The following is a 130,844-nucleotide window of genomic DNA, read 5'->3' as shown; positions in this document are numbered from 1 at the left end:
GATGCGATTTGAAGTTGTAATTTCGTTCACCTTCTTAAATTAAGGCGTGAATTTTGAATTTTTGGTCTTCTTTTTCCTGAAAAATCGTGTCGGGACAAATTATTTCACGTTTATTTGAAAAGATATTCCAATTACTTTGCTTATTTTGACATATTTACTGGTTAAAGTGAAACATATGCCCTAATGGACGATTAAATAGCCCAATATGGCGCCTTGTTTTTATGAAAAATATATGATGGATTTGAGTTCCAAAGAGAGTTAGAAAATCAGTTTTAATCCTCATTTGAAAGATACAACAAAATAAAAGGAAGGTAAAAACATCGGACTTACTGACTAGGGTCGCTTATTCTCTTGGTGCATTTCAAGTTGGTAACCTTTTTTCAAATTGTAATCAAATTTGGAGATCTTGAACTTTACTATTTCTCAAATTACTTTTGTGGTTCCAAGGAATTTCGAATTTAATAGAAGTTGATCTCAAGCCTGTGATCCTTTGAGGATTATAACGAAATCTCAATCGATTTGGAAATCTTTCTCCGACTATAACTAGCTCTCCAGGAATTTGAAATCTCAATCTTTCTCAACTTATTTGTGATTTCAATGATTAAGATTTTGAGTCACTTGTCAATTATCATTGTTAGATTGTAATAACATCCCAAGGGATCTCTTTCAAGCTTAAGTTTTTGTTTAATCTCTCGTCATAATCCTAAAGTTAAAAGGATTGACAATTCATGATCAAGGTATCGAGCTTAAACATTCTTCTCTTTCTCATATTATAATAAGAGATTTTAAGTTTTCGTGAATCTTATTTTTTTTCTTAGATTACGCTCAAGTGCTTCTTCAATTTATTTAAAAAAAGTGTAAAGTTACTTAAATACCATTTCTCTATTCAAACAAGAAGAGAAAGAAAAAAATAGCGAAATGACCAAAATAAATAATAACGTCCTACACTTATTTTTTGTTTCTTCTCTCCATCTGTCTGTATCATCACCCTCATACTGTCATATTTAGTTGTCTTTTATTCTTTGTCACCGACAATTTGTACATTAAAGTAGTGGGACACCGGAAAAGTAAATGCTTTATCCAAATTTTGGTCCTGAAAGACATTTTAGTTTGAAATAAATGTCAAATTACAGTAAAATACTTATGAGAAGCATTATTTGAATGTTAACATATAAAATTCATCGAAACCCTTCCGAATAAAGTTAAATATAAGGGGAACAAACTTTAAGTAGGTTAATTGTAATTTTCAATCTAATAGGAATGTATTTATAATTAGGCCAAATCTCATAATGTATTGATGTAATTATCCCTTTAAAATTAGAACACAGCTCCTTACATTTTTTTTTAAAAAAAAAATTATAAACTCCAAAACTTATAAGCTCATTTTTTAAAATATTTATGAATCACCACTCTTCAACATCTTATAAATTTACAAATATCTTATAAGATAACCCTAAAAACTCACACCAAACACTCTTTTCATATATAATACCCTCAAGCATATTTATTCTTACATAAAATGATCATTTCTACAAACAGGATTGAAAAAAAGAGTTAAAATATATATATAAAAAAATATAGATATAATAAAAATTTAAATTACACACGCATCGAACGACTGATGTTAGAAAAAAAAAAGCAAGTGGTGATGCCAAAATAAATCAAAACGAAGGAAGCTGAGGCGTAAAAGCGCACGTGGGAAGCCTGAAACCGTGGCCCCGGACAGACGCGTAACTGTGAAAACAAAAGCGAAGCAGCCAGCAACCTGGTCCATCAACCCCGCTCGCTCGGCGCGGGCACGCAGATTAAGGTTGCTGGATATGATATGCCATATTAAAATCTCAACCCCCCACCCCCCAACATTTTACATTTGACTTTTGTAATTGTCCGTCACAGGCAAGACTATTCAGAACGAGGTCGCTTCGACGTAGTATCTTTCGGAAAATAATTACGTTAATACTATGTATCTTTTATAGAATTACAAATATATTCTTTTGGAGGGTGTAAATGTAATTTATTTGTAAGTTTTTGTCTTCGAAATAATTTTGATATTTTAAAACGTACATGTATTTATAATTCTATAATGAGTAGAAGAATTTTGTATAATTATACATAATCTAAGGATCTCGATATACTAATTGATAAAGTTTGAGCACCTTGAATAGCTAATTTTGGTGCATTTTAAACATAACTATGAAATTCACCTTGTTCAAAAACTAATGTCAAGTAAGTTTTTTTCTTTCTTATTTAAGGTTTTTAACTTTTAGGATAAATTACATTGACACCCCCTGAGGTTAAGTCAAATTACTCAAATACTTCATGTGTTCTACAAAGTTACAACAACACCCCCGGAGAGGTGTTGGTGTAATGTTTTTCGGGATGTGTTTGCATAAATTTTGCATTTTAATAGAAAGTGTAACTGTAATTACAACTATAACATAAAGGGATGTAGTCGTAATTTTATAAAAATAAATAAAAATAAAATATGCGAATTTAGACCTAATTTTAGAAAATGTCAATACAATGTGCCCTAATTTTCATCTTTCTTCCCACGCTTTTGTTAGGTAAGTTTCGTGTGAACCCGAATTTTAAATTATAGCTAACGTATTCTTAGCTGAATAGAGAAGACCTGTATCATGATCAGCTTATTCCAAAATCATTATTTTATTTTGAGTTAACACATTTTTTTTAAAGAAAATTGTATATATTTTTACAGAATTTGGTGTTTTTATTTTTAAAAATAGCACTTACAGACAGTACATCAAATTATTCCTTAAATTGAAAACATTATCTTAAGAGGAAAAAATTCAATTTTTCTATTTCCAAGAATAAAATGGGAATAAATTCGAGATTGACCAAGTATCATCTCACAATATTTTTTCCATAATTGAAAGTAATAGATCGAGACATGTAACTTATAGAACAATGAAAAATGATGATGGATTATGATCAAAATTAAAAATTTTCTTTTATTTTGTCTAATCACGAGGAATAATATTGATTTATAATAATTTTTAAATTATAATCTATATTATTATTAAAAAAAATGATCGTACTATTTTTTGAATACCTAAAATTACTCTTATTTCATTTATTTCTTTCAAAGAAAAAAATTGATCAGAAAAGTAATTTCAATATTTTTTAATAACCTCATAATTATAATTTTTTTTTCTCTCAATTCACTACTCCACATTTTTCTCTCATTTTTTCCATATTTTTTTTCTCACAAATTTTCGTATTTATGATAAATCCACAATTACAATTTATTTTTTCTCACTCACCTCACGCCGCGTTTCATTCTTCTCACAAGCTTCTTTCTTTCTCGTCCACTCGCATCACGGTTGTTTCTTTCATTTCTTTCTTTTTTCTCTGTATCTTACGTTACAATTCAATTTTATATGATCATGGATACCGGACGATTTTTAAAATAAATGGTGGGTAGTAGTAATTCAGTGTGATTTCTTTTCAAGTTGGCCAATTTCATTTGTCCAACTTGCCAAAATTAGTCTTAAGTAACATCCACTAATTATTAAGGAAACGAGGCAATGGTTGGTAGTATTGGTAGAAATATATGAATTAAGACCACCAGTTACATGTCCCTTTAGTGTAAACCTTAAATCTTAGGTCACTATTTGATGCTCACTATAAAGAGTAAATTATGTGGAAACTACTTAAAATTATATTAATATATAAATATTTTTGATTTTTTATCAAATTACAAATATCATTCGCAGATTGAATGTAATTTATCTTATTTAAAAAAAGTATTTATAAAAAAAATTGAATATTTATGTAATTAGATCTTTTCTTAAGGAGTGTCGATATAATTTATCAGAATTATTAAATCGAACTTGCTCTATAATGACAATTTATTTATTTGAAAATTTCTTGTTTTTCTTGAGGTATGCTGAAATAGAAAGGGTACACATTTTTTTATTAGTTATATTTCTGGCCTTATAAATTTCAACAAATAAAATCAAAATATAACTTTCTTATTTTGATTTTAAAGAATAAATAGAGAAATAATACTTTTATTGCAAATAAAATATCATCACAATTATTGTTTCATGCTAATAAACTACTAAAATAATCTCAACTAAATAATACCTTTTTATTTATTTCTTCCCCTAAATTTTTAAATCAAAATAAATAAATAACTAGATTTTGCGTGTGTTGAAGAAATAAAAGTCATTTAGAACCCGTTTATTTGACGAAAATAAAATCTAATATAAAAATAATAATAACTTATAATATGATATGCCGAGATAAAAGCATTTATGTGTCTTTATTTAAAAAAAAAAAATCGTCTATTAACTGTTCATAGTGGCTAGAAAAGTTCTCCTCATCCTAAAACATTTGCAATGAGAATACAAATAAATAAATTAAACATATATTTGCTTTCATCACAGTTTTAAAAATCGAAAATGAAAAAGGAATCAAACAAGGCCTAAAATGTCAAAATAAAAGGTGTAGAAAAAGAGGAAGAGAATCACAAAATCACAATGTCCTATTCATTTTTTGTGCACAAAATCACAAGATTCCTTCTACATTTTTCTTTAAATCCACACACACAAAAATAAAAGAGGTAGAAAAAGAGGGTTAGTTTCACATTTCCCTTTTTGTCCAAAATGAAAATGAACCAATAGCTGTAATTATGTCTATTTCTAGACACTTTTATGGAGGAGAAGAGGAAAACACATACTGTGTATGTTGTTGGCATTCGAATAAATACTATTCCGACATCTTTGTTTTCTTTTCTTTTCTTTCATTTTTTTTTTGTTTTTTTTTTTTGGGTTTGGGCGGACGAAAATTATTCCAATTATTCCTAAACTATTCCAACTTGGGATAGTTGGAATTTTAAAATTTATTCCAAGTTCTTCACACGTTTTGTGTTTCAATTTTAGTTCATGTATATATATATATACACACACACACATGTTGAAATTGTGTATTTTGGAACAATTTTGTTTAACAACTCAATTCACTGTAAGAAATATAATATTTAATCTTGCTAATTGTTGTAATTAATAAAAAAAGCAGTAGCAAATAGTCATTGACCACAACTAAAATATTTGCTATGGCAATATTTTTACCATGGCTCTTAGCTCTGAGAATTGATTTTTTCCATGGTGGCAAAACTAATTTTTTTGCATCGATTTTACTTAATCGAGTTTAATAATAATTTTTATTTATAACTATTAATATTATAATGAATAGTAATTTTTTTCTAGTGATTGAATGGGAATTAATAATTTTTTTCATGATAAATTAGATGACGACATCATTTGAGTTTCGGTCAGCTTATAATTCTTTTTTAAAAATATTTTAATAGATGTTTGAGATATTATAAAATATTACGGGTTGTTTGGTAACTTTTAAAAAACAAAATATCAGAAACTTATAAACAATTTCTTGTAAAGTAAGAAGTTTAATTTCTAACTTATTTTTAAGATCTTTATTGGATTATGAGCCCACAATTTCTCATCATATGGTTTCGTTGCTGGGAATCAAACTCGGGTCTCTTCGGTGAAAGCCAGACATCCTAATCGTTGGACAATAACAAAATCATTTTGTTCATTCAAAAGGGTTTCGTTCATTTTCTCAACCACACTATTTTGTTGAGAGGTATAGAGATTTATTTTATGCCTTTTTATACCAAATTCATCACATTGATCAGAAAAGTTTTGATTACAAAGTTTTAACCTATTATCAGTCCGTAAGACTTTTAACTTCTTTCCTGTCTGATTTAATTTCTACTATAGTTTTCCATTTCTTGAATTTTTCGAAAACCTCATATTTTTGTTTAATCGAGAACACAAAAATATTTTCTAAAGAAGTTATCAATTATAGATAAAACATATCTATTTCCACCATGGGTGGCAATATTAGGAGGCCCCCAAACATCAGCATGCATATAGTCAAGAGCACAAGATGATGATGAAGGGTTAGGGTACGGTGATGCAGGAAAATAAACTTTATGTTGTTTTCCAAGTATGCATTCATTACAGAAATCAATTTTGTTAAATTTTTTAGTCAAGATATCCTCCTTTTGTAATAATTCCAGACCCCTCATACTAATGTGACCTAATTTTTTATGCCATAAATTGGTATTAGCACTTTTGAAATAGTTGCACCAAGAATGTCATAATTTACAAAACACACACATAGGTTTCTTTTTCTTTCAACATAGTAAGGGATCCTTTCATTATTTTCATAGTTCCCTTTCTCATCTACCTTATAATCCTTCTTCCTCAAGTGCACGGCACGAGATTAAATTATGAGTTAAATTAGGGACATGACTAATATTTTTCAAGGTTAACTTATAACCATTTTTAAAGGTTAAGCATGTGTCACCAAGACCTTTTATTTCACATAGCTTCTCATTTGTCATGGACACAAACCCAAATTTTCAGATTTATAATGTGTGAAAATTTCTTTAAAACGGCTCATATGAAATGTGCAACCAAAATCAATTAACCACTCACACATATTTGAAGAAGACTGTGCATAATTTACATCACAAACCATATATACTTCTTCATAATTTTCTTCAGTTATTACATTAGCATCTTCTTTGTTATTATTATTATTATTTATGTTATCTCTTTTGGATTTCTTACAATCTTTGATATAATGCCCTTTACCTCCACAATTATAGTATCTTTTTTCTCTAGATTTCTCGTCTCTATTTCTATCTTTCCTAGTTCTAGATCTAGACTTACTTTTGCTTCATTACTTGGAAAAATACCTGAATCTGTGTGGTGTGGTAAAAATGTTAATATTTCTTCTCTATGTATTTTTGGATATTCTGCTTTTGCATTATCAAATGGTGATAAACTTGATCCTTGTTCCAAAAAATATGTGTTATTGGTTATCCTTAAGGAGTTGAGGGTTATAGATTATGGCTTAGAATCAAAACTGGTTTTCAGATAATACTCAGTAAGGATATGTCCTTAATAAATTAAAAATGTCATATTTCACTACTACACTAGGAAGGAAGAAGTAGACATAGAATGTATCTTTAATAAGGTACAGAGACTTTCAGAGGATAACCAATGAAGGGAAGGGATTAAGGAATAATATCAACTGAAAATTGATAATCAAAATGATAATGTAGAAAATTATGACCCTAGAGAAAACTTGCAAAATTATCAGCTTACTAGAGATAGTGAAAGAAGGGAATCTAGGCTCCCCTCTAGATTTAAGGATTTCCATCTTATCTCTTTGGCTTTAAATATTGAAAATTCTAAACCAACCTCTTTTGATGAAGCTGTAAATTCTAAAATTTCAAAATAATGGTTGGAAGCTATGAATGAAAAAAATGAAATCCTTTATTGATAATAAAACTTGAATTCTTGTTCCAAAATCAGAAAACTGTTCTATTATTGATTGCAAATGAATTTTTAAAATAAAACAAGAAAATAATTCTACCTGTTTTAAAGTTAGACTGGTAGCAAAAGGTTTCACTCAAAAGGAAGGGATTGATTACGTAGAAATTTTTTCTCCTATTGTAAAATCCACTACGGTTAAGATAACGCTTGTTGTTGTTGCTCATCATAATTGGAAACTAAAATAAATGGATGTTAAAACTGTTTTTTTGCATGGGGACTGAGAAGAACAAATCTATAGGCAACAATCTACTGGTTTTGTTAATAAATAAAAAACTGATTATGTGTATCTGCTTAAAAATATCTTTATATGGTCTAAAACAATCATCTAGGTAGTGAAATAAGAAGTTTGATTTATTTATGCATTTTTTGAATTTTAAAAGAAGTGCTTATGATCACTATCTGTACTTTAAATATGAAAATATTGTTCCTGTGTTTATTTGTAGATTATATGTTGATTGCTCGTCCCAGTGTGGAATTAATTAAAGAATTACAAGAAAGCTTAAGTAAAAAGTTTGAAATGAAAGACGAAGTCCTTAGTTCAATCAATATTAAAGAAATTTTTAATGTCATAATCAAAACCATCATCTGTTCCTTTAGCTGCACATTTTCAATTAAGCAAAGATTAAAGCCCTAAAACTAAATTTGAAAAAGAACAAATGAAAAAATTACTTATTCTAGTGCTATTGGTTCTGTTATGTATCTTATGTTTAGTACTAGACCGGATATAGCTTATGCCCTTAGTTGTCTTAGTAGATTTATGTCAAATGTTGTATCACCTCACTGGGATGCTCTCAAATGACTGTTTGGGTATTTAAAGGACACTATTGACATCGATATAAAATTTTCAAAATATGTTGATAGTATTAATCTAGTAAGATACGTTAATTCTAATTATGCAAATGATAGAAATAGTAAAAAAATGAACTCAAATACAAGTGTTACATCAGTTAATTAATTTGATTCCTATTTATGGGTTTTGCGAACAATATTTCTTCGCCCACAGCACACAATCTTTTAATGAGTAAACGATGGATTCCATTTCGTCATTTTTGAAAGTCTAAAAATTGCATTTATTCTTTTCTTAAATGTCAAAATGTGAATAAATACCCCACGCATAGATTCGGATTCCTTCAATTTGCAACCAGCTACAAATCTATGTATTTCTAGAATAACAACTATGCCATCAAATGAAAATAATAATAATAATAATATCGGTGACAAGACATTAGCTTATAAAGGTGATATCATTAATTATATATGTATATATATAAATAAATAATAATTGGTAGCTAATGATAGTTGTATATAAATTAAGATAAATTACAACGAGTATATCGTCTTTGTGGTTTGGTATATTTGTAAATACACCTACATTTGAAAAATTATCAATACCCCTTTTTTGTAATGGTCGTCCAACAGGCTAGTCCAATTTATTAGTTTGCCTTGGACACTAATTCATTTTTTGTAGTGAACTGACAAAAAATACACTTACGGACTATGAATTATAATTTTACTTATTTGTTAAAAAAAATTAGGGACTAAAAAGATAATTTTTTTTATAATTTTTTGAAATTTTCCATCCACCTTGCCCGTTTTTTATTTCTTTTGCAATTTTCAATTTTTGTAAAACAAAGAAAAAATTATAGTGAGGGCAAAGTTGACAATTCTAGGCCTCCATCCAAGAATTATATAATTTCATCAAATATAGAGATATTGATAATTTTCTGAACGGGAGTATTCATAATTATGTCAAATTCTATGGGAGTTTGTTCTAATTTATCCTAATAAATTATTATTGTTATTATCGATGATTAATTATATATATAAAAAGTTATATGAATTATTTTTCTACACATAAATGTAGCTACTCAAACTACGGCAATAAAGATTATCAATCTACTTTGTGATCGTCATGATACAATGTATTTCTTTATATTATTTATTTTTATTTATAATATTATTTCTAAATATGTTTTAAAGTATATAAAAAAAGTTTATTCATTATATGCATGTAGAAACGACGTGCCATAATGACTAATTATAAAGAAAAGAGGCGCTATAAACATAAAATGATAGTTTTGATATTATTGCACACTTTTTTTTATAATAAAAAAATATCATTCAACAGATAAGATAACTAACTTATTCAACTTCTCAAATTTTGTATTAACTTAACTGTCTAATTAATATATTTTATGTATTTTATTTTTACTTATAATATATTTTAAAATATAAAAATTTATTTATTAATTATATGCGCATAGAAACCGTATGTCACAACTACTGTTGTTAAATAATATAAACTTCCTTCCCCCTTGTAGCATAACGGGCTTAAATTTCCGATACCCCGGTTTCTTAGAAGTCCACATAATATGGGTATATTGGTCTATTCACAAATTGGCAATGAATTTGGGAACGTTAGAAAAAAAATAACTATTGGTTACAATTTTAATAGTTATGAATTAAAAATTATGGTAAATAATTTTTAGTGACCATAATTAAATAAAATCGATACAATTTTCCACAAAAAAAAAAAAAGATATTTGCCATGGTTAAGAGTCATGGTAAAAATATTTGTCATGATTTTTAGCTATGACAAATATTTTAAACACCATTGCATGTACTACTGCTAACAACCGTTGCATGGCCGTATTTAATGACTATTTGCTACGATTATATTATTTTTAACCATAATTAAATATTGCATTTTTTGTAGTGGAAGTAAGTTTCAATAATAACTAGCAGTAGTCTCACACTCAATGTGTGTACTTAAATTTATTGCATATAAAATTTGAAATATTTGTGTATATATATCTTTATAATTAAAATATATTTTCGGTTAATTATATGAAAAATATTTAAATGATAAACCTTGATAGAAATAAGAGAAAGTAATATATTTAGAGAAAAATATAAAGACAAAAACGTCATTGCAATTTTCGTGTTAGGTGAATTAAATCAAAAGTAGTTATTCTAATCCCCTTCTTTTTAATTAATAGAATAGATGGAGTAGAGGGGCTAAAATGGGATAATCCATAGTTGAGGGGCCAAAATGATATTCTCACATTATTAAAGGTAGCATATTAATGTGATATTTAAAGATATTAGTAATAGACTTATTAGAGTAGGTAAGGAGAACCCACTATGTTCTAGGTTCCATTAAGCCCACCTAGTACAGTATTATTAGCTATAAAGCGCTAATCTTTTTATTAGAAAGTGGTTCTATTATTGCCATGCATGCCCCATAACAACAAAAGTATAATTAAACAAAAATCATAGGAAAATAAACAACTTAACAAAGAATAAAATCTAACAGATCTACCTACTATAGAGAAAGTTCTTTAACATGTGAATGTGCAATATAGACATATATACATTGTTTTTGTTTGGAATTTATCCCCACAGTGAGCCCAATAAAGTAAAAATAATTATTGCAGTGGAATACAAATCAATATAACAATGATTACATATTAGTAAGAACAATGAGAAAAACAAATACGACCACAAAGGCAGACAACCCAACCACCAGTTGCTCAAATCCACCAAGGCTAACCCATGCCACCAAGGCACCATCGAACCACTTAGGTTTACCTATCTCTTTTATTTTTTCCTCACTTGTTTTTCTTTTATTTTTCTTTTCAAGGTAGTGAATAAATAGAGAGAAGCCATTGATGATAGCGCAAAAAATCGAGAAAGGAAAGAATATGAGGAGCGTTAATAAATTCGACCAAGGGAAAAGAATAAGAATGGGAAGGGTTACAGTCATATAAAATGAAAATCGGGTCAGGTAATGAGTGGATTGAGTCAGTGCGTTGGATCAGGCCTTCCAAGTGGTGGGTTGGGACTGTGAACTTGGACCTACCGAATTTGATCCTGGGCCAATTTTTCAACAGATGGTTACGTTTGATCCATTTTTAGAAAATTCAATCGGTTGTCTGTATGATAATAATTATTCTCGAGATAATTATTGGGAGGAGATCATTGGCTTATGTAGCTTATTGTTTTTGTGATGAAATTATGAGTTGAAAATTGTTATACAGTTTAGAGAATATTGAAGTAGCACTGCTGCTAACAGCTACAACTTTTAAATGAAGTCGATTTTTGGTGGCTCCATTGCCAAACGAGGCCTTCACGTCAAAACTAAGTGTTGGTTTATTTATATAGTACTTCATAATTTCTAATTTCTATATTGTTTTTTATTGCTTTTTCGTTAAGAAATTGTTGGTGTATTTGATTGAAGTGAGTATTTTAATATATTTTATGATGTAATTAATAATTTTTCCATTAAAAAAATAAAGAGAGAAAATTATTATCTTCAGTTTTAGTCTATACTATTTATTAAGTGTGAGGAGTTCAGAGTAATTATTTTTTATTGATAATTACAGATTGATTAAGGTACTTCATTTTTTTTCTTTTTTTATAGAAGAATCTCATTCATTCAAATCAGCCATCAAGACTTCCAAGGTACAATCTGGGGGTCCATCAAGACACAATTCTTACACAAAATGATACTCTCGTAAATTTTTATATCAATAATATTTTTTTCACGCAAATTTATAATGAATAAAATTATTTAAAAAGTTATCAGTTCTGATCAGTTCTTCACTTTAATAAAAATTTAAACTATACACATGTATCAAATATGTTCTGATAATCAGTGATGTATTAATCGCAAATAACCCTTCGAGGATTGGTAGCCATAGGAAACTAATGCAAACAAATAATATATATATATATATATAATTCTTTTATGAATGTTTAGAGGGTCCTTGTCCTGTTTTTTTTTTTTTTTTTTATGTTAATTAATGAGTGAAGTGTAGAAGAGAGAAGTTCCCTATGGACAAAAAATCAGAATAAAATTAGGATAAGGAGGAAAAAATATTTAATTTTGATGGGATCTTGAAAATATGGGACCATGCATGCATTAAATTGCAGTAGCTTTCACGCAAACACGACTCTTTAAAGTTGTCAAGTGTCGGTTTCTTCATTTGATTCCCACATTGAACAATGCAGCCGGATACCATTGAAAAAGCGTCTTATTAGTGGTATCTTTAATTCTGGAGAATATAATTGGCTAAGAACTAACTGTCCGACCATACGTTGTTGGTATGTTGTTTTTTTTTTTTGTCCGCTTTAAGTTGTTGATTAATGTAGAAGTTATTAATACATTGCGGATTGATTTAATAATATCGATGTGCTATTTTTTTTTTAAAAAAAAAAACACTTCTCAATTTTTGCTTTCAGCAACATTATTAGGGGTTTAATGTAATCAAACTCCCGGTGATATTCAAATAAGCGATTTACTTTTTATGAAAAAAAATATCAATTTATCTTCTCATTTTTTTAAAATACAACAATTTACCTTAAAGTCTAATGAGCTATTACTTCATTTTTTTTAAAAAAAAAGAAAAAAGAAAATATTGGGGGTATTTTGTTGCTTTTTTTTATATGGAGTAATTTACCCATTTGCAATATCATAGAAGAATTATTTGTATTTTTTCCAAACTATTTTTTGGGTGCTTGAAGAAACAACTCGAAATCCTAAGACTGCACTTAGATTGATGAATTTGAAATTATGGACTTCAAATTCAATTCTAAACTTGAATTGTATTTTATTGAATATTGATGAATTTTAAATTCATCTAATAATAAGTTGTTTGAAATTCACTTTCAGAATCCTTCTCCCAAATACAAATTCATCAATCCAAACATTAGAAATACTTAAAAGGGTGTTTGTAATTGTTTCCAATTACCTTGGTTTATCAAACAATAATTTTCTTTATTTCATTTTGACTTATTTTCTGTTCGTTATAACAATATCAACTGATAATTTTAAATTATTGTAATATATATATATATATGTATATATATCATAATAAAGTTTTAGTGTTGTAATACAATTATGCTGATCACATATAAAATTGTCACTATAAACAATAAACGATATCTACAGCAAAAATAAAAACTATTTCAATGACAACTTTACACATAATATTTTGTCATTAATTTTTAGTAATGACAACTTCTGCATAATAATTCACTTTTAAAATTATGAAATATATTACTGTGATAAAATAGAAATTTCTACTACTTAATCAAAATAATTAATAATAATATTAAAATTATAAATATTGTTAATTGTCTTATTACTAAATAATTTTGAGGGGGAGAAAGAAGAGAGACATAAACATGAATGAAGGAGGAGGAGAAGTAGATGCTTTTCTTGCATTAAAAGAAAGGGAAGTAACGTGAAAAATGATTCCATTTCCGGACCACTAACAATTAATCAAATTCAAGAAAAATAAAGGTCTAGTGTTAGGTGGGTCCCACTCCCTTCAAGTTTCTTTGACAAGTTTATCTCTTTTCCAATTATACCCCCCCCCCCCAAAAAAAAAAAAAAAAAGAAGAAGAAGAAAAAGATTCACATAGATTCTACAGTCAAATTGCAACACCATGGGCCCATATTGAGCAGATTATTTTAAATTACGAATTCGTATGTGATTGATTTCTTTATGAGATTGACACAAAATTTATTCTATTACGCTATCTTTATACAAAAAAAATATTACAAATATTTACACCTTTTTTGTACGAAAAACTATCACAAAACATTATAATTTAAATATATTTTTATTTTGTCATTATTTTCGTTGAAATAATTATTATAAAATATTTGATTCAAACACACTTTCATTGTATAATATTTTTTCATAAAAAGTTCTATCGTATTAACCCAAACAAGGCTCGGTGGATGCTGACTGAGAGGGTGTCCACCCAATTGACATTTATTGACTTTTAACCTAATATTTTATGTTTTGATTAAGTTTTATTTGTATTTATTTATTTATTTTTGATTTGGTCACAAATAAATGACCCAAATTAAGCCCCAAGACTTAGCTGAACAACGGAGCACAAAAGGCCCAAAGTGGGTAAAGTTGTTGAGGGGCCTTCTCCAAGCATCCCTCCAAACAACGGCCTAAAATGAAGACGACCCCAAAACGAGAGGGTACCTGAATAAATTTGTAAGCCCAAACATACAATGACAGCCAACTAGTCACGTATCCAGTTGGAGAGCCGCCATTGGATCCAAATGCAACGAGGAGATCCAGGGGGAGAGACTTATGAGTACGTGGACTCCTCTCCTCTCTTAAGTCCCCTACTTGAGAGGGACTCCTGCAGAATCCATCAGCTCACTCGGATAAAGATGTCAAGAATATGCTTATTTGGAAGCAACCAACCTCCCCAACCTTCTGGGAGGCCAATTCCCCTCGCCATTGGGGGTTCTACCTATAAAATCAGGTTTGGCTCCCTCACAGAGGTCGACTGTTTTTTCGAACATTCATCTGCAAAATTCATTTTCTACACATATTATTCTCGAATTCTCATTATAATTCATTTCTTTATTCTTGTACTCTTTTTTATTTCAATATTCTTATTTCATTATCTCGTACTGACTTGAACGTCGGCGTATTAACCTCTTTTTACAGGTCTCGTTTTCAGAATTTTAAACACTGGACCCACCAAAATATCGATTAGACTGATATTTTGAAGTTATTGTTGAATTGATCGAGTTTTGTAATTTTATTTTCATTAATGAAAATATTTTTTTGAAGGACTTGTTGTATCGACTAGCCAATATCAAATAGCAATTTTTTTTTTAAAATATGATAAATTGATATTGTATGTCAAATTAAAATTTAAAAGTGTTGATATACAGAATTCAACCAAATTTGTTATAATTAAGATTTTGTACATAGTAATACTCACAAGAGCGGAGAGAAGAAAGTTGAAAAGTGTGAGTGGGCCCCCAGGCCACCCAATTGGCTATATATTACAAAAAAAGACAATTTTAAAAATATATATATTTATACTCCTAAATAGAACCTGGAGGCCTTAAAATAGCTATTTTTTATAGATAAATTGTGAATTGACTAATATGCTCTTATTTATATATCTACGCTTGCAAATAACCTTATATAACTAATTTTCTGTTCATATACACTTAAAATTAATTTATTTTATCAAATTTAATTAGTTTTTTTGTTTTATATCCTTTTTTTATTTGATTAAATAAATATAATAAAAATTAAAAGTATGCATGCTAATGGAATGATTTTTAAAAAAGAAATAGTTCAAAATTAGCAATTATTAACTTATAGTTCATGACTAATTTTCATATATTTATACTATTACAAAAGACAACTTTTTATTGTAATAATTTTTGAATTTGTCCTTTAATTCATTTATTTTCTTAAAAAATTGAATCAAAATAATAATTTTAATATTTTTTAATAATATCACAATTACGATATTTTTTTTCTTACCCACTACTCCATATTTCTTTCTCGTCGGACTTTTCTATATATGTCTATTCTCATTACAAACTTGTATGTTTTTAATAGTCTCATAATTACAATATATTTTCTCTGTCTCACCTAATCCCACGTTTATTTCTTTTCAGACTTTTTCTTTCCATGATTATTTTTTTCACAAATTTCTATATATATGTACACACACATCTCTATTAAATTTTACGGATCCGGATCCATTTTGGAATTAGCGGTATCTGGTTGTGATACAACTGTAACTGGGCCGAGCAAAGTTTTGGTCATTTTGAAGAAAAGCCTAACACTTGATCCATCCTCTCTCTGGAATTTCCAGTGCTTGATTTTTCTCCGTTTCGGAGCAAGTGTGGTTGAAGTCTACTGCATTCCAGATGTTTGATAAATTTCTTCAGAGAGATCTTGCGGTAATTTCCATCAGGGTTGACTTCAAAACTATGGCGAACCCCTTTAATGCTAAAGTGATGAAGAGACCCTTCTGGAATTCCGTTTATTCTTTGATGTACTGCTCGTCGTCGGCGGCGGCCATGAATGTGCTCAAAACTGGGGACGTTCTAAAGCAAGCCAGAGTATTTTCTACGTCCGACATTGCCGGATACTCCAAGCTGACCCATGACTCAAATCCACTGCATTTTGATTCTGAATGTGCAAGAAATGCAGGCTTCGAGGATATCCCTGTCCCAGGAATGCTCGTTGCTTCCTTGTTTCCTAGGATCATTGCTTCCTACTTTGTAAGTATTGGTACTATATTCTTATTGTTGTTAATTACGGTTTGATGTTTCATCATTTGATCATTGTATGCTAGGCAGAATTCGTTATAACTTCGACAATATTGTATGTGTTTGATATTATGACATGAGGTAGAATTAAAGATTGTTTTGCGGTATGTGTAGCCAGGGGCTATTTATGTGAAGCAAACTTTGGACTTCAGGTCGCCGGTTTTTGTTGGAGATAACATCACTAGTCAAGTGCAGGCAAGCAGTGTTAGACAAATGAAACAAAAATACATGTGAGTTCACTGGTCATTTTTACCCCTGAAGGTTCTTAATTTGCTTATTTCTCCCCACATTGAGCTTAAAATTATGATGTATGGCGTGTTTCGTGTGGCCTTCAGGGTGAAATTTGTGACGACATGCTTCAAGGATGGTGAGATTCTCGTTATTGGTGGTGAGGCCACGGCAATCTTACCCACCCTGGCCATGAAACAAGTTGACAATCACAGTTCGGAGTCAAAAGACTTTGGCAGCCCAACACAACTTCACTAGTTCGTGCCCACTCTTTACTCTTGCTCCAAAGTTTGAAGTTGGCTTATTGGATTGTTTGTAGCACTTGCTCGTAATGTATCAGTGCATTGTTGAATTGGAACTCATTCGTTCTGGTAATATATCCACTTCTTGCAGTAGTCTATAATAAGTAGCATGTTATGGCTCAAATTTGATGGCAGATGCTAGCTCGGGAGTCCTGAGGTTTCATGCAAATTATAACACAAAAGTAAAAGCGAATTCTGAATTTACCAACACTTACTACATTTTAGCGAGTGGAAGAGAAGATCAATCATTTATTATAAGTTCATTTTACGATCATGAAATTACCATTCTCTTTGAATCCTTCAACCGAAACATTCTTATCACCTTCAGCTAACACATTTCCACCTTAAAGACAAATAAGAGTGATACTAAATAATTCCTCAGCTCAAATAAAACAACTGCCCCCCCCTTCCCCAGCTTATGTGCTAGTGAACAATCCCAAAAATTTTCTATAAGAAACTAAGACAATATGACTATGCTCAATAAACTCCAGCGCCGGGCTGAGCAGCGGCAGCAGGTTTTTTAGGCTTAGGTTTTTCCACAACAATGGCTTGTGTAGTGAGCACCATTCCAGCAACAGAAGCTGCATTTTGCAGTGCACATCTGGTCACCTTCGCCGGGTCAATCACTCCAGTTTCTACCAAGTTCTCAAACTTATCACTCATTGCATTGTAACCGAACTCCCATTCACTTGCCTTCACTTTCTCCACGACCACCTCACCTTCAACCCCAGCATTTTGTGCAATCAAGGATGCTGGTGCAATTAGCGCCTGCAATCACATCATATGGTCGTTGTTTACCACAGTTTCACAAAAATTGCCAAAGAATCTTAAGTAGATATTTATTTGACAAACAACAAAATATGACGAGGATTTTGTTTCATGCACATCTAACATCTCATAGCAACCAACTGAATAAGAAGCAAAGAGTTTAAATCAATTCAGACTACATAACAGTAACAAATGACTCAAAAGTTTAATGAATCAATTAGCTATTGCAAGTTGGAAAATTGACGCATTCTTTACCTTTTGTATGATATCAGCGCCAATTCGCTCATCTGCATCTTCAAGCTTATCCTTGATTGCAGGAACATAAGTTGAGAGGTGAACTAATGCAGCACCACCACCAGGTACAATGCCTTCCTCAATGGCAGCAAAAGTCGCATTTTTGGCATCTTCAATACGAAGTTTACGATCTTCAAGCTCAGTCTCTGTTGCTGCACCAACTTTGATTACAGCAACTCCACCAGATAATTTGGCAATTCTTTCGGCAAGTTTCTCAGAGTCGTAAACAGAATCCGCCTCAGCCAATTCCTTCTTAAGTTGAGCAATCCTAGTTTGTAGCTCATCCTTCGATGCAGCATCAGCAATGATGGTTGTAGAGTCCTTGGTGATGGTTACCTTTCTAGCTATACCCAACTGGTCCAAATCAGTATTTTCCACAAGTAAGCCCAAATCAGTAGCTTGATACTCAGCTCCTGAAACATAAAAATATAAAAATGAATATTTTGCACTTAAGATCTCAGAAAATGCAAAACTGACTAGAACCTTGAGGCTCTTCACTCCTGTTAAACCATACTTAGAACATGGATGCATATCATTTTACATGTGCTTAAGCATTATGGCATGGGAATATTCATGGTACGCACCAGTCAAAATTGCAATATCTTGAAGAAGTGCTTTTCTTCTTTCTCCAAACCCTGGCGCTTTGATGGCAGCCACATTCAAGACTCCCCGGAGCTTGTTTACAACCAGAGTAGCCAAAGCCTCGCCAGTGACATCTTCAGCAATAATGAGCAAAGGTGCTCTTATTTGAGTGGTCTTCTCTAGCAAGGGAATGATATCCTTGATTGCTGAAATCTTCTGGTCCGTAACTAATATCCTTGCATTTTCAAATTCAACAATGAGCTTCTCAGGGTTGGTCACAAATTGTGGAGAGATATATCCTCTATCAATCTGTGAGCAATGAATAACCAACATGAGCATAAACGAGACCAGTAACAAGCAAAACGCAACAGAGGAAAGAGATCAATCGGAAGCATAAGAGAAGCGATGAAAAAACAAAGAAAGTTTTCCTAATTAACACAGACCTCCATTCCTTCTTCTACATCAACAGATGTCTCAAAGGAAGACGATGACTCAATGGATAATACACCATCAGGTCCAACCTTGTCAACTGCATCAGCAATCATTGTGCCAATGATCTCATCATTCCCAGAAGAGATGGAGGCGATGGCTGCAAAAATGAGATTGTCAGTATAAACAATTACTATGTTTTTTGGTGCTACCATCAATCACCATTTAGTAAACTGTAGAAACCAAATTATGGACATATTTAATGCAATACCTTTAATATCATCCCGACCCTTGACAGGTCTGGCTTTCTTTTCAAGCTCATCAACCAAACCCAGCACAGTTTTATCAATGCCCTTCTTAATTGAAACTGGGTTGGCACCAGAGCTAACACTCAGAAGGCCAAGTTTGATCATTTCACGGGCAAGAACAGATGCAGTAGTAGTCCCATCACCAGCAGAATCATTTGTCTTGCTAGCAACCTTCATAAAGAATCCAAAGCTTCAATAACATAATTAACTCATGCAATCAGGAGCAAATCACAAAGCAAAAAAAAAAAAAGTGATTTGTTCTAGCATACAGAAAGTTCACAAAAGTTTACACAGATTTCAGGGATTAGAAAAGAACACATGAAGAACCAACCTCCCTAATCAACGCAGCACCAGCATTTTCCATAGCATCAGGCAACTCTATGGCCCGTGCAATTGTCACTCCATCATTGACCACCTTTGGGGCCCCAAACTCATCCAAGACGACATTCCTCCCTGCATAGCATTAGACAAACTAAAACTAAGCATCTGTAACATTTATGCAACCTTACTACAAGAGGTTCTGCATTAAATCCAAAACACAGTTGCCCTCTTCATACACCAGCCCAGAAATATGTACAGGAAATGCAGAACAAGTGATGCACACTGAAAAGAACTTAAATAGTAGGATATACAAATAGTTGGCATCATTTAGCTGCTTATAATCACTAGCACTAACCATTTGCAGGGTTAACTCACATATCAGCTGTTTCGTAACTACAGTATATTCCGCTTTCTTCCACATCCACAACATAACAAACTAAAACCTACTTTTATCTTTGAACTCCACAATCTTTACAGGCAATTCGTACAATTGTTTACAATATCTTCACAAAAGAATTACACTTGCAAGAACTCATAGCCACAATATCCCGAAAATATAGGGGAGGATTCAATTTTCAAAGTTATCTTCTGCAGTCAACTGATTCATCAAAGTAATGAACTATATGGATAACACGACCACTGATACCGATCAGATAGCCACCAAAGACATCATTTTTCATTCACCCAACAATTCTCCAGTATAAAGCCAGCACGTAATATACCATGACCAATCATCAACAAAATCAGAAACTAGCTGAAATCACAGCAAGATTAACACAAGTAATAATACAAATTTGCATTCTTTCAAGAATTACCCCTGGGACCAAGAGTGAGGCCAACAGCATCAGCAAGTTTGTCGATACCGGACTGCATTGCAGACCTCGACCTCTGATCAAAAGCGATCTCCTTAGCATTAGCCCTCACCACAAACCGATTCTTGGATGGCTTCTGCCCAAACTTCTGCCCCTGCTGCAATTGGTTCACTCTCCTACTCTTCAACCCACCCTAAAAACAAAAACCCACAAAAGAAATCACACAAACAAATGAGAAATCAGCATAACTAAACACAAAACAAAGAAATATCAAGAAAAGAAAAAAAAAGGGGGGGGGGGGGTTTGTAGATTGAGAATACTTGTTTCGAAGGGAGGACGGAAGCAGAGGAGATAGCATTGGTGGAAGCCATTTTCAGTCAAAATGGAAGATGGTTTTTCCTCAGAAGGGCGTAGAAGTGAAAGGAAGCTGAAAGAAGAAATGTGTTTCTCGTTGAGGGGTTTCAGGTTTGGTTGGTGGGTGAGTGAGTAGTTGACACTAGGGCTTATAGTGTGTGTGTGTGTGTGTTCCAGAAGATTCTTATTTAGTTCGACAGCCATTAAGGCTCGATCTCGATAGTACCGAAGGTTGGTTGATGATTTTGCTTCCCGTGCGCACTCGGGCGCGGGCTTACATTTTCGTCGCTCCCCCCCTAACGTGGGCTTTCAGGAAGTTCTCGTTTGACTAAATTTGAAACAATTAGAATTTTATTATATAATCAATCTAAATAAATAAATATATATATAATATGATTGACATATTATTAACAAATTATAATAATTTATTACATAACAAGTATTCCTACAAATTTGAGCAAAAATGTAAGAGCTTCCAATAATATTTAAGTCGATTCACAACAACAACAAAAAAAAAGTAATTTTTAACAGTTCGTACTATATTATAATTTACAATAAGGGGTTGTTTATTCTGTCTTATTGAGCTGGATTGATTTCTAACTCAATCAAGTAATATTCAATATTTTCTTTGCTAGATTAAAATTTGATTTCAATCCGTCAACCCCAACACAATAAACCCAGATTATTTGTCAAGCCTTGGGGGGCAAGATCACTTTTTATAGTGAACGATTAATAATTGTTATGTGCTCATGATTAATTCGTACCGATCATAATTTTTATTTTAAATTATGATAAAAAATAAATTTTTTTATTATGAATACTCAAGCTATTTAAAATTTACTAAGCAATAAATTAACTCAATATTCTTCACCCTAAGATAACTAATTAATATAAATCAAATTAATTGCCTGTTATAAGCTTATGAACGTAGGAGGGATTTTTGTAATAGTTTAATATAAATATTTATAAATTTTTCATTGAAAATAAATTAAATTAGTAATTTTATAATTATAATTTATACCTATGAACTGATCAAATTAACCTTATCTCAAAAGTTATAGAATAAAATTCCCCAGTTCATTGATAAACTAAACATATTAAAATTAATTCCGACATACTCCAACTTTAACTTTTTAAATTTTTACTTTTATTTTTAAATATTTCTTTTACTTTAATAAAATTTATAATTTTTTTTATAATTTATTCTCACCATAAAAACAAAAATTGTTATAAGGATCTTACATCATACGATATAGAGTTTTGGTGATACAAAGTTGCGGCATTTGTAGAGATATATATTACACGAGCCTCCCAAAATCATCACAAACAAGAACTCGAACCAAATTATTAAAATTATCAAAAAAACTAACAAGTTTGAGACATTTGACACTACACAACTCCAACAGAACTATTATATAAATTTTATGGCATGCCGGATATAGAGACATGTTGGTATCGTGTCCATCTTTAATACATGTCAAATAATGTATACGATATTTTTTTTTTAATATTATGCATTATAATTTTTATTACAAAAAATAAATTTTCTATTACATTATAAATTTTTATGACTTAAAAATTATAATAAATCAATATTTTCTATCACAGGCATATAATTAAAACCAATGCAAAATATTTTAGTTATGGCCAAAAATTTATTTTAAATGCAGATGTTTTTATTATGGTCAAATATTTGTCATGATTTTTAACTTTGTTAATGTTTTGACATTATCTACAAAAATAATGACTAATAATATCAATTACACAAACGTGTTTAAACAGTATTTAACATAATTTTTTATTTTTAATGATAGTAATTAATTATGACAAAAAAATACGATATTTGTTCTAGTCTTTTCATATACCAACTCAAAATCTACTAATGAAAACCCTAGTGATCAGTAGGCAATGGGCATCGACACAAGGGGCAAACATGGTTTGCCCTCAGCCACCGGCCAATGCAATCCCCATGGAAAACATGCAAACAAGGCAAGCGAGTAACACGCGTTCCATGCAAAATCTCCTCCAGACAGACGGAACACGATTTTGCTGACTCTTCATCACTTTTACCATCATCTTTGTTGCCATCGTCGTGTATCACGCTTTCTAGTTCATCGACTGCCGAACTGCAGGCGGATTTGCATGCCATTAACGACGTCGCTTCCTCATAAAGCTCCATCTCATCCCGAGGCCTAGAGATGGCATCTGCATAGTCCCTCTCAAATTCTGGATCGACCCTTTTACGCTCTTCGTACCAAGAGACCCACGACCCGAATTCTTCATCCGGTACTACCACCGACTTGTCAATCTTTAACACCACGGGCAGGATCCGGCGCATTGAGTTTTCGGGTGCCCTTCGCAATTCGAGGAGAAACTCAGAGATTCTGTCAAAGAGTTGGTCGCTGGTCAAACTGCGGCCGCTGGGGCTTTCTATCCCAAGGTAGTTGTCCATCGATAAAGGGACCAAATTCTGGATCCATTGTCGCAGTGCCCCGGCTAGAATTCCCGGGTCAGTGTCGGGTTTACACTTGATTAATAGAGTTCCGCATAGGGAGAGGCCCGGAAATCTATGGATGAAATCTTTTTTGCAGAAATCTACGGATATCTGGTGCCTGATGAAGAACGCGGTTGTGCACCCGAGTGGTTTAAGCAGCAAGGTACGTGGAATATTGTTGTAGTAAGTTTGGTAAGCTTCGATTTCTAGGTTGTAATCTGGATGGGAATTCAGAGGAGGAAGCCATGCGGGTGGCGCCATGTTCTTGATGATTCTTATCAATGTGAGGGCATGGAATTCGGATTAGGGTACATAGTACAATTTAAATATAGGGATTCCAATCCCAACCAAAATTCTAATCAAAATAGAATTATTTGGCAAATATATTTATTATTTAATTAGAGTACAAATTTGACAAGTGATCAATTATATGGTAAGTGTAAACTTTACTAATCTTAATTTTTGAAGAGACGAGAGAGTAAGAGAGGTAACTTTGATTCAATACCAATTTATGGTGATTTTGAATTTTTAATTGTAAAGAAAAGTTCTTGCCGGTTAGAAGCCTCATCTATTTTAAATTAATTAAAACTTTACTCTGTATTTATCTAAATAAATGCACGTATTGCTTCAAATCTTTTCTACAAGACATAGATACTGATTCAATTTTGTATTTATCTCAAATAAATTCATATTTTTTATTATTAAAAAGTTTAATTCAATAAATTATTTATTCTGTCACTAATATTTTACTTTTATTTTAATTATATACTTTTTCAGTCATCAAACTTATACCAATCTCTTATAAGTATTTCTCATAAAGTAATTTTTTTAATTTTAAATCCGTAAAAATTGTTATTTTTTACAATTAAGATCTTTTTATTGACATATTTTTCCTTATATTTTTTGTTGGCTCACTAACACTAAAATATTCAAATTGATGTTTTTTGTCTTTTTCTTAGTTTAAATTGTTTTAGTTAGGTCTGATTTTAATCTTTCATAGTTGAAAAATCAAAGACAATTACTCTGTTTAAAATTAGTGAGCTATCTTCTAATTAAACTTATTGGAATTTGGCCCATGGCTCAACCCACCAAAGCCCCTGACTTGGATGGAGCCCACTTGTTGCCCGGCCCATTATCCAACTCGACCCACTTTCATGTCCCGGCTACTTAACTCCCTAACCCTAATCATTTCCTCCAAACTCCCTCATTTTTTAGCCGTTGTTTCTTTCCTCTTTCTTCTTCAATTATATCTCCCTTGATTCTCTAAACACTGGTTTCCATGATCTTGAAAAATCCTCCACCCCCTTCGTCTTTAATATCCGACCACTATAAAACCCTCACCCTCTTTTCTGGTTTGAAAAAAACCCGAATAGAACAAGAACAAAATCAAAAACCCTTTTTTGTGAAATACTTTGTGAGATTTTTCTTATGTGTGAAAGAAACTCCTTAGTGGAATTCTCAGTGATTCTAAGTGAAGTCTAAGTGGTCTTTTTGTGGGTCTTTGTGTTTTTGTGGGTTTTGCAACCGTGAGGGTTGCCGGTCGATGGTGGCGCTTGGGCATTCAATTGCCAGATCTGGCTCCTGAGCCAGTTATTTTTACTGCTTTCATATTGTGTATTTTATCTGTTATTCGTTCTTTATTCATTAATATGTAAATTATTGTATAAGGGTTTTCAAACTCGCTATTATCTCTGTAATTGTTGTTTCATTTGGGTTCATTACTTTAGGGACAAATTCCCAACAAAACTTTGATTCCTCATTTAATATTCAAAATTCAGCTATTTTATGTTACAAAATATATTTTGTATATTCTCCCATATAAATAATTTTTTTCTTCAGTGAAACAATTTTATGAAAGTTATTCTTTCAAAAGTTCAGCATAAAATATATTAGGGGTGGGCGTCGGGTCGGGTTCCTCGGGTTCGGGTTTGTCGGGTCGGGTACCCGACTTGTCGGATAGTGTATAACACTACCCGACCCCGAACCCGAGTAGGGCGGGTACCCGGTTAGTCGGGTACCCGACGGGTTCGGGTACCCGACTGTCGGGTTCGGGTAGTTGTCCTCAAGTTTTTTTTTTTTTATTATTATTATAAAGCAATGAAATTTTATTCATAAAATAAATTGCAATGGCAAAGAATCACAAGAGACATTCAATTTTTGCAAACATCATTACCAACCAACATGAACAAAATAATCCATCAAGTCATTACATTCTAATCATCAATTTACAATTACATGTGAAGTACTAGATCTAAAATAGTCCAAACTCCAAAGTAGTCCAATCAAATATCAATTATGGTTGAATCGACTCCCAATTTTGTCAGCTCTATATGAAAACAAACAAAAAAAAGATTGAGATTAATATAAATAAAAGTATATAGAATTTAATATAAAACAAAGCAAAAGAAAAAATAAAAAGTACCTTGCTCAAACATTTCAATTTGACTTAAATCTTCTTCTATGCTTATTGGCTTGGAATCTTTACGGATCCAATTTTGAGCACAAATAATAATTTGAACAATTTTAGGAGAAAGTGAACAATTATATCAGTGAAGGGATCAACCAATTAACTGAATAAAAAGTATCGAAATATACTCCCAATAAGAAAATGTTGCTTTGACAGATATAGATGTGAATCATGTGATTACAAATATTTCCTCCAAAATTTGGGTATGAAAAAAGCACAAACCAAATTACCATGAACTTAGATGATATAAATATTTGGATTCTAATCTCAACCAAAATTCACTAAAACAAAAAAATAACAGAAGCCCATTAAACCTTTAACTTTGAGGAATTTAAGCAGAACTGAGACCCTATACATGAAATTCAGGACTTCATAATGATGGAAAATGGTGCATACACAGTAGAATTTTGTTTCTCCTTCTTTCAAGAATTTTGTTAATGTGAATTATGTGATCAATTTATTGCTGGCTGTCCTTCCGTCTAACGAATAATTGACATTCGTCTTAACCCAACTACAGAACACTTGAGCAAAAGCAGTATCTTTCGTTCGAAAATGGCTGCCGCAGGTGTAAAACAAGCTCTCTCCAGTATTCTTTAATTTTCTTAATGTGATCTATAGACTGTTATTCGTTTTCTTTTTGTTTATGTTTTTTTGTTTTTCATTCTATCCCTTAAATTACTTGAACCGCTTGATACACAGAAATCTGTCTTCCAAGTTAGCCATGAGGAGCCTAATAATTCTGATTTAAGTTAGCTTCTGTAAAATACTGACATTAATTTAAAGAAATCATTCAACTAAGTTTTGATTCTCCAGTTCCTACCATTAATGCATAAATAGATTTCTAAAGATCATATGTAGAAGTGTAGAACAGTAGAAGGGTGCTTGAACAAATAAGCATGCTGCGTATTGACACCTGAGAAGAGTATCTTGTATGAGACAGACAGATAGTAGCAGCAAACAGAGAGCAACTTCATCACTTTGAAATTTGAAGCTAAGGAAGAAGGCAAAATTGCAGAAACATTATATCATATACAGATTCCTTACCGTGCGGCGAGTGACGGCAAGAAGGCGACAGCGAGTCTTGTGCGACGGTGAGTCTTGTGCGACAGACGGCGAGAAGGGTTAGTGAGAGAGAGGGAAAACACAGACTGAGAGGGAGGAAGAAGTGGTAGGAGACGGGATAAAACCCTACAAAATTTTTCCCCCTTTTTCAATCGGGTACCCGATCGGGTTAATCGGGTTGAGTATTATAACCCGAACCCGATCCGATTAAAAATAGGCGGGTTTCGATTTATCCGAACCCGCCAAAAAAACCCGAACAAACCGACTCCTTTTACCCGAACCCGATCGGGTCGGGTCGGGACCCGATGAACCCGACTCGATCGCCCACCCCTAAAATATATTATGAGCTTTACATGATTGCATTTATTACAGTAACAAAATGGCGATCATGCTCGACACTTTCTAACATAAAATTCTATGAATGTTGCTTTATTAAAATTTTAATATAAAATATATTATGAGCTTCACGGGATTCACTTATAACAATACAAAATGATAATCATACTTGATAGTGTGTATGTAATTTAAATTTTCGGTATAAAGAGAAATAAGGCAAAATGATGTGAGAACTTTGAAATATTTTCATTCTAAATGTGTATGACAAAACTATTGATAAAATTAAGTGATCAAAAAAATGTCACGTAATGTTGAGGGTACTTTAGTCCATACATTCTTCCAATTAAAATTATCTAGGCCCTCAAACAAGCATTTGTTGATAACCCTCCACCCCCACCAAAAAAAAAAAAAGAAATTGTGGGACCATAAATTTTTTGATACAATTCACTATCTAGGATAATCTAATGATTACAAAATAATTCAAATAGTATAATCTTGATCTCTCGTTGTATTTATAAAAGATTTTTTTGTTCTTTTTCAATCATCTTTTAATTGAGCTTTTGTCTCCATCAACAGCTCCCAACTCTTAAAACGACCGAATATTTAGGAGTTCGAATAAGCAAGTTTTATTTAATACGAGCTCGGCCTACTTATTTCCTTGTTAGGATTCCAACTGGCTGGCATATAAATTATGAATAGCTCATTAATCATCTTTCCATCCCTGTCTGTGTAAGTCGTTGCTTCTCTTTAAATACTTCAATATTTCTAAATTAGGTGATCTAGTATATAGTGTTCTGTTTCTCTTCATCTCACTTTTTTAAGTGTGAATTTTATTTCAAAAAATATGAGTGCTCACAAAATTTGGGAACAGTTAGATATCCATTAGGTATTTTTCATCCCAATGAATCTCTCAAATAAATTTCTTGTCGAAATTAGCACTTGCTACTTACATCCTTTGTTGAAGTTGAGGGTCTGCTTATTTGAAAGGGAAGAAAAAAAACCTGCATTGAAGGTATCAAACCAAATGCATGCATTATAATATTTGGTTTTGTTTTCTGAATGTTTTATTTTCTTTGAAAAGATAGAGAGAGAAAAATAAAGATAAATAAGTGTGCGTTGAATATAGACTGTATGTTTGATTTGATTTTTAGAAGTAATTTAAAAAAGTTCAAAATAAGTGGTGTAGGTTTGATGTTAGGATTTTGAGATAAAAATCATTGTTTGTTGTCAAATTATATCTCTTTTATATATATGTGTATATATAGAGGTATTATATTTTTTTTACTGTCAAATGTAGTTTCTATAATTACAAAAAATAGATGAGTGATTTATATAAATAAATTAGGGGTGAAAATATAATCATTCCTAATAGTAAAATCTATTTACAATGCTATATAAAAAATAAATAATTATATCAACGATTCATTACTCTATTTGAAATGTGAATAAGATAGATATATGAGAAATGCAAAATTGGTTGAAAAGCAAAAAGCCCAAAGGGATTTTGAGGTGTGAAACTCAGAAAATACGTAGGTAATGCAATTCAACCACCCCCACCATCTAACATTGGACTTCCGACTTCTTGGAAGCTACGTTGCGTTCCTTTCAACATTTCTTACGAGGTCCAACGTCACTGCCCAAAAAATAAAAATTGAAAAATTAAGTGAGAATTATATTTTTAATAAAAAAGAGTTGTTTTGTCACAATAATAAATTTTATATTTTTAATAATTAGTATTATTTTTAAAACTTTTTATTAGTAAGTATTAGTGACTAAAAGTTGTCGCAGAAGTGATGTGGGTTTGAATCTTAACTTATTAAAGTGTTTGGTGAAAATAAAATCTTCGATAACAATCAAATTGCACAAAATAATAAATAATAATAAACTCATACAAAATAAAATAAATAATCTTGCATCCAGTGGACCAAACTCGAATTGATGATCCTATATTTATGTTGATCTCAGCCTTCACCAGTTTAATGTTGCAAATGTTAAGCATTCTGGTTTAGAAATTCTTGACATTTCTCAACTTAAAGTTTGAAACTTCCTTTGACTTGCATCCACTTTTTACATGAAATAGTGAAGTCCATTGGTAAGAAAGAATTTGGTCACGGTCCAATTTCCTTAAGAAAGGTCAATATCGTAGCTGACATGCATTTTCAAGATTAATTAGTTTAATTTCCTGTAATTATGGTTTGATTAATGATGATCTTATTGAATTTAAAGAACTCAATTTTGACCCTTTTTTTCCCATTAGGAGATTAATTATGTCATTCAAGTGCTCATCCCCCGCCTAACAAATTTGAAGAGGTAAAACAAATGTAGGTATTTTCGCAATTAACAATTTGTTAATTCTAATTTTAACTAATAAAATCGAGGATTCGAATTAGAATTATTCCCACTATTTGCGTGGTGGTTATCGACTTCTCTAAACGTAATTATTATTTATTTATCATACGGGTGTTTGCAAAAATATAAATAATTTATAATTTATAATTCAAATCGGAACTAAATCAAAGTGTGTGGAAATATAACTTGTGCTTATGTTTCTTTTAAGTTAAATAAGGTTGAAATAAGTTAAAAATTGTTAGTTGGTTAAAGGATGTTTATTGCAGCTTGAGGCATTTTCTTAGATACGTAGAATTATTTTATAACTTTTTTTTTTCTTTTTTGCATATATTCAAAATGTGTCTCCTGATTATAATGGTAAAGACAGTTAAGTAATGTCACAAATAATTTGATAATACATCGCTCTTACAAATACTTCTGCATTAACTTTTTTCTACTTATAACTATTATTTCCAAATACTCTCAGCTTTTACGTTTCAATCAATTTATTCATTTTTTTTGTGGGATATTTTATTCACCAAACCCAACTGGTATGGATTAAATGTGAAATGACCTTGTTACCCAGAGTTTTTTTTTTTTAAAAAAAAAAAAAACAAATCACCCAACTTAATATTATCTTTAGAGAATAGGTTGCTAAGGGTACATTTGGAAAAGCAAAGAGCAGAGCCTGCTAATAGAATAGAACTATGCACCCGTGTGACTTTCTCGTATATTCAAGATTCTTCAAAATCGATTTCTATTAGAATAATTATAAATAATCATTTATGTTAAATTAATAGTCACTAAATCTAAATATAATATTCAAATAAACTCTATATTCGAACGCTAAATCCAAATCTTTTTCCATAAGTTGTCGAAGTTTTCTCCTTCCTAAAAAGTTAAAACTATTAAATCAATCAACACACTTGAAACCACATTGAATTCAATATTTTTTTCGCAGCACTACAAAAGACTCATAATAATTCTTTATGAAATTAAGATTTTTAACACTTGTCACGTAGTTATAAAATTTCAATACTTTTAAATAATGTAGCGATCAGCATTAGTCCCCCGTCTCCACATTTTTTATCTCATTTAATTACATAAGTTTTAGACTTATTTTTATTAATAATAAAAATAGAAGTAAATTGTTGTGTTGCATCACGAGTGAGCGAAGCAGTCCTTATAGTTAGGGACCAAACAATAATATTTGTTTTATAAAAGGGCATTCGATTGTGCTGTCAGTCTTTGAAAATTTTCATATTATTTTTTTTAATTATCATTGTATAATTATGTTCCTAGATCTAAATATAATTAATTCCACCCTACCCACTAATTCTCTTGTGTGAACAAAATCCCATAACCTAATCCCATATGATTAAAAAAACAATACTATTAGTACCAACTACCAAATCAAAATTATAAAATACGTTCATATTATGCATACATACAACAAATCAACTAATAAAACTAATGAAAAAATTATATTTTTTCTGCTATTATCACCAAATATAAAATATAAAAAATACATTTTTATTACGCATATACAACAAATAAACTAATAAAATTAATGAAAACTATATTTTTTTCGCTATTATTACCAACATTAAAACAAATAGATTGGAATATAATGTTCACATTACGTATATGCAACAAATAAACTAATAAAAACCGTATGAATTTTTTAACAATTCCTTTTCAACAAAAGATCCATGACTCTGACCAAAAAGACCCACGCCAACATTTTTTAATCTTCCAAAAAACAATCATGAGGAATGAAGAAAATAGTCATTTTCCAAAGTAATTAAACATCATTTTGTGTAAAATACATCTCAGCAAATTTCCCCTCCTCAAAACCTAAGATTGAAATTTTGTACATACATCCGATTCCAATCAAAATCAACTACCTCACTTTTCACCATTCACACAGTAATTAATGGAGCACTCACTAATTAATTATAATTAATTATATTAATCACATGACTTATGTTGACTTAACTTCTATTTAAGCAGCTGACAATCTGATCATTCCGCTCCATCATCATCAGCCCCTCCAACTTAATTGCAGCTTAATCCATTTCCTCAAACATAATCAAGATTAAGCAGAAGCTGATAAGATCAGAGATCATGAAGCAGCTTACAGCTTTTTTTAAGTTGTCCATCTTTATTCCTCTTCTTCTCGTTGCATGTTTAACAAGAGCTCAAGAAGTTGGTAAGTTGATCATCATGCATGACTTATATTATAAATATGAATATTTATTTTCGGCATTTATTTATTTATTTCGGTTGATGTAGATGACGAGAGGGAGTTCAGCTACGAGGAAAACAGCGAGATCGGGCCGGCGCACTGGGGAGAAATCCGGCCCGAATGGAAGGAGTGCAGCTCCGGGGAAATGCAATCTCCCATTGATCTGCTGAATGAAAGGGTTGAAGTAGTTTCCCATTTGGGCAAACTCAAGAGAAGTTATAAACCCTCCAACACTACCCTTATCAATCGTGGTCACGATATGATGGTAATTTATTTTATTTTATTTGTCTTGTAAATTATAAATAATATTTTATTTATTCCTTTTTATAAAATATATATATATATATATATGTGTGTGTGTGGAGTGCAGTTAAGATGGCCTGGAGGAGCAGGGCACATAAATATCAATGGAACCCTATATCAACTCAAGCAATGCCACTGGCACTCACCTTCAGAACACACTATCAGTGGCAGGAGGTACTTTGTTGTATTTTTTTTTTTTTTTCTTAAAATATAACATCCATCTATTTACGATTTAAGTAACCTAACATAGACATCCACAAATACAAAAAATAAAAAAATAATAATTATTTTCATTAATAACAGGTTCGACATGGAAGTTCATCTAGTCCACCAAAGCGATGATAATCGTATTGCAGTAATCGGAATTATGTACAAAATCGGGCGCCCCGACTCTTTCTTATCCATGGTAATTAGACACGCTGCACCTATTTGCCCTTGATCCTGCAATATCATTAGCATTACATATATATATGTACATGTATTTATTTCAATATAATTTTTCATACTTTTTTTAATAGATGAAACGCAATTTAAAAGCAGTTGCTGAAATGCGAGACGTAGAAAAAACTATCGGAATTATCGATCCCAAACTCATAAAATTGGGAAGTAGGAAGTACTATAGGTACATTGGTTCACTCACCACTCCTCCTTGCACTCAGAATGTCATCTGGACAATTGTGAGAAAGGTAAGTGCAAGATTAACCACCAAATTATTACATTTTGTGAATGAAACTAATCAATATAACTAATTATAGTTTTTATTTTCATATAATTTCAATAGGTCAGAACTGTAACTAGAGAACAAGTTGAATTGATACGTGATGTTGTCCACGACGTAAGTTGTTCTGCTTTTTCTTGATTTTTTTTTTTTTTTTTGAAAAATTAATTATCTTCTTAGCTAAATAGATGTGATTATTTTTTACAGGACTCAGAAGCAAACGCTAGACCCATCCAACCGGTGCACGAGCGTCTGGTGGAACTTTATAGACCAAGAGATGGAAATTAAAATTGTTTACACTATGTATAATTAAATAATATTCAACAGTATTTATTCAAATATATATAAACCACGAGGATTAATTAGCATTAGAAATTCAATAATAAATAGGATAAGATACTTTATTTGTCTTCTTTTTGGGTATTGTTTATTCGTTATTTATTATATACTCAATAAAAATGATACTTTTTTGTGCATGCACTTCTGTTCCAATGATATAAACGTGCGATACGTATCAATAATTATGATATCACATCAAAATTATATATGTTTTATTTCTAGAATATATATATAGGGTGAATAACAATTTACTCCTCTTTGATGTTGAAATGAGCACGTTACCCCCCTATGAAAAAAGTATAGCAATTTATCCTCCTGTACTTTTTAAAATGAAGCAATTTACCTCCTTATACAGGGAGGTAAATTACTTCATTTTAAAAAATATATGGACGTAAATTGTTGTATTTTAAAAAATATAGGAAGGTAAATCGCTATCTATTTCTTCATAAGGGGGTAATTTGCTCATTTGCGATATCATAAGGGGGTTGCTTGCATTATATATATATATATATATATATATATATAATTGTGTACAAATTAAATTGACTACACCTGAAAAATCAAAATAATTGGTTAAACTGAATATGTCATTGATTATGTTTTTATATTATAATCATTTCTGTTTACTTTTAGTTATGAAACAATTTAATGTTGTCTTAAGGGGAATAATAATCAAACTATACAAGAAACATCATAAATATAGATGGCAGGAGGGGCCAAATATAATTGAACTCTACCAGTACGTCATAAAATGTGATGGAATGTTTTCTATTTTTTTTTTAATATATTAGGTTACGTTCACGAGCTGAGAATGATATAAATTTGATTACGGTATAGTATTTGTATTTCACACAAATTGTACAAGTTAGTCAAAATTGGCGAGGCGGTCGTAACTTTAAATCTCACCGACAAGCGAATATTTATCTATTTTAATAATAATTATTAATTAATTATAAATAATTGATATTAATTATTATTTATTAAAATTTATAATGTAACTATAACCAATTTACTAAAGAGAAAAGAAAAAAAGACATTGAAAGCAAACTTGGATATTGATACATAATAAAAGTTAGAATAGGTGATGATAAAGTCAATTAAATTGATAGTTATGTTATTCATTTGGCAATTGTGATGTAATGTAATATTATTTATGAATAAAAGTGAATATTCATTTTGGCATTAATCTTTGTTGTGCTACAGTACTTGTGTTATATTATGTTAATATCATAACAAAGCACACAAACCAAAACTAACAACTCATGTAGTTGGACCGCCATGCACTAACTGCTGAAGATTGAGTTTGAAATGTTCTAAGTTCAGGATTTTGATACAAAACATCTAGTTTCATATAGATACTTGCACTAAGCATCGCACGCATTAGATGAGTGTCATGTTTTATTGACTATATAGACGCTGGAAGTTTATGTGATCTTAGTGGTTTGGTTGACTGGTTGTGAAGTCAACTGAATTTACTTGTATGGAATCTCGTATGAAATTCTTGGAGGCTTTGTTCGTATGACTAAAATTCCGTGGCCCTAATAGTATGGCAGTAGTCCTCAAACTTGAAGAACCCTAATAGTGACATGCATGTGATGGTTGTATCTTGGATATGACAAGAGATGATCATGTCGTAGACATGATCCTTATAAGCTTTGTCTAGTGATATCTGTGCGCTCTAATATGTTTTCAGGCTCAAAGAATTTGTAGCTACAGTGATTGGTCAAATAGAAAATATTTTTTTATGTCGAGTCATAGAGTGAATGCAGTCTCGAGTTTTGAACGTAATATGCCTAGTATATGATGTGAACCGACGCCCAATTCAATGCCCTAAATTAAGATTGGGAAACGATAAGTAGAATGACCGTACCCGTACGGAATTCAGAAGCCTAAATGTCCACAAAAATTCACCTAATCTCTAGTGACATGTTCATTTCTAAATGGCCACACATGGTGATGAGCATTTCTAATTAATAGTTAATAATTAATAATTAATTTAATTTAATTAATCTATTATGTTGAACATAAGCCCAAGTTTAGTTGAGGGTGAACTTAAAGAATCACACACAAATCACTGAAATATAAAAATTAATTTGATTGGATCAAATTTATTCCGAAAGGTATGAATAATTGAACTGTTTATACATGGAATAGTCCATTGGATGGATGACTCAACACTAAATTAATTGAATGAATTTATTTGGTCTTACTTTAATTGATAAATTGGATTTATGAATTATTAAAGGAGTTTGAACTTATGTCTTTAATTGGATTAGGTAATACTAAATCAAATTTAGTTGGGCTTTAAATTAAATTGGATTTAATTGAAATCCAATTAGACTATGAGCTTGTTTTGATTTATTTGAGATGAAGTATGTTCACTAAATTGGGGCCCAAAGACTGAGTTGACTTTCATGTAAGAAAATGAAGAGTTGGACTCTTCTATGTATGGAAAATGAGGTTGGCCGAGTTGTACTTTTGGGAGCCTTATATGTCCTTTCATATGGTATGATGTAGGTTACTTGATTGAAGGGATTGAGTTTTTCATTAGAATAGGTGATTAGAAAGTCATATGCTTATTTTCATGCTTCCATAGCGTTCTTGCCAAGTCTCGGACCATACCGATCCTTTTATTTTTTAGTGACTAGGTCATTTCTCACTCTCCCACATAACAAGCTAGCCTAATACACTCTCCCTCAACTCGCAAGCTCTTTGCGTCCCTCTCCTCTATCCCTTTCTTGCTTCTTCTATGATCTAAAATCATTTGAAAAACTAAAAAAAAATAAAAAAAAAAGGACACTAATCCATAACGTGATTCCTTAGATCACTTTCTTTCATAGTTTCATCTTTTCAAGCAATATGATTAATACTACTCCCATGTGTGGTGTGGATATCCTTAGAGGATCTCTATATTGAGATATCGAATATGGATGTTCATCGAAAAGGAAATAATACATACATAGTCGATTACAAGAAAGCAACAAAGATAATGCTTGATTAATGATTTCGCATCTCTTGTTGTTTTTTCCATCCATAAGCCTTATGTGCATGTTTAGTATGTATGTTTAAATCTACATATTTTACACCAAATGCTTAAGAACGATTAAGGGTACACACCTTAATCGAATTTTAGATTAAATTGTGATTATCTTGGTTCATGATAGGATATAATTAAATATTAATTTATTTATTTTTTACTTTTTGTTTGGCATAATATGGTTGATTGTTACAGTTTTATGTTTAATAACAAATATGAGTCATATGATTAAAGCATATTTTACATGTTTGCATAAAAGACAAAATTACTTGTCAAATACTAACATTCTCTTTTTCCTCAACAATTTTCTAGTAAAATTTTTCTTTTTTCTTAGCAATTTTATGAATATTTTACTTTCTTTAAAATTAGCTTATCAAAAACAAAATTAAAAAACTAGAAAATAGAAACCCGACTCTCCTCCAACTCGTGTTCTTTGACCAAGAGGGATAACAATGCCACCTCCAGCCTAGGCGCAACCATTGATCAAACTAAAACAATCATGCAAATGGTGAGGAATTTTAAGTATGAGGTAGTGTATCTTTTGATTAGTTGGTATGGAATCGAGTTTTCTTGTTCTGGAAAGAACTTAACAAATCAACTTCGAATTTGTTTAGCTTAGGCTGGATTGAGTTGGATATCAATCTAATCTAACTTTATACTTTGTAACTATTTTGACTTGATATCTTATTCCACCTCCACTCCTGGAATCAATTACCCGACATAAATTCTATTAGTTTCATGTAAGCTATGAGATGTTAAACACATTGAAGCTTAAATTTAAATTACAATACAATGTTGTAATTAGCAATTAAATTGCCCGTCCGATTGCTACTATGATGCTGATCCATGCATAAGGGGTTCAATTGAATTGTTGAGATATACCGGCTTTGAAACACTCCGTTTGATGTAGATGACTGAACATTCTCAACAACGGACCTCTTTTCAAGCAAGCGGTTGAAAAACGGCTATTAGTTGCTGACAAGGTATAAGAGTTTGACTATCATTCATGGTAGGAACACAAATGTCTTCTCTTAAAGTTGATCAATGCCACCTATGATGGAATCTCTTTTAATTCTATGCTAGTAGGCGTTAAAGGATTACGATAAATCAACAATTAATCAACATATAAGATAATAGAACTTGTTTCTCAGCAACAAAGCAAGAGATGAGTTGTGTGTTGTATTGCAATCAAAACCCTTTATTTATAGACCTTCTCAAATGCAATTTTCAACTTATATTCTCATTAGTGCAAAAAAGAAAACAATGACAATTTTGACTAGAGGAAGATAAGTTTGTTTACAAATTATTCCTTCTTCTTGCAAAGAGTAAGACAATTTGACTTTTTCATTTTATGGAAAAATGTACAACTTTGTCTTTTCATCTTACAAAGAGAAATTTAATTTGACTTTGTCATCTTATGAAAAGAAATCCAACTTGGATTCTTCATCTTATGAAGATATGTTCAATTTTATTTTTTCATCTTATGAACATCCAATTTTGCTTTTTCCTATATGAAAAGAGAACTTTACTTCTTTATCTTATGAAGAAAAGTTTAACTTTGCTTCTTCATCTTATGAAGAGAAGTTCAACTTTGCCTCTTACTATTATAAAGAAAAGTTTAACTTTATTTCTTCATTTTAAGAAGAGAAATACAACTTGAATTCTTCGTCTTATGAAGAGAAGTTCAATTTTGCTTATTTATCTCATAAAGAGAAGTCCAACTTTACTTTTTCTCGTATAAAAAGAAATTCAACTTTACTTTTTTAATCCGATGAATCAATTGATATATTTTTCAAAATTAATAAAATTAATTATTTTCAAGATTTCATCATGAATTTGCGTGTGACTCTTTGGTTTTACTATTCAACTGATCTCGAGTTTGTATCACATATACAATTTAATTTATAATTAATTTGTACTAGATTAATAATATTATATAATAATTAATCACCTTCAATTAACTTCTTAATTGGAGGGCATCTATCACCATGGATGACCAATTGGTCCATGACACTAAAGAATATGTGAAGTATTGTGTAAAATATGTGAGTTACATTCATCGACAATTACTGGATTTTATGGGGGTGTTTAAAGATTTCCAAAGTACAGAGATATTTGACATGAATTTAATTCTATTAATAATATTATAGTCAATGTACATTTAAAACTAATTTATTTCTTAATTTTGATTGGTAATTCATTTAAATTTTATTATAATTTAAAACACATATAATAAAAAAAATAATATACACACACACACACTAATACAATACCGAAGAAAGAGGAGAAAAAGCAAAAGCAAAGAAAACGGGCAAGGGAAAAAATTGGAAAGCATGTGACTTGCATAACGCTTCCTCTTTCCCATCTTATTTCATTTTGGTCTATTTTCCCGTATAGTTAATTCTAGTAATTTGCCTATGAGAAGAGCACTCCACTGATGAAACCTCTAACTAGAGGGTTGAGTCGTCGAATCTAGGGATTCTGAAGGAAGATTTTTCAGTTTGTCGAAATTTCGGAGCTATCCGTTGGTGCTTCTTGGTGCCAGCGTCTAGGGTTTCGGTTTGCTGATTGTGGGTTTTTTCGTGAAGGTACTTTTTCTTCTGGTTTTCCAGATTGAGGGTTTTTCAACTATTGGTTAGTTGCCGCTTGTTTGATTCGTCATGCATTGCTGCGATAATGCGTTTGTTCTGTGGGCATGGTTTTTTCTCCGTGACATGATTGTGGAACTCTTGTTTATGGAGGTGTTGCATGCGCTTTTGTTTCTGGAAAAAAATGAATCTTAGGTTTTAGTTAAGCTTATTATTTTTTTAGTTTGAAAAATCTGATGTACCCTAGCAGGGTTGTTGTATAGAAGTGAGAATCAAGCTAGTGGTTGTTTTAGCGGGGCTCTAGGAATGGTTCTATTTCTGCTGGCAGTCTGGCATTAAGGAATTGAATTTTGGACGCATTAATTCGGCACGCACTTGTTCTTGTTATGACTTTTTTGTTTGCTTCCCCCCCACTTCCTTCCTTATTTCTGTTGGAGTTTTTATGTCTGCCTAATTGTGGCTATCAGTGCAGCTTAATGGTGAGTGATACTAGATCTTCCCGGAAAGTTAAGGAAGCCAAGGAAGCCGATAGCAATAGTTCAAAGAAAAATATAAATGTTAGAAAAGATTCACCAATGCGGAGGTCAGGAGAAGCTAATGTATCAGGTGTGAGACGGTCAGCCAGGGAAACATCATCGTCGAGACAGATGACGCCAAGCCCTCAAAGTATGCGGAAGTCCAAGCGTCTTGATAAAGGGATGCCACCTTTAACACCTCCTGTGAAGCGGAAATCTGAAAGACTAGAGAAATATAGTACACCAAGTTCTCTGAGGAGGTCTGACAGGAGTAAGAAAAATTTATCTTCCAGTTCTTCTGGTTCCAAGCAATCTGCGAAAGAACTTAGTTTGCCAGAGTCGAAGAGAAAGAAAGAGAAGAACTTGATACAGGTGACACTGGAATCTGAAAAAGCTGAACTTGACCCAGAAGCAGTTGGCAAGAAGAGAAAGAAAATGAGTGCTAGGACTTTCAAAGCTCTGTTCAAAAGACAGCGCATTGAGGAAATCATGCCAGGTAAGTTAATCACTCTCTGTATTCGCGTGCCTCCTCCATATACCTGGGACACTTCTAATAGGAAATCGATTCTCATAAGTCTCAGTATTGGAATCTGTATATCTGTTTATTATCCTTATTCCTGTTTATTATAACATGGAGCACAACTTCCTAGGTGAGAGAGTTTTTATTTTTTTCAGTTGACATCCTGTTTCTGGTTTCTAATCATGATAAATTGCCTAAAAGTGCATGGGCATGCGTGTTGACACATATGTTGTTTCTTGTCCCCTAGGGGAGACACAGATGGTTGAGGACCCGACATTCGTTAGTTGAGGTGTTGGGTTCCAAGCCTATTTGTCATGTGTGTGGGTAAAACAAAAAAAGAAGTGGTGTTTCTTAATGCACTGACTTGTACCTATAGTAAATAATTTTTACCGTATCTTTTGTTAGATGGTGATGGGGAGCTGGAAGAACAAGATACATTATATCAGCTCCGCTGTCATAATAGTAGAGGGAGTGGCTCTGAGTCAACAGGAAATGGGATCGATGTTAGTCATGAGTGCAGCGGACAGGTATCGGGGAAACTAAGAGATGAAAGTATTGATAAAGCTTCTGGGGGAACTCTTCTGAAATCGACTTCTGGTTTGAAAGGCTCCCATGCAGACAAAAAAAGTGATGTCAATGTGGATTCTAGCCTTAGGGACAATGTCAGCGACGAGCCTTGCCAGAAAAACTCTCGGTCTAGTTCGGGTGTCAGAGGAACACCTCTTTATTCTGAAAGGTCGCCGACAAATTGTTCTTCTACTAAGATTGTGGATGCTCCTGAATCAGAAAGTTCAACTTGCTTGGGAAGATCGCGAGATGGTTCTGGAAGCTTGGAAAGTAGTGAGAATTATCTGCACCCAAAAGGTACGTTTTACACAAAATAGAGAAATTTATATTCTTATTCTTACTGTAATTAAAGTGGGTAAAGATGTTTTTTTCTGTCAGTTGCAGAGGGTACTCTTTCACCATTAGCTAAGTGTGCAAATTGCAATCTTGTGGGAACTTGTGTTCTATGCTCCAAACATAGAAGGTATATTTTGACCTCCTTGTCTCGATTCTGTTTGACTTGCGAATATATTTTTCTTTTCTGCCTTGAGTTGTGGGATTGCGAAAATTGGAGAAGCATTTTTACATAATCTGTAGAACATGCTATGCATAAAAGTTTCTACTTTGCATGACTATCTATGGTGGCTTGGATGAGCCGAGATGTAGTTGGGACATATGCCCTGGACTAGTGGTTTTGATGCCCAAGTACTTTTTGGGCCATTTATCAAGTCACTTCTATGAATCCTTCCTTGATTGGCTTGAGGTGTGACAAAATGTTTTTAAGAAAATTAATGACTGTACATGAGGACTGCGGCATATGCTGCACCAGAATGGTTTGCTGAATGGGCTGCACTCTTCTATGCAGAAGAAATCCTCATGCATTTTTAAGTGGTGAATGAATGAGTTATTTTGTTGCTTGTGGTTTATATGGCAGAGGACTCCATCTTTTCACATTAAGAGAAGCCATCATCATGTCAAACCTGGAATTTTGAATTATTTCTTTGGATTATTAGTTATTAGATATCTGACATGTGAGCAGCTTTCTTTGTGTGCTTTAGTAAAATTTTCTTATATTGTAAGTTAGGATATACAGAGTAGGCGGTTTTATTATGTGTCTTTTTGTAGAACATCAACAAGCTTGTACTATGTTCTTCATACTGGAAAAAAGAAAAAAATCCTTTTGTTGGAACAAGAATGAAACTTTATTTTATTCGGAACGTGGAAAAAGAAGGAAATGAACCTTCCTTTGTCATCAAACACAAAAAGCGTTTTAGCCTTTCACGTGTTAATTTTGTTATTCGTACTATGCATGAAGTCTACCCTTGTTTCTGCCCTTGTATGAGATGTTCCAACAGGATTATGTTTTCTGGCATCTTGTATCTTAATTACTAACTTGCTGCACAACTTATGTCTTGGTGCTTGCTTGCTAATTGTATGTCAATTTTTTCATATCGAAAATCAGGGATGGAATTTTTTGTTTTTGCAACCTCCCTTCTTGTAAACAGAAGATATAAAAGAAAACCAAGGCAGCATAAGACTTCCAGGCTGACTCAGATAAATTGCTATAACTCTTTCTCCAGGGTGGGCTATGATTCGCCAGAGCAGGAGCTTTGTTCTTGCAGTTCTATGGTTGACAGTGAACTAGGCAGCTTCTTTATTTGCAAGGTTGGTCTTTGTTGTGAGCAAATTTAATAGCATATTCTACTCCCCAAGGACCGCAACAAAAGCAAACAATATCCTTTTGGGTCTTCAGTTCTGTTTTTCCTGTTGTGTTTTCTTTACATTTTAAAAATAAACTTTTCCTGCCTAAACCACAACAAGTTTGGACATATCTATTGGATAATGGTTGAAGATATTCTTCCTTGAATGAAAATAGAAAATGATTTTTTAACTATTTCAGTTATGTTTTTCTCTGACTTGTCTAAGCATTCTTTCCTCTATTCACCACAGAAAGAATCTGCATGATTATTGAACTAAGATTGATTCTTTTCCTGTGTGGTTGAAGGGCCTGTTTACCATGTGTACGATGTAAAGTATTTTTCTTTTGGTGCTGTGACTTGCACTTTGTCTTAGTATGCGCTTGTCTATTATATGATATGAAGAGACACTTTGTTATGGGCATTTTTCAGTTGAAAAGTCTTCTCTATTTCTGCTCTCCTGTTAGATGCAAGTGTCCTGTGATCTGCTGATGTAATTTGTTAGCAATCCCAATGTGGGTGCTTACTGAGAATTGATGAGGGTGCTCTGATTCTTATGATGTTCTTTTATGTTGTATAAAGCTGTTAGGTAACGGGAAAGGCATATTGCCTCCTCGTGAAAAAGATTGAATACTTTTTCTTGCTTGGTTGCTGTCTTTACTCTGTAGTTGGTTTTTGGTTGTTAATTATATAAGAAATAAAAGTTATGGTGTTAACTTCTGATCTTAGTGCATATAAAAGTCCTCTGAATAAACGAGGCACTCTTTGTTATTATTGAACTAATAGCATTTATAATATTTGAAGAGATTCCAGCATCTGAATTTTGGAGGGGAGAAAAAACAAGAGAGCACTGCAATGAAAGAGAATAAGAAAAAAAAAAAAAAGAAACCCTGGATATCTCAAATGGATCCTGTGATGTTAATTGAATTTGCAATCAAGCATGTAAACAAACTAGGCTCCTAGTACGAATCCTATAAAAGTTAAATATGATTCAGATTGCAAGATATGGACTTCCCAGAGTGCAATTGACTCTTGAAGATCAAGATAGCCAATGAATTTAATAAAATTGCATATACATGGTAAACTTTGCACCCTAAACTTTACAGGGAAACCTGGATCTGACCCTTTGTTCGTTGTGGGTCAGTCTGTTCTATATCACCACCTTTGATTTTGACTTTTTTGATTTAAATAAGCTTGCTTCCTGTGTTTCTTTATCCTCCTGTTGTCACTGGGACGAAGGTGTAGCATTAGTTTGTGACCATAAATTCAATCTTATATTCAATCTGATTCTGCATTATTACCCTGTATCTAAGAGAGGGTATTTCTTTGTTTCTTGAAATTATTTTCCATTGATTGCTTTTCCATTATGATCATGTTGTAAGTATTTTGACTTCGTATGATCATATCCTTTTCATCCGCTACAAAAATTAATTGTCTCACAGCTAAAGCAGATCACTATGTTGACCTCCTTAACTATAGATATATATTAGAGATAAATTGGTCTCTGAACCTGTACAATTCTGTAATATGGTGAAAGCTAATCTAATTTTCTTAGCAAAGTAATTAGCTACAATATCTTATGATTGCTTGGATGTGGATGCATATTTCACCGCAGGTTGATGCCTTGACCTTGTCAACCATGATGATACCATGAAAATTTGCTTTGTGATCCATTTGTGCCTGTATATTTAGTTAGGATTGTTTTGAAGTGTCTATTTTACTTTTTGTGCGGTGGCATTGTGATATGTTTAGTTATTGTTTTCTTGTATGTCTTTGGTTGTCAGAAAACTGTTAGGAATAAAAGAACTGAACTTGTTGCTTAATACGGAGCTGCTATTGATCATCGTGATAATGCTGTTTCCTGGAAATGCTTTCCTCATTAGGATAGAAATGATGATGGAGCAGCTGTTACCTCAGAATCTGCTGAAAGGTCCGACTGCAGACACTTATTGGTGGAGAAGTGTGGATATTCTCAAATGGATGGTCGTGGAAATGTGTGTGCACGATGCAACAAAGATGGCGAGCTCCTGTGGGTAAAACTTATTTTTATGCTCTTTTGCACTGAATTGGTTGTTGATTATGTAAATATAAATAAGAATATGTGGCTAATTTTATCTATATTTGCATGCTCTAAGGTCGTCCAATGGTTTTGGTGGAAATTAGTTGAGTTCTGACTGGGACTAGCTGCTTGGTTAATAGTATCCCTCCCATCTGTTTGGATATGCATACAGAACGCAAACTCATTATGTTTTGCATTCTTTTGTTTAAATTTGAGATTTTTAGGTTCTATACTTCACATGCATTTGCAGGTGCTGTGAGGGGAAAGGTTGCAAGAGATGCTATCATCTCTTTTGCTTAGAACCCCCCCTTGCTGATGCTCTGCCAGGTGTTTGGCATTGCCCCCAGTGTGTAAAGAAGAAGCTTTTGTTCGGTGCGCACTCTGTGTCAGATGGTGTTGAGTCAATTTGGGATGTCAGAGAAGTGGAGGTATCAAACGGTAAAAGTCTGATGTGTTTATTAGTATGCGCACATTCAAATTAAAGTTATTGGAATCGACCCATAACAATGTTGAAGTTATATGATATCAATCCGTTGATCAGTCATCTATCATCAGTCCTAGAATATTTTAGTTTGTGATTTGCTGCTTGTTACTCTATGCTGATTGTAGGGGTGCGGCAGAGACAATATCTTGTTAAGTATCATGGGCTTGCTCACATTCACAATCATTGGGTGCCCGAGAAACAACTGCTTCTTGAAAATCCTCGTCTTGTATCAAGCTTTAGGGAAACGCACCAGGTTAAGTTACTTCTTGCATAAAAATCTTATTAGATTGCCTGAATAATAAGTTGTACTCAATAGAAATAGGATCTTAATCCATATTTGCTTATTCTTACATGCAGATTGTGAGGTGGAGGGCAGAGTGGACTGTGCCAGATCGTTTGTTAGGGAAAAGACCTATTCAGGATCAGGTTTACATAGCTTCTTCTGCTGTTATCTCGGTATGCAATTTTGAATGGCTTGTGAAATGGCATGGCCTTAGTTATGACCATGCTACATGGGAGTTAGACAACTCCTCCTTCCTAAGCTCGTCTTTTGGTCAGAACCTAATGAAGAACTATGAAATTCGTCGTCGTAAGGCTAAGCAAGAAGTTAATCAGGTGCTGCTTTTCTCACAGTCAATTACGCCAGAAAGATGCTTAATTCTTGTTTTTGTATTTAAATGTAAGACCATTAAATTGTTTTAGTGAATATTTGAAGTTGTTTGTTCTTGAAATGGTAATAAGCATATTTCCTTCAGAATTTGATTACATTATGTGTAATAGTCTGATCTTAATTCGCCTCTTTTGTTGCTAGAGGCAGTTGTTTGTGGTGGGAGCAATTACATGTTCCTCTCAATAAAGTAGGTTTTTTGCATTGTGAAATAGTGGATATTTTTTGGGCTCCAAATAACAAAATTAATCTACTATAATATTGTATCAAGGGCTGAGCTTCCGCAACTGGAGATTAATCTGCTTATGTCTCAAAAAATTCAAATTAGTTCACCTATTTTATTTGTTTATGCCCTCACATAAAATGTGTACAGGCTACTGCGTTGTAAATGGTTATACCAACATTACCATCCTCATATAGTAGAACTGTTCATAGCTGAAATTAAAATGAGGGACCACACATTTTTGCTTGAGTGAGTTTGATATAGTGCATATGGATGTTGCTTATAGCTGATGGCCTGATTCAATGTTGTGCCATGATCATAGATTAAGTTTCTACTAGTATATACTACAAAAAGGCTCATTTAATCTTGTGATCTTTGCTGATTCCTCAGGGAGACAAGGGATCTATTTCCAAACTTTCAGAGCTTCCTGTCAGTGGATCACATGTAAATGATAACGTGTTGAAAAATGTGAATAAACTGCGTGAATGCTTGTTCAAATGCCAGAATGCTGCTGTTTTTGATGATCAGGTGAGCTTTGTGGTGTTGATCAAGTTTTTTAAATCAGTCTTTCCATTTACTGTATTTGTGCTTCTTGTTTAGCCGTACACGATTGAATCAGTGTTGCTTCACCACTATTAATTAGTTGGCCAATTTTGCAATCAATTCAAATGCTACTGGCTATTTATGATTCTTATGAATAACTTCCATGCAATCAAATTGATTTCAATAAACTGAGGAGTCTGATATTTGCATATGTATTTTGATACCCAAGCTTTGCATGCATCTTACTATTAGGGTATCTTTAAACATGTGAATGAAATAAACATTTCCGCATCCTCTTTATCTGAGTTTGATTTCTTTTGTTTGATGTCATCTCGAATATCAAATGTTGCAAGTCCATTTTGGTAAGATTTTGGCATATACAAGAATCTTACAGGTTATAGTTGCCTTAACTTTTGAAGTATTTTTGCCATTATTATGTGATACAATCCTTTCTGGACAGCATCTACACATGGAATTCATCCATTTTTTCTCGCTTGTCATCTTATCATGTATAGTTTCCTTCATCAAATCTTAGTAACTCCTGTTTTTCCTTTTCTTAACCTTATAAACAAGAAAAACTGTAAATTAGTTATTCCAATTGTTGAATATACAACCTTGGTTGTCACTAATAGCACAATCAACTTGTGAGTAGTAATGGAATTGCCCAAGGTAGCCTGTTTCATATTTTTTTACCTCTGTTCCCAACGAATCTTACATGCCACTCATGTAATAGCACAAACAAGAAACGGTAGAATTCAACTAGCATTTGTGAAAATTTCATTTCTGATGTTGGTTATTGTCATCTGGTAGATTCTTCATGACGCCAAATGTTCATTCACTAGTGTAATGGTCTTACAGACTGCAGCCTTGCAGGGTATACCTAGTACATTCTGAATCACTGACTGATTACTAAGATGAATTTTTTATTATTTTTGGTTTCTAAAGAAGTTGAACTTCATGGTATTGGCTCCGTATAATCTTTTAAGCTCCCACCACTGATTACTAAAAATGACTTTTTATTACAGGGTGAAACCTCTACACTTGTTTCCATCTGTACCATGTGCAACAATTTGGTCATGTTTCCATTCTTTTAGTTCAATTTTGGAACAAACATCTCTGCTGCTTTCTCTGTTCTAGCTGTCGAGTAAATTGTTCCTATGGTTTACAAGCTTATATCTAGTGTCAGTTGCTAAATAGACTGACTTAGTGAATCTGTATGCTACGACATACTCACTGTCCTTATGCTATCTCTAGCAAATGTTGTCGAAGTATATCCAAACTGCTAGAGTCACATAAATCTGGGGTTGCATCAAAATGCCCTCAGATTTTGTGTATACTTATTCTTGCTTCTTGATGTCTGGTGGCAGTGATAGATGTTGAATTATCTTGTTTCTAGATAGCTGAGTTGAGGGCAAGTGATATTTCAGTCAGCTTGAAGTTGTAGTCTTTATAATTGATCTTATTGAATATGCAGGAGCGAGTAATGACTGTTACTTCTTTTATTGAGTCAATGAATGAAAGTGCTCGGCCTTTCCTAATTGTGACGGCCTCTGGCTCATTGTCCCAATGGGAAGCTGAGTTTGCACAACTGGTGCCATCAGTTGATGTTGTTGTATATAATGGAAACAAAGACACGAGGAAGGGGATTAGAGCATCAGAATTTTATGAAGAAGGAGGTCAAGTGATGCTTCAAGTGCTCCTCTCTTCTGCAGAAGCTGTTTTGGAGGTTTGAAGATAACTTCAGCTTTACTGTCTAGACAAAAGGAGTTTGCCATCAACTGGGTTATAATGTATCCTGGACATCAATTTACCATTTCATTGAATTTTGTTCCTTAATTATTTCCATTAACCAGTAGAGTTACTGAAGTTGAAATTCCTGTGCTTGGCTACATTTGCAATCTGGTTTAGAGTTTAGTATACTAGTATGTAATATTCTTCCCGGAAGGGGCTGGGAGAAGTATTGTAGAGTCACTTTATGTTTCAGTTAATCATGTCTTTCATATAAATCATGCAGGATCTAGACATATTGGGAAGCATAAGATGGGAAGCAATTGTAATTGATGAGTGCCAGCAATCTTGGCTATCAAATGATCTCGAACAAATTAAGATGCTCAGTACAAACTTAAGGATAGTTCTAGTCAGCTGTCAAATAAAGGTATGTTTCCCATCTTGTTCTCGGTCTTTTTGTTATTGTGATTTTTTTTTAGTTACTTTCCGTGTTTGAATTTCACAGGATCAAACATCTGAGTACCTTAAAATATTATCATTGCTTGAATCTAATGGTGATTTTGACAAGCTGAGGGGCTCCAGATTTGAGACAAACGACAATCTCTGCAAATTGAAAGATAGATTGTCACGGTTTATTGCATATGGAAGCACTTCTCAAGTTTCCAAGTTCCTTGAGTACTGGGTGCCGGTTCAGATATCAAATTATCAGCTTGAGCAGTATTGTGCTACACTTTTTTCAAACTCTATTCCTCTTCGCTCTTGTTCGAGAAACCATCCCGTTAGGGCCCTCCATGATATTCTTCTTACTGTTCGTAAGGTTTGCTCAATCACCAATTACATTAGGACAGAATATCTTTTCATTATTTGGAGAAGGGAGCCTGTCTATCTCTTGCATAGTTTATATGTATGTCACCAAGCACATTTTTCATTATTCTTTAAGCAAAAAAGCCATGACAATCAAGGACAGGGAGTAGTAGCTTTTCATGTCATCTGGAAACTGGTGACTCATCTCTTGTGGATTTTGAACATTGAATGGTTTCAGCTTTGCCATTAATGAAATCATGCTTCTACTTCTTATTTTTATGCTAAAAAATTGCATTTTAAATGCTCTGATGCTTTATGCTGTTAATTAGTTTGGTATTCTGATTTCCTGTCCTTTATTTACAGTGTTGTGATCACCCTTATCTTTTGGACCCATCTGTACAAGAGCGCTTGTTTGCCGAGCAGCGTCCTGCCGCCGAACTTTTGGACATTGGAATAGAAGCTAGTGGGAAACTGAAGCTTCTCGATACGATGCTCACAGAGATTAAGACTCGAGGGTTACGAGTACTTATACTTTTTCAGGTATATTAAGCAAGTAATCTTTTCTTGAGAACTTTCTTGAGTTACTTACTGAGATCAGAATCTTATTTAGTTTCGTACTTGTGCACCTGTCTTTATATTACAGGCTTGCCACTTGTATTTCAATTGGTTTATAACATTGATTTGTTTTACTATTTTATGGCAGTTGATTATAGGCTCAGGTGGCGCATCAACTGGGGACATATTGGATGATTTTCTGCGCCAAAGATTTGGTCAGCATGCTTATGAACGTATTGATGCTGGGGTCATCCTTTCCAAGAAGCAAGCTGCTGTGAATAGATTTAACAAGAAGGAAACTGGACAGTTTGTTTTTCTATTAGATAATCGTGCTTGTTCTTCAGTCATTAAACTTTCGTCATTGGATATTGTTGTCATATATGATAGCGGATGGAATCCAGCAAATGATTTGAGGGCACTGCAAAAGGTATCAATTGATTCAAAAGAGGAGCAGATTAAAGTTTTCAGATTATATTCATCCTTTACTGTTGAAGAAAGAGCACTACTTCTTGCAAAGCAAAATTTACATCTTGACAATAATTCGGAAAATTTTAGCTGGGCCACAAGTAATAGTCTGCTTTCCTGGGGTGCCTTACATCTATTCAAGAAATTAGACGAATATCATGCTGATAGCAACTCTACTTCAGCTTTGAACTTTTCATCTGACCACTTGCTTTTAAACAAAGTTACGAAGGAGTTCCAGGCCATCCTTTCTGAAAGTTGTGAAGATACTGATTTGAAAGCTGTCATTTCAGAAGTTAAGTTGGGTGTTGGAAGCTATAGTTCGGATATTCCATTGATTGGTGAAGCGCAGGTTCAGTTGAAAGATGGAGAAGAGCCTCATGTTTTCTGGAAAAACTTGTTGGACGGGAAAAATCCGCAGTGGAAGCATTTAAGGGGACCATGCCCACGTAATCGGAAGAGAGTTCATTACTTGGATGGATCTCCTAGTAAATCAGAAATTGAGAAAGTTGATGTGAAGAAACGTAAAAAGTTGGTCAATGAAAATTTAGATCCAACGTTAATCAAAGAAACTCAAGTCGCTGTTTCTAAGGGAGGTAATAGATATCAGACACTAACTGTTACCTAATGATGGATCTTTGTTTTGCATCTATAATTGTTCTCAGTTCATTGCAGTTTCTTGTACTTGGATAAGCATGTTGTTGTTGAGATTCATCTAGTCAAGATTACCAAAAGATTCTTATGCAATGCAGGGCCTTCTACAATGGGAACCTCTAATCAATCTCAAATTAATCCAACTTGCATGTCTGGTGGGCGCTCTGTTGGTGCTGAGGTTTCTGCAGGTTCATCAGACGGAAGAATCGTCTCATCTAATGATCAGAAAAGCCTGCAGGCTTTCCTGCAAGGGGAAATGACGAGACTATGCCAAATTCTTAAATTTTCGGTATCAAAGCTCCTATATTTCCTTGTTTATACTTTACTGTATGGGAGTTATGCTTGTTTATCAGCTAAATAAACCTATGGGGTTCATGTACATCTTGCTTTAGTATCTAATGTGTTACTTCACTCACTGATCTTCGTGGCACTGGAAGGGTGATTCCATCTAACTCTTCACTATTCATGTTCCAGTAAAACATTGAGAAGTAAAATGACTCTTCTGTTTGGCAAACCCCTTAAGCTTGTAATAGCTTCTGACTAGGAAATTCTTCTTCTGATAACCATGTAAAAGTAAGTAACCTCTATTGCCCTCAACTAGGACAGTTGAGGATCTAGTCATTTGTGCACCACTTCTTGCAACCAGTGTTTCTAAAAGGTACAAGGCATTTGGTGAGAGAGAATCTTAAGCTCTGGGGCTTATGCTCCATGAAATTTCATATTCAATCATCTTTAAAAATTTAAAAATAGTTTAAGAATGGTAAGCCAAACTATCAAGAATGTAGAAGAAATATATTGAATGAAAAATTAAGTGTAAAATGCCTAACAGTGATACTTTCTATATGAAGGAAAATTAATTGATAGCTCTTAGGTCAGTAGAAAAATAATAGAAAAATTATTTTCTCAATATTAAAAGCCATGAGATAAATAAAAAAGAAATTTAGGAGGAATTGCAATAAAATAAACTAGAACTTTTATTATTTTTTGAATAAAATGAAACCTGATAATACTAGGGAAGAATAAAAGAAATGATACGACGAATAGCACGGTATGGATGTCTAGTCTAGGGGAGGACGAAATCCGTGTAAAATCCCTATAAAGCTAGCGGGTGTAAAGTTTCTGAAGATTAATGGAAGTGAGAAATTGTTGTAAGAGTGTTTTTTCTTTTTTTTATTTTTATATCTGTTGGTCTTTTATTGGTTTAGTAACTTTGAAGTTACAATGACTATCAAAATTGGCTTTTACTAATGGTAAAATTTATTTTAATTCACCCTGCACTGCGGAACATGCCCACTGAATTTGGGTGGTCCAAGGTGTATGGCTCAAGCTTGTACGCCTAAAGTGCCTGAGTGTGTAGTCTCATGAGATGAATGAATGTTTTCATTGGTTAGAGGCTTTTCCTTAAGCACCAATCCCAGAGCACATGGTACAAGTGCATTTTGAAACGTTATTAGCAACTTCTTGTTCGACATATGATCTTTTCTTATGCTTGGGAAAATATTCATTCACTGGGTGCGCCATTAAACAGCAGCATTAAGATTGGTAATGTTCTAGAATCATAATAAGAAAAATTGTAAGGGTTAAACCGGCCTCCTGAATTTTTTCTCCACAACATGAGGTAATTTAAAAAATAAAAAAGGAAGATCCAGATTTGTTTATTTTTTTTTCTGTAAATTTGCAACAAGTATCGCTGGACAATTTAAAGAGGTTGGTTTTGACTTAACCTGGTGAAAGTACGAAGTTCTTAATACCCTTTTGTATTGTATGCGCCCTCTGTAATGGTTTAGCATCTTTGCGTGCGGTGCGATTTTGGATGTATGTGTTCCAAGTAAGAAACTGCTCCTTTTTGTTTTTTCATTTTTCTCAAGAAATGGGTGTTGATGAGTTAGAAACATGATGCTCTTTCCCGGAAGACTTGGTTCTGGAATATACATGTAGTGGAGGCCTTTCATGTAGTGGAACCTTATATATAGGTATCTTCATATCGGTTTATTTTGGAGGTTCTTATTTTATTTGCTTCCTCAGCTGGCAATTGAGTTGTTGAGTTGCATTGGTGAGTGTGATTGTAATTGGCTTTATCAGTTGCTTTATGGACGCCATAGCAATCATATGGATTGATCTATTGGTTTCTGACTCTTGTAGAAATTACCTCTTCGGTAATTTGGCTCATAGATTGGACTCATGGTTCATACCTTTTGAACTTAGTCATGTGAGATTATATATGGATAGATGTCCAGAATGTTGACTAAAAGCACTGTCACACATCTTCACCATGGAAATAAATAATTAACTTGCATTTCTTAGCTGGAATTCATGGGTCTCAGTCTTGGGCGTAGCTAAGATGTCGGAATGGAAGTTTTGACCAAGATATCACTTGAGACCGCATTAGATAAAAATACTTGATGGTAAATATTGATTGATAAAAAGTACAGTATCAACTGGAGAGAACAGTACTTGGAATCTGTTTCTAGATGCGAGTTGATATTGATGAACTGTGAAAAGCTGTGTTCTGTCCTTTTTCCATCTTGTCCACTTGTGAACCGTTTTCCTGTTTGATGGGTCTTTACACATGGTTAACTTTCTGTGCTTCCATCAAGTTTATGTACATCTTTTGTTTACTAAACTGTACTAAAAAATTCATTTTCATCTGAATTTCATTTTCTTTTAATTAGGGATATGCATTTACTTCTCAAGATTAATGAGTTTGAAGTGAGCGCTATTGTCTAGATTAATGAGTTTGAAGTGAGCGTTATTCTCTAGATTAATTTTTGTACCTTGGTGACATGTTCGTTCGTTGTTCTTTAATGAATTTCCTTCTTCATTAGTTGCTCTCTGATCTGTCCACATGGCCTCAAATGCAGGAAAATGTCACTTGTGCAGTGAGAAAACTTTTGGAATATGTCATAAAAAATCACCATGTCAACAGTGAATCACCACCAATCGTGCAAGCTTTCCAAATATCTCTGGTTAGTTTCTTTTCAGAGGATATCAACAGATATCTGAAACAGGAATAGATAACATCTTGCATATGTTGCCCTTACTGCTTTACTTCTGAATGCTTCTTATCCAATTTTATTTTGATATAAAACTATGTCTTCCTTAGCATCAGTGTTTTAAAAGGCTTTGGGCATATATCTACATGCAAATTATATTGATATTCTTTAAAGATAAGTCAATGTATTGAGAAATAGTAGGAAAAAGATTGTGAATAAATATGAGTTGAGGTCATATCATATCATGACCAAGAAAGATCCAAATCTTCAATAGCTAGTGAAACAATGGAGAAATTACAGAAAAGCTATTTGCTTAGGGTTTGTTTGGTTGAGGTGAAAAGTGGATGTATAAGAAAATTTTTAAGTAAAAATGGATGTATAAAAAAAAGTTTGGTGTTTGGTTTAGGGAGAATAGTTGGAGAGAAAGTAAAACTGGATGTATATAAAAGCCCTCCTAAGTCCACTTTCAATTCCGTCCAACATTGGGCGAAAAAGTGAAAGTATAACGCTAAAAAGACAAAAAAGTATATATTTTGTTTTTATTTACTCTTTACCCATATATTTTCCCTCCGATTCTTTTTTCCTTCCCGCTGATAATTAATTTTTGGAAAAAGATAACCAAATTTCCTGGAAAACTATTACGTCGTTGATTCTTGGTAGTAATTTTTATTTTATTTAAATTGAATTAGTTTAGAATAAATGGATCATTTGATGAATAGTTTTCTTAATAAAAAATATTTTTGCTCTTGTTTGATGAATATTTGTACTAATAAGATTTTTAAACTTATTTTATTAAAATTATTTTAGTATGATATTAACTTGTTTATTTTCTAATATAGAAAAAAAGAGAAAGGGTTAAACAATAAAATTACAAAAATAATTGTTTTCTGCATAATCTATTTTTCTCATACCAAACAAAGGCAAGTATTTGAGATTACTAGCGTTCCAATTATACCAAACAACTTGAATAAAACTATTTTTCTTTCTGGTCCTCCTTGTCTTTTCACTCCTCCACCCCCCTTTCACTTCCCTTTTTTCTCACTCGAACCAAATGAACCCTTAATATCAAACCATGAAACAAGTAATTGCATTCTTTCGAAGATAATAAAATATGTTTCATTTTAGATAAATAGGAATATGATACAAGGTCAATATAAAAAATGATAACCATGTAAGCAACTAGCAGCCAAGAAGAGGACAATTCCTAAGCTTGAGAATAGATATGGAAAGAAAAGTAAATATAGTGGAGAAGAGTAGAAGAGGGGGATTGTGGAATAGAGTTATATACTTCCAAAGTTGTTTTTTCTCTAACTTCTTCTGCCCCCACTGCCTTACAGATCCTACCTTGTAAAATTCCTAGATGCAATAAACAAGGATAGTTGATCACTAGGGAGTTCAACCACTAGTACCCAATCCAACCGATTGCCTAAACTAAAAATAACTTATTCCAGAGGGATTGGAAACAATAGATCAAAGATAGATGCAAACAGCGCCAGATTGTTGGATGATGGTGCCTGAGAGAGAATTTAAGTTTGTGATGGTTGTTTCATCATGAACCTAGTCGAGAAGACTCTCTAAAGTTGGAAATAGTATTCGTTCCACGTTCCTCTGAGCACATGTCCCATGTGTTGGGGACAAAAGGCATACACCCAAAGTGTCTCCCCTATGAACTGAATACTTGAGGCGTATGCCTCATGGGTCAAGTGCTAGGTTGCATTGGCCATAGGTATTTTAATTTCTAGATTGCCCCACCATCCACCGGTTCCTTTTCTGTGCTCTATGTTTTATTAACTTGTAGAACCTGCTGCACAAAACTTGATCCTTATCTCCCTTTTGTTCTGCATCTTTTGTATTTGTATTTCTGTTGGGCGTTCGCGTGATGACTTAATAAGCTACGCTATATAAGAGGCATGCTCCTGTTATTATCAACATATAACTTAACTACGAGGGATTTTCAGGATCAATATGTAATGTATGCTTTTATAATCTGCAGCTTTATCCCTGTGCTTGAGAGTTAAGTTTCTTCCTCAATCTCCACTTGGTTTCATTTTGCCCTGCTTTATGCGTGCATGCATATGTGCATCTGTTTCAATGGGCGTGGGTATGGTGAAGTTTGTTCATGCCTCTTGTGTGATCTGTCTTCAATTATGAAGGCCCTTCTCATTGAATTGATTAGCGTACAATAGAAAGATAACACTGTTGTGAGATATAACTACTTTGGCCTCGGGAATATGAACATCTTCTTAAGATTAATCCATTTTCAAGATCTTTTCTGTAAAAGCTTTTCTTCAATTACTAGTATTTTGGTTTTCGGGAGTGATGGTGCTTCTAATTTTAAACCTTGATATGCTATGTCCCAGAGTGGACACATATATTATTCAAATTGAAATGAAGAGGCAATTTTTCAGTTCCATTCTTAACCCCAATCTGCTAAGCAAACCATGGTACCAATATGGAGGAAACTGAAATAGAAATCAGGAAGAAAGGAAGCCCTCGAATTAAAATGATGAGGCTACTCGTGAAATCCGTACTTACCCATAGCTTACTAAGCAAGATAATGAAACAATGAAATCTGGGTATTATAGTAACATATAAAGGAAGACCAGATCAAAATTTTGATATCCTCCAGTCCTCCTTGCTTGGGAATATGAAGGAAATCAGTGGTGTATGGGATGAAATCATTTTTCTTAAAAGATTCTGTTTGCTTGTGTGATTTTGAACTCTTTGTTATGTTTATATGTGTATATTATCATTTTATGAAGCTTTCTCCTCTTATACTGATATTCAAAGGTACATTCGAATGTCTTCGATCGTGGCAGAACTTAAGTATATATATTTACCAAACATGATAGCTAAATGACAAGTTTTGCACATATTACATCGTCATTGTCTATTTATTAAGCAAATTTCTTACAGATTCTCAAGATACTTTTCCGCAGATATAAGTAGTTGGGGAAATAACATTATTCATCTTGTAATTTAAAATTTTTTCATTGTTAGTCCATTAACGGCAAGATTCCCACTTTTTGTCTCGTAATTTTTAAAAAGTAGCACTTTTGGTCTCATGGCTTTTTTCCGTAAGAGTGTTTCATGGAAAAGGCTACGTGGCTGTTAATTTCATTGGACCAAAAAGTGCTAATTTTTGAAAGTTATGGGGTTAAAAGTGATAAGCGTGTAACTAATAGGATCAAAAGTGTTAAGGCCCTAATTGCAACATGCTAAGCACGACATTTTCTGTTAAATGTATAACATAAAGGAGTCGTAGAATCAAAAGTGCTACTTCTTAAAAAGTACGGAACAAAAAGTTAAGAGTCCCGTAATCAATACTAGTGAAGTACACTTGACTTGGTCATCATTTCTTGTGGGTTGGGAATAGAACAATAATGTGCAGCACTATTCTTCTCCTTTTCCTTGGTCACCTCGTGATGCGCTCATACACATGCATATTTATGTTCTATTGTTGTACTGAAGTATCTGTTTATGCTAACCTTTTATACACTGTTCTAACATAATAGGATTCTTTCTGCTTACTCATGCCTGCCCTAAGAGATTCAATTATACTTTTGCTCTGCTAGTGTTGGATTGCAGCCTCAATCGCAAAAGAAAAGGTTGATAAGAAGGATACACTCATGTTAGCGAAACAGCTGTTGAACTATCAATGCACTGAAGAACAAGTGAACTCAGTTTATCTAAAGATGCGATCTCTCAAGAGAATGTATTTGCAGTGCCCAGAGAACACTATTCGCTCAGGAAGAGATGGCTTGTTAGCTGAAGAAGACATCAGCAAAGGATCATCAAAATTTGCTGATGAGGGGTCACAGTTTTCTTTGAAAATGGAGAATGGAGAAGACTCTGATATTCGCGAGGATGCTGAAAGACGGATCCTTCTGCAGCATGAACCGGCACTGAAGGATAAAGCTGCTGCAAGTGAAATAGATAGTAAGATAAACAAAATACAGAGGAAATGTGACAAGCGGATGAAGAAACTTGTACAGAAACACCAAGAGGGAATTCAGGAGTTCCACCGAATTTGGGAGGAGAAAAGAGAGAAATTGGAGACAGACCACAAATTAGAGTCGGCCTTTATTCGGTCTATACATGGTCAAGGCTCAGTAAGGATGGAAAAGCTCAAGCTATTGGACAATACTTTTGCTAAGAAAATGGAAGAACACCATCTCCTAAAGTATGAGGAGCTAAAAGTTCGTGAGGCAGAGCAATTAGCTGCTATTAATGAGGAGAGGCACAAAGCAGCTCATTGGCTGGCTAAAGCAAAAGCCTGCTCTAGTGAACCAAGTGCCGTCAATGGGCCACCACTTTGTTCTCAGTCTGAGGATGACGTTGGAGGCCATCAGCCAAGTACACTTGCTAAAACCACTGGCACTGGGAATGTTCGGCCCATGTTTGGGCAGCATGTAGAGGACCGAAATCCAAGTGAGAGATTTTGTCCAGAAGAGAACAATGTTGTACCTTCCATTACATCGACAAGTACACCAGCTGAGGCATTGGGCTGCAGAAATCCTGTTGGTAATTTGGTAAGTGTTAATTCCCAAAATAAAGTGGGGTTAATGTCCTTGGAAAGATCATCAATGCCTATGGTTGACCATCTTGATCAACCAACCAATTCCAATGATGTTGGGGAAACTGGTCTTCCGGACCTACCTGCTCCTGTGGAGTATGTTTCGGGTGAAATCCAATCAGTTGATCTGAGTGGAGACTGTCAACTAGAGGTACCCAAAACTGTTCCTAGTGAAGTTGTGGAGCATGTTCACCCTGTAGAACTAAGTAATGCATCTAAGAATGAGCCTGACAAAGGAAGAAAAAATGCTCTGGCTGTGACTGATGATTCAGTGGGCCAGAAAGATGGACCTGATGGGGCAGTGAGCAAGGGTTTACCAAACTCGGGAGAACTGTTGGTGCATTCAGAGCAAACTGTAGTGGTGCCAGATTGTAACTACTTGTTGCCGCAGCAAGTATGTGCTTTTTCCTTCCCTAAATTTTCTATATCATCTATTTTATTTCAGTCGTCATTTAGTTAGGTGAAAGTCAACAGATCCACTTTATATCATGTACTTTAGTTTATCTGTAAGCGCAATTCGTCTTTGCCATGGGATTTAGAGACCTGTTTTTCAAATGTGATGCTTTACTAAGAAATATAAGATACCTTATTTTTTCTTTCGATATGATCAACTATCCTCCAGTTCCCATTTTCCCATAATTTTCTCCACACAATGTTTTCAACTGAGTATTCTTGAGGATATGTATAGTAACAAGTTATATTGTGATAGGTAGAAGAAGATAAAATGGACCAAAGTTTGGTGTCTGCTGAAATGCAAGATCTAGATGCACCTGGCGGAGAAAATGAAAGTACTTTGCAGATTGAAGTAGAAACATCGGAACACGTTGACACTGTAACCCCCCTTCCATCCAATCTTGAAGCACCAGTAACTGATGACATTCTAACCACCATACGATCCAATGATGAAGCTCCAGTAACTGAGAACAGGGAAAGTCTGCATTCTGTGTCAGTTGTATCTCATAGCTGCAATCAGTCTCCAGCCACTGAGGACAATGATCAAGGAATACCCTCCTCCGAAACTGTGGGGCCTGGAATAGAAATGCTTTCACATAATTCTATTTCTCAAAGTGGGGAAAATTTGGAAATACATGGCAATCACCTTGATTTAAGACCTGTAACTAGTGTTGCTCGTGGACAAAGTGTTGAAGTATCTGCTACTCCCCAGAACGATGTGGCTATAGCCCAGGCAGTGGTGACTACAGCTGAACAGCTGAATCAGGGTGTTCTGCCACTGGGAATAGATTCAGTCCGTTTTCATCTATCTAGGTACCATCTTCCCCATCCCAGTCATCAACCGACGTCGTGGAATTCGACTCCATGTTTGTTAACAGATCCACTTCAAAATGAATTAGAGAGGATGCGCAAAGAAACTGAACTATTGGAGAAAAACCATGAAGACACGGTCAGTGTTTAATTTCTTCTTGGATCATATTCTGTCTGTCATTTCTGTGTTGACTTGTAATGTAGCATTCTCTCTTGCCGCAGATGTCACAGCTGAAATCTGATTGTGAGAAGGAGATACAGGAAATGATTTCTCAAATACGTAAAAATTATGAGGTGAAACTTCAGGAAAGTGAAGCTGCATTTAGATTGAAGAGGAATGAACTTGACAAGAACCAAACCAAAGTTCTTATGAATAAAATTTTGGCTGAGGCGTTCAGATCTAAGTGCTTGGATGTTAGGCCTCCTGGTCTCCCAGGTATGCAGCGAGGCATCTGATTTCTATGCAATAGTTTTCAGAAGCTCAATTCTTTTTCTCTGTTGAGAATCACCGTATCCATTTTGATCTTATAATATGAATTTGGAATGCTAAATTACAAGACTAAATCACATTAAACTAAAATGCTTAAGTTCCTAACTTTATGCTCCCCAGAACTTCCCGTCTCCAGATTTAAATATAATGAACCAGATTTCATGTCATGCATTATCTATTGATATAGGCTTGACAGTAAAACCAGGTTTGTTGTAATGCACGAGCTTTGATATAGACTGCTTGATATTAAAACAGGTTTGTTGTCTTTCTGCTCTCCAGATTTATAGGTCTAGAGTAATGTTGATTTTTGTTGCAGGTGCCCCATCCAGTTTCATGCAGCACCTTCATCAGGTATCATTGCCGCCTTCACTGAGATCTTCCTCTGTGGCTCCAGCTTGCCAACCGCCTCCTGGACAGCAGATCACTACACCAGCTGTACAAACAATGCAGCAGCTACCACCAGCTGTACAAACAATGCCACGGCCATGCTCTGTGAGATCATCTCAGGTCATTGGTCAAATTGTTGCTTCTCCACCTGTACAGGTTGTACAGAATGCAGCAGCTCTTTTCTCAGGCACTTCCTCCAGACCCCCAGTCATCAGTGCCATCACTCCTGCACGTAATCCTCGTCTCGGTGGGGAGATCCGTTCGCGAGCCCCACACCTTCAGCCATTCAGACCTTCTGTTGCCACATCCCTTCCTGTGTCACCATCAGTCTCTCAACTTCAACCGGAGCTAATGCTCCCGTCTCAACCTGAACAGCCACCTCCACCACCTAGGCCACTGCCACCAGCACCAAGGCTTCCACTAACGAATTTGGTTTCTCAAAATGGATCTACCCCTCATGGTGGACTACCAACTCCACCTAATCCATCTCCATCTACAGTTCGAATGGTAATGGACATGGATCATCAGCCTCCTGTACCAAGGATTCGTACTTCATCGCCTTTACCTGAAATTTGTTCTACTTTTCGTTCATTGGAACTATCTGACTTAGAAATCCTCGGTGATGTACAGGGTAACCAGACATCTGCTGTAGCAACAGATGTTGTTTGCTTATCTGATGATGACTGACATTTGGAAGCTGTTTAAAAGCATCCTTGGTGAAGTATTTAATTATTTCTTTGATGGTTTTTGGTGCTAACTAGGAAGATAGCTCACTGAGTAAAACAAGTAAGCTTATCTATTGGTCTCCACTAGGAACAGTGCAAGTGCTCGCTAAAATATGGTACATTTTCCTTCTGGTCTGAAATTATCTTCTTAAATGTGGACGGTGACTAATTGGCGGATTGTAACCCAATGAAGCGTAAGCTTATAGTTGGCAAATTTGAGGCCCACGACCATAGTGTAGTGCGTTCAAATCCCATAATGGCTATTTGTTTTAGCAGCACTGATTTGTCTACTATAATGTTAGTTGGTTAATAGTGAACTATTATATGATATTGATTTTGATGTGTTGATCTTGTTAAAAATTGAGATTTTTAATGTAATTATAATTAATCTACTAATGTGAAGTTATAAGAAGCTAGTGGAGTCCCAAATTAGATTTCAGATTATTTTAGGGATAATTACCTATACCGCCTGAAGTCTAGTATACTTCTGCAAGTGATTCCTGAATTATTGTTAATTACTCAAATATAAGAAATTAGTACTATAGAAGTAGATTAATATAAATCTACATACTAATGGGACTTGAGTCTAAAATCTTTTCATTGTAGGGCATCAATTTTACTATTTATGCCACAGCTGTTGAGCAATGCACTTAACATCTCTATGTTGTAGTTTTTAATTGCACTAAGTTATGAGCATTAATTTAATATGTATTTTAGTTTAATTATCTTATAGAAATATTGTACTTATATTTGGATAATCGTTATCTTATAAGACATATTTTTCATAATTATAAACATTACAAATACATGTAGAGACAGAATGGTCATTTACCAGACTTGTAAACATTACAAATACATGAGGTGTAAGAACTTTAAAGTCGAAGGTAAAATGAGTATGTCCCGAGTTCCGTTTAGATTTACAAATGGTGCATTTTTGAAAGGGACTTTGGTATAACTTCCAAACTTTGGAAAGATAAAGTGTATTTATACTATTTTGGAAGGTGTTTAAGTGTAACTAATACAAAATAATAATTACTATTATATTATTTATACTAAATTAAAAAAGAAAAGTTATTCTCACATATTAACATGTGTATATGACACACAATACTAACTTTTTGCTTGTATTGATAATATATTACCTAAGTCAGTGCCTATATGTATATAATAAACTTCTGTCATCTTACGTCGTTTTTATGTGTATATAGAATATAATTATTCATATTTTAAAATATATTATAAATAAGAATAAAATACATAAATCAACAAATTATTTTAAAAAATATATATACAAACGAACCAATTTAAGTTATTACTGACATAATAAAAGAACTAGTGTAGTGATGTTAAAATAATGATCATCTATACTAATCTATATTATATAAAAAGAAAGATATTTTTCTCTCACAAATCGCGATTATAATACCGCAACACCAATTTTATTGTGATTTCGATAATACCTTCAAGTTCATTTTCTTTTCTTTTTCTTTGTTGCTTTCTTTCTTTCTTTTAGAAATATGATGTATTGATTTATATAAATTTTTTCTTTAAAAATGTTATTTATATGCACGTAGGACGATGTGCCATGGCCACTAGTATAAAAAAAAAGACCGTTCACAATCACAAATGACGGTTAATGACATCGCTGCACTATTTTTTTATAAAGCCAAAAATACCCTTCAACCGATAGATAACTAATTTATTCAACTTTCAAATTATATATAAACTGATAAATTAGTTTTCATTCTTTTTTTTTAATGTAATATATTGATTTTTATATTTTACTGTTATTTATAACAATCATTTGAAAGTGCAAAAAATTATTTATTATATGCACGCACGAACAACGTGCCACAATGGCTAGTATTTAAAAATTGGTATAACGATGTCATCAACTGCCGTTTATGAGCATAAATGATCTTTTATTTTATTAGTATATATTTCTTTATTTTTTTGTGAAATGTGAAGTATTGATTTATATATTTATTTTATATTTTAAAACGTGAAAAATTATTTATTACATGAATACAGAACCACATACTAGTTGTTAAATAATTAGAACTTACATCATGCATACTAGATGATGAATCAATATTTTACTTGATGACATAATATTTATATCTTGTGATTTCCAATTCCCTAATACCATATACAATAAAATAAGGGCATAAACATAATTTGTATTCTTGAAGCCTTTACATTAATAAGCAGGTAGGGGATCAACCAAAATCTACTATATAGATTTGGTGATATTTTATGAAAGAAAAGGGGGACATAAAATTTACCAAAACAAGAATATTTGATAGAGGCAGCTAAATCAGTTGATCAAATCTATTTTGGATTGCATTTGTTTCCCAACTCCCCTTTGACTTCCAACTTCCCCAAACCCCTAATTGCAATCTCCAAAGTCCTAAACCTCAACAAAGGCTACTACAATGTATCTTTTATTATATAAAAAATATCAGATTAATAAATAATTAATACATCTATTTTTTTTATTAATTTAAATCAACTACATAACAGTATAATGTATTCTGTCATGTAATTAATTATTTTTTTTATATACGAATTATATAATAAATATATTATATTTATCATATAATTGATTTGAGGTAAAATCAAAATCGATTTGAATTAAAAATTTTATGATGAGGTATGATAAAAATTCTTTTATAAATGTTAGATTGTCCAATCCCAATATCAATTATATTATATGTAAGTATGTATGTATGTGTGTCCCACCAGTTTCCACTTTTGCCCCTCTGCACCTCTCACTTCATACATGCATAATTACTGCATACAGTTGCTAGACGACTTGATCTACATCAATTTTGGTTTGTCGATCCTTAAAGCCATTGGTTTTCGTGTTGATAGATGGAATAGAACCCACAAACCAAAAATATGGAGAGAAAAGAAGTCAAAGAAATACTCCAAACAACCTCATATGGAGATCTGTTCTTCGTATAGAATGTAACCCCCCCCCCCCCCCACTTCACGGTCTCTCTAAATCCCACAAACCCATATATGTATATATATATTGTATGCATGCATATGTGAATCTGTCTTCGCCATATGTGAATGTTTATAGTTCGTGAAGATGGGCGGAAGCAAATGGATGAAGATGGCTCTCGGGTTGAAGCTGAACTCGTGTCTTCAAGTCCCAAGAACAGTTGAGGAATCTCCGCCGGAGGAGGCGCCGCCGCCGTATTCCGCTTCGAGAGTTTCTGACTCCGTCTCGTTGATACCGACAGCGCCGCGAGATTGTCGTCATCGGGTGAGCGTGCCCACAACTCCGACGTCGCCGTCTTCCTCCGGCCTCCTGCTGCCCATAGACTCTTCCGAATCTTCCAAGGTTCAAGAAATGGAGATACATTTCTTTTTACTCTGTCAATGAAATATAACTGTAATCTGAAAAGCTTAATTGCCAGCTAATAATTAATCTTCTGCATTTTGATTCCTTGATGTTTTTTTTGTTTACTTGAGACATTTTTAATATTCTTGAAGTAACAAAAAAACTGCTAATTACAGTAATTGCATGATAATATATTGTTTCCTTCTTGTTTATTTATTGTAAATTCTGAGTAGTTCTTTGAAATGGGATTCTCATCAAATCTTAATGGGTAATTCTTAAGGAGGGAACAACAACTCCTCTTTTGCATTTGTTTATGTCATTTTCAGCTTACATTTCACTTATCAATTTCTTTAACATTATCAGACCTTCTGAATTTAGTTCAAAGATTTCCGCTAATCCCAAAAAGTGCTTTCCATCAACGTGAATACTCTAAATAATCTGATTTCTTTTTCTCTGCCTGTCCATTTTTCATTTTAAAATCTGTTGTTGTCTTTTGATGAGGTTGTTGGATGAGTTGTTTAAAGGGATATGTAATAAGTGGATAGTGATACTTGCATATGCTCTGTCAGGGATATTTAAATTTAGTTCCCAATTTCACCATGATGAGGTGGGGATAAAGTTGTGGAGTCCCATATGAGAAGTATATAGTTATTATCTGGCCCCGCCCCTTATTACCAAAGGCCAAAAGGGTAGAAACTGTGTAATCTTTCCTAGTCCTATTCCTATCACACACTTGACACTTCTTGTTTGTCCAATTCTCACCCCTTTTTATGATGCTAGTCTTCCAGTTGACCAAGGCCAAGGGATGTGTAAAGGGAATAATAATCTTACAGTGTCTAATGATTTCTACTTCTTTTGATACATATGCTTTGAGTCATTTTTGCCAATTGTTAATGCCTCAAAAGCATCATTATTAGCTTTCGGAGCTTGCTTATTGCGCTTTATGCTTCAAAAGTTTATGGGTCGGGGACTCTCGATTTATGCTGTGTTGTTGTGTTTTGACCAACGATGATTGAGTTAATTATTCAACAGACCATCTCTTTGCAACACTTTATTGTACTTCAGTAATATATTTTTATGACAAATGGCATGAATCTATGATACATCTCTTGAAGTAGGATTGTTTGTTATCTGTTGGTGCGCTAATGCCGATATTGTGGCACAGAGATGTAGAGTTTGCCCCCAAGTAATACAATTGAAGTATGTAAGATGTGCAGGGAGGTCCACTTGGTTTCCCACTCTGCATCCACAGCATTGTACTGATTGATGGGGATGACGTTGTGGTATTCCATACTCTGCCACTAATGATACGGTCTGAATCGTGTGTCAATATGTTACATTATTAATGAAGAGCAGCTTAGAACCAACCTTAGCATATGGGAAATTGTAGTTACAAATTGCCGTGGTTCTTTCTTGTATCTAATCTATCTGCGGAGGAACTTAAGGTCGGCCAACTGAAGCTTAATGCAAACAAGTGTTTTTAATTGATGTGTATGTCTGTATGCGTATGCTTACGTTTTCATAACCATTCATGTTGTAATTGATGTGTCTGTAATTTGATTTTAGTGTTTCTTTTGCAGATGATCTGTGCAATATGTCTGACAGCCATGAAGGCTGGCCATGGCCAGGCCGTTTTCACGGCAGAATGCTCACACTCGTTTCATTTTGATTGTATTGCAACTAATGTGAAGCATGGGAAAAAAAGCTGTCCCCTTTGCAGAAAGAAATGGGAAGAAATCCCATCTAGGACCCCTGCAAGTCAGAAACCTCAAGGGAGGAGGACGAACAATTTGTCCCAGCCTGCGAATGATGCCTGGACCACGGTCGTAAGACAACTCCCGCCTCCAAGACTTAGCACTAGTCAGAATATTTCCTCCATTTTTCGTGCTGCTGAACCTGGTATCTTTGATGATGATGATGAAGTTACTATTCCCCAGCGCGACCTCAATCAAGAAAGCTCATCCAGTTACAACACAGATGCTGGCCGGTTTACTGAAGCACTTGAAGTTGAAACATATCCCGAAATTTCTTCTGTCCCAAAATCAAAATCCCATAATAACTTCTCTGTTCTAGTTCATCTCAAAGCTCCAGTTAGTCCTGGGCAACAACATGTGGAGACTGATGGAGCTGGCCCTCCAGTGATATCCCAAATTTCTCGTGCTCCAGTTGATCTTGTCACAGTGCTTGATGTCAGCGGCAGCATGGCGGGTACAAAACTTGTGTTACTTAAACAGGCAATGGGATTTGTAATCCAAAATTTAGGCCCTTCTGACAGGCTCTCGGTGATTGCCTTCTCCTCCTCAGCACGTCGTCTCTTTCCCCTTTGTAGGATGACAGAAATTGGAAGGCAAGAAGCACTGCAAGCTGTCAATTCTCTAATTTCAAATGGTGGGACAAACATAGCTGAGGGGCTTAGGAAGGGCGCCAAGGTGATTACTGACCGCAAGTGGAAAAATCCAGTAAGCAGCATCATACTGTTATCTGATGGACAAGACACATATAACATTAACAGTCCAAGCACCAGCTTCCCATTTGATTATCGGACATTAGTCCCAGTCTCCATGTGTCAAAATGGTGCTTCCCATCTCCACATCCCTATACATGCATTTGGATTTGGCAAGGATCATGATGCAGTCTCACTGCATTCAATCTCTGAAGCTTCTGGGGGAACATTTTCTTTTATAGAGGCTGAGAGTGTGATTCAAAATGCTTTTGCACAGTGCATGGGGGGTCTTTTAACCGTTGTCATACAAGAACTAAAGGTGGAAGTTGAGTGCATCAATCCCATGCTGCAACTCGTTTCAATAAAATCTGGAAGTTACAGAACCACCTTAGTGTCTGATAAAAGAAAAGGCAGCATTGAGGTTGGCGACCTATATGCTGAAGAAGAAAGAGATTTTCTTGTGACAACTGATATTCCAATAGACGGCTGCTCTGAAGAGATGGCTTTGCTGAAAGTGAGATGCATTTTCAAGCAGCCAGTTTCAGAAAGATTAGTAACTTTGGATCCTGCAAGTGAGGTCAAAATTCAAAGGCCAGTAGCAGCTCAGTCGTTGGTTGTTTCCATGGAAGTCGACAGACACCAGAACAGGCTACGATCAGCAGAAGCAATGGCAAAAGCAAGAGCAGCAGCCGAAGGAGGCGACTTAACTTCTGCTGTGTCCATCCTGGAGAACTGCCGTAAAGAATTATCAGAAACTGTGTCAGCAAGAGCTGGAGACAGATTATGTGTCACGTTGGACTCTGAATTACGGGAAATGCAAGAGAGAATGGCCAACCGACGTGTTTATGAAACATCAGGGAGGGCTTATGTGTTGTCTGGATTGAGCTCACATTCCTGGCAAAGGGCAACTGCAAGAGCGGACTCAACTGATAGCACCAGCCTTGTCCGGGCATATCAGACACCATCTATGGCTGACATGGTAAATTTGTCGCAGACTATGTCATTTGGTAATCCATCTCCTCGGCCTGCGGTTAGGCCAACGCAGTCCTTCCCTGCACGACCACATCAGAGGTGATTTTTATCCATCAAAACTCCAACATTCTATCTCAATTAATCAGCATTTCTTATTCATTAGTTAGACAATTTTGTTGTGGGATTCCAACTCTGAAAGAAAGATTTTGGAGTTCAGGGGTGTGTTCAACTTCAAATGTACATCAATGGGAGTATGGAAATGTTGAAATGGTTTTTGTGAGAATGATGAGAAAGTCAGATAGAGGATTTCCAGTGTAAGTCCGATGGATTCTATATGAAGGGATGATGATTGTTTTCTCTTTGAGAGATACGGTATAGCTTTTTGCCAAAATTCCATTGGATTTCTTATTTCATTTTATATATACTCACGCTACATGTATAAAGATTATATCATCTGTTTTATATTTAAATTTTGTACGCCGTATATATTAGATGACATGAGAAATTCGATCCGAGCCAGTTTGCTAATGTATTTTCGACATATATATAGAAAGTTTTCATTTAGTTCCTTCCATTATCCTATTATGCTTTGTCATGATCAGATTATCGATGCGTCTTTTATTTCAACTAACATAATACACACTATGTGTATAAAATCTCCCTTTAAATAAAATAAATGACACAATTTTTATATACATTACGTATATATGTTGATTAAAATAAAAAATGCACCATGATTTGAAATTATAAAAAAAAAAAAAAAGGAAAACCCAATCCATGCCTTAGATGAGGTTTCTATGTCATATATGTTGTATTGTCCAATTTACCAATTGGTTCATGGTTATATTTCTAGGGGAAAAACATAGCTGAGATGTGTTTGATTAATTGCATTTTACACCCTGTATTCTCCAAAAATTGGTGGATTGCCATATCTTCAAAATATTTTTACAATTAAATCAGTATACTGTGAGTATGCACACCCCTATAATATTATAAATTTGCAAATTACAACCCAAAAAAAAAAAAATCAGCATGTGCAACATGTATATCTAATACAAATAAAATTGTGTGATGTATGGAGTAAAAGGACAAGGGTGTAATGGGCCTCTAGTCTTGGGGCCCAAATTATTGTTGGGCTTTCTAAACAAACATAATATGGCCCAACTGGGAAGAATAATTTATGCTTGTTCGGACCTGTGATTATGCAGGAAAAATCTGTATTTTCTCACTGCAGACACAATTTCTTAAGTTGTTTGGTCAGTTTTTTTAATAATTACTTTTTGGAATATGCCATCAAAATTATATTTTAATAAAAGTTATAATTTGTAGAATTATTTTTTAGTTAATTACGCACAATGTTCATTGAATAATTTTTAACTTCATTAATTACCCTTAACAATAGGCTAATATTTAGAATTCAGCTACATCTGTATTCGTATAAGTAATTAGAAAATAATGAATTCAAACGCAATAATTATTTATTTTAAAATCAATTATATAACTATTGGTCCAATTTGGACTTGAATTCTCTTTTATGACATCATTTGCATCGTTATTACATTTTCCCAAAATTTTAAGGTTATTATTAGCCTATTTTAGGGGGGAAAATTAGTGCAGTCCCATTTTTCTAGCAGACTAATTAAGATATAATTATTGTAATAATTCTTGACGAATATTTTATAGAATGTTAAAACATGCTCATTAACTCTTTCTTTTTTACTTGACTATTATCAATAGCTAAACATATTTCTGAACCTATATACATCAATTCTCATATAATCAGATTTTACCTTAAACGACGCAAAAAACGCAAACATAATTTTTTCTAATGGATTTGTAATTAGTTACAGAGACCCTAACCAATATACTGACAGATCTGTTGGGATGACCGGTATAAATTTAATTTTAAAAATTAATAACAGTCAATAATTTTTAAGATAGATAATCTATTGTGACTAATATGAGATTTTCACCAACTTAGTAGAAAATAAATGTAATTGAAGTTTAAATAACATTATAAAATAATATCACGATAATAAAGTTATAACAGTTCAAAAAAAAAAATGCATAAATATTGTGTGGTAGAAGATGAAGAAGATATTCTTAATTGCCTTCCGTTTCGTGTAGGGCTGAAAAATATAATATTTTCAGCACATAAAATTATTAATTATGAGGTTGATATGTGCATGATATAATTTCTCATGCTGGCCCAACAAATTTGGTATAGTAATAAAATAATGTACCATAGGGAAGGGTCCAAACAATGTGACATGCCTCGACAGAGTCTATTTAGGTATCACTCCACGATTTCTTTTATTATTAATATTATTATTATTAAGATTTCTTTTAGTGACAACATACAAGCAGCCAATTATAGACCAAATTATGGTTTTTTTCACTAACAAACATAAATAAACAAATAAAATAAGATGAAAAACATTAATAATTATATTAATATAAATAAATTGAGATACATTGGTTCAAAAACTTAGCAATAATCTTGGCGCTCGCTGTGTATAATTCTGATATGCATTTTTGATAAATTTTCTTTGTCTTTTTATTTTAGATATATATGAACTAAAGAAATTAGTTTCCTTAGTTTCTTCTTTAATCAGAACGTCGTATGAATCAAAGGAATACAAGCTATTGCTGCTCACATAAATTTAATTGACAAAATTGAGATTTTTTTTATTTTATAGAATCAATTATTACGTAATTATATTAATATCAAAGTAAGTAATATTGTTATTTGATCAATAAACTTGTACTATAATAAATTGCTTATAATAATGTTAAATTAAGTGAGACGAAGACCAATTACAAGTAAACTCACACATCTAGTAATATTCGAACTCATGACATTGAACTTATTTACGGGACTTCAAACTTAATTATTAGACTAAAATAACATTAGTGTGTAGTTGAGGGTTCATAATTATAAAATTATGTGGATAAATAGCTAATAAGTTATATATGACTTAATAAAAAAAATTAAATAAAAATTTATATGTACTTTCGATTGACTTATTATATGTAAAATATATATATATATATATATTTAACTAAACTACACTTACAAAGGTTAAAATATACCTCGTTACATGAACGAACATGTGAAAATGTATAAGGGTAATTTGGTTATATAGAAATATTTATCTGACTTACAACGAGTCAGTAATAAGTCAACTGGGTTTATATATAGATTTTTATCCGAATTATCGTTAATATCAGCAAATTCGATAAATTTTGACTAATAAAAAAATTTATTTATTAGACAAAAGCAAACTGTATAAGTAATAAAATAGCATCGGGTCTTGAAACTGCGCTCCTAAATAAGTGAATGGTACGTTTCCCCATTGATTGTTTGCAGGAACTCAACTAAAAGCATTGAGACATTGGAGGAAGATTATCTAATAATATTATAATTTGTGTATTAAAGCATAGAGAATCTATTAAGAAGCTAAGAAAATTATTACTAATATTGGATTAAGAGTAAGCATATTTAGAACTCAACTATTAGGGGTCTACTTAATTATAAGAAAAGGGGTATTTAAGTGGCAGTTCCAATCTAATAATTATTTTTATACAATAATTTATTTTATTTATACATAATTAAATATTTTCTTAAATATGTTGCCTATATTGTATATATAACATATAGATATAAATAAAGTGCAGTATAAAATAAATTTTGCTGGATTATTTTGCAACTCTTAGAGTTTCTCCAATAGTACTGGATTATGGTTGTCTAGAGATTTCTGATTATATCTGAAAGACGTTGAATAATATGAATTATGTTACGTGAGTCTAATATAGCTCAAATTTTTTAATGCTGTGCCATGATTTAAACATTATGATCGTATTTATACATTCTGAAAAAAAAATAATATATATTGATAATTTTCACAAGCATGCACCCCACTGTAAATTAATGACCATAATTGGACCAACCCAACATGTCCGGCAGGAGACTCTAGGGTGGGTTTAGAAGCAAGTTGATTGGTAGATTTCTTTATAAAAATTATTATTATTATTATTATTAGGGTTTTTAATAAATAGTTATGCCTAACCTAGAAGGAATTAATTCTTGTTATGTGTGGTTATTTTCCTACTAATAAAATAAATAATATTAATTCTGATCAGGTGTGGGTTGTGTGGGTCTTTCAAAGATTAATTACATATTGGGTTTTTAATTAATTGATTTGACTTTTATAAAATCATGATCAGGGGCTGAATTAACCTAAATTCTTCTATTTCAGCAACGTGCTTTGAAGCTAATGAAAAAAGACAAATCATAGGGATTTTAATTTGCACTATCAGCTCCTTTGCCAGGAGGTCAAGTTGCAATGAAACTGACAATTCAAAGCTAAGGATTTGGTAAGATTATAGTTCAATTAAGAGGGTTTAGGCCACGATCAGTTTCACTGCACGCTTGCATAATTGATTATTAAAAAATTAATTTTAGAATAAGTGATGAGATGGACATTTTAATTTATCAAAATATCTTTGATAATAAGAATAAGTACATTTATACTTCTTAATATGTGGTCTATTTATCCAAACTGTTCATGTTTTTTTTTTATAATTACAAAAATTACTGTTGACAACCAGAAAGTAGAGGTAATTTGTGTAACATTGTTGATGTTTCTGGTTGGGGGTATATGTGTAATTTTTTTTAAAAATAGAGATGATTTATATAAATGATGTTTATAGATGTATGTATAATATTTCAAAAGGCATGGGTGGTTTATGTAAATAGACCGTATGTTAGAAAATGTAGATTTGTTATCCCTAAGAAATATGCAAAGTTATATTTCAGGGTTAAAAGGGCATTTTTGGTAGTTCCATACAAAATCATAATGTAAATAACAAAGCTAAGATAATAGGTCTATTGTTCGACAGGCATTAGTTACAGAGATATTGGTAATTTATGAAACATTAAAGGTGTTTGTAAGGGAAAAGTATTATTTTAGTACGCTAAGTATGCCTAATTTTAATTTTAGTCCGATAACTACATTCATTTTGTTTAGGTCCAGTAACTTGCGAAATTGCTTACTTTTTGTCCTCTAGTAGATTTTCGGACAATTTTACCCCTATGAGTGCATATGGACTAAAACTGCCTTTCAAAAGTTGCATAGGGATAAAATTATCCGAAAATATGCCAGAGGACTAAAAGTAAGCAATTTCGTAAGCTACTGGACTTAAACAAAATGGACGTAGTTATCTGACTAAAATTAAAATTAGGCATACTTAGCGGACTAAAATAATAGTTTTCCCTGTTTTGTAATTATATCAAATTTTAGGTGAGTCAGATATAATTTATCCTTTGTTCTATTATTTATTTTATTATATTGATGTATTGATTGAATAATAATTAATATATTAGTAGAATCGATATATTATCCAACTACTCACACTTTATGAATAGGGATGGTAACGACTCCAGGTTATATTTGATTCATCGAGATTTTATATTCGTAAAAATACTTCAAAACAAGTCATAACTAGGTTTAGTTCTGGATTTAGGTTTCACCTGAACTCAATCTCGTAAATTTTGAATATATAATTTTACGTAGGTTAAATTGCAGCAAACTCTTCTAAAATTTGGTATTTACAAATATCCCTCATTTTCTGAAGAATTATTAATATCTCCATAATTTTAAAGGTCATCCAACAATTAGCCCTAAGGTCAACAAGGGCAAAATTAACAATTTTAGATTATCTAAAAAAACATAATTTCATTAAATATTAAGAGGGATTTATAATTTCTCAAACAACGAATAGGCATTTATAATTATGCTTAATTGGAGGAGAGCTTGATATAATTTCACCTTTTTACTTATTATACAAGTATTTTTCACCTTGCCACCTTTTACGTAATTCCATAACTTCACCCTCTTGCATTCTTATGGTACGAGGAAATGAGTTAGGATTTAGGAAGGAACAGGAATTTGTAAACTTATTCCAAATACATATTTGGTATAATTTAGGATTAAGAATACCGATTTCTTTTGGAAATGTCCATTCTCGTAAGTGTTGGATCAGGCATTCCACCTCTTACCCATGGATTTTAGCTATTCCCAATAGAGTAGGAATAGATTTTATATATATATATATATACATATTGCTAGAATAATCTTTTAATAAATTATAGTTGCAAGTATAGTCACAAAATAATATATTATTTTGATTACATTAAAATGAACATCAATGTAAAATATTTAAAAAATGCTACCAAAATATAAAAATATATGATATAAATAGTTTAAATTTTATATAAATACGATATAAAGTTATTAACATCTTTATATGCATTTGATCAAATATTACTATAAGTATAAAATATCATATAATAGCATATATACCATATATTATTATATTATGTATTTTTTATATGTATGCTAAAATATATAGATAATAAATAATTAAAAAATTAAGTATATGAAAATATTCAATGATATATATTATAAATTTATAATTAATTTAATATTTCAAAAATACTTGTAACGAGATGTTGCTTAGTTTTTGTTTTTTTTTTAATAATTTTAAGCTTCATTATTTACCAAACAGATAAATAATAGTAATTTAAAAAGTTCTGGTTCAAATATATATTTTTTTTTATTCGTATACCAAATATAAGAATGATATATTAAAAGTATTTCGTGGATTTTATTCTATTCCCCCAAATTCATTATTATATACCAATCGCCCCTTACATATGCTTCATCAGTCGAAATAATTTTGTTGAATTAGATTGTATATTAAAGTATAAAATACGTTTAATTACCAAAAAACAAAAAATTGACCCGACGGATTTTATTAAAATAAAATATTTATGATAAGTTTATAAAACTTTTCTTTTCATATTTCTAATACTCTGAGTTATTACTCTAAGGTTTTTAACTGAAAATAAGATTATATAAATAATAAAATATTTTCTAAAAATATAAAAATTATTTATAGGTTGATTTAAAATATTTTCTAGAAAATTATAAATCTGTTGACCAATTGGGTCCCCAAAATTTGACCATTCGTATTGGTACGATAAATGTTAGTTGGCCAGTCTTTCTCTCTTAGTGGGCCAGTCTTTCTCTCTTTCCCTCCTTTTCCTGTTTCCAAGTACATGAAATTTAAATTTAAACATTATTATATATGATGAAACGTGAAAATAAATTAAGTAATTGTTATTGGGTTATAGCTACCATTATTTTCAAAGAAATATTAAATGTATGAATTAATGAAGAAAGTTTGACTTTCCCAAATAATAAATACTTATTAAAGAGAGATGAATCTTATTTGGGGTGAATTATGTGGGATATGTTTGGGTCGAATCTAGAAGAGAAAGGAACTGAATTATAACTCAAAATTAAATTTTAGAATTTATAATTATTATAATCTTGATTTACCTCACATATTCTAAAAAATAAAAAAATACTGTAAACACAAATTTTATTTTCGTAAGTTCAAAACCAATCAAATCTCATGCATGATTTCAACGCGACACTATAGAATTCTTTTCTTATTTTAATCAATATAATAGGATATCAATACTGATTTTTAGAAGGTGTTTGGACCAGTAAATTTTTTAAAACATCTTATAAGATAACATGTCGAAAATTATTATGTATTCTTTTTCAAGAAAAGAGTTTATAAGATCCAACAATATGGTATTAAAAACCTTTTTATTTTTGACGTTTATAGTATCTAACAGAGACAACTACAACTACAACAATCATATCCTGATCAATAATATCAGATAAATTATATCTAAACAACACCTATTATTATAGTAGAAGGACAACACCTACTACTACAGTAGAAAGACGATACCTACTAGGCAGTAAAATAACATCTCACAAATTTAGCCAAACACCCTTTGAATACATCAATATATTCAAAGCATAACAAACAAACCCTATTAACAAAGACTGTTGAGCACAACCTTATAAACGTAAGGTTTCAATCTTATAATCAAGTCTCCTTAATTACTCAAAATTATTCAATATGATTTGAATTTTTTCATAGTAATATGACTGAAAAGAAGAAGAGGCATTCTTAGTCCAACCCAAATTATTTTTAATTTTTTTTTGTTATATACAAGTTAAATTGGCATTTGAAATTTCATTGCCAAACACCTAAAAACGTGATTTACAGTTCCCTCAAGTCTTAAGTTGCCAAACGCACCTGACGCTAAACTTAAAGTACATGTAGCTGAGGGCTAACCTGCTTAGTTACTTAGACGCCATACCCACTTCTCATTCTCAAATATAAATAGTGGAGACTTCTCCCCATTCCTCCCAATTCCAAACACCAACACATATATTACTCAACTTCCTTTCCTCAAAATTATCCCCCTCCCAAGAAAAAAAAAAATCATTTCAAATTTTCCCAAAAAAATACAATTAAAAAAAAATTCACAACTCGACTATTTCTGATTTGATCGTTGGGGTGGGCCTTTTGCTGAGATAACACACCAGTAATCGATAGTATTGGTGCCAATTTATTGTAAGTATTTGTTAAATTAACAATCAATGTATGAAATTTTTACAAAGTAGTTCGTCTTTCGATTAAAATGAAATAGGACTTTTTGTTTGGCTTAATATTTTTGTGATTTTATTAATAAGTGTCACATTAATACAATTTATTTAGGTGAATGATTCTTTAAATTATTTTTTTTTAAAAGAAAAAGAATACTATATATGAAAGACTGTATAATCATAGAGTGATACTTCATGATCAACTGGTAGTTCAATTTGGCTGCCTTTTTAATTTTGTTAGGCAGGACTAAGTGTACGGAGTTATTCATAGCTTTTTAATAATGTGCATGTTTTTCCACTTAGTTCTGTCTAATTTTGGAATATATTCAATTCTACCATATCTGCTATTTTTCATTTATGATTCTTATGTTTTTTTTTACTCTTCTCTCATGCATTTATTTATTTCTTTTTTACCTGATCAGTAAAATAAAATCTCAAAGTTACAGTCAGTTTTTTAAATTCTATTTTATGAGCCATATTGGCGCTATTTCCACCTCATGATTTCCTCCAAGGACACATAATATTGGAATCTTCGTAGGGAAATTCTAATCTATAATGGGTTTAGTCAGATTTGAACAATTGTATGATAAGTATAATTAGTATATAATTAAAATAAATAAATAATTATGTAATAAGTAAACTATAATTATTATATAATTAATTTAATTCGATCAAACTTATTTAGATAAGAATTTTGATCGGCCATAATGCAAAGGACCCACAAATCGAGTCCAAGAAACAGTCCTAAAGTTGCCAAAATTTGGCAAATGGGCATTAATGATGGAATGTTGATTCACTTATACATGACCACCTGCACTAGCTAGCTATACACATATAATACAATTATTCATATATGCATGTTTTGATTTATAAAATATTAAATGTTTTTTAAACATGAATGTTACTTTTATGTATACTGAAAACATATTTAGATTTTGCTACTGCTGATGATAGTATGCTGAAATGCTAGCTTTAACTAACATATTGCAACTGGAATATATAGTCTTGTTGCTGCATTTCTGAGATGGGCTTATCCCGAACGTCGTCTATCAGAAGTGGAGAGTATTTGGAAGGAATGTGGAGTGATTATGTGGGAGGGAAGAACAAGACAAGACCTCAGCTGGCTGCATCAGCTCGACTGGTCACAATTCTAACATGTTTACAGTTTGCGTTTGCAATTTACGCAACGTCCCTGCTGTATTTCATGAGCCCGTCTTTGGACTTGAGAACGCGAATTGCACAGCAGTGGAAGCAGTTCATAGACACGCCTCATGGCGTTGATCGTTACCAAGAATCCGATTCCCTTGCTGGAGCTGCAGTGCTTAACCGATCACTAGTTTGTGAGTCTGAGACAATAGACTTTGAGCAGAAGAAGTCTGATGATGCCCTGATGATCAAGTTAAAGACGGAACTTTATCAAGAAATACGTGATTTCCAGAGCAAGAACATAGGCACTGAGACGCTTTCTGAGCTCATGTCGATGAAATCCAAGTGGGACTTGCGTGGCCTAAACATCCCCAAAGTTACCGTGATTCTGAACCATTTTAAACGTAAGACGTTATGTGCCCAGCTTGATTCTTTACTTCATCAGACGCTTCCATTCCATCACGTTTGGGTGCTGTCTTTCGGGAGTCCTAATGAGGATTCCTTGAGAAGAATTGTCGATAGCTATAATGACTCGAGGATAAGTTTCATTAGTTCAAGCTATGATTTCAAGTACTATGGAAGGTTCCAAGTGGCTTTGCAGACAGAAGCTGATCTTGTGTACATACTCGACGATGATATGATACCTGGCAAAAAGATGTTGCAGATTTTGTCACATGTAGCAGGCACAGAGAAGTACAAGAATTCTGTTTTAGGTAGTATTGGAAGGATATTGCCGTTTCGACAGAAGGACTTTACTTTTCCAAGTTACAGGAAGTTCCGGTCTAAGGAGGCTGGCCTTTATCTGCCCGATCCTGCTTATGACATCACGCTCGACAGAGTTGTTCAGGTTGATTTCCTCTCTAGCTCTTGGTTTCTGTCGTCCGAGCTCGTCAAGACACTTTTTATCGAGACGCCATTCACTTTCATGACTGGAGAAGATTTGCATTTGAGGTATGTAACTTTGTGATTTTATTAAGTACTGATGATGACACGTTTGATGTTATAGTTGGAAATTTTGAATGAGTTTCTACGGATAATGCATGCAGCTATCAGCTTCAAAAGTACAGGGATGCTGGTTCGTTCGTGCTGCCAGTCGATCCAAATGACAAAGAAACGTGGGGTGATAGTGAGCATAGGCTGGCTTATGTTTCTGAAACAACTGTTATCTTCAAGGGCATTGTCCAAGTTAGAGATGATCAGTGGTGGAAAGCCCTCTCCACCGGTTACATAACGCAGTGGGCGGCCATGTATCCTCAAAAGATCGATGCATTTTTCTATGCCCACTCATTGGAAGAAATTAACGCCTTGGCCCCTCTTATAGAAAAATTCAGGACAACTGCTGGCAAGAAGGCCTATGTTGTCGTCTCTGGAGGCAAGTTCTGCCCGTGCGAAGATGCTGCTGCGGCTCTGAAGTGGCCTCAGACAGTATGTAAAGAGAGAAGGTTCAAGATTTTTGATCTGGGAGTCGGTGCATTAACCGAGCTTTCAAACTCAGAAGTACCCGTTTTACAATCTGTGTATGCCAGCGTGAGAGGACTGATCAAAATTCATAACCCAAGTCTGGTGATCACCGTTTCTGATATCGACAAAACCGTGAAGAAAGCTTTGAAAATGGCAACAGAGACCAACTCCAACGGCACATCATTGGTACTTTTACCAAAATCCACCGTGCCAAAGGCTCTCTGGATGGCTGATCTTCGCCCCACAGCATTGCCTTGTAAGAGCCTTGTTCACACTAAAATCCCTTGTTTTTTCTTGTTAATTTTGTGCTTTTATGTAATTATAACCTCTGCAATTCCTGTACGCAGTTTGGAACCGAATGAGGCTTACTGTAAGCATCATCACGCAAAACCGGGCTACTTCTCTGGCAAGGCTTCTCAAGTCTCTAAGTGATTCCTACTATTTAGGAGATGAAGTCCCAATCACCTTCAACATGGACAGTAAAGTCGATGAGGAAACACTGCAACTAGTAACGACATTCGATTGGCCTCATGGGCCGAAACTTCTTCGCAGACGGATCATCCAAGGAGGGCTCATTCGAGCCGTCAGTGAAAGCTGGTACCCGTCCACAGACGATGATTATGGCCTACTACTCGAGGATGACATTGAAGTCTCTCCTTACTACTACCTATGGGTCAAATATGCCATCTTGGCTTACCACTATGACCCTAAGGTGTCTCTCCCTGAGCTCTCATCGATCTCCCTCTACACGCCACGTTTGGTTGAAGTTGTGAAAGAACGGCCTAAATGGAACGCTACCGATTTCTTCAAGCACATTCATCCAAACATACCTTATCTCCACCAGCTACCCTGCAGTTGGGGTGCAGTCTTCTTCCCCAAGCACTGGAGAGAATTCTATGTCTACATGAACATGAGATTCACCGAGAATGCTAAAGAGAATCCAGTCCAAATCCCAAAGTCAAGAACAAACGGCTGGCAAGCTTCCTGGAAGAAGTTTCTGATCGATATGATGTACCTCAGAGGATACGTCAGCCTTTACCCCAACTTCCCTCAACAAGCTAGCTTTTCAACCAACCATATGGAGCCCGGTGCTCATATCAGTGCGAAAGACAACGTCGTCAAGCATGACAAGACGGACTTTGAGGTGCCGTTGCTGCAGCAGGACTTCCGGGACTTTTTGCCTAATGGGAAGATGCCTCCAGCTTCCAAGTTGCCATCATTGAACCTCTTCAACCGGCCGGTATCGCTCAAGGGTATGAAGGCCGCGGGAGCAAAGCTGGGGCAGGATGTGCTTGAATGTGGTCCAAAAGAAGTAGTGGTGGTGAAGCATGAAAATGGTGTACCTTCACATTGTGCAAAGTTCTGATGATTTCAAGTGTTCAGTTATCCTTTGTTAGTTTGTTCCATTGGCAGGGACATGATTTATTGTTGTATAAAAGATGTGGAGTGTAAAAGAATAAGTGAACAAAAGGTGAAGATGTGAAGTTAATACATCCATAATTTTGATTCCTTGTGATGAAGGTGTAGAGGAGAAAGCATGATGAATCAGCCTTGTAATGCAGCCAACACTAGAATAATTTGTTCATTCAACATCCTTATTCCAATATATCTCAATTCCATTATTTAAATATTTAGTTTTATTTAAATAAATTGTCTGCAAACTTTTAAGCTTAATTATAATTTTGGTTCAGTAATTGTAGGTGTTTGACCAGTTTACCCTCCAAATAGTCAAAATTTAGCCGTACTTTTGCCGAAAAATGGTTAGAGGGACCAATTTGAGATAAAAAATAAAGTTTAAAGATACTAAAGTCAATAAATGAACTTGAGGGACTAAAGTGATTTCAAACGGAAACTTAAGGGACCAAATATAGAATTTACCCTCAAATTTCTAATTGTTTTTATTTCAAGGTATATATTTTTTTCCCTTTATATTTTTTCTTTATTATTATATTTGTTTTCCTTCTTTTTATTAAAAAAATCAATCAAATAAATAAATATAATAAAAGTTTGGGAAAGAAATTCGAAATTATATTTTTCCCGAAAGAAATTTGAAATTATACTTACGCTCCCTTAAAATATTTTTCCTTTACACTCAATCCAATTCCATTAGGGTTTGAATTGAAAATGTTAGCGTGAACTAAAAATATTATATAAATTTTTTATTTTACCCTCATTTAATATTTTTATATATATATTTGAATTTATAAAAGAATACATATAATATATATATGGCGTGAGTGAGGTTAACATCATTATATTTTTCTTTTATAAATATAAAATTATTATATAAAAATATTAGATGACGAGTAAAATTGAAATTTTAAGTATATATATTTTTTTGCTAACTTCACTTTTTTTTTTTTTTTTTGTCCTCCAGATCATAAAGAAAGAGAACCATGTGAAAACAGTAAATTTTTAAAAGGAGTGTAAGTATAATTTTAGAATTTTTTTAAAAAAAATATAATTTTTATATTTTTAAAAAGAAATTTAAGTGTAACTAATTCTAAAAATTTTTGCTCAAAAAATATTTTAAAATTTTAAATATTTAAAACACGCATAGAAGATGCGAGACCGTTAGTTCATATAATTGAAGGGGCGAAGTGAAATTCATTCACCCTACAGAAAAAGAAGTTTTGACAGCGGTGTGAAAAAGGGTAAAACTAAGGAAAGGCAGACGGTTTTTTCAGTTTATTTTCTCCGGCAACAATGTCATGCTCAAGCATTTTTTGATCTCTTACGAACACAAAGACCCTTCTCTCCCCTCTCTTAAGCAATCCAATCGCCTGGCGAAATTCGTAAGCTCTGAAACCCTAGTGTCATCGCTCTCTGCATCTCTATGGATTTCAAGGTCGACATTTTATCTTTGAATTATTTTTGTCGAATATTGTTTTTGGTCTTTTATTTCGTATGTATTCGTATATTCCGGAATCTCCCATTGATCGATCGTTCAGGAATGAGGTGGAATTCTGAAAGGTCTTCCTGGTGCAGTTTCGGTGTGTTTTATTAATAAGCTAGCTCATTGGGACGCTTCATTTTGTACTTTATGCTTCCGTTATTCCCCCTTGAGTTTAAGATTATGTATTTCTTAATCACTTCTTTACATGACAATTTGAGATGATACTGGGAAATCGGAAATCCCCAGTTTGATTAGCTTTGAGCGTGGATATATAATTTTTTTCAATGCCGAGCACGAGTTTTGGGAATTATCATGGCAAATCAAAATTCTAAGAAACTGTTTTTTGGTTTTCTGATTTCGGCGGAAAGTCTTGAGTTATTTGGTTTTCCAATTTTTGGTGGTTTGAGTTCATTTTATTTTGCGGTGTCACCAGCCAAAGGAGTTGTTAGATGGGGGATTGGAATTATTTGTAATAGTTCCAAAATTTGCAATGGGGTGCTTTCTTAGTTGCTTCGTTTGTTCGAAGAAGTTCATCAAAAGGAGTTGTAATTGGTTGATAAGATGAGACTATGAAGTTCAAGTATTGAATAAATCTTTGTGCTACACAAATTTAACGGCTTCTATATGTATTCTATAGGATTTCTATTGTGTCGCTTCAAATTCAAGATTTGTGAAGTGGCAGATGCCATAAGTTCTCCTAGAGTTGCTCAAGAAATTGGTTTCTGCCTAGTGTGTGACTTTGAATTGAGCAACTTTTTACATCATGATGGGGACCTTGCATCGGAGGTTTGTAGGCTCTGGACCTTTTGTTTTACAAACTGAAATTGTATCCTGGCCCTGATTGATGGCATGCTCAATTTTTATTTATTTTTTCTAATGTATGTAGTGGGTTTTTAAAGAAGTCAAACGACATTGTCCGGATCATTGTAACAACCATCATGGGAATGCTCTTAGGGTACTTTATGGGTGTTTCATTCCCTTCTGTTTCCTTAAGTAAGGTATGATTTGAACTGTGTCATTGCTTGTCAATTATATCTATTATCCATTACCTTTATTATATTATTACTCTAATTTTTTCTTTTGCTGACAGATCAATTTACCTTCAAGTTTAATGCCATCTGCCAATGTAGCCTTTAGTGATGATCTTCCTACATTGACGCGTACTTATCCTGAAGATCGTGTTTTGAATGATACCCCTCCAACACCTAAGGTACTTCTTTTGCTTGTATATAATTTGTTATTTTTATCGCTTTATTTGGAACTCTGAACGCTTCTGTTATCTTGACAACAAAATGATGATTGATTTCCTTTAGTTCATTTTTGTGCTGTAAATACTAGAGAATGTATATTAGGGACATCATTATTTAATTCTTATTGAGCTATGATGTAAAAGCTTTTTCATTTGTAACTCTTGGCTCCTTGATAAGGTGCATGGATAATCACTTAGACAGCCTGCATTGTTGCCTCCCTGGCTTGACAAGAGGGTGCATTAAATAAAGCCTGACAAATAGTATGCAAACAGATCATTGCATGATGACAGTGTTAAAAAGAAAGGAGAATTAATGCATCCTACCTTCTGATTTCCTCTGTTCTTTCACTCACAGCATAAACTGAAAGGTGCCTGTTTGCATGTTTCCCTCTCCTTTCAATTCATTAAATCTTTATAATGAACCACTATTTTGTGAATATTTTATTTTTCGGAAGATTACAAGGTCATATAGAGAAAGTTTCTGTCAAACTATCTCCTTCTAATGTATGATTGACAGAAAATGGGCCGTTCTTAACTGCTTTGCTCCAGGATTTACTGTCACTTAAACATACTTTATGGCACGAATATGGATTACAAATGCATCGTGGAAACAAGGAATGACCTCCTATTTAGGGCTACTGTAGGACAACCTTTGTGATGTTGTTTCGATGATGTTAAGGGTAACAGACACTTCTTGAATAGTAGTACTTCAAGATCCGAAGGCCACTTTTTGTTCTTTTTAATGGGAACAAGGAGCATGGTTGTTGTATATATAATCCTTATGAGGAAGATTAAGTGACATAAATGTGGGAAAGAAAGAACATAAAAGAATAGTGATGAAGGAACCTAGGTGTGCCAAGAAATTCCTGATCTTATCCAAGGGTTTGTAATTGCTTTTACATTCCCATAGAAGCTTAAAATCTATTTGGAAAATCGATCAATTGATCTTATAAATTTTGTTTAAGAATATTACAGAGACTCTCTTGCCAGGAAAAGATCTTTTATTCTATTTGGTAAGTAATTAGGTCTGATACCCATGACTTAAGATTCCAAAAAGAAACTGAATGAAAATCCTAACTCAAGAGACAAATAAAGCTTATCCCAAATGATGATTCCTTTGCCTTTTTTCTCCCAAAGAAGACCTCATAAAATAATTCCAAACATTCCTTCCGTGAATTTAATTTATTTTGTTATCCAAATTATGGTCTTTGTTTAAATGGCTTTTGGAGCTGTCCAGTTGGTACGGCATTTTCTCTCACCCATGTCTTTGATCTTGACCAATCACCTTTATGTGTGTTGGGTCTTTTTTAACTTAATGCCTTTGTACTAGAATGGGGCAAATTGAGTAGAGATTATTAGTTAGACTTGTATTAGCTTTGTGAACAATACACTTATTGCATGTTTATGCTGCACGAGGCATTATGGTTTTAAAAACACATCCTAAGATCCAGTATGAGACAGATCAATTGGAGATTGTTGATGAGACTGATTAAAGTGATCTTTAAAGTTCACTGTCAGAAAGCAGTCAATAAGAGAATGTAAGAGCCATAGTTCTGATATGAAATCCATATTCCTTATTAGGACTAGAATCTGTGCCTCAACAACAATACTTATTCTTTTGAAGAAAAAGGTACGTCCATATGGAGACCAACATTTGCAAAGTAAGAATGTATTGTCGCATTGCATTAGTAATCACTATAGTTAAATGAATCAATTTCATCCAGATGGCAGACTTATTGTCGTAGGCCTTAATAAACGTGAGATTAATGTTCACATTACGATTTATATTGTTTTCTTTTTCATACATTATCATTGAAGAAGGGAAAGAAAAATATCTTTGTCCAGCACGTCAGTGTTCTCAGTTGGATTCATATGATTTTTTATTTGGCCAATCTAGGTTACGTGACCTTTAAGTCCATTGGTCATTTATGAAACAACAATTCAGGGGTTTCAGAGGGTTTTAGCTCAGGTTCTATGTTTTGTATTTTGTTCCATGCTGTTTTTGTGATTTCCAGCGAATTATCAAATAACTTTATTGCATGCTTCTCCTGATTAGGGAAACTTAGTAGGTGACTAGGTGCCTCATATCTTTCTTAATTAAGTATTTCCTGATTGAGTTGGCGTGAAATTGTGATTAGTGCATTGTACTCCGTTCTGTTTGACGTTGGCATCCGTGTAACATCCAAACTAATTTCTACCTTTTTTTCTTTTTTCTTTAATTATTGTTTTTGGAATTTTTGGATTTCAGATCTATCTTCCTACAAATCCCCGTGGTGCAGAATCTTTACCACCGGGAATTATAGTCTCAGAATCAGATTTTTATCTGCGAAGATTATGGGGTAACCCAAGTGAGGTAAGGTCCGGAGCAAGTAAATGTTGATAGCTCTGGATCTGAATATTTTGTGTTTTTGCTATCTTTTTGTTTGATGGTAAAGTCTGGCTCTCCAGTAATATACAATAGTTTATCAGATTCGCATATGCTCAAGTACATGTTTATTATTTATTTATCCCAATATGTATACTTTTATTACATTTAGGCTGCTTCAATATTTTTTATTGAAGTATTTGTTCATTATGATCGTTTTGTGATTGTGAAATAGGTTAAATTTGACCAGCAATGATTGCTTTCGCCCATTACCTTCACTCGATCTACTTTCTTATTCATTTTTACAATTTGGTTCATTAGTTTCATGCGATAGCCGGTAGGAGGGTTTTTAGCATATATCTGCAGCATTAAAGGCTGAATATATTTCTCATGAGATATGAACTGGAGTATGCTTACAGTGACATACTGGGAAAACTTTCAGGATCTGAGAAAGAAGCCGAAGTACCTAGTAACATTTACAGTTGGTATTAATCAAAAGAACCACATTGATGCAGCTGTGAAGAAGGTTAGCCAGTTTAGAATTTCATTGTGCGATAAATTGATTTCCTTTTCATAGAGTTCCATTGCAGTAAAACTAACTTTTGGTTTATATTGTAGTTTTCTGAGGATTTTCAAATTCTGCTTTTTCATTATGATGGCCGGACAAGTGAATGGGAGCAACTTGAGTGGTCACGGCGTGCCATACATATCAGTGCTAGAAAACAAACAAAGTGGTAATATTTAGCAGGTTTTGGCAGCTTGTGGCCTTCTTTGATTATTCTATGCCTTGTGTAGCTGATGTTTTGAGGTGTGTTATGAAAGGATTGTGGCCTAATGTTGACTAAGTTTATCACAGTTATTAAACATAAGTTTTTGGATGTGCTTTAATGAGGTTGAAACTTGATATAAACAATTTGGTATTTCACAAACTTCAACGAGAATGTTCATTTAACATGATAAGAAGAAAACCAAAAGAGGTTTCTGTGAGTGCTAAAGCTCAAGATCAATATGTCCTAAGTTCAAACTTGTTCAGTGGTTTTAGGTTTCTGACAGAATAATGAGTCTCAAGTTTTGAGAAGTCTTTTTTTGGAGCGTAAAGATAACTCTTTCCACTTTTGATGACCTTAGGTGGTATGCCAAGAGGTTTCTGCATCCAGATGTTGTAGTTCCTTATGATTATATTTTCATTTGGGATGAAGATCTTGGAGTTGAACACTTTGATGCTGAGAAGTAATAATCATTTCCCGTACTCCCCAATGCTTTCAGGCCTGTATTTTCTGTTGTATAATGATTTTACCTCTATCTGGTACTTTCTCTACATGCTAGGTATATTGAATTGGTTAAGAAACATGGTTTAGAGATTTCTCAACCTGCGCTTGAACCCAACAGTGGACTGACATGGCTAATGACAAAGAAAAAAGATAACAGAGAAGTTCACAAGTAGGTTTTACTGATCAACAATCCTCATCCTCATACCTCCCTTACCCCTAGAAAAAGAATAAAAACATAAATGCCTTTGCATATTTCTGATCTGCGAATGCGTGGATGTTGATAAACAGGGATACAGAGGAGCGCCCTGGGTGGTGCAGTGATCCATATCTGCCCCCATGTGCTGGGTAAATACTCTCTCCCACTACATAGATCTACCTCTATGTGTGTTTCTGCATGTACATTTTTAACAATGTAGGCATACATGTGTGGCCTGACTTCATGGGTAATACCAACAACTCAAATATTTCACAGCATGTTTCTATCTAAGGGGATTATTGTTTGATAAAGAAAGTGCTCAGGAATCGTCTCCATTGTTTAATAAGGGTGGTATTAAGGAGGGCTCTTAATGGTATTTTGAACCATTTTTTTTTTTAATTTGGTGTGCTTCCTCGTTTTATGTTATTTGCTACACATATGTTGTTGATTATGCAGCAAATATTGTTTGTCTTGCTGTGCGAGTGCTTGGCTGAGTGAAATCTAAGTGGATCAGAAATAAATGAATCTATCTGATACATGGCATGCTAGTAGAAGGTGCAAAATAGAACGTGAAGCGGCAAGTACATTCAAGATATCTCCTGAACATAACATGTAGCAGACAAATAAGTAAAAAATTAAAAAAGGTGATCATATTAAAAGTTAGGGTCATGACAACTACCTCCCTTGAAGTTTGTTTAAACTCGCAAAACATCTATCAATAGTTAATAATGAGCATCTTTGACATTCACAAATGTTTACCTAGAACCTTATCAGATCAATGAAAATGTGGTCATCAACAGGTCAAAATAGTATATTATCTATTTGACCCTTCAACTATTTTTTGAAAACATTCTTTTTGACGAAAATACACCTTGAGTTCCACAATTAGACATTCATATGGGTATAGCTGTAGCAATAAATCACAAAGAGAGTGTAAATGTTGATATTTTTCACAAATAAAGAAATCAATTATAATTGTTTATTTATAATTATTTAAACGTTGAATAATTAAATTAACACAAAATGTAAAAATTTATATTTTACCATAAATGTAAATCACATACTTTCTAATAGAGCCACACATTTGTTTAGAAATTTTGAGATTATGTACGTTGAGATGCGGTAACATGATTAATGATTTTTGTTTTACAAATATAAATAGAAAGTTTGTGTATATTATATCTATTCCCTTTTCTTTTCCTTTCCTTTCTTCTCGTGTTCCTTTTTCCTCTAGCACATACCACTCTCATCCCAACCGCTACCTTCCAACTAACCTCAGAATAAATAACCCACCCCATTCAGACTGGTGCCTCCCTTACCCCACCACTACCGGGAACAACCCTCCCCCTATCTAGCACGCCCACCCTCACTCCACCAGTAAGTTAATTTCCAGATCTGTAAACTAACTACGTGAAAGAAGGGATGAGCAGCATTATTTAAAATGGGATTGTTAGTGGTGCTAATTTTATCTTTACAAAATAATGTAATTGCAAAGGATAAATTACGAGACTATACAGGGTTTACTAACGACCGTCAATTATGATTCTTAGAGGGGGGGGGGGGTAATAATTTACAACTAAACAACATAGTGTGTGCATTTAACATCATGACCTTATGTCAGAGTTTTATGAAGAAAGAAACAACTGAAGTTTAACTACATGCGACATTTTGTTGAGGATTGATGGATGCATACCTTTGATCCTATACTTTCTCACTAATACAGAAGAAAAATATCTACTTCTTTATATCTTTGTTCAGCTTCGTAGAAATTATGGCTCCAGTATTTTCTCGTGAAGCTTGGAGATGTGTTTGGTATTTGATTCAGGTACTTGTCTCGCATCACCCTGGATTTCTTTTTCATGTTTCTTTGTGTCTGTTCTTTCATGATGTTCTCCATGATATCTTGTGCTTACAGAATGACTTGGTACATGGATGGGGATTGGACTTTGCACTAAGAAGATGTGTGGATGTTAGTGTCTCTATCTCTCTGTGCATGTGTGTGTGTGGGTGGTTATGATATCAACCTCCTCTGTCTATCTCAAAAGTTTACTGATTTTAATAAATGATAAAGAATACCTGTACAAAACCAGATGACAATAAAAAAAGAATGCCACAAAGAAAGGAAAATAATAATGCATATATAAATTCAGAGATGTGAGGAGGAAGCTATGGGTAGGAGATGTCTTATCTCAATTTAGATTTGCATATCTTCTTCTTGGACTAACATAGCATTCTCGGTCAAACTCTTCTAATCACTTTTGGTTGCATCTGCAGCCTGCCCATGAAAAAATTGGTGTTGTTGATGCACAGACGATTTTGCATCAAGTGATTCCATCACTAGGAAATCAGGTAAGTCATCAATAACTTACTCCACATAATCATTTTTCTTATAGTTTTCTGTTTTTTCTCACATTTTTGGTGCATTAATTTCTTAGCCATACTAAATTTCCTAGACTGCATTAATCTCTCTCTCTCTTCTCTTCATTTAAGTGAACCCTATATTCATGGAAGTGTTGACGTGCATTATGTAGTCATGACCACTATCCAATGTCATGTGAAAATTCATCCACTATTGGGCATGGAAAACTAAATATTTTTCATTTAAGTGAACTTTATATTCAGGAAAGGTTAGACATGCATTCTATAGCCATGACCACTATCGAGTGTCATGCGAAAATTCATCCACTACTGGGCATGGAAAACTAAATATTTTTACAGTTTACTCATGATTGATCCCAAAAGTGTGACTGTCCTCGTTCTGCAAATTTGTAGTCCTTTGGTGCGGTTGATCACACAAATTCTAAGTGTAATAACAAATAATTAGTTAATATTTTTCAATCTAATTGAACAATATTAGTAGCATAAAATGAACTAAATTTTGGTTAAGAAAAAAAAATCTGATATGTTAATTCACTACTGGGCATGGAAAACTAAATATTTTTCATTTAAGTGAACTTTATATCCAAGAAAGTTTAGAGATGCATTCTGTAGCCATGACCACCATGGAGTGTCATGCGAAACTTCATCCACTATTGGGCATGGAAAACTAATATTTTTACAGTTTACTCATGATTGATCCCAGAAGTGTGACTCTCCAGGTCTGCAAATATGTAGTCCTTTGGTGCGGTTGATCACTCAAATTCTAAGTGTAATAACAAATAATTAGTTAACAGTTTTCAATCTAATTGAACAATATTAGTAGCTTAACGTGAAATAAATTTTACAATTTTTGTGGTACAAAATGGTTAAGAAAAAAAAATCTGATATGTTAATTCAAACTTCAAAAACTTTCGACTTTGTCCTAAACCAAAGTGAGCCATAATTTCTGGATTGTAAAGTTCTTAAGATCTGAAGTTCTCCAACTACTACTGAGAGGGTGTTTGCAATGGCTTGTGCTTTCATGGTCGGAATAGTTTGTAGTCATAAGTTTAATGGTTGTGAAAGTTGTCAGTTTAACTATAGTGAAAATTGCGAGTGTTTGGAACAAAAGTGAGAAGTGAAAAAAGGTTGAAGTTGGAGTATTCGTGGAAAAACTTAATTTGTACTATTTTACCTAAAAATTGATATGGAGAAGCTCAATGTTTTTTGTGCTAATGAGCTTCATTTAAGCACTTAAAAAGCATAAGTTCTAAATCAAAATCACTTTTTGCAGCTTTTTTGTAGCAAAAAACTAATAAACACTTAATTAAACTGTTGCAAGCACTCTGAGTTTCCTACTAGTTAACTGAAGGCGCCTTAACTTTGTAGGAGGAAGCAGTCATGGTACTGTTTACCATTCAGATCACTTGAAAACAATTTCCAGAAAGGTTGTTCTCTCGCACTTAATTGAATTTTCAAGAAAAAGATCTTCTCATTAAATGTTGTACATCTTAGAAGTTGCTGTAGAGTTACAAGTTTAGGCCGACTTAATTCCACAGAAGACATCTTATAAGGTAATTTAATAATTAAAAAGCAACTTATTTTTAAAGCACAGCCAAACTTGAAATGGTGTCTAGGTTAACCCACTCATAAGTTTATCAAAATACTCAAAGCGTAACTACGTCCTTAGAAAATATTATAGCTAAATAGTTTAACAACTTATCGATGTACCTAAAGCGTGACTATATCTTAGAAAGTATTTATCTAAATAGTTTAACAACTTATTTTTCACATGAGTCTAAAAACTTCCTAAAGCGTAACATTGTACTACCTAAAGCTTCTTATAAGCTTTTAGAGTCTAAAAACCCTGCTCCATCATTTTTGGCTTAACCACTGGTTTAATGGGGAATGAAACTAGGTTTGAATATGCTAGACATACCCTGTGTTTTGTATTTTCAATTGTTGGTACTTTCTTTTTCTGTGACTTATTGGATGTGGTTCTAGAGTACCAACTCACCCATGCCTGTTTCTTTTATGTGGTTGACTTTCTACTTAAAAGCCTCACTAAATTCAAATATGTTATGAATTCCTCAGGGAGAGGTTGGGGACGGGAGACCTGCATGGCAAGGGGTATGTATATCTTGTACTTTGTATCTTGGTCTGTTGTAGTGCTATAATCTTGTTTCTTCCTGTAGATTTCAAACTTGTTAGAGCTATAATTTTTAGCAAAATTGAACTTTTATCCTGCTATCTAAGGAAATTTTATGATTGATTTGGGAGACTTGAACTTTGACTTCTCTCCAAGAAAGAATTTCATCAAGATTTTTCTGCGTGCTGCCATGAAAAATTGTATGGTCATGTTTGGAGTTATTTCTGCAAATTAATTTATGTTTCAAGGAGATAACAAGATCTGCTAATAATTCCAAAATGCTACTCTACTTGCAGGGACCTATACTCCGTCACAAGTAACTCTATGTATTTTACATTTGATGATGAAATACAATGTGTTTTCTCAAAATGAAATGTCAAATGGACCTGCTAAACTCAATTGACCACACTTTGCAACTCACTAGTTCAAATACAATTTTAGTTTAGCCCATTCCTCGAGGAAACCTTTCAGGATATCGTGAAAAAACTAAAATGAGATCAAATACAAATTATATGTATTTACATATCCACTGTGTTGCTTTGATGATATGTTTCTTTTTGTCATAGGTACGAGAGAGATGCAAAAATGAGTGGACGCTTTTTCAGGATCGCTTAGCTACTGCAGACAAGGCATATTTCACACAGCTTTAGAGTAGTCAGCTATGAGTTGATGCCGATCTATTTGTACATGTTTTTTTTTTCCAATTCCTACCATTACCTTGAGTGGTGTTTAATGGTTGTTAGAGATATTAAATATTAAATGATTCTCCTCTCTAATAGCTTAAGCTTTTAGATGAGGTATTAATTCAACATGGTCCTAGAGAGTCAACAAAAGGTCCTAGGTTCAACTGTTACTGAGAAAGGAAAAAACGCTTCACGTGCTAGGCTTGGCTAAAGATTACTAGCTGACATGAGAGACCGTGCTAGAGATATGAAATGTTAAATGATTTTCCACTCTAATAGTTTAAGTGTTTAGCTGAGGTGGTCATTCAACAATAGCTTAATTCTTTTATGAGGGTTGTGCCCATTTTTCAGCTGTAGGGTAGCCATATTACGGAGAATGTAAAAGCACCATTAGATGCAGAAAGTGAACTTCATTTATTTGTGCAGAAGTAGATATAGGATTCAATTAAATTTTGCTTGCTTAGAATATTAGTAATTAGTTATTTTTCCCTGTTGACATTTTATATTTACAGAGCTTGTTTTTCCATGTTTCTTTCTTACTATTTATCTTGAGGCTGTTGTGAGGGTTTGGGGAAGGAGTCGAGGTGCTCAGATGCTGCTCACAAGATACTCTGCTTGTTAGGGACTCTTATCAATTGGGTAGCTGGATAGCCAAGGATCTGTGGAGTATATTGTTCTAAGATGCATATGTGGCGTATTGACTAGTTATTATGTAGGAGAACTTGCTTGATTGTCTGAGTCTTCTGGTACCCTTCTGATATTTAAGATAGGTGTGGCTTCTTAATGAACACTGAGATTGTAAAGCCCACATTTGAATATTGGGGCAATTATAACACGACCCTTTCAAAAATAGTGTAATTGTATTTTCTCTCTTTGAGCTCTGGAAATTATAACCATACTTCCTATAAAAATGAAGGTTCTGTTTGTTGAACTCAATTGGAACTGGTGAAGTCTTATCCTGCTCCTATTAATAACTTAAAGAGAATAGTGAAGTACCAAATGAGCATTAAATTCTTTGATATATTGGTAATGTCCATACTTTAGGTGAGGTAAATTTATCTATGCTTGTAGAGGTTCAGAACTCTAACGACGGATATAACAGAGGTGCAATTAAGAACAAAGGAGCAAACATAAATATTGGGGTGCAAAAGAGTAGACATGTTTCTTTACACTATCACTATGCAAATAACATTGACAATAGAACATGGAGATGGACTCATGTCCTTTAACGCGACCAAAATATGTTCCTTTTGTTATAGCCTACTCACATGCCCCACTCCAATTTATATATACTATGCTTCGCTTACTTGGACAATTCCCGTCCATGCATTATATATGCGGTGATTGAATTTATAACTTTTTCAAACATCTTATAGATGTCAAAAAGTGTTTGATAATTTTTTAGAAATGGAATTTATAAGATTCAAAAATGAAGTATTAGGAACTTATAAGCTTTTTTTAAACAAAATAAGGAGATCCAGACTTATTTTTGAAGTTTTAATAATTTTCTTCAAGTTTAATCATATTAATTACAAAATGTTTTACCAATATTTTATAATTTTATCTATAAATTTTAAAGGTTTATTTTTAAAATAAAATATAACATATTAAAAGTTTTAAAAATGTTTTATAATATTTATGAGTTTATTTGTTCTTCTAAATAAATTTAATTTAAAATTTTAAATGAAAATAACTCTTGAGAAGAAACGTTTAATAAAAAAACAAACAAACAAACATGGGGTCAGCAGATGTCAGCTTCATGAGCGATGAAAGGGATGAGAGCTCTCACCAAACGATTCAACTTTTTTGTGGGTTGTCAACATTTTGCTTACGCAGAAAGAAGTCCTCATTTCACCTTCCTAACTTCTCTCCCAAGACATAAATATTATATCTCTTAAACAAACACACACACTATATGAATGTTAGTTAGCAACATCAATGCTCCACAATTTAGAGAACAATATTGCATACTAAAATTATTCATTAAAAGAAATTATATAACTATTTAAAATAGGTTTTTGAATCGTTTATACCCATATATAATCTATCAGGTTAAATACAACAGCCTTCGTGTGCATCACTAAAGACAGTGAGCTGTTTTATAAAAAAATTCACGAATCGCATTGTTTTTTTTTTTTCGATCAAAATTTTCAATTATTAATACTTTCTTAAGGAGGTAGAATGTTTACATGTCATTATGAATATATGCATGTTTTAATAGTACTTTATATAATCTCTATTATGATTGAAATTAAATGTATTGATATTAATTTTGTATCAATGTCGCTAGCAAAAAGTAAGGCAAATCTACAAGTTAAGGGCACTTTGCAAACATGCTCACCTATAATCTTTTTATATTTGGTTGTACATATGTAATAATCCCATGCTTTAATTCAAAATAATTAATGATGGGCAAAATATCCTTAATTAAATAAGTAAAATAAGCAAAGAATGAGCCACCCTTGCTTATAATTGCCGTTAAGGACAAATCCAACAAGCAAACAATTTTAGCACCAACCATATGGTAATAGCCAATAAAAGACTCCATCTTTTTGCATTCTATTACAAGACACACCACTCTCTCTCCCTCTCTCTCTCTGGCTATAGCTCCATCCACCACCACCACCACCACCGTCCCTTTTGAGCTCCGCCACCTCTTTTGACCACCCGTCATCCAGCGCCGCCACCATTTCAAGATTTTCGTGGAGCAAAAAGGGCTCTTCTGGGGTTGGAGTACATATTTTTGTTGAAGTGATCACCACTTCATTTTCAAAGGTTTATCTCTAGCTCTCTTGAAGATTGCATTTGTTCATGTTTGCTGTTAGTCGAGCGTTTGTCATGTACGAGCCAGTCTATGTGTTTTTCTTGATTATTAGAACTCCACATAATACGTTAACATTGAGTCATACTATATTAGTACAATGTAAATGTTAATTTGATTTAATCAACATCATTTGGTATTTTCACAATGGATACGTATATAAAAAAAATGAAAAATTCTGACCATCTCCAGCATATTGTAGCTTTCTATATTTACTCACCTTCTTCTTTTTTCCCTTAAAAAGATTGATTTGCATACCATACATTAATCAACATGCATGACCTGAAAAAGATCAGCTTATGGAATTCAGGATCATTAACCACATGATTCACAAATAACCTGCCATTATTATTACATACCATTTGTGAGTAATCTCCAAAAAAGACCTACAAATATGCAAGAAAAAAAATATATTTGCTACTAACATGTTTCTCTGATTACTGTTGTGATCTTCATAGAAGATGGGAGAGATGTCAGGCTTCCAGTTGGGTGTGATTGGTGCATTGTTTCTTTCCGTCGCGTCGTCGGTGTCCATAGTCATCTGCAACAAGGCCCTCATGAGCAATCTTGGTTTCCCATTTGGTAAGAACTCAATCTAATTTCTTGATTTCAAGTTTTACTACAAGCTGTGGTTTCATACTGCACAAAAACATATGTATGCAAGAATTTCTCGAGATCCATGTAATAGTCCATTTCAGACATCATCCGCTTTGAGAAACAAAGTACATATTCATTATTCATATACTTGCAAATGAAATGTAGTTTATGTTCGCTTTGGATCATAAAAGGGTTGTACTAATTGTGTGCATCCAATGTTTTTCCAGCCACAACGCTTACTAGTTGGCACTTGATGGTAACGTACTGCAGTCTTCATGTGGCGTTGCGCTTAAATTTCTTTGAAAACAAGCCGATCGACATGAAGACGGTCATCCTCTTTGGCATTCTAAACGGCGTTTCCATTGGATTCCTCAACCTCAGCTTGGGATTCAACTCCATCGGGTTCTACCAGGTTTGTTCGCTCCGTCTTTCCTCTTACGCTGATCTAATCCATCAAAATCGAGTTTCACAAGGTTCTTTCTTGATGTGCTTGCTTGTCTTAATGTGTTCTTGTGCAGATGACAAAACTTGCAATAATACCTTTCACTGTCCTGTTGGAAACTCTGTTCCTCAAGAAACAATTCAGGCTAGTGACAAATGGCTAACAACACAAACTACTCTTTGAACACAAAGAATCTAGGAAAAAACTCAACTGAAGTCCTTACTTTCCTTTCTGAATTGCAGCCAGAACATTAAGCTATCTCTATCAGTCCTGCTGCTTGGAGTCGGCATTGCATCCGTGACCGACCTTCAGCTCAACTTCGTTGGGACGATTCTGTCGCTTCTAGCCATCATAACGACTTGCGTTGGCCAAATTGTATTCTTGACTTCTTCAATCCTCTCTACTTCTTACTCGGTGACCTTTTTTGGTGCCTTAACTTGGAGTTTGCCTTGATTTTCAGCTCACAAACACAATACAGAAGAGGCTGAACGTTTCGTCAACTCAGCTGCTGTATCAGTCAGCCCCATTCCAAGCAGCTGTGTTGTTTGTATCAGGGCCTTTCTTGGATCAGTGCCTAACTAAGCAGAACGTCTTTGCTTACAAATACTCTCCCATTGTTCTGGTACGTTCGGTATATGTGAGAGCGTTTGGCTACATAAAATCTTATGAGTTCATACATCTTACAATACGTTACTGAATTGCACCGGCAGGGGTTCATAGTCCTTTCATGCTTGATAGCTGTGTTTGTGAACTTCAGCACATTCTTGGTGATTGGGAAGACATCACCAGTGACATATCAGGTTTTGGGACATCTGAAAACATGTCTTGTTCTTGCATTTGGGTACACTCTGCTGCATGATCCCTTCACTACAAGAAACATCATTGGCATACTTATTGCCATTGTTGGGATGGGATTGTATTCTTACTTCTGCACCAATGAAACCAAAAGGAAACAAGATGGAGACATTTCCTCTTTGTCCCAGGTAACTTGTCACACACACATACAAATATATAATTAGATTATTTCTGAAAATATGAAATTATATATTTTTTTTCTAAAAATAGTTCTAAAATTACATTTACACGTGTTCTAAAAATTTATTATTTACACGTGATCCACTTTTGTTAGGGTTTGGACGAAAATTACTGACGTTAGCAAAAAATTTCTATAAATTTTCAATTTTACCCCTCATTTAACGTTGCGATGTATATTTTTGTAATTATAAATGGATAGATGTAATATATATATATATATAGATATTGGATGATGTTAACATCATTACATTTTTTTCCTTATAAGTATACAAAATTGAAAATTTATGTAAATTTTTTTTGCTAATGTCAATATATTTCATCCAAACCCTAACGGTAGGGTATCGAGTATAAACAGAGAATTATTGGAGGAGATACAAATATATTTTCAAAATTTTTTGGGAGAAAATATAATTTTGTATATTTAGATTGGGTCTAAGTATAATAACCCTTAATATATATATATATATATATAATTGCATTAATCAGTCATTGTTCAAGTGATTGATTGAAAAAGGGCAATCAATTTATTAAATTTAATACTAAATTCTTGCTTGATTTTTCATAAGGTCATTTAGATCATTTGTTAATTCTAAGTCTTGCTGTTTTTCCTTTTCAGATCAAAGAGAGGGATAGTACACCACTGCTGGTGAGCCATCAGGACAAAGAATCCAAAGACTCCCTTGTCTGAAACTAGAGGCCCCTGGCTGTTTGATTACTAAAACAGTTTTTGTTCTTTATTTCTAATTTTAATTCTTTTGCAATATTATATATATATATAGGTTGCAAGAGTGTAAAACATGTTGATTCTTTTTTCATGTAATAAAATCTTGTGTGGGACACCCCTTTTTCTTGTAGCAATTTATACACATTAATTTTTTTACTTTTTATTACTAAATGAATTATAATTTGTAATACTTTGTCTAGTTGAAGAGAAAAATAAATATGTAATGGAAGTTTATATTTGGAGTTGAAAAACATAAGGGAAAGTAAATTAAGATATAAGTTTTGTGTTTGTCCTAGATGGGCTCTTACTCTATTTATAAAATAGAATAAATATTTGATAGCTCCTATAATTAGGTCTAATTACACATCTCTTGTCCCTTGTAATTACAGGTATACCCGCTATGGGTGTTGGTGTAATATACCTCAAGGGTTGTTTATGTAAAATTTCGACACTAAATATGATGTGTACTTGTAAATATGATGACATCATTAGTAAACATACTTATAATTTTACGAAAGATAAACAATTAGACCTGATCTTATAGAATGTCAATTCAATTTATCCTATAATTCATATAAGGTTATAAGTTATTTTAAATAAACTTAGCCGAACACTCTTAATACCACAGTCGAAACTTCCACAAGTCCTCTTTTTTTTCTGGGGGGGGGGGGGGGTTGTTGTTGAAGGTTTTTTTATTTTTTAATAATTTTTATCACTCATGGACTGCACTCATACACGCTGTCAATGAATTTTGAACCCAATATCTCCACAATGAAATATTGAGCCCTACACTATTGGAGTGTCCCCTAAAAAACGAGTTACAAATGAAGGTTGGTAGTACTTATCTAACATTTATTTTCACATGAAAAATCCAAGTAAGAATGTGACTCAACAAATAAATAAATAAATGCAGTTAGATGCGGATTCTTTTTCTAATAAGCATCTAATGATTTGTATTGTTTAAGTTTTATATTTAAATTTTCTAAACTTATTTTTTGAGAAAGACGTTCTTGCCCAGTTCCACTACTATTTACAATTACCTTCGTATAATTTTTTATTCTGAGTGAATTTCAATCATTAATAATTATAACAATCATATATTTATTTTTATTTATAACAATATAATAATTATAACATTGATTATTCAAATTTTTACTTTATTAAAGTAGGAAAAAAGTTAAATACATGTGTTCGATTCCCACAAAAATTGAGGTCCGCTCGATTTATTTAAAGTCATTTGCTCGATTCCCACAAAAATTAATGTAAAAAAAAAATCTAAAATGACCGAAATCAGACAAATCAGGAGTAGGAATATTGGTAGAAAGTAAGAATTAATAAAATACGAATTGTTGTACAATCACTTAATTGCACACATCATTAACTGTCTGCGACTAATCATACACTAATTTTATTGTCTTGATTACCCTGCCAAGTCTTCTACTTCATTACAAAACTTTTCCTTTTTCACTACGGATTTAGCGACGGATCAACTGTCTTAAATTCATATTTATCTATTATTTTTAAGTTTTGTATATAAATTGAGTAATTTTAATTTGAAAATAATTAATAGATATGGGCTTTATTTAATTTTTCAGAAATAAATAGGACAAATTGCACATCAACCCCTCAAAATATTGAATATTTCGTCAAACGCCCTATTTTTTTGTATAAAAAAAAGAGAGTATGCACTGAAAAATTAGAATTTGCTGCGCATGATGAGAAATGATGATTATGCCCTTACATGTGTCCTGAAAATTGAACTTGGAATAATGTGATACAAAATTTAATTTTTCAGATAGGACAACTAGGATGATAATTCTTCATACAGTAAAAAACTACTAATATTTTTTTATTATATTTATTCTTTTTAAAAAATAATCAAATACATATGTTTAATTAAATTAACGCGCACACTTAAATTGCTCAAATAAAAAGTGGAAGGGATTATATTGTTATTGGATTTTTCAAGTATGTTTGGTCGCTTGTCAATGAATATTTTTCCTTACATTTTGTGTCGTTTTTTGAACCAAATAATGAAATTTGCGATTCTATCAATGTTTTATTGCACGATGTATTCCGATCTGCATTTGTGTATGCATTAGCTTCAAAATTTTATCATAAAAAGACGCCTTAATAGAATAACGCCGATTTAAAATTTATAAGTTGCTTAAACCCTCATCTATAATCAATACGTGATGTTTGTCTGTATTATTTGATTAAGATTTCGAGAGCTATAAATAGCTTATTACTAATTTTCGTAATTTTTTTATAAAATTATAAATATTAAGTTGTTCTCGAAACACTTCTAACTATCTTTTGTTTTTAATTTCAAATACTAAAAAATTTCACTATTGATTAACGTATAATTTTTTTAATAATTTATTTATATAAAAAAGGAGGGAAAAAGAGGGTGGTGTAAATTGAAACTTAAGGAAAGAGGAAAGGGCAATTAAGTCAATTCAGGTGTCAAATGATTAGGCTTCAGTGCAGTGCGAAGCTTTTGTCTCACATTTGCAGTTAGCACCAATTTCTGTTGCTTTAACAGAGAGTAAAAACAAACATCCAACCAACAGAGAGAGAGAGTGAGTGAAAATCAAAACTCAAAAGCAAAAGAAGACAGACACAGACACAGACACCCTCCTCTCTTTTTCACGCTCCTTTTCCTACCCATCAAACGCATTGAAATCAAGAAAAAAATATAGCTTCTCTGTAGATTCATTTGCACCCACATAAACATACACAGAGCAACTGCTACTCTGTGTGTGTGTTGCACTGTTATTTTCTGACTTAGAACTCTGACATTTTTTCCTTAATTTTCCTTTTTGAATTTTTGGAGGAGATTGGGAGGTGGGCTGTTGATAATTGGTGGTGGTGGTGAAAATGGGGGTTTCACAGAGTGATGGTGGAAGAATGGAGGGGTGGTTGTATTTGATACGCTCCAATCGGATTGGGCTTCAGTATTCAAGGAAACGCTACTTTGTTCTTCAAGATCACTTACTCAAGAGTTTCAAATCTGTCCCACTTTCCCCTCACGAGGTTTACTTCGGTTTCTCAGTCCTTTCGGCCTATTTTACATGGTTAAATGCAGAGTAGAACTATGTGATTTGATTGGTTTTTTGCTTTTGTTGCGAGTTGAAGTTACTGTCTGCCTGCCCTTGTGCTTGATTATACTGTGCTACTCTTGCCCCATCTAATGTAGGAATCGAAGGTTCACTAGAATAAGTCAGTATATCTGATGGATTTGGTTTTTTTGCCTGTTGAATTTCCCAGAACAGAGTTGTGTACTTTGTATTGATCATTAGATAACTTTTGGCAGGTTTCCACATACATCAATAATGTAAGCACGTTCATGTCTAACTACATTCGGAGAAAATATGAAATATATGCATCTCTTATATTTGTGGTTAAGTATCGATTTAACAAGTCTATTGATGCATACGAGTGTAGTATGTGCAGGCACCTCACTGTTATTTTGAGTCTGATGATGTTGAAGAAACATTTTAAATGTGGTTCAGGAAGTTTTGGATTCCTTTGAATGGTTTGGATGGTCTAGGATTTAACATAGGTGATTCTTTTCTGCTTCTTATAGATGATTCTGAATTCGATTGTGCTTCTTTCGGTCGATTTTTCTCTTTTGTAATATTTATCTCAGTTGCAAACACTTTGTGCAGTTTTACCTATTCTGCAAGTTCCTCACTTTTTCTTTGCAGTTACTTTTTATGAGTGAAGTTTTAGTTTGCAAGAAATTTTATCAAGTTCGTGTCACAAAAAAACTGCGCTGGTTTGGTGGTTGTGTTTTTGGTTGAATTTGTTGCTTTTTGTTGGCTTATGAGAACCTTGTATATGTGATGGTTAGAACTGTAACTAGTTGAAATCTATGCATGCGGAAAATTTTATTGCAAGATTGAAGAAATGCACTAAAAAAAGTTTTGATTAATCTTGTATTTTCTCTGAATTCACTCAAGGAAGCAGTAACTGGTGATTTGTGGATATAGTTGGTGCTTAGTAAATTCATGAACCATTCTTGTGATCTCTGAAGTTTCTCCTTTGCATTCATTTCGACAGCCAAATATTCCCTCCTGTATGTTAGGAAAGTATGGATGTGCTTATGTATATAGAAAACATTCAAGCAATTGATATGCATAGTTGTGGACTGTTGCTGCCAGATGTTTTGTGAATCTGTGCTATATTTCTGTCCATCATTCCTTTGGCTTGTCCTCTACTAGAAAATTGATAAATCAAAAGCTGCATGCTATAAAGTTCTTAACAGTTGATTTTGATGAAGTAACCACTAAACTAGAAGCGTCAATGTAATAGTGAAGTCCTGAGTTTCCTATATATGCTAGCCTTTTGTGTATTTAACACTGATAACTCCATTGATAGTAAACAATTGCTTGATCATGTCTTATCTGAAAACTCACATGCAATTTGTTCTGTCAGGATCCTGTTAGAAGTGCAATTATTGATTCGTGCATAAGGGTGACTGACAATGGGAGAGAGAGCATTCACAGGAAGGTATGAACACTGAGACACTGTTCGTTGAAATTTCCAGTTTGTATATACACTATACCCTATAACTAAGTTTGGATTCCTTCAAATAAAACTGAATGCACTGTTTTTTCTTCCATTTTGCAACTTGCAGGTCATTTTCATTTTTACTCTTTATAACACTTCTAATCACAACGATCAACTGAAGGTGTAGAATTGTTCTCTTCTAAATTTGTTACTTTTTCTTTTAATTCAACATATAATTAAAAATGTTGCATTCTATAGCTGGGAGCAAACAGCCCTGAAGAAGCTGCAAAATGGATTCAGTCCTTCCAGGAATCAGCTTTAAAGGTTGAAACTGCTCTTTCTGCTATGTTGCTAGATAATTATTAGGCTGGAGACTGATGTTTCCATTATATGCAGCCAAACCAGAATCAAGGAGATTTTGAGTTTGCCACACGTGAACCAGAGTCATTGAGGTAAGCAATTTTACATCTTATGCATTGAATTGACAAAACACCTTCAAGATAAATATGCTCTGATCAATTGTTATGTGGAGTTGGTTGTACATGCTTGAATCAATCTTCTACTAGGGATAGGGAGTCAGCTTGCTGAAGGTTTTCAGTAATGTCGATAACTTGTTCTGAATTATTCCATTATGCTCACACAAGAGTAATACTCAACTTTCTTCTGTTTTCTATAGGCTAAACTGTTCCAGTAAGCATTCTCATTCCATTGACTGGACTGCCTACTCATCCTCAGTCAGTGATGCAATGACATCTGATGTTGTTGCACCATCACCTTGGAAAATCTTTGGTTGCCGGAATGGTATGGGTTAAGTTCATTCTCTATCTTGCTAAATGGCTAAATGCCATGTCTGATAAAAAAAAATATGCAGGTCTCCGATTATTTAAGGAAGCTAAAGATAAAGAACATCATGGAAAGGTACGTCGATCAGCTTAATGATACATTGAAGCCCTCAAAGCCTCATATGGAAGTTTCCATGTCTGCAGTGGGATGATCATCCCGCAATAATGGCCGTTGGTGTAGTTGATGGAACTTCAGAGGCTATTTTCCAAACACTCATGTCTCTTGGTCCTTCAAGATCAGAGTAAGTTATGATAATATCAAATAATGTTTCAGCCAGAGTTGAGTTAAAAAAAAAGAAAAACTTTTGGGGGTACTCTGGATATATGATTGATTATTTTCTCATAAATCCAGTCCAGATTAAGATTTGTATATCAGATATCATATCTCTACTTATAGCTTCTATAAATTTAAAATTTGTAATGCATGATCTCTCTACTATATTGAGTATCAAACAGAAGGATGTATTTTTTGGTGTTTATGGCAGACAAAAGGAAATAGGGTTCAGTGTGCAATTGTTGCTAATCCAGTGTCTGAATCACCTTTAGCTATTGTTGATAATAGGAGTTTCCCTTTCTAAGTTTACCATGAACATGCAACCACATATACCTTTCTGTTCCAAGAACATTTGCCCCTTGTATAAAGAAAGAAGGCATCTCCATCATGCTACATCATTGTATAGCACATATCTTTCTTGTGAAGACTTTGTTCGTTGTTTTATCCTTTGTATCTATGTATTTGGTTTCTTTCTTGTTTCGACACTGAAATTTGGTAAGAGAAAATCATTTTGAGGAGTTGCCTTTTCCAGGAATTTTCACCAAACATGATATCCTGACATACAAATTACGTTCCTAGTGAAGCTCTAAGTAGCAAAAGAATCTTTGAATTAGCAACCACTAAGTTGCCGTTTTGATTCTTTTGTTTGGGAAATAGCATATATTTTGTGCTTTCTTGAAGGAAATCAATGACTTTGTTCGGGAAGTCAGTGTGCTTACTCAGGATAACCTCTATAATCTAGTTGAGAATGATGCCAGCATTTGTTTGGTGAAGATGGAGGCATATACTTGTCAAGCTTTTGGATCCAGTTGCTATACATTGTTTTGTATAAAAATAGATGTTTATCTTACTGCAGGTGGGACTTCTGTTTCTACAAGGGTTCTGTGATTGAACATCTTGATGGTCACACTGATATAGTTCACAAGATCCTCTATCGTCATTGGCTTCCTTGGTCCTGATACACACCTTGTCTCTGTTATTATTTTTTTCCTTTACTTTTTTGCTTCAAGTGTTAATATGTTAGCATGTTGCAGGGGTATGAAACGAAGGGATCTTCTGTTACGGCGCTATTGGAGAAGGGAGGATGATGGTACATATGGTAATACTTTTAATGCCCCCAAATAGGCTGCATTTCAGTATAATTGATCTAAAAATAACTTTATTTTATTTATTTATTTGCAGTGATTCTGTACCATTCTGTGTTTCATCAGAAGTGTCCGCCTAAAAGGGGTTATGTACGCGCCTGCCTTAAAAGTAATGTATGCTTTTACATATGAAAGTAATGGGCTTTAATTGTATCATACTTTCTAGCAATAAGATATTGCCAGGATTCATGCGGGTATGTTGGCATGAAATGTGGCAAAAATTTCTCTGGGTCTTTGCACCCTGCATGCAGAGGAGCAAAACTGTGTTGCATTAGGGTTAATGTCCAAGTACATAGAACTTACGTTTGCTGGCGTCGATTGCCCACTTTATTATCATATTATGACATGATTCCACTTTTATCTTTCTTCTCTGTTGTCTCGCTTGTGTATGAGCTTCTAGTATTTCATCTTCCCCTTTTTTAACCTCATGTGACAATCTAGAGTGCTTTATGATTGAAGTTGGATGACTGGTTCACAGGTGGTGGATATGTTATATCTCCCGTGAATCAAGGAAAGCGTTCTGTAGTGAAGCACATGCTTGCTATCGATTGGAAATTTTGGAGATCTTATTTACAGACATCCTCAGCCAGATCAATAACAATAAGCATGCTAGGGAGACTTGCTGGTTTGCTCCATACCTATTTCTCCCCACTTTAACCTATACATTTGTTAGTTATTCACAAATCAGATTACTGGGCACGAAGATTGGTAAAGTATCTCAATTTAGTTGATAAAGTTTCAACTCCCAATTTCTCCAGATTTTTCTTTCCTTTTTTTTTTTCTGTCTTTATAAATGGATGGAAATGCCCATCAATATTCAATATCTTTGCTTGCTTGAGGGCGTTTGCATAAAATGTTCAAGGGCTTGCAGTAAATTCATGAAAAGATGTGTTCATGTCTTTAGAGGAACTTGATTACATTAAAATATTCCATATGTATGCTTACTGTAGTCCTTTTGGTAATAGCGAAAGGACCAAATCATGAGAAAATAAAAAAGATTGGAGTGTAAGTCTGTTGAAATTTAAACTTAGATGATTAAAGTGAGACTTCTTTTGAAACGGTAAGCAGCATGAGGGTGTTTGATTGACCCTTGTATTTATTGATTCATGTACTTGGATAATATAATTTTTCTTGGAATTGATTAATTTTACTGCTCTCTTTGTAGCCTTGCGGGAGCTGTTTAAAGCAAAAGTAGATTGTTCATCACCTGATTTCTCATCAGGTGAGCTAATGAGCAATAATAGCATACAGCAATGTAAAAAGGAGCTGAAAGTTGAAGTTCAAACTAGAGTGGAAAATGGACAAAATTGGGAGGATGTGGAGGAAGAAACAGTTAAAACACCCTCTGAACGCTCCAGTCTTGTGGGATTACATGATGCATCAGATGAATTCTTTGATGTCTCAGAGCCACTGGATTATGATCAATCAGAAAATGGTTGGCCTTCTGACTTCGGTTCAGAAGTTTATTCTCAGGTACTAGTTGTCACTTTCTGATATTGTTACATGAAAGGACAATTCCTAAGGGCATGACTATAACTGGTGACGAGTGGCATTATTAACATAGATGCTAGCAATTTGTTTCAGTTCAGATCTGACAGCCCACCTAGAAATGACATGACTGGGAGCTGATTAAGGCACAAGCAATTCTGTATGAAATCTTTAATCATGCATTTCCAATTTTGGGTTTAACATGTGAGCTTAAAATAATCCACCCCTTAACTGGAAGATTTCACTTTGCTGGACATCAGGCTTATATTCTCCATGGAAAGAGCATAACTTGTCTTCGAACACAGGGCTGCTATTTTACTCTTTTCAGAGGAAGAGCATATCTTATCTTTGTGTTCTCTGTCCTTCTAGGTTCTTTTAGCAGTTTGTTTTTATCTCTGCTCTGGCGATGCATTCTTGTCATTTTTCAGTTCATCCCTTATGAATCAAGTATTTCAGGATGCACGCCAACCCAAACTGTCGACTGCTGCTGTCTTTGTGAAAAGGCTGCATGAACTTGCAGGTATATTGACTGAAATTTGTATATACAATTGTGTGTATTAACATTTTCTCCTAGCTTTTCCCATTTGCTATCAAGTGATGATAATGTATTCTGGGTTCCAGAACTTCTAATGGTTTGAGATGTTGATGCTGCAGTTCAGAAGAAGGGTTATGTCGACTTGCATGAGATGGCAAGGGAAGACAGTCTGTCATGCAAATACGGATGCACTCTTCCAAAGGATCCAACCTGTAATTTGCTCTGCAGTTGGACAGAAACAGACCCCTCGACATTTCTTATTCGTGGAAAGACTTATTTGGATGACAGAAAGAAGGTAGTTTCCCTTTTAAAGTTTGAGTGTGAAATGTAACTGTCTATTTCATCTCCAGATAGTGGTAATACTGCCTATTTTTTTTTTAATTCCAATAAACAAAACAACATTTTGTAGTCTCAGTATGACATATGTCATCAAGGCTGTTTCTTAAAGCCCGAAAACAGAAAAAATACCATAATATTTCATGGAAGGTTGTATAGCAAGATAAAAGATATATATGATGTTTACTTTTTTTGAAATTCTGACCCATTGCAATTCTTACTTCTGAGCAAGTCTTTTCTAATTTTTGTAATTCAAATCAAGCAACCTTAAGTAGCAAAATTATTATTGGAGTTGCAAATTTGCAACTCTAGTAGCAAACGGAAAGGGCCTAAGTATTTTCTAAAGAAAATATGCTGCATTTAGTTTAGCCCCAAGCGTGAGGATTCATTCATATGCTTTCTGTTCCAGATTAAGGCAAAAGGCACATTGATGGAAATGGTAGGTGCTGACTGGTTGAGATCTGACAAGAGAGAAGATGATCTTGGGGGACGGCCTGGGGGCATAGTTCAGGTTTTGTAATCATTACCTCTGGAACTGAGTTTGTCTATACTCTGTACTCATTTACTTTTGCACAATTAACTTATAGAAATTGCTTACTGATCTAAAGCTGAACAAGAAGTTGTTATATTTATTATGCAGAAATATGCGGCCAAGGGGGGTCCAGAGTTCTTCTTTATTGTGAACATACAGGTAAGATGGGTCTTGTTTTCATTTTGAGCAATTTCTTTTGGGGTTCATCTATTGCTTATTTTCTGTCTGATTGAATTAGGTACCAGGCTCAACAACGTATAACCTTGCGTTATACTATATGATGAGTACTCCTATAGAAGATGCTCCCTTGCTTGAGAGCTTTGTCAAAGGAGATGATGCTTATAGAAATTCAAGGTTCAAGCTTATACCGTATATATCTAAGGTCAGTACAGTAATTGTGTTTTGTCAATCTTCTTTTTCATCTGTTTTGATCATTATGTTTCACATATGGGCCACCAGTTTGCTCTTGCTTTTGGATGTCATGCCCACTAGTTATATTTCCCTTTTCATCCCTCTGCAGCTGTTCTCATTGAAATAATGAGCTCTCTGGAATTCCCTTTGATTTTGAGTTGATATATTATGATGTGACTTAAAACTTTGGTTTATTTGACATATGAATATTGTACTGATGGTGTAACCATCAGCTTGATTTAGACTGAAGATCATTACCCGCATTTTGTTTCTTGCTACATACACCCATTGCATCTTCCTTGATTGAAGTACTAATATGCTTGAGACAAGCGGAATTTTGTTAACATCTCAGTGCTCAAGTTCCTAATTACACCACTCATTAATATAATATCCTTGATTATCTTATAATTTCTTTTCATGTCATCATTTTTATTCTTGATTGAGCAAATTTGGAAAATTGTATGAATTACTTGGCATCATGTGAATTTGAAGCTTGATATCAATACAATCTGTGCCTCAGGGTTCGTGGATAGTGAAGCAGAGTGTTGGGAAAAAGGCATGCCTGGTCGGTCAAGCATTAGAAATTAACTATTTTCATGGGAAAAACTACCTGGAGGTATCATATTGAAGAGTAACTTCCTCTCTAGGGCTTATTTTGTTATTCAATTTCCCTTGCATTTTTACAGTTCTTGATGCTGTTACATTTTCTTGTACTAGACGATTGATCAAATTAAAGGTGAAGGATTGTGGTTTTTTTTTTTTTTTTCCAAATTAAAAGTTTCTGATTTGACTTCTCAAATTAAATTTCTAGAGCACCAGATAAAGGACATGTGCCAATTTCCATTGATTTCCATTATGGGAGATAGACTTCGAGCTTTTTTGTCAGAACTAAATTCATAGTACCATACATATGGTTTATTGTTTTCCTCGGATAGTGTATAATATATTACTTTTACCAACCATATGTTAATTGTAGGATTCCCCCTGGCATCCTTTTAAATTTTAATGGATTAATCAATTGGCTACTGCTTTTCAAACAGCTATATCTGTTACTATAAAATCTACCTAATGAGTAAATAAGAATTTGGGCCATGTTAGAGAAAGAACACGGCGACATTACTTTCTTATTCATTCTTTTCTGATGATTTAAGCTGACACGTTGAGCCAGTATAAACCTTTATCTGAATATATAAAGCATGATATGGAACTCACTCATCATTATTTACATTATCCACAGCTTGGGATCGATATTGGCTCATCAACTGTTGCAAGGGGGGTGGTCAGCCTCGTTCTGGGTTACCTTAACAATCTGGTTATTGAGATGGCATTCTTAGTACAGGTAACTATGTTCCCTACAAAATCTGTTTTTAAGATGCTTTCTTAAACTACTTACTGACAATGAGTCTATTCAATTAAAATGCATTGTAAAATCTCTCTCTACTTTTTTTCCTGTTGGATATACTGCATCTGAAATCACAATATGGTCGTTGCGATTCTCACAATAGGGCTTGGCTATGCAGGCTAATACACCAGAAGAGCTACCCGAATATCTTATTGGAACCTGTCGTCTGAACCACCTGGATGTCTCTAAATCGGTACTAGTAAAACCATAATCCAGTCTAAGCAAATCGATTGTTTACTCTAACAATAGCTGAAACCACAACCACGAACAAAAGGTGCGTTATAAAGCATAGGATGTGTGAGTAATGAAATATGATTGCACATGGTCTTCTGCCTAGTTACAATTCTTTTATTCAATCAAGTGGAATCAGTAGCCTAATGTGCTTTGCTTTGCTGTGATACTGATTGAGATGTACATAAATTCTCAGCATATAAAATACTGACATTTATTATTACGCCTATTCGAATACAATTTGCCACACAATTTTTCCTTAGTTTGATATGGTTGCAAACTTCGTGTATTGTGTTTGTTGGGAGAAGAACATAGTTGGGGTGTAAATATTTATGGGGAAGACGTTTTTGCTCTTTTGTGTCCAATTGAGTTATAGATGAAAACATAAAAGGGATTGGAGGGACACAAGATGGTAGGAGGCAGTCTTGCTCATGCACTTTTGAGTTAAGTCTCGACTGTCAGTCGATGTTAGGAGGGGCCATGTGAGATCAAATATTGTAAGTTGAAGACTCGTAATCAACAACGTTCCTACTATCAGAAGTTGAATCTTCTATCCCCTCTCAAAAAAAGAAATTGAAACTTCTATCTCAAACATCTTTTTTATTTTATTTAACTACGACTTTTTCTATTTTATTTTGTATACTATCGTTTTTCTTATTAGCAATTTGCATCAAAGTGTACAAAGGGACTAAGTCGAGGTGAAATTTTTTTTTACTTAAATAAAATAAAAGATGTAATAAGATATGAAATAGAAGATTCAATCAACCTCCGCAACATCAACAATTGGTTTTATGACATATTTCCAAGGGAAAGGACTACAAATCCCAACAAGATATCCAGATTCATATTTCGAGATTTTTTGTGCAAGATGTCTTAATTTCAAGAATATATTTTCTTTCTCAAAGTTAAGATAATACTACAAATAAATATGAGACCCTGTGATTAAATTTTTTAAAAGGATGGCATTTCTTACCAACTAAACGTGTCCTTGAATTTTAAATATTCATTAAATGCATTAATAAATTCAAAGGTAAATATTAAAATATAAAAAATACAAAATAAATTGAAATTGCTATGGAAGTAGAAAAATATCCATATATTTGGAATTCGGATCTAAAATCCTCTATCAAATGAAGAGATGGATGATGGTGATGTGGTTTCACAGTCTGTGCGGTACACAGAAGATACAGAATAATACATAGACCAAGAAGCTGGAATAGCTCAGTTGGTTAGAGCGTGTGGCTGTTAACCACAAGGTCGGAGGTTCAAGCCCTCCTTCTAGCGCCCATATTCTTCTTTTGAAAAAGAAAATACATAAATAAATATGGTATCATCACTCCAAGTTTCCAACTATCTCAACCCAAGTTTTTGTTCTATATTTCTATTTTTTTAAGTAAATCGACATAATTATACTATAATTTTAATTACTGATAGTTATAATACTTAATATACGGAATTAACAGTATCAAAATTTTATAACTAATTAACAACTACTACTAAAATAAATAAATACTTACTGTAAATTAGAATAATAACTCACTATTGTTAAGATTTATCTCTCTCAACATTAATATAGAATCATATTTTTTAATATTTATATGTTTAAAATTGATCTTTTCTAAATATGTTGGGTTAATCAATTTTTATTTTTAAAAACGAATTTGCAATTTTTTAATACCTTTTTTATACATTTTTTGCTAGGATAATTTTGTCTTTTGCATTTTGTCAACTTTATAACGTCCATTTGGCAAAAAGGAAATTTAAATTTTTTTTATTTAAATCAGATTTCATTGAATCTTATCAGGCTCTAAACTATATAATTTAGGACAATTTTGTCATTTACATTCAATTCACTTTATTTTTGTCAATTTGATAATAATCAATTTTTTTCCATTCAAATCAGCTTTGCGGAGTCAACCAACGTTGGAATTGTGCATTAACTTCATAGTAAGTGCAAAAATAATGTTTAATTCGTAAAATACTTGTCATGTGATGTGTTTATAGCACATTGTTGTTATTTACATTCGATCCACTTAATTTAAGTCTATTTAAATTTTTTATTCAAATTAAATTTTGCTGAATCGACTAATGTCTAAATTGCACATTTGATTGTATATCAACCATAAAAATACTTATTGGAGTGTACCAACACTTGTCATGGTATAAATTCAAAGGACAATTTGATAATAAAAAATATTCTTATACAAATTAAAATTGATTGAACTATACACTAATTATATAATATGTGTAAAATACTAATTATTCTTATAAACACTTGTCATATCAACCATTAACGTCCATTTGATTATGAGTGTTTTTTAATAAAATCAAATTTGATTGAATCGGTCAATGTCTAAATTATACTCCAATCAAGTAACTAATATAAAACAATTGATAGACTCATATAAACACTTGTGGTGATAAAAAAAAAATAATTCAAATTGAATTTAATTAAATTCAAATAAATTATATTATATAATATATTTATTACATACTTAAAAATATTTATAAAATGTTTTATATTTATTATATAATTAATTAATTTGAGTAAGAATTTTCTTGTCCGGTTGAAATTTGTAAAAGCTTTGTCAAATTTATTGAAATAAAATTTAATTGATAAAAAATCATTTATGGTTTCTCTCCTCAAATCCCATGAACTGTGAAATAATTTACAATTTTTTGGTGATTTGGCCGAAACTAGATCGGAGTTCTAGAGTGTTAGGCCTGGAAACCTCGCTGATCGGAGAAGGTGAACGGAGAGAAAGGGGCGGCGGACCCCCTTCGTCTGATCGTGTAGTGCGTCCGGCACGGTTTGGAGGAATTTATGAGCACGAGGTTTCGATACTCTGTTCATGTAAGCCATATGTTTTTAGTATCTAACTGGTTTTTCTTATGCATTTCTGTTCCATAAATGGGATTTTACGGTTCATGCTATTCAGACGACTGAAATGTTGTGAACGCTTGAATTTTGTGGATTGATAGTGACGAGGATTCTATTTTGCCATTTCCAGTCTGGCGGTTGTTTTGGCTGATTTTTGATAGGAGAGGTGGGAATGAGGTGCATGATACTCTGTTTAAAGTTGGGGCTGATATTCGTGCTGCTTCTATCTGGTACGTTTCCTTTTGAGAAGGGTCAGTTTTAGTTTTTCTTTTTCTTTTTCTTTTTCTTTTTGCTTTTTGACATTAAGAATTTATGTACCATTCATGATTAGTGCTCTTTCTGCTTTAGGCTACTAGGTGAATTTTTTTTACTTGTGGAAGTTTCTCTCTTTGCATTCAATTCCATTGTTGGCAAGGGGATAAAGAGAGGAGAATTTTGTTTAAGGTTGACTGCTGATTAGTATTGTAGTAGCTTTATTTAGTGATATCAATGATGAAGTGGATTGCAAGGTAAGTGGGAAGGACTAATTAATGACTTACATACAAGCATTCTTTGCATACTATGTGATATTTTCTACCTTATTTGCATGCACTAATGCTTCACCATGGGAAGGATATTTTTGGTGATTTATGTATGGAGCAGGGGTACAATATTCTAAAAGACAAGTTTGACATCTGTATATGATAGATTATGGGTTTGTGCTTGTTTCTGCATGTCTTTGTACAACCAAGATGGCAAATTGCTTTTTATGGCATTTGATCGTTTGGTTCCTCTTCTCAGTTCCTGTACCAATAAAGGCATTTTCCAGAAATTATATGCAATGTGAATATGCCGTCAAGAAGTGGGCATCCTCTTCCCTTGTTTCTGAAGTTAAAGATGATAAGCATGCATTGAGGGACTTGCTCTTCTTCCTACACATACCTCGAACAGGAGGACGCACATACTTCTATTGGTAACTTTGATATTACAAAACTTGTGGTAAACCTGTCACCCTCAAAGAGAGGAAACAAAACCTCACACATGGAATTATTATAATATACTTTATTACATGTACCTACCAATCCCTTTGTTGCTTTTCTTCTTTTTTTCCTCATTTGTCGCAGTTTCTTGAAGAAGTTGTACTCAAAATCCCAGGAATGTCCACGGTCCTATGATAAGTTAAGATTAAATCCAAGGTATTTATAATTGTCTAGACTGTTACTGCATGAGAAGTCTTCTATCAATGTGTTTTTTTTCTTTGCTTTGTGTGTGACTTTTCCTGTTTTGACTCCACTCAAATATTCAAAACATCGACGAAGATAGGCTTGTCAGGTTGACAAACATAGCTTGAATAAAGAACAAAAAGATAATAATATCAATTTATTTTCTTAAATTACAAAATGTTATGCAGTGAGTTCCACCCTAGAAACATCTTTATGATAATGCAAAAGGAAACACATATAAGGCGTAAATGTTTATAATTTAGAGGCATGACATAGTTATGAGAGTTACTGATCCCAGTAGCCAATTTTCAGGTTCTGCCCATAGCAGATATCAATCTTGATGAGTTCACTCCATTGGTGTGTGTTTGCATATACATACTTTAGAAACAATTTGAGGTCATGTTATAAGGAGCATATATCGATGGTTGCAGATACATATGCGTACTTGGGTACTGATAATCGAATATTCAGTTGTTGCCAAATATTTTTTGGCAGAAAAAAGCTCCAAAGTCTAGTGATGGGTGGCTATTACCATATGAGAAAAATAGGAAAATTATCCAAAAGTTTGAATATGCTCGGCTGCAGTCTATTGCGGTTTAGCATTTTAGTGATTACTATACTTCTTTGCATTTGAGGAATTAGGGTTAACAACTTGTTTGGAATTAGTTATTGAGTTTTTAAAATTGAGGTTAACTTGTTTGCGAACTAGTTACTTGAGGTCAATGGAGAAGTTACCAATTGCTGTAACTATTGTATTATTAATATTACCTTTTTGTGTCAAAAAAGGATAGAGAAAAATGATAAAAACTGATCAAATGGCCACATATAATCTCATTGTTCTAGTTCTTTCCTGTTGTTACTTCATTATTCATTCAACATGTTTGCTTTCAGTTCTGTCCTCTTTTAATCGTCAATAAGTGTGCACTATGTGCTATCTGTAACTATAATATATAGGCAAAATGGACGGTAGAATAGCTATTTCTGTGAATTTTTCTGGAGCTGTCTAAAATATGTTATTTTCTCTTTTGCTCAGAAAACCACACTGCCGGTTACTAAGTACCCATGACGATTATAGCATGATCTCCAAACTTCCCAGTGAGAAGACTTCAGTGGTGACAATACTTAGAGACCCCATTGATCGTGTGTTTAGCACCTACGAATTTTCAGTTGAAGTTGCTGCTAGGTTTTTGGTTCATCCTAACTTAACATCTGTGGCAAGAATGGCCCAATACAAGCGCCGTAACGCATCTATAGTGAGCACAATGGATGTCTGGCCATGGAAATATTTGGTTCCTTGGATGATAGAAGATCTATTTGCTCGAGTATGCCCAACAATTTCAGTGATTTTCTCATGTGATATCTCTATTCAAATGCTTGTGGAACAAACTGATGCATATGAATTCCAACATTTGGCTGTGACATATTATTATTGCCATTTTTCCTAATCTGTATACTAACAAGGGCAATTATACAAATGTCAGACCTTAATCAGTAACAATCTGCATTATGTGAATTGTGCTTTTCCATTCTTCTTTAGTGTGCTTTTTGGAGATTCTACTTCTCTTTAACCTCGTTATATATTTCCAGTTTGTGGTTTCGTTAGACATTTTCTGATTTTTGGTTGATCATGTAATGGCTCTTCCAGAATAAGAGCCTATTTTATCACCATCGATGCTGTACTTCATGATTATCTATCCATTTCTATATTCCTAATTCTAGTATTATGAAGACAAATTAGATGACTATATGATGCTTGAATAGATACTCCTGTGATGTTACTCGAACTGCATCCTTTTTTAAACAGTTCCCCTTCCATCAGGCAATGTGGTTTTATAGATGAAATGGTATGCTACCTTATGTCAGACTTATTATAAATTGTTTGGAAATTTAAGGTGAATTTATTTCCTAGAGTTCATCAGGTGCCCCCTATTTGTGCTTCAAGCTTCAAGCATTAATAATAGTATGATTTCATATGTTTCCTCACAATTTCTCTATTCCTTTTATTGAATGCTGAATTTTGTCATGTTAATATTGATCATATCTCTGCGACTTTTGATTGAAATAATTCTTTGAATTATGTAGTTCGTGATGGACGGCTGTTCCTATATGGTTACGGTTGTAGGTGGAAAATAAGATTGTTATTACAAACACCAATTTGTATCGTAGTAGTTAAGATTTGAAATCTTCTTCTGCCCTCTCACTCTGGAATATTGACATCACTGCATGGTCTTTGTCTGTGTATTAGATATACTATCTTACAATCAGTTCGATATCTTGTGCCAGAGGGATGCTAGGAAACTTAGAGGGCAATCTCATTTAGAAGCCAGTAACCCATATGATATGGAAGACATATTGATGCCTCTACATGAGTACATTAATGACTCTATTGCTCGGGATATTATCCACAATGGGGCCACCTTCCAGGTATTGTAGGGTCCTTTAAGTGATTCTTATTTTCCATGATTGTTTCAATATTATATCTGGTGTTGCAAAGGCATGCTTTAAGAATAGATCCTTTGCTAACGCTTTTTTTGCTTTTCTTTAAGAAGAATGAAGAACAAAAATTATATTTATGACTTCTGTCAGCTATCTTTACTATCGGAGTGTTTGTAATAGCTTCTACGTTTATTGTGAGAGTATGTTATAGAGAATGTTGTAAGTTACACGTAGTGAGTGTGTTTGAAAACAAAGGTAATACACGTAGTGAGGGTGTTTGAAAACAAAGGTGAAAAGTGGAAAAAAAGTTGAAGTTGGAGTGTTTGGGGAAATGGCTTAATATTTACAATGTTACAAATAAGGTGTAGAAGTTGCTTGTAACTTTTGGATTAAACCTAGTTAATTTGAACCGTTCAAAAACTGTATAAAAAACACTATTTTTAATTTATTTTCTGCAATAAATATAAGTGCTGATTTCAAACGGTTGCTAACGCCCGCTCTGTTTGTTTTCAGCAATTACTGTCTTTATGATTTTGTTAGTACTTGTATGTTTATGATGCTCTGCTTACAGCAATGGAATCTTGGATCTGCAGGACTTCAAAATGTCCTGCAAAATATGTCGCTGTGTTATTCTTTGCTTGTTGAATACAACAATAAAGTGATTTGCAAACCATGCTATAGATCCTCAACTTTCCCATCTTGATCATGAGTAACTTGAAAAGGAAATTATCTGGAGGCATCATTCGGAGGTTACTCCCCTTATGAATGACGATAGGTGGCAGTTGAATGCACTCAGACATTTTCTTAGAAATAAATGAATGAGTGGAGATAGTAGATCTCACCTTAAAGCTCATTTAGAATCAAAATATCTGAGCAGACTCTGGAAAGTTTGTTCTGAGAGTGATTACCTTCTCTTGCAAAATACACAACTAGTTTCATTGACTTGCTCCTTTGTCGGATTGCCTGGGTTTTTACTGAGCATGGAATAGATTCAATCGAAACACAAAAAGCTTCTCATTATATTTTCTCTTTCTCGGTGCTCTATTAACTTGGAATCAGCTGCATTGAAATTTGGAGCAAAGTCAACAAACATAGGAGAATACTTGGGTGTTTCAGTGTTAATGCTTCAAGATATGGATGAGCCAATATCCTTGCTAAAGGTAATCATATTTGCATCTCCATAGATAAGTTGTTGGAGAAAGGAATAGGTCAGTTAGCATATAGCCACATATTGTCATCCACTACATGTAAGCAACTTTATGAACCTAGAGTATTGGAGGGGGGGTCATAGCTTTTGAGAATATCACTAGTATGGAACACAGCTGCATAAAAGTGAGAACTGTAGTTTCTCTGAGGTGGAGTAGCCTCTGAAGACGTTGCAATTCCTAACCGAAAGTTTGACTATGATGCTTTTTCCAGATTTTGGGGGTTTCACAGCCGGAGTCATACTTATGTGATATGGTAGTGTCACAAATATCATGCGAGAAGGAATGTGGAATGAGTTACATGTTCAGACCTCTGGGAATAAGATAAAGTATGCATTTCAGAAGATGACTGATGCACAAGTAATCAATCAATCAAACCCCAACATGCATCTTGTGAGATTAGTAAGTCGTCCACTGATTACAAGAAATACTGATAAGATTGGGTGGTATGTGATCCGGGGTTGAAGTTGGGACATTATTAGGAGAAAATATTCACAAGCAATATTAGGGGGCACGGAATTATTGTATAAAGTTAGGAGACAAGTGATCTAAAGAAGATATTTTGAGCACTTTATATCAGCAGAAAATATTATCTTATTCTCCAATTCTAGAATTGTAAATCTAGATCCAAAGGGATCAAAATTACGTATTGGTTACATATAAAACAACTAATTCTGGAAATGATAGTACGAATGCATTTCTTTTTTATCTTCTATCTTTTCTCAGACCTTATATCTGTAATGTGAACTTTTTAGTCTCCAAATTCTCAGATTGCAGGTCTCACGAACTACTCCTATTTTGCGGAATCCCATGAAGTGCGCCATTGTGTACTTAGATATCAGACCCTTGGTGGATATGTTCTTGAAGTTGCCAAGGTAGCTGGAGAAAGTCTCCCTAAGCATGCCAATCTTAATTATGTGCATCTCCATCTTCATTTTGCCTTGAATCATGGTAGATCATTGTAAATGTTGCAGAAGAGGTTGGACAATATGCTTTATGTTGGACTTACTGAGAACCATAGAGGATCAGCCACCATGTTTGCCAATGTGGTAGGTGAGCAGGTGATATCTAAGCACACTACCTCAAGCTCCAGTACGGATGTGGGTACTGATGACTTAGGTTAGTAATGTAAAGTAATTAGTCTGTCTCTTTATTTATTTAAACTAGTAAGACATTCAGAAATTATCTCTACAGGTTTGGGAATTGATGAATTCTGGGTGTCAATTAGTTTGATATTACAACATTACAGTATTATTTTGCTTTATCTGAAAAATCGTATGTTTTCTTCGACATCTTAGTTGTTAGGCAACTATTTAGTATATCTCACCATGAGTCTTTCCATAATTTGCTGGATTATTTCATATTCAGTTTACTTCTTTGCATGATTCTAGTTACTATCCTTAAATTGCTTCTGCCTGCTAGTTCTGAGGACAGAACTCAGTTTTGAAGTAATTCATCTTGAATTTCAATACGCATAACCTTAAATGCGATGGAAGTAATAATTTTCCTTGACCATGTGCTGTATGTTTGCAGAAAAGAGTTCCTTGCACACCGTTATGAGATCTGATGCGAATTATCAAGTAAGAAGCTGATAAGATTTCATCTTAATGTGACTTGACAACGGAATTACGTGAAAGAGAGTGCCTTGTTTTGCTAAATTACAGGGGAAAAACACTTATCAAATGCTGAAGAACGTTTCATCAATTAACAAGGATGAAGCATCACGTGAAAATGTTTGCCCACGACATTCTCTTATTTTTATATATATACTTGATGTTGCCTTCTTGCCTATGTCCTCTATTTGCTTCATTTTTTTAAAGTAAGGTCCCTCTTTTATCAGTCGACTGCTGCTAAACTTATGGAAGCATATGCGTCCTGTATTTCAACCTTACGGAAAGCCCAAGCACAGCGGCGTATTAATTCTCTGAAGCAAATTTCTCCAGCAAATTTTACGAAAGATGTATGCATATCTTAAATTGGTATCTGGTCCAGACAATGAATTTGCTGGGCAATTATTGGCTCGTTATGATTATGCTCTCATCACTGCTAATATTGCTACCTTTGAGTATTTTCAGGCTCGCCACCAGGTTCCTGAACCAATTATCCAGGAGATTGCATCACTGAACAGCCTAGACATGGAGCTCTATACTTATGCTAAAAACATATTCAAGAAGCAACAGGAACATGCAATGCAGAGTGTAGTTTATGCTGTAAGTTCACATGTCTTCCTGTAACTTATATCCAGACTTAAATTTTATCTTATTGCATGTTTGGGCCTGTACAATTTTTGGAGCTTCGTACGCAAAGCTGCAGTCATGTAATTTTTAATAGAATACTTCTTAGAGTTGGAAAAATGACAGAACATTTAATCAAGATGATCAGGACAGTTGTGTTCCCTGAACTAGGGCCAGTTCATTCGGACTCTCTCATAACATATACTGTGCGACCTAGTGGAGTTTGTGTTTCTTGATTATAGACAATCAATTCTGTCTTGTTGGCTATCAACCCTCTTTCCATCCTATAAAATAAGGATTGTGTTTGCAGTAGATAGTTCAAATTCAGTTTTTTCTCGAATTCGGGAAGTTGCTTTTGTCTTTTCTTACCATGTTAAACATAGTAGCATAACTGCTTAATTAGAAAGTTCAAGCACATTACTGCTTGTCTAAACTTTTAGATCTCATACCCCGAGTTATGTGTCAATTCAAGTGTTGAGCACTTCGACTTTCAAATTTTCTCCAAATGAATTAGTTAGCTATAACTAGCCACATTTCAACGTTTCTTAAAACAGTGGATACTAGAACTTCACACACACTCTGGTTGTGTTTTCCATTCTTAGTTTAAAGCTGTTAATCCACTTGTCATTAAACTTAGAATAAAAATTTACTTCATGATTGGTTGGTGTAGGTGATTAACATGTCGAACCTGGTCAATGATATTTATTTTAGTTCTCTTGTTGCCGCTCTTTGAAAGACATCAAAGCATGTCTCTAGATAATCCTCCTTTTAATGCTACTGATTGCAGGACAGGCCGAGCAGCACCCTCCCTAACAGCACATATTCCAACAGCTGCAGTCCCCATTATTGGAAATCCCTCTCCGTAGCCACCACTGGTCTCTTCTTGCTTCTCTACATCTCTGTTTTCCCAAACGCAAGAAGACAATCAAAAACTAAATTGTCTGTGTTTTATCACATATGTATAAATTCACAACCACAGAGGAATGTCATTGTAGAAGGTGCATAAATTCAAGAGATAACTGAGCCTCATGAGCTACGATGCTGGACTGCTCTGCTGAGACTCCACTCACTCATTCTACCCAAACACGTCCAAAAACATATATGAAGGTAGCAAGTTTTTCCAGTTTAGGCGTCGAAAATGCAGAGCTAGTACTAGCCCCTTTAAATTGGAATACAGATTTGGTATCCCAACCAGGAGCATCAGTAAAATTCTTTACCAGCGAGGACACTTTTGACATGCTATTCATGTGTGATCTCAATGATTTTTGCCACGAGGGGTTGTTGATTGTAAGAAATTGATTTGGTGCAACATTTTTATCATCATAGGAAAAAGAATAGTCTTGTTTTGTTGGATTCCTCTTGTGTGAGTCATTTCTGCAAATAGTTGTAGTGACATGTGGAGCCGCATACAGGGTAGTAAAACTATATTCCTGCAAGTAAATAGTTTTAGAGATCACATATAGCAAAGCAATTTGACATAGTTTGATGTTGTTGATTTAGAGTTTGTGTTAAACTTGATGAAAAGAACACACTAGAGAAGATTTGGGTTGGGATCAAGTTTGATCCTGGCATTTCTCTTACTACAATTGCCTTATCGACCACCAAACGTTGTAGCCCTGTGATTTAGATCAAATGTGCACACTCATAATAAAATCCTTACTGACGTTTGTTGGGATTAAAACGCATATCTTGACTTGTGTATTGATTTTCTCCACACAAGTGAATACATAATGGCTTTTGACATGTTTTAGAGTGTCATCCCTACTTTCTTAATTTTATTTAAAAAAGAAAAGAAAAAGAAAAGAAGAAGAGATAGATCAATAGGGTCATATTGGAGAACCAATTGAATTGCTTGGTCACAGGTATGATTGTTTGATTTCAAAGTAGTTTGAATTATATAGAGTACAACTATATATTTTCATTTACATCTATAGTGTCATACATGATGCATATATTGTGTATTAAAGAATTAGTTTTACCAAGTGACCTGAATTATAATGAGTTTAAAAGGCAATGTTTAGAAGTTGAAAAAATCAACAAGCATGATGATGAATTATTTTGTGGATTATAAAATTTCAGCCCTCAAATCCAAGAGAAAATAAAAAAGCAAATGCCAGCAACTACATACGATGCTCTGCATTGAGGAAGTCAGAAATGAATGGAAAGGGGCTTAATTTTTCAATTTTTAACATCGAAAAGATGTTATAAACTTAGATTTTACCTAGGCTTTTATGATGTAAAATTCAATTCAACTTAATCGCTAAATGTTACTTTCGCTAAAATCCATGAGGACATTGCTAGTTCAGTCACTATAGTCCTACCAATATATTAGTAAATCAAACACAATTTTTGCTGCATCAAATATTATAAGGCGATTACTTCTATTTCATAATGCATCCAATATATTGTCGGTGATAGAAATTTGAGTTTTGTTAGCAAATAAAGAGAATGGTAATATATGAACAAAAATGAAGGCAATTAGTGGTTGACTGAGACACACAAATGAAGCAAGAAAAAGAGTGAGGACTAGAAATGATTCAAAACAATATAACAATTTTCTTGTTGCAATAATGCACAAAGGCCCATCCCTTATTGGCATGTGAGGTGTTGGGATTTTAGGTGGTGTTTGGCTTCCCATAGATTCCTGTTTATTTTTCACAAATATGTGAGTGTGGAGGAATTTCCATCCCACCCACACCCGCACCCGCACCCATTCCCACTCCACTCCTTTCAGATATTTTGTTGTAATCTTCTGCGTTATCTGTAGGGACTGCATGCAAATGATACATCATTCTTACCCGTATCATACTTTCCAGTATATGATAATTACATGGTAAATATTATCATTTTTTAGGTGATGTTTATTTTGTTTAATATGACGAAAGTCCATATAATTATTTAAAAGAATAAGAAGAAAATATCATTGTTTAGTTAGTTATAGATATATTATGTTTAAAATATCACTTTAAAAGTATAAACTTTAGAAGACGTTCATGTTACTTCTAATAAATTTTGTTATCATATGATTTCTCAAAATAGCCTTTTCCCAAAATCCTTCAAACTTAGCAATTGAGGGACCAAAATAATATAAGATTAGTCTCCCAATTTTGATATTATTTCATGACCCTTCATATCATCCATACGTGTAAAAAAATGTTTGATTGATTTAAATTATAATAAAACAATCATAATTTTGAAGTATTAATCTATATCGTAATAAAGAATAAATTGTATTATAAAATTTGTATCAAATTTAAATGAAAATCTTTAGTTGATAGCTTTAGTGAAACAGAAGATAGTAGAGTGAAAGACATTTGGTATCAATTAGTTGTGATGATTTGCCAACTTTGCTTGGTGATCATTAATTTCAAACCAATAAATCATGAGAGATCCATCACACCACCAAATTTCCAGTCCCATGCCAGCCCTATAACATGTTTTTTCAAGACTTGAACAAAGCCACGCAAAGTACGTTCAATGGGTAAGAATGAATAATTTTCAATTAAATAATTATATGATCAATTCTCTCTGTCAATATAAAAATTATATTAATAAATAATTATATATACTATTATAAACAATTTTACGGTCTTCAAATATGTTGTGACGTGTAATAATAATTGAATTCAAACTAATAAAAAGTTTTTATTTAATATAAAAAAGTGAAAAAAAGAAAAAGGGGGGCAAATGTCAAAAATACACAGAAATTTGGCTTTGCTCACAAGTCACACAAACACGCACGGTCCATCACTCTATGTGGACCCTTCGGTTTCTCAATCAATCATCACCCAACAGCATTTTAAACCAAATGGGTCCTCCCCGCACCAATAATACCATCTTCATCATCGATTCCCTCCAAAAATCACATCATGCTGAAGACGCACGTTATCCCCCCTGCACCAGCACCGCACCCAATAACTACCACCTCCCATACAAAACTAAACGTTCTCTTTCCCTAAAGTGAAAACAGTTCAGTCGGTACTTATACGTTTTTCTCCCAAGTCCAATAGTACATACAATTCAGACAAACCCCACATTTCATAGATTACATCAAATTCAAAGAATACAAAAGACTTGTCTGCTCTCTCTCTCTCTCTTCTTACCCTATCTCCCTTTTTCTGCTAAAACCCCTTTTTCATTTTTCCTTCTCTCTGCCGATAAATGTAAGATATCTCCTCCAAATCCCAATGGCGTGAAAGTGTTTAAGCTGCTGGTGAGTACCAAACAACACTTCCATTTTCATGCATTTTTTCCCATTTCCCAGTTTCAAGTTTTCACTTTTAAGTTGGCACTTTGTATTCTTTGTTTGGTGCATGCATTTATTCTCGTGCTCTGTTTGGTTGTTGCAGAATGGAGGGAAATGGGTTTTCCAGAATAGACATTCTTGGCCATTTCTCTGAGGTTTTTGATTTTTCTTTCTTCTTATTTTTTTAAATTATTTATATCGTACTAAGGTTTTCTTGATAATGGGCAGAAAACCCCCAAAAATTATTGGCGTATTTTCTTTTTCTTTTTTCCCCCTCACCTTTTTGTCGGCGACGTCTTCGTATTCGTATAGGTTTTTAGGGCAAATGTTTGTTTGGTAGAAGTAGCAGCTGTTTGTGATGTAACGTATGGAAACGATGTCGTGTGATGGCGAAAGGGGAGATAAAAAAACCACTTTTTCACTAATGAAAAAGGAAAATAAAAGTAAAAACGCGTACCCTTTTGTTTTTTATGCTCCTTTTTGTCTTCCTAACAATTCGGTTTTTTTTTCACCTTTTTATTCATCTATACTATTTATTAGGGGAGGCCCTACAATACTTACCATAAAATACCCTTAATTATACGTATTCATTAATTAATTTAATTAATATTTTTTTAGTTTATACATGTTTAAAGTTAAATGTATATAATTAGTTTTGATAGTTGTTCATTTTATCTTCTTTTTTCTCATTCAACTAAATAAATATAATAAAAATTTAAATTATGTAGAGGATCCTAGTACTATTCATCAAGGCACGTTGGAGGAATTGATTTTGGTTGTCAAATGTGAATTAACTAAAGTAATTATAATATTCTTGTTTCTTCCACAAATAACTATCTCTTTTATTAATTAATTCTATTAATAATTTTTCAATTCATGCACATCTAAAGTTAATACATTTCATCATGTGTAATCGTATATTCATTTTTATCTTCTTTAACTTTCATTTTATTAAATAAAGATAATAAAAGTTTATATTATACATGCACAAGTAGTGACTAGTTTTTATTAAAATTCCGTCATATGGGGAAAAACTAAAAAGGAAAGATCTTTTGTATTTAATTTACCATTGTATTTAGTAATAATAAAAGAATAATTTTTCAAAATACACTTAGCTTTTTCGTATTGTCTTTTGATCCTCCCAAGATTTTGAAGGAATTTGGTGATTAGTATTTTTTGTCAAGAAGTGTTGTAAATACATGTAAGTCATGGGAAAGTTTAACTAAATCTAACCAATCACATAGCTGCTATAATTTTCACTTGTATTGATTGGTTCACACTCCAAGTAATTAGCCACTCCGCTCAGAGTAACCAATGGAGATTTTGATTGGGCTTGGTGCGTCAAATTCGATGTGGACTAGAATTTTTCATGTCCTTCCAAATTTCTGCTATAACCCTTAAATTTTAAAATACATGCGTGCTTGTCTTGTTGGATTCTTGATCGGAACAAATATGTCGCGTTTGTTGTGTGTCTGACTCTTAAATTGCAAGTTCTAACACTGAATAAGTGGACTTTGTGTGTGTATTGTCAGAACATGGGTGAAGTTGAGCCTTATAGTTGTTGGGATGGGGTTGTCGATGGAGCTGCCGGAGATGAAGAGTTCGACAACATACTCAGTATTTTGGATTTTCCGATGGACAGTTTGGAAGGGGATGGATTCGTCGGAGACTGGGACGCTACCAAGTCGCAGTATCTCGGGCCTATTCCATCTGATGTCCTAATGGGGCCACCTGCGACTGCTCGAAGCAAAATCGACACTGCTCCGGTTTTACTACCCGTAGCAGCTGCTCACGTGAGTTCTTATTATTTAATTTATATTATTTTTTATTTTTGTTTGAAATAAGATGCACATGTTTGTTAGTGAAATGAAGGTAAAATGATTGTTTTTTCCTTTAATGCAAGTAAAATAGAATTTATGAATTTAATTAATTTTTTGCTTATGTTTTATTCTTTTACTGATCCAAGTTCTTTTTTAGTGTTGAATGATGATTACAATAATTAAGTGTATTTAGAAATTATTTTAAAATACATATTTGGTTTTCACAAAAAAAATTTAAGGAATATAAATATATGTTGAGATTATGTTTAGAGAATTTGGCTTTTCATGCATAATTTTTTGTTCAATTCCACATTTTCCTAAAATAATTTCTCATTGACATATATACTTCATTATTTTACAATTTTACTTCTTTTTCTTTTTTATGTATGGAATACACATCTATAAATTATGGACGCGATATATTTAATTGGAGATGAATGACATTTGTTTTACTGTACCTTTTAAATGGATAAGATGGATATAATTTTGAGAAAAATAAAAGTATTAGTGTCTTTAAGTTTTGAAAATACTTATAAAAAATGTTATTTTTATTCAAAATTTCTGCTCATAAGAGACCCACCTATACTTTTGTAACATGTTCTCGAAAAGTACTTAAAATTGCGGTTTTTTAGTTAAATTTTCCATATGATAAGATTGACTTAAGACTTAAAGAGAAAAATTTCTAAAAATACTAAAGAAAAACAAAACTTAAATAGAAAAAGTATACACTCATTTTTCACATTTTAATGTCTCAAGTATTGCACTTGAACATCTATTCATTAACTTAATTGTTATAGAAAAAATGTTATTACTTTGAAAAATACGAACTTCGTGTTTTGATGTATTTTATTTCTCTCTTCATTTAGATCTGGATTTAAATAAAGCCTAAAAGATGTAAATAATCTCAAAGTGAAAGGAAACATGATAATAGTATTCTTTTTCTTTTTGATATTTATATAATTTTTTGCTATGGAAAATTTTATTCATTAATTGCAATAAAATTGAGAATGCGTTGTATGAAAACATATAATTGTTGTGATGGAAAATATTACAACATTTTCGTTTTCACCAAATACTAAAATAGGATTTAGGTTAAAATCAAGGATGTTATAAATTAATCATTTATGCATTATTAATCAGTTAATTACCTAATTATTAAAAGTTAAATGTCCTTTTAAGTGGACAACAAAGTAATGTAATTTTTGTTTTGCAATTACAAACGTGTTTGTGGGAGTTTTCAGCATGTTTGTTTTTGTATTTTGTGTTGGCGAGAGATGAATAAATATTAAGTAAAACACCTTGAGTTGTGTGTTTTACAAACACTTACGGAAATATTTGTGATGTTCTTTATTGTCTTTGAGACAACTAGGAAATAGAAACAAACAAGAACCTCAACTTCTCAGAATGTTTTAAGGATGATATACATACTTAAAGAGCCTCTTGAAGACTTGTTCATATTGTGGAAGCATATAATAACGGAAGCCTTGAGGGTCATTGTATGCCTAAAACTTATAGATATATGTTTCTATTTCGGAACTCATCGGAGTTTACATATATAGACGGTAGATACCTATAGAAGCTTATAGGTCGGAGCCTTATAAAGGACGATGATGATGTCTTTGGAATATGTGGTGCGTATTTTTCCATTGATATCTTAAAAGCTGCTCTAAACCTAGATTGATATTTATCATCCGTTTCAGGTGTTGAAAAGAACAGGAGGTAGCAGCTCGTCGATAACCAATTAATCTATAGCGATAAAAGATCTTAGTTGAAAACTCATAATTGTATCTGAAAATTTTGGGGAGTCATTCTATAGAAGCTGTTGATGAATTCCGAACTCCATCAAAATTTTTGAAGTTTGTCAGGCCAAGTGTAAGACAAGAATGTTGATGAAAACAATGATGAACTTTAATGAATGAAAGAAAATTTGATAGACATCCTCATAGACGAAGTAAATAAGAAAAACACAATAGCGGCAATCAAAGTTGTGGAATCTCTACATATAAAATTAATATTTCAACTTTTTGAGCACTTTAACGTAAAAATTCGAGTTGCGTTGCAGTTATTTTCTTTGGTAACGCATCAAGAAAGCATGAAACCATGTGTCCACGGTTTTGTTGCATGTCCTCGAGCGATTCAAACCGTATACGTATCACAAAATCAGTTTAAGGTTAGAATATTTAGTGCTTAAAAAAACATCCAAGTATACTTGTCATAACAATTGCTAGCGGAAACTAGGTCTAAAATGCATTGTCATGACATTTATTAAGTAGATTAGTTTAGAAATTGGAAACAAGTTTGTCTACATTTACCTTTCTTTATCTGTCTTTATGTTTTATCTTTTTTCTGACAATGTGTCAAAATAAACATCAAGATTAGGTATTACTTTGGCTGTCTAATCGCACACAAAGTAGTACTCGTTTACTTATTTATGTATGTAATTTGTTTTATTCCGAGAATACGTTTCATGTTAGGAAGAGTTTGTTGCCTCTAATTATTTGCTAAATATTTGGTGTCACCCTTATTTTCACCTTTGTTGGTCTAAATGTTGCTTTTGATTTTGAACGGCTCCTTTTTCTTCATTGCCAAATGATCCTTAAAGATTGACGCAACTCCTGAGCCGAAGCAGCTGCCTTACCAACTTGAAGATACCTCCGGCCCGTCTATTCGCCGACAAAACACGTACACTGAGGTACAAGAGCAAGGTGTATTCCGGACACAAAGCCCCATTTCTGTGCTTGAAAATAGTGGCTCCTTGGCCGGGAAGAGCCCACTTATTAAAAGACATACCGGTAAGCGAACCAGATCCAAACGAGCAAGACCTTCAGGTGTAAGTCCGTGGCTTTTGATGTCACCACCACTTGCCCCGCCATCTGCCTCCAGAAAGACTCACAATGCCAGGAAAACTAAAGAGCGGAGAAGGAAATCGTCATCATTTCGGTCATCACTTGCTGTGGAAACCACAGAAGACTTGTCATATGCTGCAAAATATCAATTTCCAGCGTCTGACCATGTTGAACCGCAAAATGCTGCTCTGCAGCGTCCAGCCATTGTTAAAAAATGCACTCACTGCGAAGTAACAAAAACGCCGCAGTGGAGGGAGGGCCCATTGGGGCCGAAGACTCTATGCAATGCTTGCGGAGTCCGGTACCGATCTGGACGTCTGTTCCCGGAATACAGACCAGCAGCGAGCCCCACATTTATTCCATCTCTGCACTCGAACTCGCACAAGAAGGTCATCGAGATGAGATCAAAAGCTAAACAGCAGGTGAGTAACATCGAGGAACACCCAGTTTCGCCCCAGATGGAATTCATTCCCATGAGTAGCTATTTATTTGATCCTGTATGCTGAAAACAGGTGGTGTCTCTTTTTAGTTAGGATTAAAACCAATTTTAGTTCTAGTGGTGTTGTGTCAGGTGGTGTTGGGGTTGAGTTTTCTTGGTGAAATGTAGTTAGAATCTTGTACAAAAGTTGAGGTGAGTTGTAGGTTTTAGGATAATTGTCGGAAAATGGAGCAAAGGAGCAGATGTGTTCACTAGATTAGTGCGATGACTCATGAGAAGCTGGAACTAGGTGCAAGAATTGCAGTCTTGTTATGTTGAATTCAGAAATATTTAATCATATTTTCTTTCTTTAGTTTGTTTCTTTCACATTTTTTGTTTACATGGTGGTAATAATGCTAGGCAGTTCATCAACTTCTGTGAGATTTTATTCATCCAACTGCTCTGGTGATACGCTTCATGTGGGTTTGTGCTCACCATGATGCTATTATCACATAATTGAGCAACACATCGATTTAATTAATAAAATAAATTTATGATTTTAAATTTGTTCGTAGGACCTCTAATCTTAACCGCAAAATGAGTCGGGCTTTGAATCTTATTGCACAGAAAACACACTCAAGTTTAATTTGTTACGTGCAACAAATTGAGCTGGAATGAGTTTCAAGAAGTTGATTTTGATTTTCATCCCGTCCTCTTGTACTTATTAATTTGATTAATTAATTTTTAGTCAAGAACTCTTTATTAACCTTTTTTTTTTCTTTTTTCTTTAGAGCACGTTATTTGTGCTTGTATTAATTTAAATTACCCCAATTTATTAGGGGATGGTAGGTGGGTTTGAGGTGATAGGGCAGGACACTTGATGAGTTCATATACCAGAATCAATTGAATACATGTAGTAGTACATAATTATATAATTTGGACCATGCCCCAAAGTACAAATAAATATTCACTACCTGTCTATACTCTTGTACTTTGATGCCTAATTTTCTCCAACCATGGAACATAAACATTAATTCATTTTATACAAAATACTGCAGGAAAAAAAAAAAAAGAAATTGAAACCGTCTGGGTTGAAAGTCAGATTAACGAAACTTTTGAATTTTCAATGACAAAAATACTGTACATTTCTCGTAACAAGTATTAATTGTATTTATCATGTAATCGATTCGATCCTGTCAGACTTGATTTTAATAAGATTCTTTTCAGTCTCTACAACCTTGGAGCTCAATAGAATTCCGATCTTGATTTTTGTGATTCGACAATAAATCCCATCAATTATAGAATCAATAATGTGATGATATGACATGATTCTTATGATATATTTAATATTTTTACGTTCACTCTTCATTTATGGCATTGCTAAATAACTAAATTCAAATTTTGGAATACGTCGAAAGTCCGACGATTAATGTGATTTATTCAATTAAAAAACTTCAAATTACAATAAGGAGAAAAGGGAAAGAAAAAAAAAATAGAGAAAATAGAAAATAACTTCGATTAAGGGCGTTGTTTAATCGAAATATTTTTCTTCTTATTTGTTTACCTGTATCAAAATTGGTATTAATTCCTTTCTAATTAAGCATAACCTCGTAATTAATAAATCTTTGCATCGAGGTCGTCGTAATTTATTCTCGTACTTATGTGGTCGAGAATTTATGGACACGTTTTATTTTACATAATTCCATGTACATCAACATTAAGACTAACTAATTAATACTAATTCATATGTCCCATCTTTTGTATATTTATTATTATTCTCCTCAAAGTCAATAAGAGTATAGTAATAAAATAAAAATAAAGAAGAAGGTGCTAGAGCTAAGCGCACGTGCCTCATTGAATGCATTTGGTCCCCTTGGTTCTTTCGATCACGTGAGATCTTGTATTAATTGGGGGAATAAGATTTTTTATCCCATAAAGTACGCTTGTTTTAATTTTGGTCTCATAGATTATGAGATTAGTATTTTCAATCTCGTAATTTATAAAAATTAATATTTTTTTATCGCTATCCATATTTTTGTTTATAATTTAACATTGTTGAGCACATTGTTGTTAAATATTTTTTGGCTAAAGAAAAAATTAGAACGTTTTTCAATTTTGGACTACTTTTAGGAGGAAATACAATTATATTTGAGGGGAGGAAAACAATAATAATTTTAATTTATTTTTTTTTCTAATAAGTTTGAGAAGAGAAGTAGGTCGTGGGTAAAATTCTGTTGGAGTGGTAACGCTAAAATCAAAAATTTATATGTTATATTTCATATTGGTATTTAATTTGGATTGTATTATATGTTACACTTGAATTATTAATGAATTTGAAATTATAAATTTCAAAGATCTAATAATACGTTGTTTAGATAGTTTAAAATTTAAAAAAACTTAAATACTTTAACTTTAAATTCGAGATAT

The 130,844-nt window shown here is 33.4% G+C and overlaps 11 protein-coding genes and 1 non-coding gene across 27 annotated transcripts; 11 read left to right on the top strand and 1 right to left on the bottom strand.

The window, feature by feature from the left end:
- Window positions 1-15,869: 15,869 nt before the first annotated feature.
- On the top strand, window positions 15,870-17,146 carry LOC105170735 (3-hydroxyacyl-[acyl-carrier-protein] dehydratase FERN, mitochondrial-like). Its single transcript, XM_011091633.3, has 3 exons — window positions 15,870-16,464; window positions 16,627-16,742; window positions 16,848-17,146. Exons 1-3 carry the CDS (start codon window positions 16,108-16,110, stop codon window positions 16,996-16,998), a joined length of 624 nt encoding a protein of 207 aa, XP_011089935.1. The 5' UTR covers window positions 15,870-16,107; the 3' UTR covers window positions 16,999-17,146.
- A 125-nt stretch (window positions 17,147-17,271) lies between these two features.
- LOC105170734 (ruBisCO large subunit-binding protein subunit alpha) lies at window positions 17,272-21,076 on the bottom strand. The gene is made up of 8 exons (XM_011091632.3): window positions 20,877-21,076; window positions 20,560-20,749; window positions 19,755-19,876; window positions 19,387-19,594; window positions 19,130-19,275; window positions 18,689-18,995; window positions 18,066-18,517; window positions 17,272-17,810 (listed from the first exon to the last, which is right to left on the bottom strand). Exons 1-8 carry the CDS (start codon window positions 20,925-20,927, stop codon window positions 17,520-17,522), a joined length of 1,767 nt encoding a protein of 588 aa, XP_011089934.1. The 5' UTR covers window positions 20,928-21,076; the 3' UTR covers window positions 17,272-17,519.
- Window positions 21,077-31,645: 10,569 nt separating this feature from the next.
- LOC105170874 (alpha carbonic anhydrase 7) lies at window positions 31,646-33,336 on the top strand. Its single transcript, XM_020696900.2, has 7 exons — window positions 31,646-31,809; window positions 31,893-32,110; window positions 32,216-32,322; window positions 32,452-32,554; window positions 32,667-32,834; window positions 32,930-32,983; window positions 33,074-33,336. The coding sequence occupies exons 1-7, from the start codon at window positions 31,725-31,727 to the stop codon at window positions 33,152-33,154; spliced, it is 816 nt and encodes a 271-aa protein (XP_020552559.1). The 5' UTR covers window positions 31,646-31,724; the 3' UTR covers window positions 33,155-33,336.
- A 5,201-nt stretch (window positions 33,337-38,537) lies between these two features.
- On the top strand, window positions 38,538-60,737 carry MOM (ATP-dependent helicase family protein). 5 transcript variants are annotated; one of them, XM_088884406.1, is made up of 21 exons: window positions 38,538-38,830; window positions 39,303-39,841; window positions 40,271-40,729; window positions 40,817-40,895; window positions 41,992-42,076; window positions 43,992-44,137; window positions 44,418-44,605; window positions 44,777-44,904; window positions 45,009-45,266; window positions 45,932-46,069; window positions 47,559-47,810; window positions 48,099-48,239; window positions 48,318-48,629; window positions 48,980-49,156; window positions 49,320-50,229; window positions 50,386-50,576; window positions 53,149-53,253; window positions 56,856-58,250; window positions 58,566-59,258; window positions 59,342-59,555; window positions 59,926-60,737. In XM_088884406.1, exons 2-21 carry the CDS (start codon window positions 39,307-39,309, stop codon window positions 60,681-60,683), a joined length of 7,164 nt encoding a protein of 2,387 aa, XP_088740532.1. In that variant the 5' UTR covers window positions 38,538-38,830; window positions 39,303-39,306; the 3' UTR covers window positions 60,684-60,737. The 5 variants fall into 5 exon arrangements, with proteins under 5 accessions (XP_088740532.1, XP_020552602.1, XP_020552603.1 ...); XM_020696943.2 differs by having other exon boundaries at window positions 40,811-40,895; XM_020696944.2 differs by having other exon boundaries at window positions 39,298-39,841; window positions 40,811-40,895.
- A 2,796-nt stretch (window positions 60,738-63,533) lies between these two features.
- On the top strand, window positions 63,534-68,056 carry LOC105170733 (E3 ubiquitin-protein ligase WAV3-like). Of its 2 annotated transcripts, none has more exons than XM_011091631.3 (2): window positions 63,534-64,073; window positions 65,654-68,056. In XM_011091631.3, the coding sequence occupies exons 1-2, from the start codon at window positions 63,819-63,821 to the stop codon at window positions 67,589-67,591; spliced, it is 2,193 nt and encodes a 730-aa protein (XP_011089933.2). In that variant the 5' UTR covers window positions 63,534-63,818; the 3' UTR covers window positions 67,592-68,056. The 2 variants fall into 2 exon arrangements, with proteins under 2 accessions (XP_011089933.2, XP_088740598.1); XM_088884472.1 differs by having other exon boundaries at window positions 63,937-65,518.
- Window positions 68,057-75,780: 7,724 nt separating this feature from the next.
- On the top strand, window positions 75,781-80,260 carry LOC105170732 (uncharacterized). The gene is made up of 4 exons (XM_011091630.3): window positions 75,781-75,993; window positions 77,029-78,122; window positions 78,218-78,888; window positions 78,980-80,260. Exons 2-4 carry the CDS (start codon window positions 77,050-77,052, stop codon window positions 79,996-79,998), a joined length of 2,763 nt encoding a protein of 920 aa, XP_011089932.1. The 5' UTR covers window positions 75,781-75,993; window positions 77,029-77,049; the 3' UTR covers window positions 79,999-80,260.
- Window positions 80,261-81,232: 972 nt separating this feature from the next.
- LOC105170731 (uncharacterized) lies at window positions 81,233-92,671 on the top strand. 3 transcript variants are annotated; one of them, XM_011091629.3, is made up of 15 exons: window positions 81,233-81,480; window positions 82,166-82,314; window positions 82,415-82,526; window positions 82,619-82,738; window positions 85,026-85,130; window positions 85,585-85,668; window positions 85,761-85,876; window positions 86,271-86,372; window positions 86,469-86,582; window positions 86,702-86,758; window positions 88,368-88,434; window positions 88,525-88,578; window positions 88,884-88,958; window positions 91,062-91,097; window positions 91,683-92,671. In XM_011091629.3, the coding sequence occupies exons 2-15, from the start codon at window positions 82,292-82,294 to the stop codon at window positions 91,764-91,766; spliced, it is 1,149 nt and encodes a 382-aa protein (XP_011089931.1). In that variant the 5' UTR covers window positions 81,233-81,480; window positions 82,166-82,291; the 3' UTR covers window positions 91,767-92,671. The 3 variants fall into 3 exon arrangements, with proteins under 3 accessions (XP_011089931.1, XP_088741000.1, XP_088740999.1); XM_088884874.1 differs by having other exon boundaries at window positions 81,233-81,427; window positions 88,368-88,578; XM_088884873.1 differs by having other exon boundaries at window positions 88,368-88,578.
- Window positions 92,672-94,305: 1,634 nt separating this feature from the next.
- LOC105170730 (Nucleotide/sugar transporter family protein) lies at window positions 94,306-97,606 on the top strand. Its single transcript, XM_011091625.3, has 8 exons — window positions 94,306-94,574; window positions 95,079-95,202; window positions 95,445-95,629; window positions 95,736-95,803; window positions 95,902-96,034; window positions 96,120-96,281; window positions 96,370-96,642; window positions 97,311-97,606. The coding sequence occupies exons 2-8, from the start codon at window positions 95,082-95,084 to the stop codon at window positions 97,380-97,382; spliced, it is 1,014 nt and encodes a 337-aa protein (XP_011089927.1). The 5' UTR covers window positions 94,306-94,574; window positions 95,079-95,081; the 3' UTR covers window positions 97,383-97,606.
- Window positions 97,607-99,982: 2,376 nt separating this feature from the next.
- LOC105170729 (Pleckstrin homology (PH) and lipid-binding START domains-containing protein) lies at window positions 99,983-109,352 on the top strand. The gene is made up of 21 exons (XM_011091624.3): window positions 99,983-100,454; window positions 101,859-101,933; window positions 102,061-102,114; window positions 102,192-102,257; window positions 102,330-102,385; window positions 102,610-102,734; window positions 102,805-102,851; window positions 102,920-103,017; window positions 103,906-104,001; window positions 104,084-104,148; window positions 104,232-104,303; window positions 104,673-104,819; window positions 105,360-105,667; window positions 106,139-106,202; window positions 106,337-106,512; window positions 106,963-107,064; window positions 107,194-107,244; window positions 107,324-107,467; window positions 108,017-108,112; window positions 108,734-108,835; window positions 109,017-109,352. The coding sequence occupies exons 1-21, from the start codon at window positions 100,299-100,301 to the stop codon at window positions 109,107-109,109; spliced, it is 2,193 nt and encodes a 730-aa protein (XP_011089926.1). The 5' UTR covers window positions 99,983-100,298; the 3' UTR covers window positions 109,110-109,352.
- Window positions 109,353-110,339: 987 nt separating this feature from the next.
- On the top strand, window positions 110,340-110,413 carry TRNAN-GUU (transfer RNA asparagine (anticodon GUU)). Its single transcript has one exon. It is a non-coding gene; the product is annotated as a tRNA-Asn (tRNA).
- A 1,269-nt stretch (window positions 110,414-111,682) lies between these two features.
- LOC105170727 (protein-tyrosine sulfotransferase) lies at window positions 111,683-120,442 on the top strand. Of its 8 annotated transcripts, none has more exons than XR_848516.3 (14): window positions 111,684-111,983; window positions 112,141-112,240; window positions 112,791-112,962; window positions 113,114-113,185; window positions 114,246-114,534; window positions 115,496-115,636; window positions 117,624-117,728; window positions 117,828-117,972; window positions 118,387-118,433; window positions 118,518-118,586; window positions 118,694-118,813; window positions 118,929-119,063; window positions 119,880-119,962; window positions 120,067-120,442. XR_848516.3 is itself a non-coding variant. In XM_011091622.3 (14 exons), exons 2-14 carry the CDS (start codon window positions 112,183-112,185, stop codon window positions 120,108-120,110), a joined length of 1,485 nt encoding a protein of 494 aa, XP_011089924.1. In that variant the 5' UTR covers window positions 111,684-111,983; window positions 112,141-112,182; the 3' UTR covers window positions 120,111-120,442. The 8 variants fall into 8 exon arrangements, 7 of the variants coding, with proteins under 7 accessions (XP_011089923.1, XP_011089924.1, XP_011089925.1 ...); XM_011091622.3 differs by having other exon boundaries at window positions 119,875-119,962; XM_011091621.3 differs by having other exon boundaries at window positions 111,683-111,983; window positions 113,114-113,167; window positions 119,875-120,442.
- A 2,615-nt stretch (window positions 120,443-123,057) lies between these two features.
- Window positions 123,058-128,790, top strand: LOC105170726 (GATA transcription factor 11). 2 transcript variants are annotated; one of them, XM_011091617.3, is made up of 4 exons: window positions 123,058-123,300; window positions 123,437-123,488; window positions 124,866-125,126; window positions 127,756-128,790. In XM_011091617.3, the coding sequence occupies exons 2-4, from the start codon at window positions 123,438-123,440 to the stop codon at window positions 128,503-128,505; spliced, it is 1,062 nt and encodes a 353-aa protein (XP_011089919.1). In that variant the 5' UTR covers window positions 123,058-123,300; window position 123,437; the 3' UTR covers window positions 128,506-128,790. The 2 variants fall into 2 exon arrangements, with proteins under 2 accessions (XP_011089919.1, XP_011089920.1); XM_011091618.3 differs by lacking the exon at window positions 123,437-123,488.
- Window positions 128,791-130,844: the final 2,054 nt, after the last annotated feature.

The sequence above is a fragment of the Sesamum indicum genome, linkage group LG9 (assembly GCF_026168435.1).
Source record: "Sesamum indicum cultivar Baizhima isolate 11 linkage group LG9, ASM2616843v1, whole genome shotgun sequence".
Lineage (NCBI taxonomy): Eukaryota > Viridiplantae > Streptophyta > Magnoliopsida > Lamiales > Pedaliaceae > Sesamum > Sesamum indicum.
The sequence above is the reverse complement of the archived record's forward strand: the minus strand, read 5'-3'. Positions and strand labels throughout refer to the sequence as shown.

Coding starts and splice junctions, on each gene's coding strand:
- LOC105170732 (XM_011091630.3), top strand. CDS start 77,050: ATGGGCTTATCCCGAACGTCGTCTATCAGAAGTGGAGAGTATTTGGAA. Junction 78,123..78,217: donor GGAGAAGATTTGCATTTGAG/GTATGTAACTTT, acceptor TAATGCATGCAG/CTATCAGCTTCAAAAGTACA. Junction 78,889..78,979: donor TCGCCCCACAGCATTGCCTT/GTAAGAGCCTTG, acceptor TCCTGTACGCAG/TTTGGAACCGAATGAGGCTT.
- LOC105170726 (XM_011091617.3), top strand. CDS start 123,438: ATGGAGGGAAATGGGTTTTCCAGAATAGACATTCTTGGCCATTTCTCT. Junction 123,489..124,865: donor TTCTTGGCCATTTCTCTGAG/GTTTTTGATTTT, acceptor GTGTATTGTCAG/AACATGGGTGAAGTTGAGCC. Junction 125,127..127,755: donor TACCCGTAGCAGCTGCTCAC/GTGAGTTCTTAT, acceptor TGATCCTTAAAG/ATTGACGCAACTCCTGAGCC.
- MOM (XM_020696943.2), top strand. CDS start 39,307: ATGGTGAGTGATACTAGATCTTCCCGGAAAGTTAAGGAAGCCAAGGAA. Junction 44,138..44,417: donor AACAAAGATGGCGAGCTCCT/GTGGGTAAAACT, acceptor ATGCATTTGCAG/GTGCTGTGAGGGGAAAGGTT. Junction 44,606..44,776: donor AGAAGTGGAGGTATCAAACG/GTAAAAGTCTGA, acceptor TGCTGATTGTAG/GGGTGCGGCAGAGACAATAT.
- LOC105170733 (XM_011091631.3), top strand. CDS start 63,819: ATGGGCGGAAGCAAATGGATGAAGATGGCTCTCGGGTTGAAGCTGAAC. Junction 64,074..65,653: donor ACTCTTCCGAATCTTCCAAG/GTTCAAGAAATG, acceptor TTTCTTTTGCAG/ATGATCTGTGCAATATGTCT.
- LOC105170730 (XM_011091625.3), top strand. CDS start 95,082: ATGGGAGAGATGTCAGGCTTCCAGTTGGGTGTGATTGGTGCATTGTTT. Junction 95,630..95,735: donor ACTCCATCGGGTTCTACCAG/GTTTGTTCGCTC, acceptor GTTCTTGTGCAG/ATGACAAAACTTGCAATAAT. Junction 96,282..96,369: donor AATACTCTCCCATTGTTCTG/GTACGTTCGGTA, acceptor TTGCACCGGCAG/GGGTTCATAGTCCTTTCATG.
- LOC105170734 (XM_011091632.3), bottom strand. CDS start 20,927: ATGGCTTCCACCAATGCTATCTCCTCTGCTTCCGTCCTCCCTTCGAAA. Junction 19,877..20,559: donor CCTCACTCTTGGTCCCAGGG/GTAATTCTTGAA, acceptor AATGCTATGCAG/GGAGGAATGTCGTCTTGGAT. Junction 18,996..19,129: donor ATGTAGAAGAAGGAATGGAG/GTCTGTGTTAAT, acceptor CATTGCTCACAG/ATTGATAGAGGATATATCTC.
- LOC105170729 (XM_011091624.3), top strand. CDS start 100,299: ATGGGGGTTTCACAGAGTGATGGTGGAAGAATGGAGGGGTGGTTGTAT. Junction 102,258..102,329: donor TCCAGGAATCAGCTTTAAAG/GTTGAAACTGCT, acceptor CATTATATGCAG/CCAAACCAGAATCAAGGAGA. Junction 106,203..106,336: donor AAGGCTGCATGAACTTGCAG/GTATATTGACTG, acceptor TTGATGCTGCAG/TTCAGAAGAAGGGTTATGTC.
- LOC105170727 (XM_011091619.3), top strand. CDS start 112,183: ATGAGGTGCATGATACTCTGTTTAAAGTTGGGGCTGATATTCGTGCTG. Junction 113,186..114,245: donor AAGTTAAGATTAAATCCAAG/GTATTTATAATT, acceptor TCTTTTGCTCAG/AAAACCACACTGCCGGTTAC. Junction 117,729..117,827: donor ATGTTCTTGAAGTTGCCAAG/GTAGCTGGAGAA, acceptor TAAATGTTGCAG/AAGAGGTTGGACAATATGCT.
- LOC105170735 (XM_011091633.3), top strand. CDS start 16,108: ATGTTTGATAAATTTCTTCAGAGAGATCTTGCGGTAATTTCCATCAGG. Junction 16,465..16,626: donor GGATCATTGCTTCCTACTTT/GTAAGTATTGGT, acceptor CGGTATGTGTAG/CCAGGGGCTATTTATGTGAA. Junction 16,743..16,847: donor CAAATGAAACAAAAATACAT/GTGAGTTCACTG, acceptor TGTGGCCTTCAG/GGTGAAATTTGTGACGACAT.
- LOC105170874 (XM_020696900.2), top strand. CDS start 31,725: ATGAAGCAGCTTACAGCTTTTTTTAAGTTGTCCATCTTTATTCCTCTT. Junction 31,810..31,892: donor AACAAGAGCTCAAGAAGTTG/GTAAGTTGATCA, acceptor CGGTTGATGTAG/ATGACGAGAGGGAGTTCAGC. Junction 32,984..33,073: donor TACGTGATGTTGTCCACGAC/GTAAGTTGTTCT, acceptor TATTTTTTACAG/GACTCAGAAGCAAACGCTAG.
- LOC105170731 (XM_088884874.1), top strand. CDS start 82,292: ATGATGGGGACCTTGCATCGGAG. Junction 82,739..85,025: donor ATACCCCTCCAACACCTAAG/GTACTTCTTTTG, acceptor TTTGGATTTCAG/ATCTATCTTCCTACAAATCC. Junction 91,098..91,682: donor GGAGACCTGCATGGCAAGGG/GTATGTATATCT, acceptor TTTTTGTCATAG/GTACGAGAGAGATGCAAAAA.